Below are 144,179 nucleotides of genomic sequence, written 5' to 3'. Positions count from 1 at the left end.
GAACTCATTCCTTTTTCGAAGCAATTATTTCATTTTCATAAAGCTGTACCGCCATGCATTGCGTCTACCCTACAGAAAGAAGCGTTCACGGTTAGCACAAGAATTATGTAACTACAACAAAAAACGCAGCATGCTTGACCACTTTCTCTCTAAGAAAATCCTGGTCATTATTTGCATCTTCAAAGCATCTGAGGATTCACAGATCAGAAACTTATACTCAATAAATTTGTTCGATTTGCGTTATTCGCGATACTGGCTTACCTAAGAGCTTTTTGCAGAACAAATTTGATCGTGAAACCAAAACCAAATCAAAATTCATGCGCTATAAAAAGGCAATCAAACGGTTTCCGTGTTATTTATAGAGAATGCTCTTGACCTGGTTTTCATGCAAATGAACAACTGGTTTATGGCGTTTCGCCTTAAGCAACAGAATCTTCCAAGAACTTTGTGATGGAAGACATAATCCTTTTCCCACCTAGTTATAAATATCCATAAACTGATCAAAGCAATACAGGGTAAAGGGATCAAAATAGTTTGTTGAGCTAACAAAGTACGCTCAAAATTCCTTCTTAGGACGCCCTAAGATTGCAATTAGAATTTCCCCTGCACACCAGACTTGGCAAATTGCATTCCGACGGTTTTTCACTTTTAGTGCCGAACCGACCACATTTATTTCCTTGAGAAAGTTTGCTTTGTTTGTTTTAACTCCTGTTAGGCATCCTTAATACTCCATCTTTTCTGGCTTCACGTGTAAGTATGGGTAAAAGATGTCCAAAACGAAGAAAGCGAGAATAGTGGTATAAAATATGTGGGCACTGCTTCCTAAGGAAACACCTTCGGTTACCTTAACCCAAACGAAATAACCTCCAAAAAACAAAAATGAAACCTTTATATCACGTATCAATCGATCAACTGGTAGTGTGATTATAAATAATTAGTAGCCATGCCCATCTTGTGAAACTCGATAAATCAATGAACTTTACAGTACGTATTCATAGTCTCGCCCAAAGCGTGTAAATATTTGTTGCTATTTTTGCACGTAGAGAACATAAGCCTTCCTGACAAATCTATTGATTTCAATGTCGTCGCTTTAATTAGTAAATAAAAAAGGCAAAAGGGTACGCGTTTGCTTGGAAAATGGGCGGATAGAGAGCCACAGTTCAAACCAGTTCAAAGTTACATATTGACCAAGAGCATATATTTTCTGTGAAATTCCTTATGAATGTGAATGTCTGACTAATGTATACTTGATCGTATAATAGTTCGTTTCGTGCAATGAAAGGCTCTCAGTTTAAACGAAAGGTATTTAAAAAAAAAAAAAACATTTTAATGCATTTTTATATGAGTATTAGGTCAATTGAGTTCAATAGCAAGATCGATGTGTAAAATTTCTGCTAAAAATGTAAGCAACTTTTACGTTATAAGACGTTGGTAACCTCTAGAACTCATAGAGCAGCTTTCAGTTAGTAGTCTCTTTCATGGACCTCGTAGGGAAAGAAATCGGTGGGGATATGTATTTTTACAAGACTTTTTTCTCTTAAGGTCTCCTAAAAAAACCTTTCTTCCGACGTTTCTTTATAGGTTCCATCAGAGGGTGGTTTCTTAAAAAAATCGCATAACGTTTACAAAGACTTTATTATAATACATTTGTATATATACACATATATATAAATGCATTTATATATAGATATATTTTGTGTCTTATTTTTCCTTACGATTTCCTTTTAAGGTATTTAAACAATGAATGAAGCCTAGACCATTGCCATATAAATGAGAACGTTTACAACATCGATATTTACCTAATTAATTTTCAATTTGTGTTCTCTACCCATCTCCGGCAAATCGTAAAAACTTTTAATTAATTCTCATAAAAATTTTACAAATGCATATATACGGTATCGCAATGAAACATAAATCTCACAAACCATGCATAACCAAACATATGTACCAGTATGAATATGCTTGGACCATATATATATGCTGATGGATGTGAGAAATGGTAAAGTTTTATGGCACTTTAAACTGTAGAGGAAGCAAAGAAAGCCGCACGAAAACTTGAAATAAAAAAAAAAAATAAAAAAAAAATAAAAAAAAACAAAAAACTTTAAAGACTATATGGTAAAACCGCAGACATAAAAGCGAAACTGCAACAATAAACTAACCGCCATCGCCACCAGAAAATCCCCCTACATATACAGCGGACGGACTTATGGATGGACGGACAATGCATATTGGATTGTAAAGTAAAGCTGATGTACGTGCTGTACGTGTTCGCATTAAATTCATAATCATGCTCATAATAATAAAACTAATAATGTATGATGGATATGGGCGGAGAGGCAAGTCGATGAGAATGATGAAGATGACGATGTAGATGACGATGAAGATGACGACGACACCGACGATGAGACGAAAAATGATGAAGTTGATGATGATATTGGTATCGCGGTTGTCGCTGTTTTCGCTGTTGTTGTTGTTGTTATTGTTCTTTGGGAAGGAAGTAGAAGCAAAAATCGGTTTTGTTCTTACCAGCTGGCCTCACCACAAAACGCAACGATTTCAGCTGTATTTCAAAAATCGCAACGCCTGCTTGACCGCCGCAGTTATCAAATGACTATGGCACACGCACTTATACATCTGCATGCGTACATACATACATACATACATACATACATACATACATATATAAATAAACATACGCAAGGATGTATTTCACTAAACGTTAAAACAAATAAGTAATTCCAACTACTGGTCTTACGCTAAAATCATCGACATTCTAAATGGAAATGTTGATCGTAATAATGATGATGATCATGATGATGATGATGATAATGATAATTATGACGTTTAACCGCGATGACGATAAATATGTGAATAAAACGTATACACGGACAAACTGCATTGGCTGCATTGTAATTCTAAAAATTATGACAATGATGACGATGTTGATACGGATGATAATGATAAGTTTAATTACGACAATGGAAGTTTATTGTGATGTGATCTGATGAGACCATGTGATGAAAGCACAAAACACCACATGTCCGGCTTTGAATGCAATAACAATAACAAAAACAAAAATGAAAACAACAATAACAGCAACGCACACAAACAGCAGTCATAATTCTTAAAACACAGCCTACACACGTGTATATATTTGACATGTTGGTATTTAGGTGTGTGTGTATGTGTGTGTGTGTGTGTGTGTGTGCGTTTATACTATGTTCAGTATGTTCATAGAGAGACGACGACAGCGTACATAGAACAGATACGCTTGCCTGAACAAATACAAACTGATGTGCTATTAGTTTGTTGCTGCCGTTGCTACTATTGCTAGTGTGCATTTGTAATGTTTTGCTCTTAAAGATACTAAAACTTACTGGCTTTACTGCTATGCCGTGCCATGCCATGCCATGCCATGCCATGCCATACCATACCACGCCATACCATGCCATACCATGCTTGGTTCTGCCATCCATATCTCTTGTGCCAAGTAACAAGCTACTTCGTGTGTTCAACTCTTCCTCCTCTTTATTCTTAATTTGAGCTTAAATTTCTTGCGATTAAAGCCAAACGTCATTATTGTTGTATTAAGTAGATGTGGCATCATCAAATTAGTGCTTATAGTTGTGATCGGCATCAACCATGTGTATAATAATATAAAAAGTTTTTTCTCATCGAAATATAAGAAGAATGCAATTAGAAATGAATTAATTTCATTTAATTTATAAACCGATGCTTTCATGGGATGACATACGAAAACAAGAAATCGATATAAATGATGGACGGACATAATTTCATAATCAGTAAAATTTTTTTTGCATGCAATATTTATTAACATTAAATAAGTAGTTATAATAAATTTTATGAAATTTTGAATGAAGGATGAATGAGAGTTTATTAACACAATATTGTACTGCAGAATAATGAAGTCAATGTATGAAAATTTTTGTCACAACTGTGAACTCTAGTTAAGCATTAACTTCTTCGTAAAAATCAAAACTTTTGCTTCCTAGAGATTTTGCTTTGCTTCTCTCCAAAGGATATAAAACAGATTTCTTGTCTCCTTTTTTAAAGCGATAAATCAAGGATTAATTATTTATTCATTATTCTAAAGCACTGTAGCATCTCTCTTCTATTTTAAACAACTTGGATTTTATCATTTACAGAAATGTGAGCATTTTCTGTAAAGCCGAAACAATGTGTTAAACTTTAAAGTTAAATTGAAGGAATGGAGAAAAATGTCGTTAACACTTGGATTGATTATCCCGAGAATTATAAGCTATACATGTAGGTAGTAGGCTTTACATGTATCAAAGAGTGAAGCGTTTCATCATATTTTTTGTGAATGTGTACAGTCAGACACGAAGTGAACCGCGAACATATTAAAACATCAGTCAGAGTATGGTACTGCGGACCAAAGAAGGTGAAGGAATTCATAAGAATCTTAAAACTGGAACTGATACGGATTTCCTACGTAACAACGAAATACAATTCAATGCCTTTATTACTTCGGACTATCATGTACTAAACGCCCTGACGATACTAAATTCTTACATCATAAAACCAGTCCAGACAGCCAGTCAGTTTAACTGATTTTATAACAGTCATTAGGGGTTAGTGAAAGTATTAGCTTTTTATTTGGCTTTTCTAAAGTTAAAAACATTTTTTGGAAAATTTATTGGAAAAAATACTGAAAGCGATAGCATTTCCACTTTCGAGTTAGCTCAGGTGCCTAAATTTCTTCTCACGGCGCGCAGATTTCATTGAGTTTCAAACAATTATAATCGCGCTGTTTATCATTTGAAGCGAATCTTAAAGCGTGAATTCAGACATTGAGGTGAGCTAGATTCAATCGCATCACAATTTAAAAAACTAAAATACTTATACTCACTCTCTTCACATATTCCTCGTCAATTAATATTGGGGGCAAAATCCCTAATTCGTTTGATAGCAGAAATAAATCCTTTCACAAGCTTAACTTAATGGAAAACGAAATTTTCAGCAACTTTGCTTTCGGCTGTGATCGAAGTGGACTCTGGGCTTAGAATGAAGCTTTCTTCTTTTAGCGTTACGGGTCTTAAGCGGGTTTTCTCATTTAGAGCTTCTACCTTATGAAAATAGGTTGTTGGTCATTGATGCTGGAATGAAGGCGTCATACGTTGGGTGTTCTCTTTATTGTTAAATCGATTAAAGTCTAATATCTTCCCTATTTTTAATTCAGAAAATCTCATTTAAAGTACATAGCGCGATTTACTATGAAGCAATGTATTTGCCACACGGCCGCGCAAACAACCAGTTTCAGAACACTTTCTTTTTTCTTTTTTTGAGATCAGTAGCGAAATATTTGTTTCTTTACTTACTACTTACTACTGCTACTATCCTTACCATACTCTGATAGCTCTAGCTTAGCTCTAAGTTACCTTTGCGTGGACTGATAATTTTTGTAACAAATAAGTGTGGCGGTCCCTAGGCAGACGTTTCCCGATTTTTTTTTTAATTTTAATAATGAGTAGCTTAAATATAATTTTAAATAAAACTATAAAGATAAAGTTGCTCTATACAAAAAGTCAGCCAACCCTAATGTGAGACTATTTAATTTTTTTTTTTTTTTTTTTTTTTTGTACGTTTGCTATATAAGATTTCGGAAGATATATAATAAGATTTTGGTTTTTCTTAAACTAGGAAAAAAATGAAGGAAAAAAATATCAAAAAGAAATGAAAAAATCATAAATCACGATTTCCGATCATAATTCCTATTCACAAACATTTAAAAACTACTAAATGAAATAAACCCCAAACGAGAAAAATAAATAAATAAACGCAACACACACAGATCATAGCTTGTGCATGTTGCACAAAACTTTAAAAGAAGTAAGCAAATCTTTAAAGCACGATTATAGTTAACTGCAGTCAGGCTAAAATTTCACAGAGTCGCCAAACAGCCACACAACACGTACGATAGACATTTGAAAAGAAAGCAAAAAAAAAAAAAAAAAAAAAAATTTTTTTTTACAAATTTAAAAAAAAATCATAAATAAAAAAAAAAAAAAAAATCAAAACAAAAATACAAAATAATTTCACTTTTTTTTTGCTTTTTTTCTTTTTTTTTTTTTTTGTTACAATGTTTAGCGTTAAATTATATTATTTACTGGATTTTATTTATATTTATTCGAATATTTACTTATTTCTTATGATTGTTTATTTAGGTTTTTCTTTTTTATAATATTTTTTTTTTTTTTTGATTTAAAAAAGTATTTTCTTTGTGAATAGTCAGTCGATCTGTAGCTTACATTTTTGGTTATGTTTTTTTTTTTTTGTTATTTATTTTCTGTTCCTTTGTTGTTGGGCACGATTATTAGTCATTCCTTTAAGTTATTTGTTGTCGCTATTGTCATTGGTGTTGTGTTGTTGCGGTTGTTGCTTTTTTTTTGCTTTGATTGTAGTTCTCATACATATATATATATATTTATATATATATTTATGCAGCTTTACCATATTTTGTTTTTTGTTGCTTATAACTTAACGTAGATCAGCTTTCGGTTGAAAGGAAAACGAATTTGTTAAGATTGCTTGTACACTCTACTCAAAATCGTGAAGGCTTTACTAGGTTCTATAGGCAACGAAGTACGTAGCACTATGCCACCAGTTAGAAATCAATCTCTCTAGATACTTAAATATATATAGATACTTATATATATATATATAGATACTTATATATATATATATATATATATAGCGTGCAAAGTTTAACTAGGGAGAGGGTGCACGCAGGCCAGGCGAGGCCTAGTAAAATTTTCTCGATAATTTTTATTCCATTTGTTTTCTTTTTTTCTTTGTCCTTTTTTTTTTGTGTTTTCTTAACGTTTATAAAAGGGTTTGTTTTATTAGTCAACCATGTTATAAATTTTTCCAGGAATTAGCCAAGTATTGAATTGCTTTATCTTTATTTGTTTCGCCCATTGTCAACATGGTATTAATATTTGTATTGTAAGTGTACATAGTGCTTAAACTGTAGTTAATCTGCTTTAATTGTCTTGGTTTTCATTTTTTTTTTTTCCTCGGTAACAATGCTATTTCATATTTGATTATCGTTACAAATAGTAATTTTTCTCAAATATTAAATATTTTTCGAAAATCGTGAATTTCAAAATTGAACACCACAGGGGGGGCGTATATTAGATTTCTTAAATAAAATTTATAGAAGCATAGAAACATGCTTTGGCAATTTCAAAATCCCTGCATAATTCTGATAAGTGTAGGCAATTCATTATTTGCTATCTTGCCTTTCTGCCTATTTTTATTAAAAACACTAAAAACAAACTTAATAAAAATTGTTCTTCTTTTATGGTTTCAGATTAGAGAAACAAAAACGCAACAAAAAATCTGCATATCAGAATTCAAACCAATTTCAAACCTTTTTAGCGTAACCCTATATTATGAATGATATTTAACTTTATACACTATATTTGGTGGCAAGTTCTCCTATCCATCTGTTATGTGTTATGATTGGTATTGCTATTGTTATTACATCAGAGAAAAAAATTCTAAAATTAAAGTAGAAAAAGCACTAAAGCACAGTCTATCCGGTTTAGCAGGATCCGAGAAATTGTACCTGCTTGTGCACTCCGCACATTTCAACTATAGCGTAAGTTGATTGTTAAAGAACTGTTCCTAGCTCTATCGAAATATGGTCGAGGGTGACCCTTATGTAACAAAATGTTTGAGTGTGGTGAGGCTAACGCTTGAGTGGTCTCCTTCCTATAGAATTTATGTTGATTCAGTAGAAGCAGCTCAGAAAAAATTCCTGCTTTTTGTGTTAAAGAATTTCGGATAGTAATCGTTAGTCCTTTTGCCTACGCATGAGACTGGATTGCTACTATTAGCCCTTCCCTTCCTTGTGAAACGGAATTTTATTTTAAGTATCTCCTTCCAACCGAACCTAACGTTAGCATAATAGCTTAGTGTAAGATTTTAGAGATTGTTATTGCTTGGACTACATTCTTACGTGTTTAAATAACTTGGCTGCACGTGTTATAACAGCTAGATTTTTACCTTAGACTAATTAATATTTTGCAAAGCTCTTTATATACTCTTGAGGTTATTATTACAGATTATGCAATAGAAATTCTATATTCATTCTTATGTTATCGTTGCTTGAAATTTTTAAAATCAATTTGTCAAGTTTTAGCGGTAAATACTCGTACCTTCAAATTTTGAATAATATAAGTACTATCTAAAATACAAGTAAAAACATTTGTCTAACACAATTCTTATCTTTGCCGTAGGACAAAAAAATTATTCCCTGTTTTTACAAGAACTTCCTATTATTTCATATCAACCTACTATTATGGAACTACACATTGAAAGTTAGACCTCTCTGCATGGTTAATTTTTATATCAAACTACTATTGTGGGTAAATTTGATTCATCAAATTTTAAGACTTAGACTTTTCTGTACTAAAAACACAAAAATAAAAGTCCTTACGCAGAGTAGGATCCCAAAATAGGCGAGGATGGTTCGAATTTGGTACAGTGAATTTTTTTTATCTAAATTACTACCTACTATGGGTTAAGTTTCATCACCACATGTTAAAATTCGAATTTTTTCTGACCTATGAGGGATCAATTTTCCTGAAAATCTATATATATGTATAGGTAAAGGACCTAAAAATAGGCGGAGTTAATTTTTTATCATAAATTACTATCATGGTCTGATTTTTATCATGAAGCATTGAATATTAAGCCTTTGTGGCATATGAACTTCAGTTTTCGTTATATGAGAAGGGGAGTTGAAAAAATTGCCCCAGTCGATGCCAAGTTCTAATATCAATTTAGAATGTCGAAATACTACTTCTTAGTCACTTTTATTGAGAAATTTTGAAAATTTCCGTTTTTTCCATATAACGAGTTTTCAGAATAGGGCTTTATATGAGAAGTGGTCGAAAAAGTGAACCAATCCGAATTGTTTTCAATAGCGTTCGACCTTCGGTCAAAACGCGTCAGTGTATCAACTTTCACCAAAATATTTCAAAAAATGCGGCTTTTTATTAAATGACTTTAATAGAATTTGTAAATTTATATAACGAGATCAAATTAGGCAGTGCAATCCTTCCCAAATCAGCCCATGCCTTGCATTCGGATCTGTTCGCGAAGCAATCTGCAATCCAATGCTTTCTATCGCGATTAGGATTTACTATTCGTACTTTTGTCTTTTTAGAAAAACTGATATAAAGAATTTTATTTTGTCTTCGAGATGTATTAGGAAAGCTTCACTAAGCTCCGTTATGTTATGATTTTTTTTTTGAGTTTTTAATTTTACTAAAAAGTAGAAAGAAACTTACTCACACTTACGCAAACGACTACGACTTTTTCACTTGGTTTAGCTTGCAACGGAACGCCCCAGTTAATATTAGTTTGGGGAAAAAGAAATCCATTATTTTTATATGAACTTCAGGACTTTATTTAACATGCTTCGGATTGTCTGATTTGGGTCAAATATGCACCGTTTTGTTGTATGATTTGTTGCCATTTTAAAGGTAACTTCAAAATGCCTCTCTCATAGAAGTCCTGGTCTCTATTTGCAAAAAATCCTAGTAGTCGATTTTCACAATCCTCCCTAGACTCCAATTTTTTATCATTAAAGAATTTTTGCAATGCAAGAAAAAGATGATAATCGCTTGGTGCCAAGTCCGGACTGTATGGCGGATGCATTAAAACTTCCCAACCAAGCTCCCGAAGTTTCTGGCGAGTCACTGTAGATGTGTGTGGCCTAGCCTTGTCCTGGTGGAACACGACACCTCTCCTGCTGGCCGTTTCTGGTCAATCGCTATCTTCAAACGGTCCAGTTGTTGACAGTAGAGATCAGAATTTAGCGTTTGGCCATATGGAAGCAACTCATAATAAATAATCCCCTTCCAGTCCCACCAAATGCATAGCAAAACCTTCCTGGCCGTTTGAGGTGCTTCACCGCTCTTTGACCACGATCGTTTTCGCACAGGGTTATCGTATGTGATCCATTTCTCATCTCCACTCACCATCCGTTTAAGAAATGGGTCTTTCTCATTCCGTTTGGCCAAGGCTTCGCAGATGGAAATTCGATCCATCATGTTTTTTTCTGTTAATTGGTGTGGCACTCAAACATCGAGCTTCTTTATGAATCCAGCTTTGTGTAAATGGTTTAAAACTGTTTTATGGTCGATTTTTAGATCCTGGGCGATGTTACGACTGCTAACATGCCGGTCAACTTCGATCATTTCTCCGATTTTATCGACATTTTTGACGACCGGCCTATCTGTGCGAGGTGCATTTTTAACATCAAAAATTCCTGAACGGAATCTACGAAACCAAAATTGCACATAACTGGCTGTTACAGTATCGGAACCATAAACACCATTCACAATTTTAGCCGCCTGGCTTGCATTTTCGCCTTTGTCAAAGAAAAACTGTAAAATGTACCGAATTTTCTCTTTGTTCACTTCCATTTTTAACACGCTGTAACTCACAACTGAATGCACCAAACAAAAAACAGCAAAAGATTCTTTTTACTGCGAAATGTCACCTTTCCAACGAGCATAAATATGAAATTGTTTGATCGATACTTTACGATAAATCTATCAGTGCAGCCATCTACCGAAAAAATAATGGATTTCTTTTTCCCCAAACTAATATATTGTTTTGAGTTCCTAAACTCACTTCTCATTGACAAGTTTAGCACAAAAAAGTCGCTAAAATATATTTATTTCTGTTGTGTTCCGCTTTAATAAACCACTGTTCATATACTTCAAAATTTCCATTTAGCTTATAAAGGCATTTGCAAAGCAGTCCATAAAGAATCATGGATAGGCGATAATTCACCAAACATGACGATAATTATTGTGTTTATTTAACGTGTTACAATTCAACAGTGCTCGCGATTACCTATCTGCTGAATATATATATTAACCAATCGTGTAGCTGGGTTGGAAAAGTTGAAAAACTTGTAAAATTGTATGCAAAGTATTGCGTCTACAAATAGTTTCCAACGGATTGTGTATAGGCGCAGGTGGTTTTGTACATAGCTGGCGTTATAGCGTTATAGGGATTATCCTACACTGATTGAAAGTTGAAACAATCTGAAGAATATCGTTATGAACGTTTACGAAAATGAGAGGAGAAAATGTTTATTTGCTTAACGCTTCTCCTACTCTCTTTTCGGTCTTTACCGGTCTCTATCGATTCAGACAACATGTTAAAAGTTATCATACCGGCACTTCACGACCGCAAAATTGGTTATATATTTTGCATGGATTAAAAATTTACACAACTTTTGCTTCGAGTTTATGAAAAGACGCAATATATTATAACGAGCAATATCGAATCCGTTTTAACTAATATATTATTAAATTTCTTTTTCAAGTAATAAATCACTATTAAAAATCATATATTCAAACAGTCTTCTAATAAATGCATTCATAAGCAGCAAAAAAAAAGTTTATTATCTTTAAAAGCAACGTCATAATTTTCATCATTTATATCATTATTAAACGCAATACGATATCGTGACATATACTTACTTATATAAATTAACACCTTTTTACTTGCCAAACAGCATCCACTTCAGTCCATGCTCACATGACTATCTGCATAAGTGGCGGCGGCGGCATACAACAAATGACTGCACAGTGTCCACTTATGTATGTATGTTTGTTAAAAAGTTTCTTGTCAACTTTGTTGTTGTTATTTGGCAATATGATGATTTTTTTTTTTTTTTTTTTCTTTTTAATCCATTTTAATTTTGTTGAAAATATTTACAAAGAAAACTCTGTCTATTGACCATAAAAAGGCGGCTTATATAGAAAGATTAACATATATACTTCTTATTACTATTATTCAAATAAATGCTTTATGCCCAGAGATCAAAGAAATTTGTTTTTCCATTTAAACCCTACCTGTCAGAACTAATATGTAATTAACATTAAACATAGAAAAAACAAAAAAAATAAATAAAAAAAAATAAGTGTCACAAATGCTATACGTTTTTATTTATACAATGACTTTACGGAGTAATGGTATAACATATGAAAATCCTTTAATTACATGGCAAACGGTTACAAGCGGTAATAAAGATATATGTGCAATTGGACTATAGTATGGATGGCTAATGATGAATGAGCAAATAAAATCATTTCCTTTTTCAATCTGTAAAATTTAAAATGAGTTTGAATGGCCAAAGTCAAAGGATGCCGTCCCTTTTAGTTGGAACAAAGCAGAAAAAATTGTGTTTATTGCTGATTACTTGAAATTGAAAAATTAATCTATAGTAGGTGAAGGGAAAAGGTCATGGCGTCTATTCACCAAAATTCAATCTTTTTTTTTTGAAATTTCAAACAAACTTTGTTGAACGTGATACGGATCATTCTAGTCGACAAGTTTTTAACATTGTTTCTGTAATAAAATCGTCAATGTACAACTACTAGGTTTTCTGCTGAAAAACTCGACCCGAAATTATTTTAATTTGCATTGCCTTAGGTGGCGGCACCTATCATAGCTTTCCAACCGTTTGTACAGCTTACGGACCACGTTCTTTTTCATACACTATTGTCATATATGATCAACTTTTAATCGTCCTATATCGAAATGACCCGATACCGCTTTGATTAAGCATCGATTCGCTAACGGAAATTTCATTTATTAAATTTTTTGTTTGTTAATTCACATTATTCTCAAGTATCGAACATCTTCTTAGTGTATTGTGAATGGTTCAAGGCCGTTTTATTCTTCCCCAAGTTTTCTGAAGAATTTCATTGACTTTGTAAACAATTGGAGTACCAGACTTGGAAATGTTCTAAACACGGCTAACCCTTTGTATGCTGCGGGTTTTTATAAAGCGTTTTCGGCCTAACGACGAACTCTTTCATAACCCGGCGAAGCAATGCGGAATAACTTTCTATTAAATTGGGACATTTGTTCTAATTTTTTTTTTTAATGGCAGCGGGCTGTCATTTACACAAGCTATAGTACAGTAGTGTCTTAGCCAGCTTTGAGAAAAAAAACTTTTATTTTGGCACATTCTCCGCAAGAGTGGCCAACGTTAGCTTTCTTTCCTGCCGGCGAACGAAATGTTTATAAAAACGTAAAATAGCTAAATATACTTTAGATACCTGTTCGTCTGCTTTTATTTTAAACTCTCGAAGATAGAAATTGCAGCAGAAAGATTCAAAAATTTACGTAATTCACATACACTTCTAGTAAATGAAAAAATACTACTGACCTGACTAAAACGGAGTATTAAGATCATAACTCTAGAGTATGTATATGAAAAATGCATCATTTTTCTTTCCTTTTTTACAAACTGTAAGTATTTTAAGCTCAAGAAAGCAAAACATGGCGCAGCTAATTCTGTAAGGTTCGTTTGTTCGGGATAAGCATAATTCGACTATAAACCTTACGATGAAGAAAGGAAAACATAATTTACAAGACGCCATTGATTCAAAAACCTCTTGCGAAAACATATCAACTATCAAGGCGCGAAGATGGCTTCGTTTTATCTATTCCTTACGAAATTTCTAAGACTGATATGAACATATGTATACATATGGATGTATATGTAAGGCATTTATATTCGTTTCTTCGTTCGTTTGTGTAATTTGTGGAAAGATATCGTTATGTAAGATTAAAAAAAAAATAAAAATTTTTTTTTTCCAAAACTATTCAATTTATTTATTTATTTATTTATTTATTTTATTCCACTTATACTGGAAACTCAACTAAACAAATAGCAGTCGAGTTCAATAGGCTCTTAATGCAAAACTAATATTAATTAACAATAAAATTGAGTATAAGCATAATAAAACAAATAAGAAGAAAAAAAAAAAGGAATGTACACTATCAGCATAGGAGCACACTTACAACCGGTACAGGACCAAATTGCAAATGAACCCCTAAGCCATCGCAAACATGCATAAGCCTGGCAACCGATAATAAATTGACAATAATTCATTTTCGAAACGTAACGACTTTTTAAGGATAAAAGCTAGTTTAAATACGACATAGGTCAATCGCGCGTATTAAGCAATGTTGCTTTAATGGACTTTAAAGAGTCCGATAACGAGAATAAGTGGTAGACGTCATTTAGTTTCTTGCAAACGACTCTGAGCGGATTGAACAGCTCATAATTAAATTTACACTGATTAAGCTTAACCAAGATAAAATGCCTAGAGAAGCGGTTAGGGACATTAAAGCTTATTTCACCAAGTAATGAAGGCGAGTCAATAGCACCATTTATTACTTTAATTAGAAAGGAAACGCCAAGAACAAATCTACGTTTCTCAAGAGACGGTAGGGACAGCAGAAGCAACCTATTTTCATACGGAGGAAGAGAGGCAATCGGATCCCAACCCAAATTTCTAAGGGCAAACAGCACGAATTGCTTTTGAACAGATTCAATTGAATCTACGTAGCACCTATATGAAGGAGACCACACAACTGAGGCATACTCGAGTATGGGTCTAACCAAACACATGTACAGCCTTTTCGTAATGTAGGGATCATCAAGCTCTTTGGACCACCTTTTTATAAAACCAAGCGCGGACCTAGCTTTGCTAATCGAGAGCTCAATATGCAAGTTAAAACGTAACCTATGGTCAAATAGAACGCCTAAATCTGTAATCGAATCGACGTCCTCCAACTTATGCGAATCTATGAAATACTGAGTAATGAATGACTTTCTTCTTGAGAATGAAAGCTTCTTACATTTACTCAGATTTAGTTTCAGGAGATTCAAAGAGCACCATGCAACAAAATTATCCAAATCACCTTGAAGCTGATGTGATTGCGATTCAACAGAGAAGGAAGAAAACAGTTTCACATCATCAGCATACATTAAGATCTGGCTGGAATTAACCATCGATGGGAGATCGTTAATGTATAAACTAAATAAAATGGGACCTAAATGACTTCCTTGAGTTACGCCAGACGTAACGGGGAATTAATCCGAGCTAATGGAGTTAAACAAAACTCTGAAGGATCTATTGTGCAGATAAGAGCTTATCCATTTCACTAAGTAGGGTGGGAAACCAGAGGCTTGGAGTTTAAAGATAAGTAGTCTATGGTTAACCATATCAAATGCTTTGCTTAAATCAGTGTAAATAACATCTGTGCGAGAGCCACTAGAAAAAGCCTTGAAAACATGACAGGTAAACTCTAACAAGTTGGTGACTGTAGATCGCCCTTTCCGAAAGCCGTGCTGGTGCGGAGAAATATACGAATTAATGGCAAAGGCCAAATGCTGAGTCACAATACGCTCGAACAACTTGGGCAAGACACTCAACTTGGCTATGCCTCTGTAGTTCTCAACAAATTGTCTACTTCCACTCTTGCGGATAGGAATAAGGAAACTACTCTTCCAACATGAAGGGAAAACACCTGAATACAAGGACATGTTAAAAATTTTTGAGATCACACCACACAACTCGACAGCGCAAGATTTAAGTACACATGATGGAATTCCATCAGGTCCAGGCGAACAACTGTATTTTAGAGAATTCAACCCTTTGAAAACATCATCTTCCGAAATAACCAAGTTAGGTATTGAAACCGAGTTAGTTAGAGGATATGGGTAGTTTGCTGATAAATCGAAATAAGCAATCGAAAAGTTTCGTCGGAAATACTCAGCAAATAGATTTGAGATTTCAAAATCATCCGAGGAACCAGAGCCATTAAAAGAAACATGAGAAGGATATGTGGAAATTTTTCTTTTAGAGTTAACAAATTTAAAGAAGAATTTAGGATTAGCAAACAGAGAGGATTTAATGAACTGAAGGTATCTGCAGTAATAATGACGGTTGAGGGAGTTAAATCTATGCCTCGCCACCGAGTAAGCGACATAGTCGAGCGCAGAGCCACTTTTCGAATATTTTTTGAATAGCGAGTTTTTTCTATTCTTGTGATATTTAATTGTCTTATTAAACCACGGGGGACATCTGCTTCGAGGTCGACTATGCTTGATCGGAACAGATGCAGCAATAGCTAGATTTAATGTATTGTAGAACGATGGCAATAAGCTTTCAATACTACCGGTTGAGAAATCAGGCGTCAAATGTGAAAGACGATGTTTTAGTAATACAATATTGATTTTATGAAAATCATAATAATTATTTAAAAAAGTTTGATTTGGCACGTTAAGGCATTTCAACAAACCATCATTAATATGATGAAAGGAAATGCATATTGATGGATGATAAGGATCCTCAGGTAAACTAAAAGCTGGACAACGATTTACGTAAATCTCGGGAAAATTGGCAAAGCAGAGATCAAGCAGTCTACCATTACAATTAGGGGTACGATTATATTGACCCAAATTATGATCAAACAATTCACTAAAGAACACAACAGCCCTATCAGACGTTGAAGTAGAAACCAAACAGCCAGAATTATCAGTGTTACACCAAGTGACTTGAGGCAGATTGAAGTCACCCAATGCAACGACCAAATCGGTGGGTCTATGTAAATGGAGATATCAGAATTTGGGGGAATATAGGAGCAGGTTATAAATAGACGTTTATCAGGCATATTCGCACGAATAGCGATAAATTCAACGTCAGGAGAAGTGGGAAATTCAATTAAATTGGACGGGACTGACTCAGATATGGCAATTAACACACCACCACCAATGCGATTTACTCGATCATTTCTAAACACTTGGAAAGAATTATGAAAAAGTTCCGACGAATGTAGATCGGGTTTTAGCCAAGTTTCAGTAAAGGCCAAACAGAAAAATTCCGTGCTCACTGAATTTAGAAAAGTGGAACGAATTTTCGAATTTAGGCCCCTAACATTTTGATAAATGAGAGATAGTGGGCCTGAAGAAACAATTAGTTTTTTGAAGGCGACAAGACTATTGCGTTGATATTACGGGGACGATCTCGAGGGGTAAATTCCTTAATTAAGAATCCTACTGGCCACAGTGATTTGTTTAACAACATATCACTGTTTTCAGACGGTACTAATATTTTAAAAGAGGAGATTGCCCTAGCTTGAGAAGGAGCCATTTTGAAGATGCTAACACGATTTAAGTTGACTGATGGGACTTTCGTCGCCAGATAACCTTTTATGTTATCCACCGATATTTCAGGTGCCAGTCTTGACACAAATATTGCTTTTCTGGGAGGAACTGCCGTCAAGCAAATGTCATTATTTGGAACAGGAGGGGGGTTCACAGTAGGAGAGTTTCGAGTTGGGGAAAATATAGATGGGGTTATCGCCCTTGTACCGGCAGCTTGTGAGACTTGCCCAGTCTGGGGACCAGCATTCACACGCGAACAGCCAGGAGTAGAGGATGACTTATTTTTCACTTCATTACTTTTAGGCGATGGCACTTGATTAGAGTGAGTGGCGGCTCTGGGCGGAGATACCCTTGCCACTTCAGCGTAGCTTAAAACCGATGGACTTGCCGGTTTGCTTGTAACTGTTTTGCTACCAACCGACTCAGCAATATCGGAAACATTACTGTTCATTTTAGAGTTAGAGGGAGCGGTAACTTGTACCAACGAATTAGATTTGATAATGTTTTACTGACGTTTATGGCATTGTTTCCTTCCAACGATTCGGTTCGCGATTAATTAGTTAGCGATTTTGTGTTCATTTATAGGCTATTCGAACATAAACAGTTTACTGTAGGATATAATTACCATATCATGTAGGAAATAATAATGATAATATTTTGAGGATTGTTCTCTATCTAAGACAAACTGCTAGTGGATGGGTAGCGAAAAATTCGATTCTATCCAATTGTAGTTGTTCTCTTGTTTAAAGCGATTATAATGCGTTTCCTTTTAATTTTTTTTATTTTTTTTTATTTTCATAACAACAGAAATAATAAGTATTTGTTTCAAATTCACTTACTACATATGTGTATATGTGTGTATATGTTAGAAAGCAATAAATTACACCAAATACGAAAAGTTTGATAATAAATTACTATTAACGTGAATTCATTGTTGCAAATGACTTTGAAAAACACTTTAAGTGTAGGGATTAGTAAGACAAGCACGCCACCTATACAATGCTTATAAATATGTTAAGACTATTATTACGGTAAATTGAGAGAAAATCATTTTTACACTTATATATATATATATATATATATATATATATATTGTTCTTTTCAATACTTTTATAACAAGATTTTATAATAAAACAAAAAAAAAAAAAAAATAAAGCGCAATCTATGCGTTGACTTCAAGTCGATCGAATGGCTGTCGTGATCGTGGGTGGGTTTTAAGCAAAGTTTTAATCATGTTCTAAATAAAAATCAAATTTTTTTTTTTTTTTTTGCTATAAAGCTAAAAGCCTTGTAATGGTCATTTTAAAACTCCATGCGGCTATGATTGTAAACTCATTAAAGTAGAACGAGGCAAAAAACAAGAAGACAAAGCCAGATTAAGTTGAATGCTTTCGAAAGGTTTAAGTGTTTAGAATAGATTGAGGAACAAAAAAAAAGAAAAAAAAAAAAATTGGTGTTGGAAACTATTACAACGGAAAATGTGAACGATTAAAGAGAAGCTGAATATTTGCGAAAAAGCAAAAAACGAAGATCTTCATCACGTTTTCAATTAAAATAAGAAAAGAAAATCAATATTAAATTTATTTAGTTACTTCATAAACGACATGATAAGTTAGTTCACTTTAAGATATCATTTGTTTGTGAGTCATCTAAAAAAAAACAAAAAAAAAAAATTCTTTTTTTTGCTAAAGTCTCTGTTTAATTTTCCAGGGAACCGTAAAATTCCATCTTTTATGTAAAGAACTCTTGTTTCAATTGATTTTCTAGGTATTTTGACAACAGCAACTCACATATCAAGCGTCAATTTTGATTTGAAATGGAATTGCTTAGTGGAAGTAAATTAAATTTACGATGTGTCCTGGTGCCTTCGTCTCTATTCATATTGCAATTACAGTTAGAAGAAACTTTTGTGTTTCCTCTCGTTAGGTAAGATTTAAAAAATCGACGAACCAGATCTATATCTGTAAGTTCATCTCTTAAGCAGCGAAAATAATCTTCTTCAACTAGTGTTACGTAATGCGTGGTTACATATACACTTCGTGTAAGTTGAATTATTTTTGTGGTATCCAATAGTAGGAGTATTAGTAGGAGTAATAGTAATAGTCGTGGCATACAACAGCATCCGAGATAGCAATATTTGTTTCTTTTATAAGGTTTCACAATTGTTTGGTTATTCTAAAGACACCCAGAGCTCTTAGGTGAAAATGAATGTCGAAATAGGATAACTTCGACAATACCATTTTAAGCAAAGTTATAAGCCATAAGGGACCTCGTAATTATCGTAAGACGTTGTCATAAAAAGCTTGGTGGATGTAACTGCTTCACGCTCAAGTGGGGAATAGTGTCTTCCTTTGTCTTTGCTTTTGCTCTGCTGTGGGGGCAAACGATTCAAAGATCTTACATGTTTCGACGATTTTAAAGCTCCGTCTCGATCGAATTTAGTAATATGGATATGTCATCTAAATACGAGAGATTTATTCTTTCGCAATTCTCGCCAAGTTGACCCCCACGTGCTATTACTAAGGTTGTTACACTACATATCCCTATTTTAAGTATAAACTTGTAGGTTTAGCATTATGAAGATGTTTATTTAGGACGTAACTATTTTGTGTAGGCGCTGCTATCGTTGCCATAACGAAAAAAAGCACGCGGACTAGCTGAGCGAAACGTTCAAATGGGCTTCAATTCTCTCGCGACAGTGTGACACAGCAATTCAAAAATTATTGGGAAAGTAATTGCAATAAGCGAAGGCTTTGTTATTAATTGCTCCTAATTATTTGGAAGCAGGTGTTTGTCGGACAAATTAGTTTTGCTTTCAGCTGCATTTCATAAATCAATTTTTAAAAAGCGAAGCTTGAAGAGGAACGGCGTTAGTCGAGAACGTTGTAATAAAGGACATAAATAGGTGTAGGGTGTCGACGTACTTACTCTAAGTTGAATACACTCTCCTTCTTGGATGCGTGAATTTTTTTTTTCAATTTCCTTAATGAAAATTATAAAAAATACTAGGAATCCACCAAAAAAAAAAAAAAAAGAAGAAAAAGAAGAAGAAAGAAAAAATAAACTTTAATGAAACTTACGCTCTCCTTAATTGTGAATGTTTGTTGGCTTATTTATCGCACCTTGTGTTCCCTGAGTGCGTATAAGTGTGTGAGCGTAAGAGATTAAGTATGTGTGTACCTTAATGCATGTAAGTTGTCACATAAATTTACAAAATTATTGCAAATTGTCGCACACTTTAGATACGACAGTGACTTTAGTACCGGATTTTTATTTTATATTTTCCATAATAAGAGGAAGAAGGTGCGTTTTGGTTCTTCTCTTATTTTACTTTTTATTTGTTTATTTTGTTTTTTTCTTTCTTTCTCCTCTAGCTGTTCTTTCGTATGTCTCCTCCTGTTTATACGCTTCCTTAGGCGGCTCTTTGCAATCGTGTGATTATGATTCTTTATATGCATAAGTTTGCGTATTTTGATGTGCATACATTCTTAATGTTATGTCATGTTGTACGCGAAGATCGTAAATTTGTAAGTTTATAGATGTACTTTTTTCTTTCTTAATTAGAATTTAATTGAAGAAAATTGTACAATACAAGCAGATGACTCAATATAAGGGCAGAGATATGTCGAAAATGAAAGACTTAAGCAAAAAACTTGACTTCATATTCTGGTTGATTAAAAATGAAATAAAAAGAAATTTGAGTGAATTAAAATATATTGCAAATAAAGAGAAATCACATAAAAATAAAAACATTTTTTCACGAAAACCTTATCGGAATATATTCCGATAAAACGAAATAAGTTGGACAATTAATTAATGTTGTGTCCCGTCTCTGAGAAATCAAGTTAAATCACAATGCTCGCTTCTTTTCGCATTTTGGTTTAGCAAAATTTTAGAGCTTGTAATTAGCCCACGGCCGGCAGTTCGTTATAAGTATTTACACACAAGTGAAAAAGTCGCAAAAGACGCATATTTGAGTTGAGTTTGGATAAGTTTCTGTTGTTTGGTGTGAGTAAAATTGGGCGTACATTATAAATAAATTGCTCGAAATGTTTTATTTAAGCTATTGTCTATTGTTAAGCATTCCGTGTAAAAAACACGACATGATCTTCTAAGGCTGTTTACCCAAGTGAGCCATTTTCAGTCATCACCATTAAAGCCTTGCTCCAAAATAATAAGATAATAATTTAAGAAAAAAGCAGTGTTAAATGAAACGGTTTGTTGACAACAGCATGCAATCTAGAACGTTCCAGGTTTATGCTGCTTACGCTTTTATTCTACGTGAAATAGAAAGCAATCATACTAATACTGAATTGTCTTTTCCAACGTAACTCTTCTTACCACCTGCTGTCGCTCATCTCCAAATCTCTTTTGTTTTTTTTTTTTTGTAGCTTTTTCTCTTCTCCAGCGGAAGCGGAACATTTGCTGATCCGAATTATTTCGTTTGCTTTCTTTAGTTTCTCGATGTCATCACTCCAAGTTTTCAAAGTTGTATATAAACGTTGATCACCATGGCATGATATTGTGGCTATATATTCTACTTTACAAAAAAAAGGAGCGATAGATGAGACATTTACAGATTCATTCTTCTTTTCGTTTCTTAGAAAAATGCAAATGCAGACAACAACGCAAGTATTGCCAGCATCTCAGTTTTAATCTTGGCACGCTATTATCCAAGATTTATTTGATTGTATTCCTCTGCCTGGCTGCTATCAATTTTCTCGCCTTCGAACGTTCTCTACTTATCATGCTCACGGGTTACCTTTTACTCTCCTGAAGTGAGTGGAAAGCGAATGAGTCGCGTCGATGAAAAGCGCGAACGCGGCCTACCTTTTCCACTCGCTGACTGTAAATGGAAAAAATCGTACGCCCGCTCGATATTATAGAGTACCGGGATTTCAAATTTTCAATTTTTTTTTTTTTTTTTTGAAAGTCTTTTACTATCCAACCACAGCCGAATATAATTTTTATTTGTTTTAAATGTTTACATACTGATGCCGGTCATGTACGTACAACATGACTTGATAATAGAGTTACGTGACCCTAAAACTATCTATTGAGAAAAACTGCAAATATATGATACGACACGTTTAGCTCCTCTATCTTTCCACCACAACATACAATGGCTAGACGAGCTACACATAGCTTATCAGAAGTCTCGTACACGTTAATGAATGTTACGAACCAAATAATAAAACTAGTATGCTCCCATGCTACAGTGATGGATATAAAAAATATCAATGTCAAGATCTAAATACCGATAGACGCGGCCCAAGCCATTCATTATAATCTTTGTCTTGGCAGTAATTTTTGCTCTCTTCGCTGGTATGCATTTTAACCCCACCGTTCGCTCACATACATCTAAGCGAGCACACACGTTTTCTGTGGATGGCGAATTTCTTTATTTTAGATAAAAAGAATGAAAAAAGCAAACAAAAAAAAAAAAAAACAAGCAAAAAAGATGTGAATAACACAGAAAAATCATGTTTGTAATAAAATCAGTTGATGTGTACAATTTCATGCAATCATTATACATAAAATTGATTTTTTACAAGCCTCTATAATAAAGACATAAAATTCTTGAACAAGTTCATTCACTAGCCGTAGTATTTATGCACATGCCCATACTAAAGAGTGCAAACACTCGCGTTTAAGCGCCCAGACGGCATCCATAAAATATAGACAGTATCACACATATTATCATAGAAATGACTGCTTGTAATGACAACAAAGTATTTCATTGTCACTCCTTTGTTGGCGGCGGGATGTGAACAAAATTCTATGGATAGATATATATAATTCTTTTAGATTGTTCTATAAAAAAAAAAAAAATATATATATATATATATATATATATATATATACCAAATGTTATATGTCGTATTGTATTTATATTTGTGTATTTATGTGTAACGCGAAATTCTAACGTCTGATTGTAAAACGTTTGCAGACAAAACGAGCTATTGTTTGTTGTTTGATTCTCTTTTTTTTTCGTTTTTTTTTTTTCTTTTTAGTCAGAAATATTTTTATGGAATTATAGTCAGAGCAAAGAAAAGGAAGTAATGCAATATCAGATAATAAAGAAATTTTTTAAAAAGTTTTATATTCATTCATTTCAAGGGTTTTCATTCATTCATTAAACCCATCATCCGGAAATAGAAGTATAAGGACACCTTGACTGATGTAGAGTACTGATGAAAAGTACGAGCTCGCAATTAAATATACACATTTGCAATCCTTAAGCATTCATATATGATATAAAAACTCGACAATCTCACAAATCACGCTTGCCAATGGGCATCTGCAACATAGCTCGAACGTAATCTTAATGGAAAAACAAATTAAGTTCGCTGCTGTGGCTGGAGATTTATACACTCCTACGTTCACCTTAAGAAAAAACTTCCAATTAAAGAAAGGAAAAAAAATAGGATTTCGGAACTCGAATTAAGTGGGCGTGCATCGATATATTTAATTTTTAGGCAAATAAATCGCGAACAGCTTATACGGGCAAAATTTTGACTTCAGTATTGGAAGGTAACATCACCGCAACAGCCTACCAAAGAAATTTTTTTAAATATAAATATTTAAAAAAAAAAAAAAGTTGATTTAATTACTTCTTCCAAGAAATTTCGAGTCACTCTCAAGTCCTTATCTCTTCAATCTCTTTGTTCGGAAATTCTGTTAAGTGAATGTAAATACTCCCTAACGACATTAATTGGTATATAAGACGAGCCAGCAAACACCCAGTAAAACAATAGGCTGTAATTTATCAGCAAGGATTCATTTGACACAGGTACCCATAAGCTTCAGGGAAAATAATCTCTTTTAGGTAAAGTAGTTTCTTTCACATATTCTCAAAGACAATCGAAAAAGAAAAAGAGTTTTTTGAAAAATTTACAGTGTTGTGACCGACTCCTTAAGCAATTGTACGCTTTTGGCAATTTAGGGTATACCCTACATGCGTTCTTTCAGCGACTTTGTGTTCTTATAAAACTAATATATTTTTGCAATCGAGAAAATGTTGGTCCCGAGCAGAAACACAAGCTAACGTGCAAGCATGTCTTGATTAATGTCTTCTATAGAGTGGCCGAAGCCTCCTCCTGGATATTGCAAGCGTTCTTACATAATAAATATACAGTCAAATTTCGGTGATGCGCAAAGAAGATCGTCACAAAAAATTTATATTTAAATTCTTAGACTAATATAATGCTAGCTAAGTAAACTTCCAGCCAGAAAGTTAGAGGCAGTTCGTGTACGTAATGATTTAATTTCAGAAAATGTATTTGATTGATTTTCCGTCTACAAGTTTCCAAAGTGACTACGGATAATAAAAGATAAATATGTATAAGGGCGACAATGCGTTACGAGGACCTCCTCCGCAACAAAGGAAAGTCGAAGCACAGTCCGCAACAAACGTATAGGAAATTTTTACTCATTGAGATATAGAAAGCGCGGAGCTGCATGATTCACTGACAGTCTACTGCGGTTGGTGTTCGCCGAGTCTGAGCTCTGACCAACTATAACGGCTACAACGGAAATAGTTCAAGCGTAGTAACAAACATTGACAGCATTTGATTTTATGCACTTTGTGAACATGGCTTTCTTATTCGTTTTATGATGTTGCAGAGTTACAAAGCGGGGAAAAAGTAAACTAAATTAAATTTGAAAGATTTAGGGGAGGGAGAAAATTAATGGATTATCCTGGAACATCGTAGATATTTGTATATAAGGAAAAGAGTGCGCGAACTTTATTTTCCTCGAACTCCAAAAATCTTCAAAGAACATATCTGTCATAACCTTAGACACCTTTAAAAGAGAATTCGTCATTACGTAATATCTTAACAAATTTTGCATTATAAAGCATTACAAGCGTATATTATATCGAGCGGAAAAGCGTACACTTAAAAAAACATACAAGAAATAAAAAAAAAAAAAATTACAATATCTGTTACTATTAACAAAGTAAACAACAGCAAACAACGAGCAGCGTTTATCAATAGTTACTGAGTCATCATCATCGTCATCATCATTATCGTTATTGAATTACAATTCTCAGGCCGGGCTCCCACTTAATTCACATAAACGCTCACTTGCTCACACAGTCGTACGAAGGGTTATATATATGAAGGTTTTCTTTTATTATCATTTAATTTAATTTCAATGATTATTTACACATGACGTAGTCGTCTGCGTTGATAATTATGATGTGATTTCTGTTATTCTTCAAATTAATGAAAAGGATCTCATTTTAATTTATCCCCTGCTGTGTTCATTTGCACAAAAAGCAAAAATAAACACACTTCAGTTTCAAAAGTAAATTTTTTTTTCGTTTTTTTTTTTTTTTTTTTTATTATTATTATTTTCTCCTCGGTTTTGCCTGTTTATCGTCAGCATTCATACATACAAACACACAAACATATATATATATACACACGCTCGTTTACTTAAGAGTTAAACGCACACACAAAGTGCACTAACATTATATGAAAAATTATGACGACAACAATTTGTTTCAAGGACACACACGACACTTGAAACCATTGAAACACCAGAACGGGCAACTGCAGTAACAACGATAGCAACAACAATGACAGGCAGTAATAAAATTTATATAAATGGTTGAATACGCCATGTTTGCATTTCATATACTACTTGGTGTTAGCTGTTGTTGTTCTTCTCTTTTTTTTACTTTTATTTTTTTTTGTTGTTGTTGTTGTTATTGCTGTTATTGTTCGTTTTAACACTTTTGTGTTTTGTCCTTTTTTTTTCGTGCCTTCGCTCGTATTAGTTCAGCGTGTGTTTGGTTTGCTTTTTTAGTTTTGCTGAATTTTTTCTTATTTTTTTTGTTTTTTTTTTTTAGGTTTGTTTTAGTTTTTGGCATCGCATCAAAGTGCTAAAGTTAAAGACAACATAATAAATACACTCACAAAGGAAATCTAGCAGAGATTATATGCCATTCTTATGGCCGTAGTTATTGTTATTATAGTTATCGTTGCAGTGACTGATACCTTAGAAAACATCTTTAAAAAAAAATTTTTTTGTAATAATAATAATAAGCAAATGACGTTGGAATGAGAAAAAATATAATTTTCTTTCTTTTTTTATTTATTTATTTTTTTTTTGAGGATTTCATGCAAAACTCTAATAAAACATTAAAAAAGGAAAAAAAAAGACTTTTTTCTTCTTCAAATTCATTCTCTATAAACGTTTTGAGAGTCATCATCATTATCATCATCATGATCGTCAGCCATGATTTGAGTGCATATATATATATATATATATATATATATATATATATATATGACTGTAAGTCTCTGTTTTGCTGTATGAGTAGTATTGTCGACAATTCTCAGCCTTTTACTTATTTAATGATGTACATATGTTAGTTGTTATTGTTGTTTTTGTTGATATTGCCGTGTTGTTGGCTCTTTAGAATTTACTTAAATACATATACGGTACATGTGTATGTAAAATGGTGTAAAGTGTTTGTGTACACATAGGATTTAACTTGCTTAGTTGCTTTCTGAATGGCTCACTTTGTATTGCTCTTCTAGCTGGGGCCTAACAAAACTGACTGACTGACTGCTTGCCTGCATTCCCGGCTTAGTTGGCTGGATGGTTCGCTGGCTGGCTGGCTGACTGCCTGGCTGGCTGGCTGGCAGGCTGGCAGGCTGGCTGACTGACTGACTGCCCGGCTAACTACCTGCCTGACTATCCCGGTCTCTATTTACCTGTCTTGTTTAGTTTTTCAGGTGTGAATGGTATTTTTGCATTGTGGCAAAAATGAAGATGTTTACCACTTTGTCAATATATTGTGTTGTTTAATGTTGGTATGTGTAATAGTGTTATTGCGTTATGCTATTGCTGCCGCTTCTACATCTTCCGCCGCTCTTGCTGTTGTCGTATACGTCAAGCCCATGTAATAAAAATAACAAAACTATTGTATTAGCAACGCCATCTTGCATATTTATAAATATAACAGGCAACGCAAGAAACAAAAAAAAAAAAAAGAAAAAAAACAAAAAGTGTAAAATGAACTCTAGGAGCCGTCAGAATTAATTTAAAGTTTGTCATTTAAACAGCTTGAAAAAAAAAAAAAATAATAAAAAATAAAGCAACAACCCAACCGGCTGAAGTACATATTAAATACACGAAAAAGCATACGAAAGCCAGAACAAGTTAGAGTTAAATTAGTGGTAATACACCGTAGTAGCTCTGGGTGTAGATATTACATATATATAAATGTATATTATAAATACAAATGTCTGTCAGTCATAGTCGGGTTATATAATATGAAAATTCATTAATACTTAAGCATATGAGTACAAAAGGAATAAAATAATAAAAGATTTTTCTGTTCTTCTTTCTAATTTAATAGAAATAGTGTAGCAAAGTCCTAAAGTTTAAACCAGCGAAGAAATAAAGCTGATAAAATATGAAGAATTTCAAATCCCTCACTTTATTAATACATAAAATGTCCGCTTATTGCGTCTCATGATTTTTTATATAAGTCATTATTGTGTTTTTTTCCGGGATTAGCAGCTAATTGATCTGGATACTGACTAACCGATAGTTACAGAAAATTAACCTTTGATCAAGTGCTGATAAACCTCAAATATTTTATTAGTTATTAGTAACACTTAACCCAATCGTTTATCTGCTTACAGTTCCTACTGACTTGTTTTTATTCTTCATGACTTTGCCTAAAGCTTTAATTTTCCACATTTTATAAATATTTGTTTCCAGCTATGTGCAAAAGTTAGTAGAGTTTCTACCTCAACCCAACTTATTACTCGTTAAGGATAACGTTTCCATTTCATTCAAATTCACGTTTAAATTGTAATTGCGTACTTTTACAGTTAACTTCTCTTAGTAGGTAACATTCATTAAGGCAAAAAGCCAATTCTAGCCAACATTAAATGCAAAGAAATGATTTTTATGAAGTGAAAATTGGTTTGGAAAACCCTCTGCTCTTCTGCTCGTCGTTTTTCACTTACCGATTCTCGGCTGGTCTTTTAAAAAAAATCGTCGCGCAGGACGGAACAATTAAGTAGTGTTAAGAAGAAAACATTCAGTTATATCGAAGTTACGCACGAGTAATTTGGTAGGTAGGAACCGCGAATAGCAAGTCAGCGATTACGGGCTCAAATATTAAGTGCGGCAAAGTTTACTTTGATTGCAGCTGCAGTGGGTATTCAGTCGATAAGGGCATGACATGGATTGCACGCACATCCACTAAGCTGGGACTACCACTTCGCTGTTTCTTTCTATTTCCTCAATTTTTTCTGACTGCCACTGTGTGTTGCACGGAGCACACATCCCTTGAACTGCATAAAGAAAAAAGGGGACAAGTTAACCGGTCTTGTGATAAAAACTGTCCTTCTTTTTATTGTGGATTATTAACTACTCGTTCATGGCTCACAAAGCATCCTATATTTGCACGCCCATTTTAAATAAGATCTATGTATTATTATTTCATGTGAATTTCTACTACAAAAATACTGGGAGCACGAAGACTGTCTTAGAATCCACATTTTTTTATTCCGCTATACAAATTCATGCTCGAAGCCAAAGAATGCAACTCTTGCAGTGAAGTCTTTCGTTTGGATAGGGGGAGCTAGAAGTAAATTTAGTTAAGCAGCAGTAAGTTAACGGAAAGTAGTCTATGCAGGCGACGGTAACAACTAGCTAAGTTGGCAAACTTCAACATTTGGTGGAAGCAATAAGTGTGCGTTCCGGGTTTGGGAGCGAGACATCTGGTGAACATACATCTAATTGTGTGCGCAACCGTTTCGAGTAGATGTACCGCAAAAGACTTCTAAATCTCTTGTTATTAGAATAAGAAAACTGTTAACCTGGTAAAAAGGTTACTTTTGTAATCAATCAGCTGACATACAACCGAGTGTTTTCAAGTTATTACATAATCTATCTAATCTATATCTTCGCCGGAGTGTAGAACTGAATTTGTCACAATATTGACGAACTAAGCAATAAATTTAGATGTCATGAGTTACAAATTAACAAAGAGCTTGCTCGGTAGGGGATACAATCTACACAGATTAGACATCCATCGACCCGTTCTCAATCGATCCTATAAAAAAAATAAATTTTTTCCGGGAATGTCCAGTTGGACAATCCGGCAAGCGAATCCTTGTCCAAGAGAAAGGGTATATTTTTAAAGTTTAATTATTATAGAAAAACATTTGATCTATAAAAACAAGTTTCAACTTAGCAGATATAAATTCCACGCATATTCGAAATCTCGAAAATTAAGGAAAAAAAAAATGAAAAGACTTATGTGGATAAATGTTAAAAACCCCTGATCGTTAGAAAAATAGTCGAAGAATGTAATAAGCAGTCGAATTAAAACGAAAATTAAGCATGTTTTTCCGAGATAAGAAAAGATAAGAAAGAGAATCCTCATAGTAGAATTTCCCCTCTCTCTCGACGTCTGAAAAAATTTGCAAATTTCTTAATTAAAGAAATATTCAACTGTTTAATCGAAACTATTTTCACATTGAAGACTTAGGTAGCGCTACGAACTATTTATACCGAATTATATTTTTCAAGTTATTGACGATGGAGATTTTTCTTATTGCTTTCAGGAGCATATTAATTGTTTAATTCTGTTCTCCATCAATTTTTGCTATCAGGGGAATTCCATCACCTGATCACTAAAAGATTTGACATCTCGAATTTGGGATCTTAAGCGTAAGTGTATACGATTATGTTTATCGTATGTCACGGAAACTCTAGTAAGCATTTCGAACCGAAACAATTGGAAGGACATATCTGGCTTAGTTTCCATTCCTTTTGGTACGCATAGCAAAGCAAAAATTTTGTGATTCACATTTAAATGGTATAAATTTAACAAAGTTCATATATTATATACACAACACATATAGTATTTAGGTAAATATATAAGTATTGTGCACATACATGCACGTTATGAATATTTCGTTGAATAAACAAAGACGCACGCCGTTACAATGTGAAAGAAAATGAAAAATAAATAAATAAAAGCGAAAAGCAATTTACTATAAACAAGAGTTATCATGGACGGACATGTGATATTCTTTTTAAGAACAATCATAATCAGACAATCAAAAAATTACTTGCGCTCAAGACGACGAATCTTGGACACCCATCAATTGCAATGAAAATGTTTAATAGCTAAGAGCTGTTTGTTATTGTTGTTAAGAAAGAGAAAGACGAATATGCAATGAACAAGTTTTGGGTGTATGCAGCCGGGGAATTGTAGCTGCTATTGAAATATAATCGAGTTATATGAGCCCGTATAATTTGAATGCAGCTTAAGTTCATTATTAATGCAATCAAATTGTAGGATTTAACATTTATGTTTAAATTTCATTATTGACCGTAGGGTTGAAATCTCAAGCGCAGGTAGAGTTTTCAACAAAGCCGATAGCCTTGGATATGGTAATGCTTTAAGACTTTATTCTTGGGATTTATTTCTCTAAATTAATAATAATAACTTATTATAATTTATTTAGACCACAGAAAAGGACAGATGGTTAGTGGTTTTAACAAAGTTAAATATTAAGTTCCGCATATGCGAAACGTGTTGCCATTCGCAAACTATACTTTATTTCGTATATGTTGTGTATATGGTATAAAGATTAAATGCGTATAATATGTATTAAAATAAAAAAAATTAAAAGTAAATGCTTTTTGTGAAAAGTAAAATATATTGACCACAGATGAGAAGGAGTCTCAAGCTCAAGTATTTGACGATGTCGTTGAGGTGTATCGAGAGAATTTCAAACATTAGAGAGATGGATATAAGATAGTGAGAGAATGCGTGATACCACAAGTAATGATAGTGACAGAAAGGAGGAGGTAGGTGATTATAGATGGCAGGAAAACTAACGGCAAATACTTCGCGGATTCTTACTAATCCTTGAAGTGAACAGTATGTCTTTTCAACACGATTTTGCTTAAAATGCTCGAAATATTTCTAACAAATCCAAGCTGCATATTTTAATTACTTCAAGATTCAGGCAGATAGCTATAAGAAAGTGAGAGAACGCATAATACGACAGATAATTAATATAGACGGGAAGGGAGCAAAGTATTTCACGGACTTTTTCTAATCTTTAGCAAAGAGTGGGTCCTTTCAACACGAACCAATTTATTATTTTCGCAAGAGTGAGCCAAAACTGTAGAAATTCGACAGACAGATGTAAGAAAGTCAAGACAGCTAACCGATATATGTGTATATGTCTTCCCGAGATACTACCAATCGACAAATTGTAACAATAAAAATGATTCATTTAATGGATTATACCTCTCTGGTAGCGGATACAAAAGAAAGCAGAACTTCAATTAAGAGTAAAAAGGAAATTTAAAACCAGTCTGCGTTCACAATTCATTTTCGATGGTATGGTTTATGTTTGCTTTTGTGTTACGATACGAAACAACCATAAAAAATTGTAAGGATATCTGGAAAAAATTCTCTTGTTGTTGCGCTTTTATTTATAATTTACATATAACGCTAAGAGAATGAAAAAAAAAACGCAAAGAAAAAAAGAGATAACGTAAATATTCGTGTTGGCTTTCCGAAATGAGAAATTTCAATTATTTTTAATTTTAATTTTTTTTTTTTTGTTTGTTTTTTTTTCTGTTTTTCTGTTTTTTTTTTTTGAAGGAAATTGCTAGCTTTCAAGAAAAGTTAACAATAAAATTATGATTTTACTTTAGATTTATGCACATAACTCATTGTTCTTGCTGTTATTCCTTTTGTTGTTGTGTAAGTCAATAAAAATTTATGTTTAACGGTAATTTTTGGTGGAGCCTTTCCACAAAAAACGTTGCATCATAAAACACAATCACTTTGTGTTCAACAAAGTTGCTTTAATTTAAACGAATACATTGAGCAACGAGCACACACTCTCTCTCTCTCTCTCTCTCTCTCTCTCTCTATGCCAACTTACATAATCAGCTAATCTATGCTTAAGTTATTAGGGATTTGCAAGCATATCGAGTAGATTTTCTTTTGTTTTGTTTTTTTTATTTGTTTTTTTTTTTGTGTATTTTTTCCCCCCCTTTTTGTTTGTTAGCAAACATGTTGCAATGATTTATTTATTTAGTTAAAACAAATAACAAATTAATTCTTCATGCTGTTGCTTGTCATAAAGTACTGGTCATGTTATTGGTGCTTAATGGTGGGGTGATGGCGGTAAGATTTGCTGTTGTTCTTGTAAGCACTTGCGCATACCTATGTGTTTGAGTTGTTTACTTTTTTTTTTTTGCTAATCTTAGCATTGTGGCGTAACTGAAATTAATGTAAAAAACTGTAGTGTATTGGCACCAGCGTCAAAAGTGTTAAAGTAATCATTTGTAATTTTCTAACATTCCGCCTTCAAGACAGAAAAATAGTACATCAGCCACGAAATGAATGCGTAGACTGTTGTGTGTCGAGTGTGCTCATGCAACCGCCTTTAAGTCCCTAGATTTATATATTTGTAGATATATTTTATGTATTTTTTTCATGGTTTTTTTTTTTTTTTTTGTTTTTTATTTTGCTTTTGTTTCTTTTTTGTTTTTGTATTTTTTTTTTATTTTTTTTATGAGAAAACACTTTGCTTTGAGAAAAGAAGAAGTTATACGTCGTTGTGTTGTTGCCGTTGTTGTACAACAATATGACGTTTGTTTCGAGACTCAACTCAAGTAGCTTTTGTGTTATTACTATTCTTGCCTTATTTTTGTTGTTGTTGCTGTTGATATTGTTGTTGCTTTTGTTGTCATGTGGTTTGTTTTGGTTAGTTTGTTTGCATAAATTTATCATTAAGCAGCTTCATATATCTTGTTTGCTTGGGCACATGCACATAAGCACGTTCATAAGCACATGCACATAGAACTTATAGATAGACCGCGCACGCGTGCGCGCGAACTTTATTTAATTCTACCTCTTCTTCTGCCCTTTTCCAACTAATGCACAAGACAAGTCAATGTTATTCTTTATGAGAAATTATTACCGTCTTAACTAAAGTCGAGAACAGAGAACAGTGCATTTTTATGCATTTTCTTATTTTTTTTTTTTATTTTTTTCTTTATTTTTCCTTTAAAGAATTAAGTAACAAAAAAGTTACTTTATCTATTCTACTACGTCTCCACTTTGGGGAGAAACATACATCATTGCAACTATGGATATCATCACATCCTGACTTAGGTGTAAGTTAATTTTTCATCTGCACTATTTACACACAAACTTGTATTGCGTTATGTTTTAGTGTTTTTACCCCTACAAGTCATTTACTTCTACTATTTACCGCTCTCTCTCTCTCTCTCTCTCTCTCTCTCTCTCTCTCTATCTATCTATCTATCTATCTCTCTCTCTCTCTCTCTCCATCCCTATCTGCCTCCTTCCATCTCTTATATGTAAAGGTACGCTACTTACATAAATTTTATTATTTATGCATCCATTTTATTTGTTTTAACCACTGATTACTTTGCTTTGCCATTGCATTTCATCTGTCATAATGACACATGTGAAAAATGATATTTTTCGCTGGCTTGGTAATGACTTGAAAGCGCGTGTACACGCGAGCCCCATGACTATTCTCTAATGTATCTAATGAACTTCAATAGTATGGCAAAAACAAAAAAAAACAAAAACAAAAAAAAAAACATGAGTGCCTGTAGAAAAGTTGACAGTAATTAAAGGACCATTAAATGTGCGGAACAAACATAAACCAGTTTTTAGAGTATGTGTCTATAAATAACAGACGTTAACAATTAACAAAAAACCAAAAAAAAAAAAAAAAAAAAATTAAGAAATAAATTCTATATAAATGTATAGCACTTCATAAAAAAGAAGATAATCATTGATTTATCTCCATTTTCAAAAAACTATTAAGACGATTCAATTACGACTGAAACGTTATCAAACTAATTTCTTCTTCAGTCGCGCATAATCCATTTTTTTTTTTTTTTTTATTCTCAACTGATCTATGTTTTAACTTTATTTTATCGAAAAAGCCCCTGCTTAAGGTAAACTTCGAAAAGGATTATGTTTTTATAGGAAGCTTCTTGCCCACGAACAAGAGGACGCGCACAATATTTACGTTGCTCATCCTCTGAGCCGAGTCAAGCCGTTCGTGGATGTAAATGTTATAGCATTCCTTTTCATTGTGATGCAGAATGACGTAAATACAATAGTATTTCAATTTTGATGCCAAGTATTTTTTCATTTTATTTCATATGATCTGAAGCATTTGTAATTATTAATTATCGAAGTATTATTATATATTAACTAATGGATTCTTTACGTTTTTTCATCTTATTTTATTTTTTCTCGACGCATTTACAAATTTAACTAGAGATCGCCTTTAATTTCGTAGACATCTGTGCATTAGAAAGAGAGCATACTCTCATTATACTTTTTTCTCATGTTTTCTCTTATATGAAGGCTATAGCATTTACGTCATTTCGCGTTAGATTTTTCAACTGGAATGACATAAGTTCTATAGCATTCGTATAAGAGAGACAATGTGAGAAAAATGGTTAAAATATGATCTTCTAACCACTTTTGGGAAATGTGTTTAATTAGATGTCGTACGTCACAACTAATTTTAGCATAAATTGACGACTGTCAATATTTAGACGTCACGGAAATTTTTACTATCTCCGAACGTGTTAGCTATGCTCGCTTTTTCGAATCTTGCCAACCGGTATATTATTCATGATTACAGATATATAAGATATATGTACGTAAGAGGTATACCGCTTCGGCTGAATTTACCCATGACACCATAAAGTTTTCGAAGTGTGTTTTTTTGATTCCATTTTTATAGTCATATTATATGAAGGCTCGACGTGCCCTTTATTAAAAAGATTAAAGCATTGCCTCATTACCTCAAAATTTATATCAGCTGTTTGCAACAATCTTATCAACCTCTTTCAAGAAAAAAACACAATCTTACATACAATAGTTTTGATATCCAACAGTATTGTATCCCTTTTCAGCCGACACTGTATTTAACATGATCGACATTGTTTAGATATCCATTGTATGTTCAATATCAAAACAGTTTATTCAATCCACACATGTCTTGTAAATATAAGCACAATATGAAATGTTTTTGCTAGTTACGTTTTTTCAACCGGTCAACTGAAGGCAAAGATGCGTTTGAAATCATCTTTTGCTTTAGACTCGTGCGTTCTTCTTTCAACACGAAATCGTTTAACTCTCTTAGCAAAGTAATTTAAAAAGTACTATTAATTAAAGCAGGTCAAAATGATTACCCTTAAGTGGAAAAAATATAAATAAGGAAAATGGGGCGAATATGTGATAAATATTACATGCCCGTCACCCTAAACAACTATCTGGCACTATTTTTGATGCTACCATAGACCGATCGAGAGATTACTTGTTATCTTTAACTTCCATGTGATCATAAGACAAGGGCTTAATATTTTTACGAAATCGCTTTTTGACAGAAGAATTAAAACTCAAGTTTCTTACGTCCCGCTTGATTTGTTGAACAGATCGAAGAACAAACTTGATCACGCTTGATTCGGTTCCACTCAGCAATCTACTGATTGAATAGATATGATCAAATTTCGGCTCTACTTAGTAATTATTGTGGAACGATAACGTATTAACGAATGAGAGGCCATTTCCGATCATGTCTAATATATGAGTGTTTTTCTCATATTGCAAACATAATAAGAAAATTAATACACTTTTATCTTTTGATGGCTATAAAAAATAAACAAAATTTTGAAAAAGAATTATAATAAAGGAAGAAAAAAGAAAAAATACCACACAAAATGTATTAACTTGGAAAATTACTTAGGGGCGTAAACTAACTTGTCACTCAACTATACAACTACACACGAAACGCAAACTGGAAAAATGCTCACTTTAAAAGGAAATCTATATGTATGTATATATGCTTCTCCTCACACACATATATATAAGAAAAGTTAAAGAATTTTTTGAGATTTTATATAAATATAGGGTTTAAACAAATTTTGTGTTTTTTTTTGGTTTGTTTTGTTTTTTTTTTCTTACTTTTTAATGGTTTAAGCTTTAAGCGTAAGATTATACGTTCAATCACACATATATACACGCATAGGCACAAAGTTGAAAATTCAGTTGCATATGTTTCAAAGTTACATTCGTTTTTATTCAATTAGCTGTAATGCATTTTAAAAGAAAAAAAAAAATAAAATACATTTCGAACGTCTGTCTGTTGCCTGTTCACAACTGATCCGTGAATGTGGTAAATATGCAAAATTGCTCTGGCTGTATACCTAAGCAGAGTATGTTCATGACATATCAGGCTGCCAGATTTTAAGAAGTTTGCTTTTCAACACACATAAATACTGCAATAACGCCTAAGTTTCCAAACAAATCGGTCTCAATACAAATAATTGTTGGCAGTGTCTGTTTCTCTTGTTGATGTTTTTCTTTTTCTTTTTTTTATTTCTCATGTACAAATGTCAGTTTTTATTAATAGTAATAATGCACATATATATACGCATATATATGCATATTCATATACAATGTAGACGCATATATGTGAGCAAAAAGTACAAAGTCTATAAAAGTTAATCGTTACCTTAATAATTTCTACATCCGCCACCGATGCATGGAAAAAAGTTAATATTTTCATTTCGTTTGTAAGTGCGTGTAAAATTGCGCGTTAAATATCTTATCGAAACAGAAAGTTATAAATAATTTATGCATTTATTCGGTCGGCGTGAAACTTTAAAGGCATTTACTCATGCTTCTATATCGTCCTCTCAACTTCTTGTTTGGCTTTGTTACCATTCCCAGAGTCGAAAATGACAGAAAGTTAACTGCAGGTATCGAAAAATTTCAAAAATATGAAAATGTTCTTTCAAAGGCATTCGTATAACTTACAAGGGCCATTAGTTTAGCATAGTTTAGTTTATTAGTTAATAGTAATAATTATTAATGTCAATAAAACAATAATCATCACAATAATAATCATCACTATAATTAAGACTAATGTGCCAGTAAGACCATAAAATTTCTTACGGCACTATTGTGAACACAATAATACCATAATTACATTGCGCTACACGGTAGAAGAGACAAGCATAGACACAGATGTAATTATCGATTATAGGAGGCTTGTATAGTCGCTTTAAACGTCCTAGGGCTAACTAACAACAATTTTGATATTGAGCGGTAGCTAGTGCCACAGCTTAACAGCTTTAACATATAATAGTCTTGCAGATGATAAGTACTTATAGTCATGCAGAATTAGACTGGTCGTTCATTCAGTATCTCCTCATACAAATAACCTGGTGTACGAGACCGGATGACCTTGTGAAGCAATAATAAGTTTTTGATCTTAAGATAGATTGGAGAATCAAAATCAAAAACTTGAACGAATACCGAGATATTATATCGTACTCTCGTTTATTGATGACATGTCTGACCCACTTGTTAACAATGCAATTTATTGCTAAAAACTTAGTCAAGTTGCTGTGAATGTTAGCCCCATAGCATATCAGCGGCGCGCCGCCATATCCATTTAATCAATTTCAAGTTGGCAAAAGGGGTAGCATATTATGAGGAAAGTCACACTCTTTCTTTTTGTGATGTCAGAAATCATTTGGAAAATGATTTCCCTATACAAGTATATACATACGGTAATGGTCAGAAAGAAGTAGAGAAGGCTGAAAGGAGATAATAAATGGCGTTTTTATCATTTATAAGGAAAAGCCTGATGGCTTCTTACACCAGCCATTCCATTATTACGCCAATGAAGGAAAAGTTAGTCCTTTTGTAAAAAATCTCACAAGGCAAGTTGTTTCTTGGACACAAAACCCATAATATGGAAGAAGAGGAGAGGTAACGGCGAACAATAGACTATATTTTCAATACAATACCTACTGCATTTTGTTAATAACTAATATGTATTTCTTTAAATTATGCGAAACTTATTTACAGACTTGATATAATTTGCGATGGTGGGCGCAAAGTCTTTTGTTCATTTTGGGCGAACAAATAAGTCGATTCAGATTAAATTTACAACCAGTTTTAATGCGTTATCTAATTTGCATTCTTTCTTTATGCATTTGTCATTTGCAAGCCTTTGTTGGCGTTACAGATAAGAGAACATATGGGGTTTACAATTTTATATATATGTTTTTATTTTTTAAATTATAGTAAAGATTTAATGAGAAATTCGTGGTATGAATGTACGGATAAATTACAGTCTGCTCGCCCGAAAAGTTCCCTACTTTTAATGAGTCAACTCTGACAAACAAACTAACTTGCGTACGTCAGAATTGGCGGTAAATTATGAGCAAGCTCTAGTGCTTAATGATATTCAAAAAAAAAAAAAAAAAAACTGAGAGTGAACACAATTTTCCATGAAGTTAGTGACTGAAGTCATAGACGGGTTTCTAGATTTTTTTAGAACAGCAATAGGTGATTAAGATGATTTTCAACCCTCTTGCGATACTGCCAAAGGGCTTCACACGTGAAAGTATTGCATTACATTACATTTTAGTATTGACATTTAATTAAACAATTAGTAAAAGTAGTAGAATAGTAGGAGATACTTTAAGCCCATTGTTGTTTGTATTGAATATTAACCCACTCTTACGGTTAAAATATTCCGCAAAATATGTATTTGCCCGGGAATAATGGTGAACATCGTATAAATCATCTGCTCACCTACAACAATGCAACTTAAACATTGGATTGGTAATGAAGAAACATTCTCTAACGATATGTTGATGTAACTGGGATTTTAGATAAATAACATACCTCACAAATGCATAAAGGACAAAAGCAAAAAAAAAAAAAAAAAAAAAAAAATACATTGTATGGAAAGAGATGTGCTAAAGGTACTGCTTGCAAATCAAACTTGTACATACTTTAGTATAGAACAGGTAAAGTTCATAAGCCATATGGTGATTAATGAAAAAATAGGAAAGGAACACAACGAAAGACCAAGAAATGTGATAAGGGCGGCATTAAACAATCGATGCGTAAGCCATTTCAATATTAAAGTATTCCTTTGACATATTTAATTGGACAAGTACTGACAATCAAAATACGCATGATAAAATGGCGAAACCACCACCACCTTAAATCAGCCATAGAAATGTTTACTTTGCCAACAAAAATGGTTAGTAGAATATTATTTAATACCATAAATTTTATAGAACGCCAAATAGCATCACTCAGGTAATACCTTTGCGCGGATCCTAATCGCTCCAACATACATAAAATCCCAGTAGATTCAAAAGCACAGCTGATGGGGAAGAAAGAATATAATGTAGACAGAGAGAGGGAGTGAGAGAGAGAGAGTATAAGTACAGAACAAAAGACGCAATTTTTCGACTTTTAAACCTAGACTTGTACTCAGGCTGTGTTTATATGGGCAATTTCAATACCAGCCTACGGCCAAAAATTTCCCAAATTTGAGACCAAAAAAATTAATTTTGCTAGCCAGAAGTGTACACACAAATATTAAATACATGGATAGACAGACGGACAGACAGATATGAATGCTTACATGAATTTAGAACTTGACGCTTGTAAAGCAAACATGTGCCCTATGGTGATTTTGAAATTTTTTTTCGGTGCTGAGTATAATGACAGTAATAATAGTAATAAATATTGTAGTAAAAATAATTATTTAAATATATGAGCAGGTTTATTATCCAAGAGCTTTTACAGTTTCTTAGCGTTAATTGAATGCTGTTTTCTACAAGAAGCTTACAATTCAGCCTTTGTCTGAATGATTACTAGTCTTTTTTAATACCATGTAATATAATACAAGCCCTATGCGTAATTTATGTTGACACAATATGTTGAAACAATAACTAATCCCTTTTAAAATGACTACTTTAAATATTTAATTCGAACACAAATACCAATGTGCGCCAATGATTAACGTTTAATTATAAACAAAACTGTTAGTAATTGTTGTGTGCTATTTTGTTTATGCAAAAAAATGCGTGATAAGTCATTTAAATTTGGGTAAAAGACAAAAATCAGGTTCAGGAAAATGTTTACTAATTTGAAAAATAAAACCACTTGTTTATATATTTTGGATTTCAACGATTTTGTAGAAATTATTTCAAATCAAAGCGTATTTAAAGCTAAGTATCCGTGTAAAACCACACCTTAATTTTTTTTAATAAAATATCATGATAAAAATGCGTGCATATGTGTAAGTGTGCAAATCTTGTCATAGACATTTTATCTATTATAAGCACTTACACGCAGACAAACGATAAGAAAAATTGTTTTTCTTTTTCTCAGTTTCTCTTACCTCGCAAGCGTTCAGTTAAATCAACTAACATAGCTAGATTTTCGTTTGTTTGTTTGTTTGTTTGTTTGTCTGTCTGTTTGTCTGTTTGTCTGCTTGTTTTTGTGATTGACAACTTTTGGTTTATTGTCAAAATGTCACCAAACATTGTTTTATTACCATCATGACATTTACTTTTAATTTAATTTTTTTCCTATTTTTCATTTATTTTTATTTTTTTTTTTACATTTTTTTATTTATTTATTTTTTGTTTACTGTACCTTCTTATTGAGTTGACGACATTTTGTTATAGCAAATTATATATTATAAGAAAATTTTCATGAAATACTACTAGAACCACCACCGCAGCTAACAAGATTTAGGACACATTGATTTCTATCGCCTTTGCTTGTTGCTTGTTTTCCTTTTTCAGACAAAGATTGACTTCAAGGTTTTATTATTTTATTATTTAATTTCGCTGTATTATGAATTTATTATAAAACTCCGCGAATTTATTTATTTTTTTTTGTTCTGGCTGTTAAGACATTTAACTGCCTTATCAACAATTTAACAGTTTATAGACTAGTTGTATTTATACCTATGATTACTATAGTAAAATGTGTATTAAACTTATTAAGCCATTTGCCTTCAAGGAGTTACGATATTGAAAAACAACTTTCCACATTGCCATGACCGACAATTTGAGTTTGCCTTTGCATTTAATTAATTGAAATTGGATTAAGACTCCCCATAAGGGCGCTGTCTCTGGATATCGAATGTGTTATTGCTGCTACTTTATATATAGTTATGAGGGCAAAGCATATAAAACGATTTTAGCAAACAATAATATCCACGGGTCGGAAGGGCGTTTTGCTCAATTCAAAATTTTTAGAAATAAATAAAAATATGCATTTAAAAAATTGTACTTCTACTTGGAAAGAGTGATTTTTTATAAAGAGTTTATGCCTACTGCTGTTCAACTTTTATGTGGCTATTGTACCTCGCACAACTTTTGTGGTGGTATAGGTCATGCCAAGTTTGCGCGGAGGCGACGATTCGTGGTGGATCATTCTACTGTTTTATCGATTTAAGTTTGTCTATCCGTATATCTATATCTCCCTTTGCTCCTCTTGCATTCTTATGTTTAATATGAAACTGCAAAATTTTGACATACTGACCCAACTACGAACAATATTGAACATGGTTCGGATCAAATAACTTTTACGACCAATCCCCATATAACACCTTATTTTCAAGAGTTGTTATATGAATAATTGTAGGGTGGTGTAGGGTGCTTATGGGATGATCGCCGACTATGGTTCTTTTTGCTTGTTTTTTTAATGGCCATGGTCAACCTTTTTTTTAGCGTTCTCGAGTGTCAATTATTTACATGCATACATTTATGTACAAAATTTTCAAACAACGTTTAGATCGGCATTTTAAAGTGGAGAGCGTTATGATTATGAACTAGCATTTAGATTAAATTTAAAAAACAAAAAAAAAAAAAACAATTTAAAAGAATTACCTGTACGCGAAATGGGCAACTAAGGACCACCGCGCTCTGCATCGTACTTATTTACTGGCACGAAGTTTATCCAACGTGCGATTAAGCGATAAAATTTGCTTTAACTAAGATATGAATCAACATTTTTTTTTTAACATAAGCGTTGAAATTACTTCATTAAAAGTAATAAATTTTAATTTGTTAAAGAATTCTTAAATATATGACCGGTAGTCTTTGCTAAATTTTTGAGGCAAATTTAGAAAAACACCTTTCTTATTAAAAGTCTACCGACTTAAAGAAAATATTATGTGGACCAGATATATAGCTAATTAAAAATATATATGTCCCAGTTTTAACTACTACCCGTAAAGTGAGGAATAATCAACTAGAATTATTATTAATATTTGTACATAAGACTTTCTTGAATTTGAACTGAGTTGCCGCAAACTTTTTACAGCTCATCTAAAAGCGATATTTTATTTTTCGCTCCCATTTTTGAGGCATCTACTTCATATATAAGATATTTTAATTGAATTAAATGAAACTTTCTAAATGTACAGCATAATGTCGGACAAATAGATTGCATGTCATGCCATGATATATATTACATTTCGTTTTGATTAAATAAAACAAAACTTTTTAAATGTCGAGCATATTTCCGGACAAAGAGATTCCCTACTATACCGGACCGTATTTGTAATACATTTACTTTGATACACATAATATTAATTTTTCTTACTCACCCACTTGTAGAAAAAGATCACAAAAAAAAAAAAGAAGAAAACAAACACATTCCTAGACAGCCTCGTCTCTCTTTCATTTTTTTACGATTTTAAAATTATTTTCCCATAAATTGCACAATAAAACCTTAAACTCTCAGCACACAGTTGTGTTTACTATGCGCTGCATCAGTGCGCTATGCGCAATAATGCCTTGTCGATGGTAATTCGTGAATTTTCGCTGATACTTGTAAGATTTCATAAATATCGACTACATATCTAGAGATAATGAAGTTACGATATTGTGAAAATTTTGGTTTGCTTTCTTAAAAAATTTTTTCTCTCTGTCTTCAAAGACATTAATCTTGGCTTGCATTTCCGCCATACTTATGAACAATTTGCTATATACAGAAAAGAAAAAATTGCAAAAAATTGCAAAAAAAAAAAAAAAAAAACAATATATAAAGAAATAAAAATTCACGAAAATTGCAAAGGAAAAAAAGAAAAGAAAAAAATTCATAACCAGCCACCACCACCAACAACTCCACATTGAAATGTGCTTTAGATTCGGAGCTTGTTGTTATTGTTGCTACTCTTTCGACAAGATTATGAAATATCTTTTGAGTGCATTAAGATTACAGCATTTCATTACAGCAAACAAAAGAGATCACCAGCAACAACGTATTTAAGCTGCTGCTTGCCTTTCTTGTTGTTGCTGCTGATGCCATTGCTGTTGTTGTTGTTGTTTTTTATCCAAAGCATTTTTCTGCAAATATTGTAAAAGTAAACTATATCTTTACTCTAAACGTACATATATATATAGATGTGTAAGTTTTACAACAACTCTCGCTCTCTTTCTCTTTCTTTCTCTCTCTTTTCGTTATTGTCTTAGATTGAATTTCTTATGTTATTATTTGGCAACAATAGCAACAGCAGCAACGTCATGATGATTATGACTATGATGGTGATGATGATGATGATGGTATTCGCTTTCAACCCAAGCTTGACCCCTAAAGGGTTCAAGAAATATTTGTTATACCAAAGTTTGCGCTGCAATTGTGGTTTTTCTGCTAGGCACTGGTTGCTCTTTTCTTTCTTTTCTTTTTTTCTTATTGTTACTGTTGCTGTTGAATGTGTTTCACTAAGTTCTTAACTCTCATAAGTTTACAAAATCAATAAACATTCTATTACAAAACCCAAGGAAAAAAAAAATGAAGAAAATAGCAACAATAACAACAACAGCAACAACAACAATGCTAACAAACGTTATGGTCCAAAAAAGAAAAACACTCAAACGGTCTGGTTTTATGGTCTGGTTTATGGTCATACAGTGTATAACCATAAAATGTGTACCTACCTATGTGTGTACATTTGTGTTTAATTTTTTATTTTTTTTTTATTTTTATTACTTTTATTTTTTTTATATTTTTTAGTTTTCATTTTTTTTTTTTTTTTTTTTTTTTTTTGCTACTCTTCTCAAGTTTTAGTGCAGTCTTACGATCGTGATCGCCCTTATATCGTGATTTTTATTAAATGCACTTGGTGTCCTTTTGCAAAAACGGAACACAAGCCACATAAACCGAAAATTCAACAAATAGCCAAACACATATTGAACCCGCACATACATACACAAATATACAAATATATATATATATATATATGTATATAAATATATATGTATATAAAAGCACGCATACATTCTAACAAATTGTTTGTAAATTCTATAACTAAACGTTTTTTCATATATTTCTTTAATTCTTTTTTGTTTTGTTAATTTATTTTTTTCTTTGAAAATTTATTTAATTAAACAAAAGTTCTCTAAGCCAAATGTGTTTTATATTATATTTTCTTTTTCAATTCAAGAAATTACATTTTCTGTCATTTTATTGTTAACATAAAGTTAGCAAATTAATGCAAATTGCCTCGCGGGCATTACAACGAGAACGCCAGGCCAAGCAAAAGTTTTCTTTACCATTACTGTTGCAATGATTAAAGCAAGAACATCTCCTCCTTAAATGCCATTAATTTGCTATCAAATTAAGCCACGTATTATACGATTTGACCCTATCCCTGTAAAATGGCAAACAGAGTGCGTATATTTTTGCTGCCGAGTATCTATCTGTGTGTGTGTGTGTGTGTGCGTGAATGTATATGTACATTATATCTGTATACTCGTTGTTCATTGTTCATTTATTTGTTTACGGTCCGGTCGAAATGTACCAATCACGAGAATATCATCAATTTAGTATAACATCATTTGCTCGATTTGATTGTATTTCCTGTTACAATATCCGGGCGTTTTTATTCTCTTAACAATTTCTCAATTCAGTTTCTTCGCATACAGCTTCATTAACGTGGCAAAAGGCAACAACAACAAACAACAACCATCATCGCACAAACGCTCGCACAAGAATAAACTCTAACTGCCACAATTATTTTGCATTTTTTCTTGTACCGACTCATTTAATTTATTTTTTTTTTTATTTTTTTTTTTCTTCCTTCGCAAGTAAGCAAAATCTTCAAGCTACTGCTGCTGCTGCTGCTGCTGTTTTATGTTTATATGCTGGACTCTTGAGTTTTTATAGTTTTTTTGCATACGTTTTCAATTTTGCTTGTATATAAGTATACATGTGCGCTTTTAGGCCATAAACCATAATCAAATACCAATCAATAAATTTCAATTCAATAATCAATACTTTTTGTCTGCCGAACACCAATGATATAAGTAATATAAGTAAATTACCAGACTTCCATAACAAAAGTTACGAAAATTAAATAATTAAATGCACATACTTTGCATTAATTTATAATGATAATTAAATGAGAGATTTAACTAATTTAATAATATACAAAAGACCAAAGAGTGACGATAGATATATTAAATAAGCAAACTCTTCGATGTTAATCTTGGTGGAGGATATTTCGTTTCACTGACTGCTCTTTCGTATGAAATTTATTCGTTAAATTTAAAAGTGACTTGACACTTATCGATGCCGACGATTTTCATGTTTTCAAATTATTAATTTATAGGCGTTGCGAGGTATTTGATTTGCCAGCCTTGGCTTCTGCTTGCTCTCCTTAACTTCCATGTGCGTTATTATCAAGCAATCTTTCACGAACGGGAACATGAAACTTATGTCACAATTATGTTGAATGAAAAATTCGAACTATTAATTCTCGATAATGATAAAGATCAATTTTAAAAGATGCATTCATGATAAATAAATTCATAGTACTCTACTAAAAGTATTAATATTGATATCAAATTTGATACGAAATATATATTTTTAATTTGCGCGATTGTATGCAAAACCTCAAATAAGTTAAAAAGAGACCCATATTTTACTATATCGCATTGTCTAAAACGATTTAAGCGTTTTCGTCCGTCTGCCCACCTAACTGTCTGATATCTGTCCAGGGATGTTTTTCTTCACCTTGCAAGTCGCAAATTTTGGGAAATATTTTGACAAAATTTAGTGAACATGTTTGGGTTTTATAGCATACCACGCAATCAAGAGAAGTTTCCAGCCATAATTGAAGATCACTTTCTGTGTTGCATTTGGTGAAAACGAACGGAGTTATACGAACGTTCATCATGAAGCAAAATCATTTTTCAAACTGCGTTGCCTGTAATGGTTGTTTTTCCTCAAGCCCCTGGCATTGTTCAGATATAACCTACTTTCCAATCCAAAGTATGGATTTGTCGAATGAGCCCTTTGCCTTAAACGTTCTGTTCTGATTTGTTCCTAAATACACAGCAGACTCATTTTAAATTTGTGCTGGCTTTCGTCCCACACCTTTATCGGAAATCCCGAACGTTGATCGTCAATCGATCATCTCCGTAGCTTCCCGCGCATTTGTTTCTCTTCACATTTTGATACACATCGCACTATCACTTGTAAACAATTGAAACTTATAGGGTACAAATGCCAATATCAAGGATATCTACGCCCCAAATTTCGAAAGAAATGAATGCATCAGGAGTTTTTTTATAAAGGAACCAATAGTCATTTGGGATATTCGAAGCGCAATTTTAAGTCCATTAATTTTTTTTTAATAGAGAGCAAGTTCATACATTTACAAATGGAATAAGAAAAACAAGTAAGAAAAACTGTTTAATAATGGTTGTGTCTATTATTAGATCAAGACCATATCGGTATAGGAATCCTTTCGTTTGTAAAGAAAAGAAATCAGGAAACTTTCATCAATACATTAGTCATTACATTTTCATATTCATACTCAATGTCTGCTGTAAAGTCAGCTAAAGCTTACTGGAATTTATATATTGCTTCTTTTCCAAGTTTCGGCGGTATTAGTGCCCAACCGAAAAACATTATCACATTTATTCTATGGAACCGAACCTAAAATAGATATACATTAACCTTCAGATCTCTCTCTCATATTCTGAAATTTTTCAACAACAGTTAGTAAGACACTAGATGCACGGAAATGATTTTTTGAAATTTATAAATTACCTAGTCTATGTGTATGTGCGTACGCTACGAACCGTAGCAGTAATATTCAATGCAACAATAACATGAGTTACATAAAATCATATATGGTTGTAATCAGTACAAAAGTAACTAAGATTAGTTCACAAAAGATGGAAGAAATCTTTCGACATTTCATAATGAACTTGTCTTATAAATAAAGATAGTCATAAAATAAACATTAAGGTTTTACGTATAGATCGAGCCGATAATAAATTAGTATTATCTCCATCTAGCTGCCGAAATATAGTCATTTTTCATTGAAGAAGTTGCTTTAACGAAAAAGAAGTGAAAAGACTAGAGTGGAACACCGTACACCACTTCGCTTAATACTATTTTCCACGCAACAACTTTTCAAAATAAGGGCTTATTTTGGATGTACTCGAAAAAGTGACCGGATCTAACCCGAACCATTTGATCTTTGGGCCAAAGGATACCGGTATGTGAAATTTCATCAAAATATCTTGAAAGTTACGAACCGTAGATTGGAAAAAAAATACAAGACGCACTTACGAACGGACGAATGGACGGACAGACAAACTTAAAACGGCTCAGAAAGTATTTCTAAATCTGTTGGTAAAATAAGCCCCTTTGAGTGTTGCATTCGTCCGCTTAAATTTAATAAACGGTTCTATTAGACCCGTGTAGGGTATAAAAAATTTTCTATGCCTAAATCAACTTTACAGATACACGGTAAATATTGCTTCTCTTTCTTTCTTAATTGCCAATGCTCTAAATCGAAACCTTCAAATTCAAGTTCCGACAAAAAAAAAAAAGTTTTTTGTTTTTTTTTTTTTTTGTTCACATACATATACAAAAGAGGCAAGTACTCCCACACGTATCTTGCAGTAATTTATGAAAAATTTAAAAACAGAAAGTATTATTATATTATATTCACATCTCTGAAGTTGGCATTCAAGTCTAAAGTCGATATTCAACTCTATGGATGACAATGATGATCGCTAATGGAAAAATTGAAACACAAAAAAAAACGAAAAAAAAAGAAATTATTTCCCATTTTCCCATAATCGGAGAAAGTTTTTGCTTTTCGTAATTCAAGCGATAAAACCTATTAAAACGTTTTGCTTATCTCTTATGTTATTGGTAAAGAAGGCAAAAAAAAAAAAAGGAAAAACAACAGCAGCAACCATTATTTATTTACTATAATCCTGACAGCAACTGAGCGTACATTATAAATATCAATTATGCATCTTTTTAATAATGAAAAAAAGAAGAAAAAATAAAAAAAAAAAAATAAAAAAAGGAAAAACAGCTAAAGTGATAACAATAAAAATTTCTACCTTAAATATATAAGAAGAAATGCTTTTGCTTTCAATATGTTTATGTAGCACCATAACCATAAATAGATTATCGTTGAGTAAAAATCTTAACTACACCATACTCACAAGCTAAATGCATTTGCTACTGGTGTTGGAGTTATTGTGTACTGAAGAAAATTTTTTAATCATGCAGACAGGCAGACAAGCCGTGCTTTTTTTTTTTTTTTTTTTTTTTTGATACCCATGCATACGTGTAGAGTGAAGCATAGACTGCCAACAATAGATGGAGAGCAACACTATAATCAGACAATAAAGCATGCGAAATAACAACTTTCTAACACGACAACAACAGCCGCAGCAACAGAAACTAGACAACACTACAATATAGTTATAATACACATTAAATCAAGAAAGAAATAAAAAAAGCCAATGCTCGCGTTTCAACGAATTTTGAATGCTCATCATCTTTTAAAGTATAAATATTTCCATCGAAATCAGTTAAGAGTATATGCATATCCGACATCCGACCGACGAATATCTTTAAATCCCCTGAGAAACTCAAGTCAGATTTTGGCATTACATTATTTACGTTAGAACGAATCTTTCGCTCGTTTTAATAGACGGGCTCACCCAACATGTATTTCGTACTCTCTTTAGGGGGAATTAGTTATTTTATTTATTTATATATATATATATATATATATAGACTAGCAGGAATTTTATAATCACTTTAGGAGGTATATTTATACTTTCTCCAATCAGTAGATTCGATCTTTAAATTGTGTAAATAGAAGATAAACGCATTGCAGACATTTGTCGCTTCATTAGGCGCAAGAAGAAGAGGAAGTCCGAGTGAACGGCTAATACTTCAACAACTCACACAGAAGTATTCGTAATTTTCCTATTTCTCTCGAAACTTCACAAATGGAGTTACTCAAAAGCCTTATAGCCATAGCCGCCCCCTTGGTGTAGCTTATAATTTTAATTATGATAATAAGTAAGTAAATAGAATTGATTCCCGGCTACAAAAAAAAACAGAGGTCAGAAAAAGAATTTTTTGGAAAATGAAGTCTGGTAAACTAAACTGGTGCCTGCATATTGTCAATTCGCTAAATGCTATCTTCACATCCGCAATGGCAACAAAGAAACTTTTCTTTGTATGATTGTTCAAAAGTCTTTCTATCTTTCTACTCGTCGCCTTAAATGGTATATCCTTGCGGCCTAAACAAAACTTAGTTTGCATGAGAAACGATATAAGTTGGTTCGTTTGAAAAGACGTCTTATTGGGGCGTACGTTTGATCGACATTGAGCAGACATGTCATCCATCTCACATTGAAATCGTCCCGCAAATTGTAATGTAACTTCAGGCATGTTTAATGTCCGCGTCTAGCGTCTTTTACAAGATTATGAACAGGAAGGCGGTATACTATAAATTTGCCTATATAAGAAAGAACATCCGCGTTAAATATCAGACATGGTTATAAAAGAATAAAACTAGTCCGGTGCACACAAACTCTGAATTAATGGCGAGTTGTTTACTTGACTTTTGGCATTTGCCTGATATCTACAGGACTAACTTTAATAAATCTTGGTCACTTTACAAATCATTTGCAGATCACAACAAAAGTCAAGCGATAATGTAATAAACCGAATGACTAAACTATCATATCGCCGTCTTGTTAGAAATCAAAAAATAAATATTAATCCAAAAATGCACGAAAACCATAGAAAAATAAAAGCTTCATAAAATATTGTTAGACTGGCTGTGTTGTGTACCGCTACTTATTTAAAGATTTTAAAAGACGTTAAAACTTTAAATACATTTGTTTGACGTCGATGTGAAAAGCATTCAATCAGACGTTGAACATACATAAGCTGATGATTGCTATAAGGAAAAAAATTAAAACACACATAAGCACACACAGAGATACTTAGATGATATTTCGTAATTCAGTTTGTTGTTACGTTCTCTTATAACAAAATATTTGCAGCAGTGCTTATTGTGATTATTTTCATTTTTACCTTAATATTATATACATACATTTATGATATATAAACTAAATTATACATATATAAATACACATATAAATATATATATATATATATATATATAGAGAGAGAGAGAGAGAGAAATGCTATAAATGAAAATATGATTTTAAAAATGGTAATAATTGTAAAACCATATAGTTAAAGCCGATAAGCAGTTTTATTATAAATATGTATATATTTATATAAATATTTATAAATGTATACATATACATACAAAAGTATACCTGTCCTCAATGGAAAGCAAAACCAAATTTAGATTTTAAGATAAAACAAAAAAATGTTATGGAAAACTAGTAAGAAAATTATATGCAATCTGGAGCGAAATTTTATGGCTCAATACGTCAAACAAACGTATCTCGATCAAAACGCTTTTTATCAAATTTAGTTGACATGTATATGGAATTTAATTTTAATATGACATCTATGCCATGTAAGTTATCCCAAATTTCTTTTTAATTTTCTAAAGTATGAATATGATGGAAAATATGCACATACATCGGAATCTCTTGACCGGGGAACACTCAATAATAGAAAAACACAGAGCATACGAAGCACAAAGTTGAACAAGACTACATCGTTATAGTTTCTTACATTTAGTAAATATGTATGTAGGACGAGGATAATAAGGCAAACGATTAAAACGAATAACTGTAAGAACAACGCGAATTGCGAATAAGGAAAAAGAAAAGACAAGGTAAAAGAGTAACAAGGCAGTAAGCAGTCAATATTTGAGTAGATCGATCGTTTAAGTCTAAGGCGTAGTCGAACGTTAGCGAGGCGTTAGCGACGTAACGTTATATGTGAAAAGTGACGCTTTAACTTCATACTACTATCATATAGTACGTTAATTACCCATTACCATTAATCAACATAATATATATATAGTAAAGTCGTTGAAACTTCAATTTCGACGTATGTATCCATTTGTTTATACCGATGAACTGACTAGATGTATACCATAAACTTTACTGAAAGTCTTACGTTACGTTTTTCTTTCCCTCTAATTTTGCAAAGATTTATTATAGGTTCGACTTTCGATCGTGCAATTTCAGCATCTCACACATACCTCTCAACGTCGATAGTTTGATACTCATCGACTTGTTAGGCAAAGAATCAGCCTATAGAAAAGAGCTGAACATGAAAAGGTCAGATGAAGTTTGGTTTTAGAACGGCAACAAGGGACGTATAAAATTGTCCACCCACCACAAATAGCCACAGTCAATTGTAGAAATCATTGAGCAGTGGACCTTCGTTATAAATCACTAAAGTAGTTTTTGTTATGATCCGACTACTTGGGGACATGGTGAAAGCCTATTTATACATCTTGAAAATTGTCATTTGTGTAGACTATAAGTTCGGAGCATACCTAAGTGTATGGAACATGCCATTTCTGGCTTGTCCAAAATATGAAAGATGTTTAGAAACCGCCCGTTCCCTGACAATCTTTGGCTCATATGATGAGAATGATATTATAAAAGTACATAAGCACTTGGGTATACAACGTATACGTATATATGTTGAAAAGTGTATAAATATATATATACAGATATATAAGTATAGAAGTTTATAGGTATATAAGTCTATATGTATGTATTGGTATTAAAGTAATGCATTAATAAATAGGTTCGTCGCACGACATATAGATGTCGTCGCTATTGATGAATCTGTGTGATAGTGGCAAGTGTCAAAAGAAATGTGTCAATATGTTATAAGTTCTCCTACTATTAATTTACAAAGGTCTGGTTGTTTTAGTGACGCCCTTTTTGTAGAAAACTCTGTATTTAATATATGTTGATAAAGCTTTGCTTTTGAAAAAAAAAAACACTCTTCAAGGAAAACAGTAGCTTGACAAGAGTTAATTACGCTATGCATATACGTATAGGCACTGTGCAGTTTGTTGATGTTAAAGGCGGCCCTACAATCACCGATGCTGCTGAAGTCTACGGTCGTCCAATTCGACAATGGTTTCAGAAAAGTATGCGGTTCAAGTAGTCAAATACAGCAAATCATATTTGCAATGCAAAGCGCAGAAGTAGACAGTGGTGTGATAGCTAATGGCGGCTTACCTTGCGAAGAAGCGTTGACGGATTCCAAGAAGATTGAAGGTAATGAGCGCAAGCGAAACGAGACTTAAATAAAAGAACTAGTGGTTAAAGTATCATTATTACATCAGCTCGGATTGCAAGAATTGATCAAGAATTTTTGCTTTTTATTGATTTAACCTTGCTTGTGCACTACAAGCGCAATACTGCTAATCGTAATGATAAAAATAGAGAATAAATAATAAAATTTACGGCGACCACCTAGAACATTAACATCCATTAGAGTCATTTGCTACAAGCATTATATAAACTATTAATAAGTTTTTGACACAAACATATGAATACTTCTTGCATTTATTCACATATAATTGATTATATGTACGTATACGATGTTGATATGAATAGATATTTATCCGTACGTTAGTAACGCAACACATTCAAATAATGATAAAGCGTAATAAGAAAGAAGAAAAAATATTAGAAATAGAAATAATATAAAAAGGGGGGAAAAAAAAAACGAACATTAATGTCGTTACCAGTGATAAAATCTTGATTGCAATTTACGTCAAAATATTTGATTTAAACATGAATTTGTTAACATGTAGTAAACATTTGTGCGACAGCAATTTTGCGGTTTAAAGTTTGTTACTCACTTTTTTCCCCCTCTTTTTTTTTTTTTGCTTTTTTGCATTGAAATTATTTTATTACTCGACTTCTATATTACACGCATACATTATGAATAATACACAGCAACAAACAGCACAATTACACTTTAAGAGCGCGGCGAAGCAGAGCAGCAAGATAGTGCTTATACAACTCGCAACGACTTGACCTAATCATACGCAAAAAAATACAGAAAAACAAGAAAGACAAAATTAAATAAAAAAAAAAAAAAAAAAAAAAAAAAAAAGATTAATGTTTATTATATTATAAATAAATAGGTAAAATATAAAAGTAGGTGTGTTAAATATCTCTCTCATTTTATAAAAATCGCTGCAATACACACAACAATGAATTGTAATATAAATCAAGTACACAATACAATAGAATAGAAAAAGAAAAATTAAGCAATTTGTTCAACAACTTAAAAATTTAAGCGTAATTTCTATTAAGAAAACCTACTCAAATCAAAAACTGTAGTTAAATATATTGCGCTCTGAATATCGAAACCGTGATTGGAATTTAACACCGCAAAGCTGATCAACTTCAATAAAATGTCAACAAATAACGCAATTCGCTTAACTTATCATTAGTTATTGTTACATAATGAGTTTATATCCATTACGTTGAGCGATATACACAGGGATTCAGAAATCTATTTAAATATTTAGTCAGAGTAGATTCCTTCATTCGAATGTGCGCAGAAACATCTCACACGTAATAGGAGAATAAGTCAAAAGTAAGAGCAAAGTAAAACTTCTTTAATAAGTTTTGGTTAAAAGTCGATCGACGATCCTCCCATAAATGGCACATCCACTTGGAACGGACAGCTAGATTTTGTTTATTACGAACAACTCCAACTCGACCAAAACGTCATTGAGAAACACTATCTACCTTGCCTTGTCTTTGTTGACAATAAAGCATTCTTATAATCTAGAATCACTCTGCTTCAATAAGAAGCAAAGTTGCTCTAGTAGGATGCAACTCATCATTAAATACCTTACACCACTTGTCTTATTAAGGTATAACGATTTTCGAAGAAAAGGTGTTATATACTGGAAGCAATCGGGAAAGTGGCCCGATCTAAACCATTTTCAATGGCTTTCGTCCTTAGTCAACAAACAAGTCGATGTTTCAAATTGCATCAAAACATCTGGAAAATTGCGCTCTGCAGATTGAACACAAGAAAGCAAAACGGACAGACCGACAGACAATCTTAGAAAAGCTTTAATGAGCGGAATTAATGCCTAAATCAATCGGTCGGTGGGATCAAAAGGTGGGTCTATCTCAAATCTATTGGGTGCAGAGTATAATAAACAAGCACAGAAAAAAAGTGTTCTGTGTTATATATATGGGAGTTGGTATACATGCGGTCTTATGATGATGACGATGGACCCACAATGTTACATATCTAGTAGGTTCAAACATCATTTAAAATATATCAAAAATCTGGAGTGATTTTAATTGTCGGAAATTTTTATACCCACCACCGAAAGGTATACACATTTGTCCGAATATTTGCAACACCTAAAATGAGACTTTAGAGACGCCTGACAATCTGGATTTTTTTGTACCTATTGATCTGTATCAAATTCTCTATCGATATGAACATGGCCGCCTGATTGTACGTTCCCTTATTAGTCTGTCCGTACGTCTCTTTAATCGTACTCGGCAAAAACATTAACATCGTTACACGAAAGTTGGCATTAACAACGGATCAAGCCGGTTGAAGCAAATGCCTACAATGCAACATATGCGAAAAATCCTTCTGTCTTCAAAATGGGTGCTCTTTATAGTTTATGCACTACAACAAAAATGAGCATATTCTATTTTAAGATAAATATGCTTTGTACAAAACATCGGCCACAACCGAATAATATAATTTTCTTCCTTGACGTCTGTCATTCAGGGTATAATAATTTGTGTAGTTGTACGCAACAACCAAAAGGAGTTGGGATAGCACAACCTCTTTTTACTCCCATCGAATCACAGAATCACTTTCTCAATGGATTTAAACTTGTCTGCCCGTGTGTCCATCTGTCCGTCTTGTTTCCTGATGTTCGACATATAGTCCGCATCTTTTAAAGTATTTTAATGAATTTAGTACATTGATATGTTCTGGCCCACGCATGAACGCTATTGCCTTTTTCGATCATTTCCACTTCTAATATAGTTTGAAAAGCTATTATGTGAATAATTCTGGAATGAGTTAGGATGGTTAAAGTGGAGTTTGCTATGGCCCAATATAGCCTTCTTACTTGTGTATAATTAATTAATTTAGTTTCTTACGTATACGCAAAGTCTTTTTTGAAGACGTTGTAGTCGCAAGACAGTGACAATATTAGCTTTTTCTGAAAATAAAAGTCCTTTGAGACATACCACAAATACGGGTGGGGGGGTCTTAATTTTCTGAAATTTTTTTTATAATGCAATTTATGCATTACGCTCTTAATGTCCAAAATGCGAGAAATTTATTGAAGGGAACAAAGATATTGAACTTACTCAACTTGAAATGACTTGTAAAACTTATTGTATTGCTATTAACAGGTTAGCATACATTTGATCAAAATAAGAATTTGAAAATAAAAAAAATTTAAAAAAAAATATATTCATGGTTTTTGGAATTTTATGGAATTTCATTTCCCCATTACTTGCAGAGGAGATAAACTGGATTTTCTGTAAAGGAAACGCAAATTAAAAATTGTTTATCTTAATTTGTGTGGCTTTCAATTAAAACGATAAAAGCCATAAACAATTGAATCATAATTGTATACATAGATTAGTATGCCCCCCACATGCTTAGCAGAACCGGCAATCATACGCAATATCGTGCAGTAACGCATCCCGGTGGGAATAAATGAAATTACTGTTGTTACCGTTAAATGAGTGTTTGAAAAAATATTAACTTGAAGCGAATAACAAGTTAAGGCCTTAAAAAATATTTCGGACAATCTTTTTTCTTTTCTTTTCTTTTCTTTTTTTTTTTTTTTTTTTTTTGCTTTTTTTTTTTTTTTTTGATTTTCTAAAGCTGTTCTCCTTTTGTATATATTTGTGTGACAGCGGACTATTAAATTATTATAAAACAATTTAGAAAATGTATGTAAGTTTTCAGTGAACATAAACTGAAAAGCAATTTTCGATTCAACATTGTCAATCATGACAAACTGCACCACGCACGTATATGCGTGTGTGAGTTTATGCTTGCGGACTAGTGTTTACACATAGCTAAAACCTAAACAGAGAGACAGCAACAAACAAAAACAAAACCAAAAAAAAGAAAAAAAAAAAAAAGGAAACAAAGCAAACATAAGATAAAACAAAACTCTAAAAAACGGAAAATGAACAATGAGCGTAGCTGCCTTTAAATTTCTGTCGGTCTATCTATGTATGTGGTTAGAGAAAAGTGACATATATGCCACACAGATACGTTAGCTAGCAAATAGCAACAACAATAATAACAATAACAATAATAATAATAACAACAACAACAACAATAGCAACATCAATAACAAACCGATGTTTTATATATTGTTTCTGTTGTACGCTTTAGTAACACTAGTAGAAGTAGTCGTCTGTAGTTGTTGTAACAGTAGTTTTGTTGAAGTTTAAATAACAAATAACGCACATTAAACGCAACAAGTATTTACAAGCTTTTCCTTGATAGTCGGGTATCAACATTACTGGACAGAAGGAAAACGGTTTTGTGCTCCTATTGCCCGTGTGTGTGGTGTACGGTGTGCGGTGTGCGATGTGCGATGTGCGATGTGCGAGTGCAGTTACATGCATATTTAATATTTTATTGTGGCACATATATAAGTTTAGCTTTTAAAGTAGTTATTTCCTTTTAAAGGTCTTGTGTGTGCCCGTATATTTCATCTCCCTTCATCTACTTCTCTCTCTCTTTCTCTTACTCCTTATGTCTTTCTTTCTCTCTCTTTCTCTCTCTCTCTCTCTCTCTCTCTCTCTCTCTCTCTCTCTCTCTCTCAATCTCTAGCATACGCAAACCCATACACACATACGCACATTTAAAGTGAACTCAAAAGCTGTAATTATATTATTACTTCAATAACAATTTTCAACATAAGTTTTGTTGTGATGCATACACAATGATGATGACGATGACGATGACGATGACGACGACAATGTTGACGATGACGTTGATTACAGTGACTAAGACGAGGTTGACGATGACCACATAATGTTAAGGCAGTAAGACGGGGCGCTGTCTATGGGCTACTGGCAGTACGTGCCTCTTATAACAGATGAATGGCTGAATGGATGGTTAGATGTTCATAACCGACCTCGCAGTCACAGCCCAAGTAAACGTTTACTCCTCATATGTGTGTACCAAATGGGATCTTTTTCTTTATTTTTCTTCGTTTTTTTTTTTTTTTTTTTTGATGAAACTAATGCTGTTGTATGCATCGTTGTTGTTGTTGCTGAATAACCATGGTGTTGTGTGGCATGATGGACAACATCAGTTTTGATGCCTTAGCAAACTTTGAATTGTCTGATTTTCCAGTTGATATCGGTTGGTTACTCTTTCTTTTTTTTTTTTTTGTTTTCTTTTTCTTTTTTTATAGTTGTTATTATCATAAAAAAATAAAGAACAACTAATTGAATTAAATAATAGAATGAAAAGGAAAAGTTATCGCTCGCATATAAATACACGTATTTTTTGTCCCGTTAAATATCAGATGTGTTATAATTTTTTTGATTATTCTTTTTTTTTTTATTATTATTCTTTATTTCCTTTTCGTTTTTAGCTTAAAGTGACAGTTTTGGATAAAAATGATAGCCCACCGGTCTTTCGTGACACTCCGTTAACATTTAATGTAAGCGAAGATTTAAATGCTGGCCATCTAATTGCGACAATACGCGCCTCAGATCCCGATACTTTGGGCTCATTATCATACAGCGTGTTGGGCGGTGATGATGGGAAATTTCTTTTAGAACCCGATACCGGGAAATTACGTCTTAAAGATGCTTTAGATCGTGAATTAAAGAACAATTACAAGCTGCGTGTACGTGTCAGTGACGGTGTCCAACATACCGATACATTAATTATAATTGAGGTAAGTGAGAATTAAAGATGTGTTTATAAAATTTATATGTTTGTGAGTACAAGTTTATAATTATTAGTGAGTTTATCAACAATCGAACGAATTGATAGGATATAATTTTGGTGATGCGGTTCGTGAGGGGTAGAATCTTAATGCGTATGCACTTTCACATATCCCATGTTTGTGAGTTTATAGAAATTTTGCCGACATGTAAACAGCCCTACATCTACAAGGACCAAATATTCTGACCTGTGTGTGTCATCTTTCTTTTGCTTTAACGCGAAATGAAAGGACATCTAACAAAGTAACTCTAAGAATGGAAAAACTATAGAAAACGACCCACATAAGAAAGTATAACTCTAATATTATCATCACAACAACAAAAACCAAAGTTATTGCTACTAAATATTAGCCAGTGCTCGTGTACATTTCTTGAACCGATAGTGCAATTTATAAACTACGTTATAAACAATTTCAGAGAATAAAGCCACTGCAGGTTTTTACTACGCCTTGGAGATATCAGAAAAACCAAAGTTTGTATATAATAAATCTTATTACCCATCTGACAATCGGTCCATATGTGAGGTGTTAACGATGATAAACCCTTCGCCCTTAATTCTCTCAAACACTATAATAACAAATTTCGACGACTATACTCAGAATGAATACACCTTTTAAAGTGCAAAATATTCAATAGAAAATCTAATGAAAAATTGAATATAAAATATTTAGTGTTTTACTTACGCCCAAGATATCATGAATCTGATGTCTTAAAGAGCGCTCAAAATCGCAAGGAAATTAAATAAAATCTCACTTCAATTTCGTAAAATTTTTCGTAATTAACTTAGTTTCTTATTAGGTCGAGTCGCAAATAACTCCCTAGGCAGCTAATTGGAATCTATTGTTCGCATTTACCTACAATAAGCCACCGAAACAAATGAGGATGAGAGATTCAGTTAGTCTTCTTTCGGCTGTCTTATGGGGTGCAGGCTACATTCAACTGTTTTTCCTAATCTCTGAAATGGAGAATGGGAATTTAGACAGAGCAATAGAGTTAAAGCGACAGCTGAAAAGATATATAGATGAAGGACTGATAACATATCGGGCAATCCGAAACCGGCTTGTAAAATTCCACTCTGAAGATACGACCTTAAAGTCCTTCCTTTTAAAAGATAATATTGGAGCAAATACATGCCAATCGATAAGAGGTATAGCGAAAGATTGAATTCCTCACAATCAAGTGTTAAATTAATAAAATATTGATGTTTAATGAAAAAAAAAAAAAATATCCGGTCAAAAAACGGAAGTTACTTAGGACTTCACCTAATACATATACGGAGATGATAAGATATGGTACATAACCTAGCTTGTTGCATAGACGAGGATAATACAAATAGGAGTTTTCTTGACAGCTAGGTTTTCCCGGTAACTCTTAACGTTCTCTAAGACGTAATAATAAATGTAGGATGGTCTTAATTCATTGAAATTTTTTGAGGTTTCCGGTTTGTACATTACGCGTTTTCAGTAGCTACGCATGATAGTCATTGCCATTAGCATAATTTTATTTATATATATAGATGTTTGCTAAATTTTTTTTACTTCGAGGTACGCCATAGCATAGCAAAAACGAAATTATATTAACTAACGAAAAAGTTACTTGCATAAGGCAATTTTTGGAAATCCGTAAGTTCCGATATAACATATTATACCGTTTCATTAAAAAATTTCACTTATATTTACGTAGAATATTCCTTCTGGCTGATTTGCAAAAGCAAAGCTTTGTTTTCTATATTAATAAGCAACGTTTGATTAAAGATGTTTAAGCGGGAAATAATACTAGTTACGTTTGTTCTCATTCCAAGTTTTCTTGTAAAGTGATTAATTAATTAGTTAAGTGGAATTCTTAGATATTCATTTAAGTGTTCGACAAAAAAATATACTAACGCTCATAATATGTATCGACTTTTCTATATTTTCTCACACTTATGGCAAATATACATACATATATATATACATACTCGCATAAATATATATATATTAGATGTGCATATTTCAAGCCCATCACCTTATGACGGCGGCAATATAACTTTTTCCAATAATTTGTAACGCTTCACAACGATGCACATGAAAAAAATTGCAAAATAAAAATACACTTCACCGCATTACCGCTTCATATCGACCTAATTTATATGTACCCAAATGAAAAGTCTTCAACTTACATAGGAAACTATGTTCTCTGGGCCATTTATGCAAATCAACAGAATAGGCCCTGTTCATGCAATAGTGTGTTCATAATATACGTATAAGCAGTTGCTTTAGAAATCAATCAATTCAAATTATTTACTTACAACTCTTAAGATTAAAATGATAACGATATCAACCTGATATCTTTCATATATATGTATATAATTTGCCTATAATGAACCACTTATTATAGATAGATAAATATCTCTCTCTCTCTATATATATATATTTATATATATATATATGCATATATATCTTCAGTAAATTCACATTAATATTCAGGGCAAAAGGAGATCAAATATAAGTCTTAAAGACAATCTACAGTCTGAAGCAGATCGATTCTAAATCTTCTATATATACACATATACCTAAGATAAATATTCATCTTTAAAGAGGTCTACATTAGCCTTCAGGTAATTGGATTAAACGTTGGGTATTCAAAATTCGTTTGATGGCCATATACTCGTCTGCTTAATTTGCGTTTCCTTTCTGCCGTTCGTAGCATCACTTTTTTTTCTTTTATTTTTTTTAACTAAAAAAAAAAATTTAGTCAGTTCATAGCGCTCAACTTCATATATTTTATTCCTATAATTTTAGTTATTATTGTTTTTGTTGTTGCTGGTAATTTGATAGCTTGCAACGTGTTAAATAAAAAACGCCTCAATGATTACTTCAATGCGCCTCTCTTTTATTTTATTATTTTACTTTGTTACCAGAACCAAAAACAAAAACAACAAATACGTACATATATAGTATTTGCGCCCCCTACTAGCATAACCAACACTATACAGATTTTTTGTGTTTTCAATGTAGTGCCAACCATTTAGTCAGTCAGTCAGTCAGTCACTCAGTCACTCAGTCAGCCAGTCACTCATTCAAACCGTATAACTCTGCATTAACTAGAGAGTCCTTTTCGGTTAAAAGGGTTTTCTCGATCAATGTTGAGATGGCTGTTGGCAAAACTTTGAAGCTTTGTTGTAGCTGTTGTTTTATTTATTTATTTTTTTTCTGTTTTTTTTTTTTTTTTTTTTGTATTTTTGAAGAGCAAAGAGATGCTTTTGTGATAAAATCAGAATATGGATTACATAAAATGCACACACATTCATATCCCAACATCGAGCCATCAACCCAAGTATAGTGTGATCATATTATAAACACGAAGAGGAAAAAATGTTCTGACACACTGGAATACTATATATATATATATATTCTTCCGAACTTTAGAACCGATAGTTTGTCCAAAGAAGGAAGAAAGATATGAAAGAATGTGTGTGTGCGCGTTTAAGAAAAACTGAACTGAACACAAAACGCCCTTTTGGAATTTGCTTTACATTATATTTTTATTTTTTTGTTGTTTTCTTTTCGTTATTTTTTATTTATTTATTTATTTTTTTTTTGTTTGTTGCAATTTTTTTCTCTTTAACATGTCATGCCAAGAAAATGTTATGGTATACCAGCCAGTAGAGTGTTGGTGCTGCCAAGTGAAGTGTTTATAACATGTCCACTTAGTGAAGCCTTCTTTTCATCTTTTCGTTATAGTAAAGAGATCACACACTCACACATACGAAAGGACAGAGCACCGTTGTGGTATTATAACTTTATACTGTATGCATATAGAGATATACATACATGTGAACTGTTGCGATGGTCATAAACATAAACGCACCCATACAAATATATATATATATATATATATATATATATATATATCTCATACATGAGAGCTTATAGTTAAGGATGTCACACAAATAACTGGCTATGATTCATAAGTGTTAAACATACAATAAACACACTTTACACTAAACTATTTATGCAGACGGGATATAGAGTGTTTACAATAGTATTGTGTGTCTCTGCATGTGAAGGTGTGTGCTTTTTTCATATGTCTCTGTGCGCTTCTGAGTGTTTGTGGGGGGTATAATGAAATAATTTTTTCCTTCTCATTTAGAGCATATTTACCTAAAACCTCATATACTTTTGTTAAACATTTTGCTTAAAGCATACAATCAAGAAAAAAAAAAAAAAAAAACATATTTTCAAGGTCTTTTAAAAATCGTCATTGAGATGCAGCGTTACGGAGCGGGAGAATGTTTTAAGTAAATTTCTACACAACTTTTGAAGTAGCGTTTGTGACTGTGCCAATATTTATATATAAACAATTTTTTAACACCGTAGGTATAAATGACAAAAAGCCGCCAAAAATACGACTCTATATGAAACTGAGTATAAAGCGAGCCACAATAACAAAAAACAAATTGAAATTTATGTGATTTTCTGTTCAACCTCGACTATACGAATATCTGTCTACACTACTTTACCAGTTTAGCAGTTTAGCCGGCTTAAAGAGAAAAAAAAAAAAAACAAAGCTTAATAATAAAAAAAAAAAAAAAAATTGTATTAAGGTCGCATTATTCGCACTTTATAGTTCATTAAATGCTTTCTGGTTACCAGAAACACATGTAAAGAGCCAACAATGTATCAATGTTAACTTGGATTAAAGTTTATTAAAAATTAATATTTTATATGTAGCTATATTTATATATACATTTATATGTATATATATTTATATATGCAGATATACATATTGCATATACGTTAACACATATATATATTTATATGTATATGTATATATAAATCTTGCGTATATATATGTACACAAAGTGGTATATTAAGCGCAAACTTTATTGAAAAAATATGCTTACGTTTATTTCGAAAATGGTCTAATTCCACATTCTCCTAAATAATCATTTTGATATGTATATTTTCACGACATAACGCAAACATTATAAGAAAGCCTTAAAATTAAGGTAAAAGATATCCATATCAAATATCGATTTCTGTCTAACTGACATATCCCCTAATTACTAATTATATCGATGTTTGACGCAAAAAACTTAAGTCTATTTAATACGAATATATAGTACAAAAATGGTTTGAGTACGTCATCATCAATTCCTCCAAATCCACTCTTGAATACATTCTCCAGCAGAGAGTACTGCTATTTTTGCACAATAGTATTTACATAAGGCAGCCGCGGTACGCACATGAGACACGGTCAACAATGGACGCATGAAAACTATTCAACTGAGACATTCTAGCCTATTGTTGAAAGTACACATTCTTTTATATATCCTATCAAGTTGTAAACGACGCTCAGTACTAGGGGGTTTAAATGCGTATAAAGGAGGCCTTAATATATAACTAACTAACTTCATTCAAAAATTTTTCCGTTCTTGTATGTGCATTATGATCTAGATAATGATAAATATATTATTTATGATCAAGGCTTGAGCTTTACTGTACAGGGGTTATGTCAAAAAATAACCAAATTTTGGATTTAAATAAAAAAATTGACTCAATATTCTTAAATAGATGAAGTTATTATTATTTTTTTTTTTTTTGCTTTTCATTGAACTTAGTGCTAGTGATCTTTAGTGTCGCGTATAGTGCTCTATCTCAGTATCGCTTTCGCTATATATCGTTGTGATACGTTATTGCTTACACGATCCAGTCCTACTTCTGCCGTCCTTTATTCTTACAGGTCATTCGATTTTCTTCTGGATACATAGTGCACTCCAGAAACGAGCGGCATTACTTTGCATTTTGGGGACTTTCAATGTGGGTAGTTCAGGTTGTAAAGAAGGAATGGAATGAAGTTGGCAATGGTATAGTAACTAATTGTATTTTCTTTTCATTTTGTTTTGTTTGAAGTTAATCGAAAGGATATCTAACTAGCAGCCAATAAAAAGGCCTCCCTAGATAGGTATAAAGCACTAAAAAATTAAGCTAATGACAATAAAAAAGTACTTGCTCGCTTATGGCTTGAAAATCGATCTTCAATATAAAAAAATCAATCTATTCATAATTCTTTCCTTTTTTTTTTTATCTAATAGAGTAAACAGTGGCTTAGCCTACTTCTTTTATTCCAAAAGTTATTGCGTAGTAAATACTGAAATAAATAGAGTTAGGCCATTTTTATAAATAACCTTTTGTGTTTATTCGTATTTGCTTTACTTTAATACAACTATCAAGAGCAAGGAACGCCATCAAAGCGAAAGAAACCTTGATACGATTTATGCACAAAAGAGATAAAATCAGGTCAACTTATAATTGAAAAAGTATGCAGCACTAATTTTGTGTAAAGCAATCTTGTGCGTCAACATTTTTAATTCGGGTAACAACCAAATGAATTTAACACTTAAGCTGAGTGTAAAATGAGATGAACATCGATATTAATTTTTGATAATTTCGTAAAAGCAAAAAAAAAAAAAACAAAAAAATCAAAAATTTATATTTCGTTTTCAAGTCCGATATCTCATTATTTATTATTTCATTAGCATTAATAATAAAAGATCGCTTATTCACACTTTTAACCGAATTGGCCGAAAGTGTTGCTATACATGACAAATTCCAGGCTTAACAAGCAATTTTTTAAACTTTTTTGTTGGCGCAATATTTTATGCAATCAGTAATCATGGCTTGAACTATATATATATACATATATTTTGTTTCTTGGAAGTTCTTGGAAACAAAACGTTAAAGCAATAAAATTCAGTCAATCTTGTTGATACGGGAACGAGACGCAGCCTATAGCTCAAGGTAATTGCTTAGGATAAAAATACCTATATTCCTTTTATGAGATTATATCTGAACGCTCTCTTACTCTTGAAATGACTTTTAGACGCAGTTGTTTTAGGGTTCTTGGACACATCCATCAGTACTGATACTAAGAAATATTAGTTGTAATTAGATTTACTGTGAACGCTTTATAGTCAACTTAAGTTAACCAGTTTTGTTAAGGATTCTTCAAGCAGCTTTAAGATCAAAAATCTGCTCTCAGTGATTCTATAATTGTGCCAATGATGACTTTACTTTTTAAACCTTGTCATCGTTTTCGTAACTTAGCATAGTGCTAATCTGCCAGGTTCAATCTTTATATAACTCGTACAAATGATTTTCGAACTTCAGAGCGCTTCGCTCTTTTATAGAATATTTATGGATTTTTTATGTACCCACAATACTTTATACCAAGTAGACTGCAACTAATTAATTTTGTAATTAAAATTCAATTCAATTCTTTTCGTGGTTGTTTTGATGCTGCCGGCATATTGTTATTCATAGTTGAAAACATTTATTTACTTATTTAGCCTATTTATTTACAAATGAAATTCCATTAAAATAAGTTAACAGCCGAACTCAATTGACTCTTGGAACTAAATATTATGCGAATTATTATTGAAAACTAATACAAAATATATAAGGAGAAGAAAAGAAAAAAAAATGACGAAAGGATAAAAAGAATAAAATTCATTTATTACGTTATCAAATGTAATAATTGGAAGCCATTGGAAGCATGCAAAATCTTGGCAATCGATAACAGTAAACAACACAAGACAAATTTATTTTTATAAGAAAGCAAAGAGACAAATTCAAAAGAAGCAAGACTTGCTTTTGAAAGGATTCTGTTGAGTCTACACAACACCTACAGAAAGGAGACAACATGAAATAGGGATACTCAAGTGTTGATCCGACAAAGCTCATGTATAGCCTTTTTGTAATGTACAGATCGTTAAACTCCTTGGACCACTTAAAGAGAATTCTATGAGCAGATTAAAACGTAATCTTTGATCCAATAAAACTCCTAAATCCATGAACGAATCTACGTTTTCCAATTTTTTGTGGATGAATGAAGTACGCAGTAATGAATCAGTTCCTCTTTGTGAAAGCAAGCTTCCTGCATTTTATTAGATCTAATATCACAGAATTTAATGAGCGCCATGTAATCAAATAAGTCAAGTCGCTTTGATGTTGACAAGGATTCGATCCCAAGGAAAAGAAAGAAAACAGTTTAACATCGCTAGCGAACGTTAAGATATGGCTGGATTTAAACACTGAAGGGAGACTATTGAGGGACAGCTGACGTCACAGGGCCTTCCTCCAAGGTGATGGAGTTAAACAGAACCCCAAATAGTTTGTTAAGAAAATGGGAGCTTACCTATTTCAGTACGGACGAAAGGAAGTCATTTGTGTAAATTGTGGTTAAGTAAGTCAAATGCTTTACTAAAGTCACTATATCGGGCATCCGTACGAGAGTCACATTTCCAAGCCAAATTGAAAAAAACGACAAACACAGTGTCAGTTTTGCACTTTAAATTTTACAGTTTTGAAGATTTTAACAGATGCACTGATCAAAAAATTATACAACTTCTCGAGCAACTTATGCATACTTCTCCATATTGAAACGAATGAAATTCTATTTTGTCATCATTGAATACAATCCAACAAGACGGACAGACGGACAGAAAATCTGAAATGAATTCAGAAAGTAATTCCTCTACTCTCCATACTCTTATATCACATATGGTGTTGGGTATAGCGTCAATGACGAAAGGAATGAAGAATCATTCCTTCAATTTTCTATTTGCAAGAAAGCGCAAATGGATCGTAATCCATGCGATCGTAGGTCATGCGACCTACATGGAAAACATAATATAAAATAACGTATGTAATTTAAGAAATTCCGTTGAGAACCTTGCGCTCTTTCGCTCCTACCATTCCATTAAAAGAGGTTTAATCTAAACCAATCGATATTTGAGGACCAGAAAGTTCAGATATAACAAAACATTTTGTGTAAATTTCTGTTCCCAACGCATACGTGCGACTGTGAACGTACTTTATTTCCACTTGACATCTGACCGTTGCTGTATTGAATACTCTACTCTACTACGGTAAAGCCGAATTGCTGCGACAGACGCTGACACTTCATTCTAAGTAATCATCACCGTGTCTGTACACGTATAAAGGACATTCCCTGAGCCACTTGTCAGTTCTTGTATATTCTCTATTATGCTTTTTATTATTTTCTATCGTGCTGCACCGAAAGGAGCTTATCGAATATTTCTTGTAGATGTTATATATACATATATTCGTATATATTTAAATATATACATTACTTAGATAGATATATTATATCAATCACCAGCCTAATATTTTTGGAGATTATATTTAAGGAACTCTCAAAATAAATGGTTCTTGTTCTTCACGTTTTTCAGAATAACCCTCATAAGCAGTAAGATGGCTTAGTAATTAGTTATTTATTCGAGTTCAAATCTGGTAAACTAAATCAAAAATAATAGTTTAAAAAATAAAAGTTTAATACGCTCCAATTTTGCATAAGTAACTTTGTAACGACACGAAGTGGTGTGGAAAGTAAAATTTGCGGGAACTAAATAAAAAATTTGTTAATCATTACGCCTACCAGTTATGAAAAATATACATTATCTTTAAAATGCGATTTCTCATACAGATATCAACTCATATAGCAAACAAATAAAGATGCAGCTTATTCGTCTCAGCATTCGTGTCTAAAGACAACTGAAACACTGACACTTATTTCTTTCTTCTTTTGTATCTCTCGCGAACGCGAATAAAAGATGTATCCGTTTTTTCATTGCGTTTGCAAAAACCCAGAGGCGTTGTACAGCTCGGAAACGCAAATAAGTCATCCGTGAATGTATTCGTCTGTCAGTAGGTCCATTCCATCCATTGTTTTTTAATAGTCAAAAAGGAAAAAAATTTTAAATAGCAAATTGAAAACATTATTATCAGACTTACAACGAGTGAAAGTTGCAAAAATAAATTTTATGCACTAAGTTTGCCAATGAACTAAAAATTTGAAATTAAATTAGTCTGAAACTTTTTAAAATTGTAGCAGATAACCAAGTGAAATTTTGCGGCAAATATTTATGATAACCACATAAATACTTCATGGAAAACTGGTTCTCATTTACCCATTGGCAAGCATACAATTAACTAAAAAAAAAGAAAACTTAGCGGTTTCCTTGCATTTACTTTAAATGATGGGTACCCAAAATTCGCCCCGAGGTGCACATAACTTCTTCTTCTTCTTTTTATATGATCTTTTTTTTTTTTTGCTTTTTTTGTTGGCTTCTATGGCGGGTGTGTATGTTTTCTTTAATACATTATCATCATCGCCATTATCATCTTCATCATCATTATCGTAATATCCTGTGTATAGTAAGACACAACGCCAGACAAGTCTCTTAAACATTGTCAGACAGACGCAAGCATGACATGAATGCGAAATGACAGCTGTTTCCACCTTTTTGAGAAACATATCGAAACGGGTAGAATGAATTGCATTTACCAACATACCATACGCAGTAATGTTGCGAAGAAGACAATTCAATGAGCTAAACAGCTTGCAAACATAGAGAATTGTGTGTATTAAGACGAGAAGAAAAATAACCGCAAAAACCACAAACATTTAATTTTAATTTTTTCCCTTTGATATTTTGATATTTAAAACAAAAAAAGGAAAAAAGGGAAAATTATAACAATAATAATAATTTGAATCAAAACAATAGCTGGATATATATATATATATATATATATATATATATATATGTATATATTATTTAATAAAAGCTTTTTATTAAAACTTATTTTGATTAAAGTTAATTTTAATTTATTATGTAATTTGTTCTTCTCTTCTTTTCGCCTTTTCTTTTCCCTTCTTTGCTTTTCTCGTTCTTTTTTTTTTTTTTTTTCTTGTGTTTTTCTGCTTACTGTGCTTTCGCCCACGACAGGTGAGCGACACCAATGACAATCCGCCTGTGTTTGATGTGCCTGTTTATTCGTTTGACATACCAGAGAACGCCCCACGTGGCTATCAGGTTGGTGTGATTGCTGCCGCAGATCCAGATTTGGGTAATAATGCCGTCGTCACATATACCGTAATATCGGACTGGGCCAACGATGTATTTAGTTTGAATCCTCAAACAGGCGTCTTCACTCTGACAGCTCGTTTAGATTATGAAGAGGTAAGCTTATACACATATATATAAATATATATATATATATATATATAGGTATATATAAATAACCCTTTAAACTACTTGATTAAAGTGATATTTATCTTTATTTTTTTTTTTTTGGTTTTTAAATTCTTTTCTTTTAAAATTTGTTTAAAAATTAATAAAAATTCCTCATATACATACATACAAACAGATGCAGCATTATATTTTGGTAGTCCAAGCGCAAGACAATGGTCAGCCCAGTCTATCTACCACTTTGACGGTTTATTGTAATGTTTTGGATTTGAATGATAATCCACCAGTATTTGATGCCATGAGTTATTCGATGGAGATTTATGAGAACGTCTCGATTGGAACACCTGTAGTGACCGTGACGGCCGCAGATATTGATTCAGGTAAGCGTCAGTGTGTGCATGCACACGTATTTTATATGTTTATATAATTGTGTGGATCATATTTTTTGCGTGATTTTAATTTATTATTTACGAGTTATAATATGGTGTGTACGCGCACATATAATCGCAGCACACACATATATGCATACAAATGTACGTGCATATGTCTCGTACCAAGCATATATGTACATAGGCGTGTGTATACTTATGTAGGCCCGTGTCTTTTAGAACTTAAAAATTTTTGTAAAGCTTTTGATGCTAGCCGTTGGGGTTCTGTGAATTTGTTTTTTTTTTTTTGTTTTTTCTTTTTTTTTCTCCTTTTTCATCTTTTATTAAACTGAAATTTTTTCGTTCCTTTATTATTGTAAATTGTTTATGCATATATATGCATACATATGTGTGTAGATGTATGCATAGGTGTATGTGTGTGTCAATTTGCAATTTTGCATAAAATTTATTACGGTGATTATACCCGATTCTTGGAAAATAGTAAAAGTAAATTGATTTAAGCTCTTGAAGCTGTGCACCAACAGGTTTTTAGTGCCCTATACTACTAGTGGCACAATACATATTAACTTTGTGCAGATATTTTATTTTATTTCAATTTTTTTCCTTTTTTTTTTTTTCAATTACTTACGATTACTTTGAACTTCTTTTTGCCACTACTTTCTTTTTCTTCGTCAGTGTTGTTAACATATTTCATTGCAGGAAGTGCGGAAATTCGAAATGGGAATAAAGTTGTTCTTTATGGTTAATTGTATCTTAATTAAGCATAAACTAATACGAATATTTTTAACTAATGAAATTTTCTACAATAAAGTCGTTAGATGCCTACCATCTGGCATCTACCTCTGGTGTTCGTGACATTCCTTATCTATCTTTAATTTTTAATAAGTGGAATTAGGTCTATGGATTGCTGCCAGGTTTTTTAAAACTCAGTTATCGACAGCAGAAAATTCCTTCAATCGCAGAGATATCGAAACAAGCAAAAAGTCCATCTGTTTGTTCAGCTCACGACAGGCTTTCCGTACCGCTGCCATTGTTTTATTTCATATTTTGATTCGATCATTTCGCGACATCAAAACAAATAATCGAACATTTTACAAGAACATTACAAGTTCTCGATTAACTCATTCTTCTATGATTCAATGACAGTTTTTACCAGATTACAGTTTCAAAAGTAATTGGTCTGTTGACGTACGACAAAATGCTTGAAAGAGATATGGGAAAATCGCAAAAATGTTAGCTGAATTTACAAATTTGAACGATAGTTTAACATAAGTAAAAATACTGCTGCATACAATTTAGAAGCTGTTTAAAAAACCTCACTGATACATTATACGGAGTTCAGAAAAACAAGTGAAAACATTATAGTCGGGCAAGACGGGCCATTAAATACCTTCACCTCATACTTCACTTAACACAATTCTTCACTAATTTTAAGATGAGATATAAAAAATTATACCTTGTCGCCAAATAATGATTTACCTTCCAAGAGAATCTTCAAATGTGGCGTGGCGCGCAACATATACCTAAGTTAGTTACAGCTTGTTCTTGGGTCAAGTTACCCTCATGGACCAATTTTAATTGTAAAATATCAAAAATTAGATATTTTTGTCATTTAAAAGTTTAATCTTCAGAAGCACTCGTATAAGCGATGGAATCCATAAAATTGATCTACGAGGGCAAAACGTATAACAGTTAGTTTTAATGTCAAGTTACTCTTATGAACCAACTTTAGTTATGAAATATTTAAAATTAGACGATTTTGTCATTAGATGAGGCAGAGTTTAGCACTATACCAACATGGCCCAAATGTGATACAGTGAATTGTTATGTTATGATAGACCAATTATCACTACGATATATTAAAAATTAGACGCTTTTGCCATGTAGGCGCTTACCATAATTTGTATAGGGTATAAAAATAGTAAAAAAAATACAATCACTTGATGGGAGCAATTTCCAACTTATATTAAATACTATCAAGAATAGCGCATCGTACCGATGTTAAAGGAACTTACGCATTTACTTGCTTTATCTGGCCTTTACTGAGAATTTTGAGCATGCATTTTCCATTTGTAAGAGATCTGTTCCAGGCGCCCAATGTATACACATTTTTACCTCTCTTAAGCATTCGCTCAAAGATATTTTTATTTTTCTTGGGTTGTTCGTACATATTTGCTTTCAGTGTACTTTTATATCTAAATTAAAATATGCAGTTAATAGCTCAATGGAAAACTTAACGGATGTAAAGAGGAAATTTTACCTTAACACCTTACTCTAGATGTACGGAAACATGTTACAAGTCGCAAAAACAACCAAAGGAACCACAAATTTGCTTAAAACCTGAAATTTCACCTTGAACCTGATGGTTCCTTTTGCATTGTTATAATTATTTTCATTTTAACTTATCATCCCAAACTCTTTGATCGGGATTCAACCCTTAACCACCGAGACTCTACCGAAATTGGTCCATAACAATCCATAAGCCGCGCGTTCAAATCTTAAGTGCAGTAGAGTTTTCAAAACAGGAGAGGATATGATCTAAGTGATTCGGTAGCCTTTAAATCCATGGTTTGTGAATTTATATATAAAATGTATAGATAGAAAATAAAATAAAAAAATTATCGCTGTTTTTTTAAGTTGTTTTAGCTTTTTCTGCACTTTGGGCGAGTATGAAAAAATATCACATCCCTTTCATATCACATCGTATTCCTAATCGATCGAGGAATGCTAACGTCAAATGTCAATTCCCTTTCTTAATTTTTGCAGTTGTGGCAAATTGCGAGATTACCTGTCAAATTGACGCGTTTCCCTAAAAGTAGTTGTAGAAAATTACATTGGCTTTTCATATTGCAAAAGTGGGCGCGTCCCAAAAAAGAAGAGTAAACATATACATTATATCATTAAAAACTAATAAATAATATCGAAACAGATCGATTTCCTCATTGACTGGTGCCGTAACTCTAATGCTAAATTAATCAGATATGTTGACTTGTTTGTACGGGTACGCTTGTGGGCTGTGTTGGGTATAAATCCAGCATATTCTCTGATAATTCAAGGCATTTAAAGCAACATTAGATCTACATTTTCCGTAAACGTGAAGTTTAAGCATTTTGTTTTTGTAAAAATAAGAAGAGCTTAAATGTAATTGAAAATACGTAACTTATATGTTAATATGCCCATCATTGAAGAATGCGGATAAGGCAAGTTTTTTTATGCATATATTCCCGCATTAGTCACGTATTCCTCTGTACTCTCATTACTCTATAATGAAAAAAATAATTAAAATTTTACAATTAGAAAAGAATTGTTCTATTCGTTCAAGCTAATAGCTCATAAATTCTGTGCTAATTCAACTAAGGATTACCAAAAACAAAAAAATTACTAAAAAATACTGATTTATAAAAGCGATTTAAAAATTTAATTATTCTCTAAATAATAGACGCTTTTCTTTTTTAATAACCTTTCCCAAAAATTAATTCATTTGAAAATAATTATACACAAAAATGAACGCAACTAATTTGAAATGTAATTATGTAAAATATATGTCAGTAGATGTAGAAAATGTAAAAAAAAAAGTTCAAAAAATAGTAGAAAATTCCTTACCCAACACCATTGACTTCCTTCATATTATCCCAAGTATACGTATATATAACTGTTATAGACAAATCAAAACCGCAAAAACATAAAGCATAAAATTCACAAAAAGTTTACCACATATTTAACCGATTGACCGACTAAAATACAAATACATTTACCTTTCGATTACGAATGCACTTCAACTATGCAATTTATACTTCTCCACGTGAAAATGCAGACAGACACATACATATATATATGTGTGTGTGTGTGTGTACAACAGCTAGAAAAACTACAATAACCAGAAGCTGAGACTTTCAGAAAAAGAGGAAAGAAAATCATTACAATAAAAACACAGAATATCTTAAATTATAGTCAATATTATGAACCGCGGCCAACAGACCGATATACCATATATTAAACCTAAATATACATGCATATATATATATATATATATATATACATATATAAATATGTATGTATTAAAGTGATGAAAAATTGAATTTGAAAGAAAGAAAAAATCTAGGTATTAAGAAAAAAAAAAAGAAAAGAACAACGAAAAACAGCAGAAAATACAACTAGACACGATTTATGGCTGACACCTTTTTAGCATCAATGAACTCTCGCAGACTGTTCATTGGCAAGAAGAAATCAACAATAACAAAAACAACAACAACGACAATAGTAACAATATTTAACCGCATATAAAAAAAAAGACTATCTGGCCAACCCATGCACATTATCACACCACCACACACTACCGATAGTAATATTAAAGAGGAATACTAGGAGTGGAATGATATCTAAACTAAGTGAAGCTGGAAAATACCTTTTTTTTTGTTTAGTTTTATTTTATTTTGTAACTTTTTTAATTCAACTTTGTTTTGAACTGAGTCAGTTGTTACTGTTGCTGTTGTTGTTGTTGTTGTTGTTGTTGTTGTTGTTGTTGTAAATCAAAAGCAATTTATCATAATCAAAGTAAACAAGAAAGAGATTATAATCGGCTTACGCCGACTCTTTTAATACCTGTCATTTACTAATTTCTCGCTTTTAATAAGCCGAGAAAAATATGTTTAATCAAAAATCTACAATAACCTGCCACGTAAGCGTAAATCTCTTAGTCTATATGTGCAAGCTCTTATAAATGTTTCCAAACACACGTGGAAGCTAATGTTGTATTCACACTACATAAACAAATCATAATATACACAGGTCCTTTTATGAGAACGCAGAGAATACATCATTATAGTAAATAAGATATACTGAAGAGAAGTTTTAAAATTGTCAGAATTGAAAAAATTCCCCTACATTATCGCCTTGACTCTAAGAGAACCCTGAATGATTACAAACTTTTGTCCAGAGCTTCGCATCTACAATCTACTATTTACCCTCGTGTACACATTTGTCACATTCACCATATGTTTTGACATCTAGAACCTTCAACCTGTTCAACCTGTCTTTCAATAAAGCCTAAGCGAAGAGAAACATTCTAAGACAATAGTTTCTACTATGCATGAAGTTTTAAGACCGTAATATTAATTCAATTCGAAAGAGTAGCGTATCGGACAACAGACAAACTGAAATAATCTTATGCTCGCTTATAAAAGCTAAACGGGGTTTCAACGTATGCTTCTAGATATTTACAATTTTCAGATAGATAGAGAAAAAGCTTACAAGACAAATATATCTTAGGCCTATGCTTCCACTTACACCGATGAAATGTGGTCACAATCTATGAATTGCACACGTTTACCTTACCTAATATACCACCTATGGTGAGTATAGAAAAGCATTTTTACCAACTGAAGCAATGAATAAATGAACAAAAGAAAGACAAAAATTACGACAACTTTTGCTGATGTAACTTTGATTTCTTCTTTATTTCGCCGAAAAATATTAAAATTGCGAACGTTCAAGGTTTTCATTGTATCGCTCTTTAATGAAAGGATGTCAGTTTGAAAATTTCATTATTTTTATAAAATTTGGGAAAATTGTTAAGGCGTCATAATTGGGAGGTAAATTATATGTTTCGAGCCCGGTCAATCGCTCTCCCTCTCTCTCTCTCTCTCTCTCTCTCTCTTTTAACCACAAAAAGTAATTCTTCGTAAATAACTTTGAGCTAAACTGTAAGTGTTTTTATTTTTTTTTTGTAGTTTTTCGTTGTGTAGAAAATTTTTCATAAATAGTCGAACAATTTAAAAAAAAAATATTAATTTAATTTCTTTTTTAGATAGAGTTTAAGAAGAAATTCCTTGGAAGCATTCTTCAAAGTTTAACCATAGAAAACTGGTTTTTTCGTGTTTTTTCTAATATCAGTTGTTGTTGTTACTTTTTTTTTTTATAAAAAATCTTTTCTTTTTTTTTAATAAAGGTGATAACGGTCGCATCGAGTATACGATTACATCGGGCGATGATAATAACGATTTTGAGATCTTTTCAAACGGTACCATACGTACGCGCCATTTATTGGATCGTGAAACAAAAAGTTCATATAATTTAATTGTAACCGCAAGAGATTGTGCTAAAGAATTTCCAATGATGCATGATGATCACCAACAGCTGCTGCAGCAATTGCAACAACTGCAACGCAATTCATTGCCATACAATTTTCAACGTCAGCGACGTCAATACCATCAATATCAACCTCAACATCCTCAGCAGCAGCAGCAACAGCAACAGCGGCAACACCATAATCAGCAGCAACAACAACAACTACAGCAACGCGTGCAACAGGAGCAACAACGACGTTTATCAACCACTGTTCAGGTAAGCGTTTACGAGCTCATACACACACGTATATGTATATACGTATGTATATTGATACTTATATTCAAACACTACCAGCTACTATTCACTTACATGCATAACGTTGTATCATTATGTGTATACATGTGTTCGTGTCTTATTTAATGATTTTATTATGTTTCACCGCTTCTTGGTTTTTGTCTTTTTCTTTTCGATCTACTTTGCTTTCTTTTAACTGGTGGTTAAATTAATTTTTACACAGTTGGTCTTAATAATTATTAAATCATGGTTACAACCAATCTTTGACATTTAATTCACAGTCGGAGAGTAATATTTTTATCATTTAGACAAGATGGGCACACAATATAAAGCACGGGTTTTTCCTATATATAACCCATTAATTAATATATAACTTTCACGATAATGAAGTAACAGTGTAAAGTCTCAATTAATTCATAGATAAATGACTTTCGTTTTCACCTTTTTATTGCACTTGTAACGTATTTATGTCCATAATCCTCATGTCTGCCTAATAAGAAACTATTACCACTTGCCAATTTAGGAGGAAGTGCCTTTACTGAGCTAACTACTTCTTGAGATGTACGACGGGTTCTATATTTTTGGCGCACTGATACTCTTCAGATTGTTACAACTAAAAGAGCAGCATGTACTTACCCTTCACGAACAACCGGACAGACATTAACTAACCTACCGAAAAGGTATACCTTATGTCCCTGGACCTTGCTGTACCCGCCCATGACGTGTATGGAAGACCACGAAGTTAGGTCCAAAGACCCCTCTATGCTACTTTCTTCTCCTATATAATAAAATACTGCTTATTTAATTTTTTTCTTTTCACATCCTTTACAGAATTCATTGTACCAATATGTACATGAGTTATTATATTAATTTATTTAATTGTAAATATGTATATATGTACGGATGTAGCTGCATATGTAAGCAAATATGTGTATGAATGTAAATTTTTAAATATATTAAGAGTAAATTGTTATACATAAATCGTTTAATATAAATACGATTAATACAAATGTAGGTGGTCACACTTGCATGTATTTATATACTGAGAAATCATACCGCAGAGCATCGAACCATGATTCACGTTATAGAAAAGAGGAATCAAAGTCAATTGACCTAAATTTTGCAACAGAATCATCGAAAATAAGCGTTCTTCAATCATAGGGCGTTACTTCCAGCAAATAGATTTTTAAATAAATCCAAAGGATACAAAATGAAATCTGCCACTAAATGGTAGATATTTAAGATTGTTTGCTACTGGTAACCTTTGCCGAATTCGTCGAGTTTGACGGTTTTTTCATTTTTGAAAGCATTATAAGGTAAATTTAATATATCCTTATAGGCGTAGGCAGGATGCAACTAATATCTTCACCCCGGTTCTACAAGTGACGTATAATAAATATGAATTTAAAATAAAAAAATTAAATTATAAATTAAAGTTTGCTAGAAACATTGGCAGTTTCTGCACGCAGGTTGGTATTAAAAATGGGCCAAATTGGTCAAAGCAGAAGCGCGCAGTGGAGCGTAAATTAAACGCAACTCCGTTTTTTTAACAAAAAATCTTTGCATTTTCGCTCGTTATTCGGCAATTATTAAAGTTAGAAGCTCGAAATTTTGCACATTTACGAAACAGTCTACCCTTTAGATCCGCAAATGGAAACAATCGGCAATGCCCACACGAAAGTTATGAGTGATTAAATTTTGTTTTTTTTCAATTTTTTAAGTTCTTATGCTTATTTATTATAAAGCAAAGAAGACGGACAAGTTTACAACTATTTTGTACATTTCTGAAATAAAGATATATGATCTATGCCTAAGAATGGGTTAACATCAATGTGATAGACCCCGCGATTAATTTTTTCTTAACAATACCAGCGATATGGGTATCAAATAAAAGAACTTGAAGAGTGGAGTGCGAAAGGCATAGTGGTGGGTATGCGAGATTCGGCCCCCGCCCAATATAACTTTTTTACTTGTTGTTTTATTAAGATGAAGTTTTGCAATCACCTAAGCTAGGCCGTAACTTAACAAAAAATTTAAAAATTACAAATTTACTCTTCGATCTTTCGAATTTATTGTATTAGGTATTCTACTTCGCAATTAAGTCTTGTGGATATTGCGTTGTTACAGCGCTGTTGCCCTGGTACATGTCTGCGAATATAATACAGGATGTTGTTCTCTAGCATAAGCAATTACGTATTGACTTCATATTATTCGTATATAATCTTCTTTTGTCGTTTTACTATAAAATTTTCATAGCGTTTTTAAAGCAGTTAGGAAATCGTCCAACGACATTTATTAAGTCAAAGCGACAATCACGTACTGGTTTCTCTAACGATTGACAAAGAAATTAGTCTCTTAGAATACTTTGCATATGAAATGAGATTAATTTGATTTTTATTGAATTTAATTTCAATTAAATTATTTATGAGAGTACGCGATAGTGGCGCAAAGGAGAAGACGAACGAGAAATTGAGCCACTTTTAAGTAAAGTTTAATAAAAGTTTTATTTAAAAATTTTGAAAATTCCAAAATGTTCCAAAAAGTAATTCACTAGTCCCTAAAAGAAAGGTTTTTAGTTTCTTTGAGCATAGATTGTTTTGCAAGACTTTAAAAGGTAGGTAGATTTGATCGAAAATTTCACGTTTTTGCATACAAGGCTGTCAGGTGTTCAAGTTTTAATGTAAATCCTTTCGCTGAAGAAGTAACGAGTCCGACCTAGAGGAATTGTGCTAACTTTCAAAAAGATTAATGCTTTTATTTCTGCGAAATCGTGTTCACCAAGGGAATGAAGCCTTTCGGGCGAGATGGTCAAGTACAGTTTAAACGCTGCTTTCTTGTATGTTTAAAAAATTGAATGAAATAACTCTTTAAAAAAAGATGAGTTATATCGTAACACCAAAAATAATGTAGCCCCTTAAAGTTGTTAGACGACTTTCAAACCTTCGCTGATGTCTTTGTTTCAATAACATAACATTTTCTTAACACTTTTAATGGATTCTGGACACAGTTTGCTTTTTAAAAGAGAATTTAATTCAATCTCTTTGTTAAATAAATTTATTAGAATCAAAACTTGTAATTTTGAAATGAAGTTCCCCTTATTATTTGAAAGCGACATTCTATTTGATTAAAATTTGTTGAACTGATGACTTATAAAAAAAAAGTGCTACTCCGTCGAACGTCATTCCTTTATGTCTTAAATGTGTTAACAACAATTTCACTATCACTCGGCGACTCTTATTCACTTATGGGAATTATGGGAATAATTAGGATGCTCTTGTTTTAAGTTTATAGTTTAAATTCATTTACTTATTCAACCAAGCTATACATAAACATCAAATAATATATACAGAACATATATTTTTTGATTTCACGTTATATAAAAGAAAAAAACAACCTTCAAAAGTTCTACACAAACTTTGCTTCAATTCAATTCCTCGTAAAGAAATTATGAAATGTGCCTCGGTGCTGTTCCAAAATACTAGATACAGTTTCTCAACACATCTCTGTTCCAACATTTTATCTCTGATATGGTTCTTCCGGTCCGAGATACGCTTATCCATTTCTACCAAGGAGATTGTAAGGCATATCGTGCTATAATAACACAAACTTTGTGAGAAGGGGTAGTTTCGATAGCAAGACTAATTCTAAATTTGCAAACCCTTTTTCCCTTGTGTTAATTGTTAATTTAAAGTAATTTAAAAAAAAAGTGTTGCTAATATTATACCAAACAATCGAAAAATTCAAGTTCAAAGTTTGAATGAATTTCATATACCCTTCCCGGTAAAATTAAGGTTAATTTGTTTGGAAATTAATCCTCCCTTTAATATTATCTTCGGACAAACAACATCAATTGTTTTGCCTTTGGGTTTGCTAAGGCTGTGAGGTTAGATACTTGTTTTGGTTTGTACGCACGGGTGTGAGCCTATAGTTGCGAAATAGCAACCTTACAAGCTTAAAAACTAAACAAAAATAGTCAAACGCCGAATACATATACGTAATTCATATACATAATATTACACACATATCTCTACTTTTTTACTCAATAGAAATTGGAAAATATGGCTTCTTAATGTTATGTAATCGAGCCCCTTAATCTACGCTCATTTATATTACAATATTTTAAAATTGCGAACACGCACTCCACTATTGTGATTGGCTTGACTCTAGTAAATGGTCGCACATGTGTCCAAGTTACAAATATTTAAGTCGCGTAGACTTTTTTAACGTTTTTTCACAAAAAAAAAAAAAAAAAAATAAATAAATAAATAAAATAAAAAGACATTTTAAGTAATTCTTAATGTTGTTAATAAATTTTTGTTCGCAAAACATTCTCTCGTTGTCTTTGCAGTAAGAAATTTCCAGAAAATGCAGAAAATGAAATGATTTGTAAGATGAAGAAAGCTTCCGCATAAACAATATTAGTTTGGAGTATATAACTACTTACTAGAAAATGATATACAACAAGGTCGATATCCTGCATACTGTACACACATACATATATACATATATCTATATATATATGATAATGCTGCAACGTTAGTTTTATTCTATATATATATATATATATATATACATATATATGCACATAAAACATATGATTGTGCATATGTATGAATGTTTATTTGCCTTTAACTCTCCTCGTGGTGTTTTTTAATAAATTGTTTGCAATTAAAAAATGCATTAAAGTCTAAATGAAGGCTGTGTTGTCGCTAAGAAGTCAGTTACTGTATGAATTGCTAGGCTTATATTTGTTGTTGCTTAACCACTTGTACAAACCAGACGGCGAGTGTATGCATAGTTAATTTTGTGGTTTTTATTTTTTATTTTTTTTTATTTTTTTCTTACTATTCTCTCCAGCAGGGTGCCGAATCAGTGGTAGTATTAGTCTATTTTATTATATATATACAATTCAAAAACCATGGCAGCACCACCACAGCAACTCGAACATCGCAATCATTACCATAACCTACGCGTCATTTAATGGATGTTTTTTATTTATTTATTTATTTTTCTTTATTTCTATTACACACATCTGCTTAAGCGTATTCCGTTCCATTCTCTTTGGTAACGAGTGTACCAGTATTTTTTTTTGTTTTTGAAGCTATTTAGATAAAATACAAAATGTACTTGTTCTAGCTTTGTTAGAATTGTTCTTTCTTCCTCTTACTCCCTGTTTCTCCCACTTTCTTTTTTACTCCTGTCGTTTGCAGTTCAAATGCAAATTTAATTTTATTACCTGCAATTTTATATGAAATGTATTTACATTTATTTTTCTCACCGATCGTCTCCGCATAGTCAAAGACACATACATATGCACGCGCCACATACAGATAGACGCGTACTATAATTTCTAATTTCGTTAGTGCTGGTGGGTTGCCTACCGCTTATAGAGCTGTGATTACTGACATGCCATATACGAATGTCGACGTTCAAGTCCTGTTTCAGCAAGAAAATCGTTCTCTAAGCTTTAAATTAATGTGTTAAATTTTTTTAACGTATTTAGCTCGATTTTATTTTTTTTTTTATTTTTTTTATTTTTCTTCTACTTCTTTTTCTTTTCGCCACTGTTAAATGAGACCATATTAGTTATGTCATTTCATTTGTAGCACTAAGAAAACCATCAGCATCATGAACGTTAGAAAATACATATATATAGGTTTTTGATCAATACAGAATTGAGATTCAATTAAGACATTTTTGTCTTATGAAGCGTTAGTTTAATTGTTCACACTTTTAGCCTAATAAAGACTAAGATAAATAGTTGAACTTTGGTGTTGATGAGGTATTTCCGTTGATGAGAACATAACTATAACAACTATTTTCACTGCTTTATCGTATTCATAGATATGGACTTTTAAAACTAATTAGAGATAGGCTCAAAATAATAAGTAGGACTAACATCACGGACAAAGAAAATTAAGATTTCATGTAGAAATTTCTTATTTGATGGATGCAGGGCCAAATTAAGAAACACGTGATCCCTTTACAACAGCCGTCAGATGGTAATTTTTTTGCTTTTTCATAAACTTTCTTTTTCTTTACGAGAAAAAATTATGCAATAATTGAAGTCAATTGTTAGGTATTCGGAATTCGCTTTAAAGCGAATGTAAATCTTCAACTTGTTCTTTTTTTTCTTTTTTGTCTTGACGCAAAACTCTCAACATCCGTTATCTGACCTGATAAATTTTAAATAAATAATTAAAATTAACTATTTGTCTGCGCACATTCACATACAACTAGTAAAGTGGCAAAGAATGAAAGGAAGAGAAAAAGTAACTAAAAGGCGCATGAAAGTCTTTAATCGCATGCAGTGTATATGTATACGAGTACGTACAAGAAGAGTGAAGAGTGTGGGCAGCAAAGAATTAATGACTTTGCGAAGACAATTTATTTTATTGATATCAGCTTGATATGAATTGAAATGATGATCTTCTTGAATAAAAGTACGAATAAATGAAAATGTTCTTTCACCACATAGCAAAACCACTCGCACTTTAATGCGAAATTATAAAATTATCAATAGAGGTCCTTAATACTAATAATAAAAAAAGTCAATTCACTTTAATGCAGCATTACGCTAAAATACATGCCAAGAAAACCCTAAGCGGAACAGAGCATGACACTCGATCAGTGCCACAAGTTTTATTGATCAGTGTTAATATCGATAAATTTTATGCACGATTTTTCTTTTCATTGGGTTTTGCATACGCTACACTGGTTGGGGTATACTGCTACTACTTTACGTTGGTGCGGGCGTACATAACGCCTAGTGATTTACAATCACTTTCACTGTCCGTCTTGTTTTCTTGTGTTCAACCTATGGGTCGCAATTCTTGAAACATTTAGATGAAATTTGGCACCTTGGCGTGTTTCAAGGATGAACACTGTTGAAAATTGTCCGGATTGGACCACTTTTACGACCACTTCCCATATAACACCTTAGTTTGAAGAATGACTATAAGAATGACTGTAGAGGGGTCTAAAGGTTCTCAGGTTCACAGAGCATGTTTTGAAGTTAATCGTAAAAATTGTACAAAGGGATAAGATAAGAAGATTGATTGTGATGCGAGTAATTATTGATTGATTTTTTTTTTTTTAAGAGGATAGAGTTCTTTGGATATCTGAGAAAAACAATATTAATAATAAATTCGGTTGAAAAGGAAAAACAGTTTCTTGAATATCTATACTTTCAGATCCCCTATGCACTAGCTCTTGCTGTGAAAGGCATTTACACTAAATGGGCCACTGAGCTGTTTAAATTTAAACACTTTCGCGACCGTACACCAGTACCCTACTTTACCGACACTTCGCTAATAATACACGTCAAGGTGCCTTGCGAGAAAGCCTGGAATATTGTCATTTGTGAATATTTTTGAAAAATCATTTTTAATATTTAACAATATGCTTAATAAACTTCTCGAATTTTATTATTTTATTGCCTTTGCTTCAAAGTCAAAAAAAATGTCGGAAAAGACAGAGAAAACGGACTGACCTCAACTACGTATTTTTTTCTTTTTTTTCGAAAGCTGTTGATTTCAAACCCAATATGAACCATTTAAGTAACACATTTCCCGCTTCTTTGTAAGGCAACAATATTTGTAGCATATTACGATGGTTAAGTGCTGCTCAGTTTGATTTCAATTTTCTTTATTAAAGGCCAATCAAAATTACAGTAAATACTAAAATATATTTTATGCCTGATCGCACCTTTAAAAGAAATTTGTATTCAGTGCACTAACTGTAGGCTTTCCTATCAGTAGTGACAGTTTGACGGTATCTAATATTATCTATTCCGTATACCTCTGACGAAAAGTATAGAAAGGCTATTGATACATTTTTTTTTTCGTCCTGGTACAGTTTTAGTTAATGCATTCGCCTAATTACAGCGCATGTGCCTTAGAAAAGGGTTTCTTCACTCAATTTCACTCCTAATGTCATATTCGTTTGTCTGCTGTATCATGCTTTTCGGTTTGCTTTCAAAACGATTTAAAGATTTCAAATATCAGTGATCGTAGATTCACTTTTCACAATTGGTTCCTTTGGAATTTTTGCCACAAATTTCCGCAACAATTCATGTTAGTACAAACTTCATATTGTACGGAAGGATAACAGGTTGCTTACTCCGTTATTCGACAACGTAATTTTTTTTGGCTTCATCGATATATTCGCGAGTGTTTGAAATTAAACGGTGTATAGAACAAAGTCACATTTGAGCAACGTAATGGGAGCCTGTCGATCTGATTTATTGCTTATTCTAAGGTTTGTTTTTCCAATGAAGCCCAACGTCTCTAAAAACTCTTTTAGAAATTGGTTCAAAAAGTGTGCTTTCAACATCGAACCCTGGAAGTGAATTAAATAATTTCAACTCCCACGAACTGGTTCAAACTTCCATTGAGAGAGAGTTTTCCGTTTACCTAATTTTATGTCTTACACTTATAGCCGCATTCTGGCATTGCGAAAGGCCACTGAAAGAAACCGGGGGTTTTCTTATCAAAGTTTTCATGATTTTGCATTAAATATGCTATTCTGGGACTATAGTTAGAGTAAAACCCTACGATAGCAAAGATCACCGTACAACTCTCTGATGCTAATTTTATTATACGACAAGAGTTTCAGGTCACGAAAACTACAGACATAAAGTGCTAATGGCTTTTAGCATCTCTGTAATCTTGCTCAGAACAGGGTTGTTTTTTCTGCTCGTTTGGTGACAAGGATTTTCTTACTGTTAAAACCCTTGGCCAATATTTTTCTGTATTTATTAATAAGTTTAATAATCGATCCTTTTACACAGATTAACTGGAATTATTTTGGAAGTGTCTTCAGAAAAATATTGATTTTAAGAAGGAGAGGAGTAAAACCCCAACTTTTCTTACGGTTTATATATTCAATAATCAATTTTTTTATTCTTTTTAAAACTTTCTTTACTGGTTTTTATGTAATTTTAGGCTCTTTCAGCTTTTACCGTTTTTTAAAGTTTTTTTTTTTTTTGAATAAATTCCCTGCAAAATATTGTTGTGAGAAAAAATGTTTTCTTCATTTATCACTCCCTATGAACACGACTTTTATTTATAGGAATAATTTTTCTTAGATTTATTTGGAAAATCGCTTCTCTCCTTCTTGGGTTACCTAAGAGAGAAAAATATTTAACCTAAATCTCTTAAGATATCAGAAAACTCACATGTATTTGTGTACGTTATTTATATAACGTGCGCACCAACCTGTGCGTATGTAAATAAATGCCTTGAAAAATTATTACATGTCCGTAAGCATTAAGTAAGTAAATCATTGTCATTATGACCAAAATTGTTTCCAACTGTTCAATAACAACTTGTTTTGTTTTCCGTATATTTTATGAAATCAATAACCGAAAAATCGAAGAGAAACTTAAAGGTAATATTTACAAGCATCCGCACATATATAAATAAATATTAATATGTTATTATTAACTATCTAAAATCACACCATAACGTACCGGGTAAAAAACAGAAATTATATTTTTTATTTATTTATTTTTATCTTATTTTATCGCTAGCAGGAATACAAAAACGCTTAATGCACAAGAAGATGCATAAGAACTTCGAGTAAACAATGTTTACGAACTATATTAATGATAGTTATTTATAATAAGAAGATCATATTAACGTACATACATACACACATACACAAATGCTTTGGTTTTATACAAACAAAAATATTTTTCTCTCTCTCTCTCTCTCTCTCTCTGTCTGTTGTTTGTTACTTTTCCTTTGGAATATAATTCAATTAAATTCCCTTTAAAAAATCGTCGATATAATCAGTTATGTCTTCTTTCTTTTATACTTTTATTTGATGTTTAGGTTAGCATCGTTTTAAAAGATGTCAACGATGAGGAGCCACGCTTTATATCACCCAACGTCACTGAAATGCAAGAGAATATTTCAACCAACACTGTGGTTATGGTAATTAAAGCTAATGATAGGGATGAAGGCCGAAATGGTTACATTGAATACATCCTGGAACAAGACCAAATATTACCTTTCACTTTAGGTGCCGTCGATGGTCTGTTGCGTGTAGCTGGTAAATTGGATCGTGAACAACGGGCTAGCTACACTTTAAATGTAACAGCCCGGGATAGGGGAGAACCGAGCAAATCTACTCGCACTCAAATTTTAGTGAAAATTTTAGATGAGAATGACAATAATCCCATCTTTGATCCTAAACAATATTCGGCCTCGGTAGCGGAAAATGCTAGCATCGGAGCTATGGTCTTACAAGTTTCAGCCACCGATATTGACGAAGGTGCCAATGGCCGTGTACGATTCTCCATAGCAGCTGGTGATGATAATCGTGATTTCAGTATCAGTGAAGATTCGGGCATAGTCAGGGTAGCGAAAAATCTCAACTATGAGCGTAAATCGCGCTATGAGCTTACAATACAAGCAGAAGATTGTGCCGCTGACTTAGCTTTAGCTAATGAAAGTATGGAAGGTCGTAATAAATTACTGACGCCAATAGAAAATCGTTACGATATCGCTGAACTGACTATTATTATAACCGATATAAACGATAATTCTCCGACATTTTTTCACTCACCCTATTTAGCGAATGTTATGGAAAATGTTATACCGCCCAACAGTGGTTATGTGATACAAGTAGAAGCCTATGATGCGGACACGCCACCATTTAATTCGTTGGTACGCTATTTCCTCAAAGAAGGTGATACTGATCTCTTTCGCATTAATGCCTCTACCGGTGAAATATCACTGTTGCGCTCTTTGGATCGCGAAACGAAAGCAGAATACATACTCACCTTAGTTGCCATGGATACAGGTAAGAACATTTAAAAAAAAAAGATAGTTATCAGGCGACAATTGCACAACAAGTGTTGCCAGTGCAACAGTGCAACAGTTAAAAAAAATGAAAAAAAAAAACCGTTTTTGTTGCATTTGTTGCTCGTTTTTATTCTTCTTGGTAGAAGAAAGCCGCTATTACTACACGATAATCGATACCCGAGAAGGGAGTTAATTTAGCTTTAAGGCCACATTTGTTAAATTCGTTACACATTTATTGTGTTGTGTGATCATATCATAAAATGTTGTGTTCTGTTTCGGGTTCATCAACATATAACTAAAGCCTGAAAGAAACAAAATCATAATGTTTTTTATATAAAATATATAGTTACAGGTACATTGATCTGCTGTTATGCGTTGTTATGCAAAATTATTTTTATATAATAAATATATCCTCTATTTCTCCCCATCTCTCTTTCTCTCTTTATTTCCTCTCTTTCTATCTCTACGTCTCTTTTTTATTCATTCTGTCTCCTTTTTACTTGTTCTTAAAGTCATATCTAAATATTTTAGTATGAAATCTTTATTTCAAAAGGGTGTTACCAACCATAGAGCTTTAGTGGTGTGTTGTCAATGTTCACACAATCTCCACCCCTTTTAACTTCTTTTTATAACTTACTACCACTGAATCATATCGTATCGCATTCATATAACTCAATACACATAAACATATATGTATTCAATGTGCATAAAGCATGCAGCCTTAAATCCCTACTTTTCTTACTCTTTGTTACATTTTGTTTGTGTGTTTATCTTAACTGTTATATCTGAAATATAACATGTGCACATATGTATAGATATAAACACACAAACACACACACACACACACACACACACACAAACACACATGCTTACATGCACAACTTTATTTGTTATAGATACTTATATAAAATGACGTTTCAGACTGTGTGCCCTTAAACTATAAAAACATTTTGATAATTACTGTAATTTGTTAAAAACTTGCAGCGTGTGTAAGTTCGTGTGTATATGTGAATTTTATTTTATATACCTATATATATATATATATAGATATATATATATGGATGCTTGTTCTTTTTTTCTTTTCCTTTAAAAAAAGTTAAAACAAGTGTTTTTAATTTTCCTCTTCTTTTTTTTTTTTTTTTTTTTTCTTAATACCATTCACTCACTACTTTTGTGTTTGTTGAGTCCAAGAAGCAGAACAGAGTTATTTCTATATACATATATATATATATATATACATGCTTGGAGATATTCGTCCTCTGGTTGGCCAGTTGAGTGTCATATTGAAATATTTATTTATTTTTTTTTTTTGCTTTTGCTTCCTTTGTATTCATTTTGTTTTCGGTTAATTATTATTTTAAAGTGTAAGTTTGACAAATGCTCGCCAGCCACAATACCAATAAAGAAAGAAAAGGAAGTCGTTTTCTTTTATTTTTTTTTTTTATTTTTCCCGCATTGTAAACACCAACAAACCGACTATCAGATAAGAAGCCGCGGTATGCATATATTCGCATATAGATGTATATATGTATATATATATATATATATATACCTGTTGGCATATTATTTAATGATTTTAAATTGATAAGAATTTTATATAACACACAAGCACTTATATTTCGTTTCGCTTCGTTTTTATTGATGTCAGAAAATTTATAATAATTTTGTCATTATTTAAATTTTCATCATCAAAAAAAAAAAAAAAAAAGCATTTTAAGCAAACAGGCTAAAAGGGTCAGACAACGTAAATATTCGAACGCTTTAGGACAAATTTTTGGAATTTTTACTCAAATTGCTTGTTAGATCAATTTAATTTATTGCACATTTTTACCTGAGTGTAAAAGAAAGTTCGCTTCTTTCTTTTTCCTTTCTTCATAACAAATTTATTCCATGCATAAATTTATTTAAAAGTTTGCAAAGGTCAGTGAAGAGCTTAGTGAAAATAAAATGAATATATTACTTAAGATTATAGTAAAAGAACAGAGAGGAGGACAGGAGCTATCATCAGGCAATCCTAGTAAATAATTTGGAAAAAGTTGCAAATGAATTCCAAAACATTGCTGATGGGTTTGTTTTTAATTATACTCTTAATCTTAAAATAATTGCATGAATTTCAAGTCGCTTAAAACCTAAGTCTATAAAGAATTGGCGTAAACTCTTTCTTGTACTATGTTCCTTTAAAGTAGAAAGGATTTGTTCCTAGTAGCTCTAACAGGGACGCCTATCAATGGCTGTTATCAAGCCTATCAATGCTGTGATGCCACAAAAAAACTGCCCCTTGTAAAGCCACAAATCGGCTGCACCATCTCGGAAGGACGTTTGGATACACCCTTAACGGAATGCCAGTAAAACACTTGGTTTTCAATTCAGGCAATCACCATTAGGTGTCATCGCCGGAATGTATTGTTTCGAAAAATTCTAATCGCTTTAGAGCGACTCTTATGTTATTACATTCCTATCCTTCTCCCTCAAATAAGTAGAACATATCTAGTGACATTTTCGAAAGTGAACGGCTTCTATTAATATCACCGTTCATACGTGTAAGTGTAGATCTAGGACAGATGTAAAACCTTAAGGTAAACACTAAGATAGATGTCCCCTTTTGATTCATTTTCTTACATTATAAAGCCGTAAGCAATCTGTGAGTGTATTTTCGTTTAAAAATAATAGAGCCCCGTAAGATGGAAAGTGAGTTTTATTATGGAATAAATACTGAAGGACGTTAGAGGTTAACTTTTCTTTGTTTAAAAATATTTCAAAAATTTTTCTCTGTGACTACCAAGGATGGACGATCGGAATGGTCGGAATATTCATTTGTTTCGAGTAAACCAAATAACAATTATATTACAATTTGATTAAAGCGGTTAAATGCCGGCGGTTTTAGATTTCTAGTCGCCTTCGGTCTCTTTTGTTGTCATCTTTGTTCCATCTATTAACCAATGTTATGTATTAAAGCCAATATAAGTGAGGAAAATTTTCGATTTATTTACAAAATATGACCACTTTGTCGCTCTAATATACAAAGTTAACGAATAGGAAAAAGATTGCCGTACATTGACTCTGACTTTCATGAAACGAATACCAAGCGGATCTATGATATTCCTCAGGTACAACCTGAAATAATAATTGATGTACCAAATAATACGAAATACCTCCAAGATGTTTTTAACTCCTTTGGAGCTCGCAGACCATATCCCCAACATGATATGGGGCGCGCCACTGTTGTTGATTTAAACCATCGGAATCAAGCTGTTCCGCTGCAGGCTGTCCATTCAATTTAAAGCTAGCCTAGTCTAAGCCTAGCTCAGATTTCTAACATCGTTTTTTTATACACTTTTCAAAAAATTGCAATATTTTATTTGAGTTTGTTTACACACACATATACTAGATACGTGATTATGAAATGCTCCGCTGTTTAGTTCGCAATGATGTGCTGCTTCTATTCCACCAGCTTACTTTAGGCTGTCGTTTTTATTTGTGATTTTATTGCTTACTAGAAAATATTTTGTACACTTAATTACTTTAGTAAAACATCAAGTTTTTATTACTTACTTCTTGTCCATTCCATTTTTCCAAAAGCAAACTTTTTGTTTTTAAATTTTCATTAGAGATAACTGCTTCTAACCAATTGTAAAGATTTAATTGCAATTAGCATTTTTGTGAATTATACTAACAAATGCAGTGCAAAGAAGGCAATTCATTTATATAGTGGCGCACAATAGCTGTCATCACAGCCCTTGCCAAAGACAAAATAAAATATCTTCAAGAAATTTTATATAGACCGTAATGGATTTCAAAGTCCTTTCTCGGATGGCATTCAGAACTGAGATCACATTACATAATATTTATTATTAATAATTGATAGCTTTACTACATAAGTTTTCCCAAGTTGAATGCAACTTGCATTGTTTTTCAGTCTACGCCCTGTTTAACTACACATTCGGCATCTAATTTTGATTATGTGCTAGATTTGTCTATCTACTTGCAACAGTTAACGACACTACCTTGAGCCTATGATTTTTGTATTTTTAATTAACGTAAAGCATTAAATCGATTCAGGTCCTCCCAACCGTTAGCTTCTTTTCTGTTATCAAAACGCTTACGATTGCAAAAATTTGTATAGAAATCTGAAATGTGACTGAGTCTGATGTGATCGTCAAAGATGAAATTGAAAAATATGCACAAACTGTAACTGTACATACTAGGTGCAATACATATTAATGTAAAAGTTAATGCAAATTATCCCGAGTTTTTTGTAATTAAAAAACCAGAGTAAAATTGACTTTTTTACTGATGGCATAACAACCGATAAAAACTAAGCAATTTTTTATATAATGTACACTGATTACAGATAATGGGTGTTACAGTTTTGCATAGCAAGACAGAACGACAACTTTCTTCTTCTTCTCCTTTCTCTCTTTACGTTTTTTTGATTCTAGCAGCAATAATAACGAACATCTTCTAAATGTACATTTAGGAAACTAAATGTTTTCATCTTGACTCATAAATTTTTGGTCCTTTCTCGGCACAGAATTGTGCTCAATGCCCATCATTCCTGTTGTCTATCTCACCTTTTGCTGCCGTATGTTCATCCAGTAATAAGTAGCCAGCAAGAAGACATGCAAATAAAAAATGTGAATAAATCAGTTCAGATTTCTAAGTATAAATTTATGTTTGGTACATATTATGTGCATATATAACATACATGCTACAAACTACATCGTCACTTGATATTTCTGAGTTTTACACCGAACTCATAGAAGATTAATGGCTTCATCTTTGTTACCATTAAGAATATAATTCATTTAGAGAGCAATTTTCGTAGTTTTTAGGTTATGTATTTTTTAGATTTTTAGTTACAACACAATGACGGATGTGTGTAAATAACAATTGTAACAATTATCTCTAACGAATGAACTAAGACCATATTCTACACTTTTTTTTCTCATCTACAAAAATCCATAAAACAAAACGAAAATTTATGCAATTTATGCAAGCAAACATAAAAAAATTTTGACTATGTATCTGTAAGCTAAGTACGTATGCATACATAACTGCATAAATATATATTTATGCTAAATTATTTTTAAACTTCTCTAACAAGCGTTGGTTCGGCTTTTTAAAACAGTAGCTTATAAAATGCGATTTCAGTTGTACTATACCTTATTTATGCCTAAAATGTTGAGCATTCAGTGTACAGTGCTATACGAGCAAAATCTATAAACCTGCCTTTGTATATACGTTATACATGAGCGCATTTTGTACGCAATGAATGTAAAGATTTTATGGCAGAATATGCGTAACCCTTTAATTGCTATTTCAAGTTACATATATGATGGTAGTTCAACTGACTCGAGCATTTCGATCAAAGACGGTCCACCATCTTTTTTTCTATATATGTATGTTATGTTAACTCAACTCTTGGAATGAGTGTTGATTTTAGTGCCTTTTTTCTTCTCATTTTGTTTTTTTTTTTTCGCTTTATTTTTTTCTCATATTTAAATAATTTCCACATTTCTCTTTAATATTTAACAAACAACCACATTTCAAAGAGGTGACGAGGATTGCATTAAAGCTGGGAGACTAAGTCGTTTAGCCAGTAAGCTGAACAGCCAGCACAATATCGTTTCGTTTATTGCACTTTTAACGATCTATGACTAACTATTAGTTATTTGCACTTCTTTTCGAAAAAAAACAATTTTTTTTTTCACCACTTTAATGTTTCGTTGTTAGGATTTAAAGTTTAAAACGGTTTCACGTATACAAAATTGTGTTACTGTGATGCTGGTGGCAGTGCACAGATTTAATTATTAGTTGGTGTTTTAGTTTTTCTCGTTGCTCACATTCCTTTTTCAAACTATTTTGTCGTTAATTTAGCAAGAAATATATGTTCAAGCATTATGCAATACGTACACATGCTTAAAATAAATGTGTACGTATGACGTTTTGGTATTCAATTAATGGATTCCTTGGCGTTTGGTTTTTATTACTTTTTTTTTTCTTTTTATTTTTTTTTGTTAACGGACGTAGGCATACTAGTTTTGGTAGTCTGTTTGTAATACGCGTTACGGATACATGATATTCTTAAACAACGTGAAATTCTGGTCATAAAATTGTTTGTATATTAAAACTTAAAAATGATAGGAAAGTGCGCGAAGTAAAGATGACATTCACTCCATGCTCCACAGGCATCGCATATCGGAAAATCATACGTCGGATCTACAGACTGAACAGTAATCATCTTTAATACGATTTGCAGGATACTAAATGACTTTAGAAAGAGCAGAATATATGAGATAATTGATTCGTTTAGTTAAACAAGAATTTTGAAGAGTAAAAATATGCGGTAAGCCATTGCAAAACTCCTACCATTTCTTCACGAATAGGAAAGGTATGGATTTGCTGAAATTCTTGCCGGGAATCCTGCTCAACACAAGACGGTACAGTGTATGAAATGCGCATTTTCCCTAATTTTATCAAAAATTCCCTAACAAGCAAATTAATACCAATTTTTGTATATATCATTATGTAAGAAATAAGCCTTATAACTATGTGAATAATTCTGTAGAACAAAATTCTAATGTCCAATGGAAAACTGAATATGAGATTGATATTATATCAAGGTATCTGTAGCATAAAACAAATTTTGTAAAATAAAAAAAAAAGGCTAATATTAAAATTTCTTTCAGACAGAATAAGAATTTAAAAAATCAGACAGCCAATAACGGTTAAAGCAGGTGATTACGAGCAAGAACTATACTTGATAAATGTCACGGGTATGGTAGTTTCAAGCATTTTCAGCGGTGCTGATGTTTAATGGGAAGGTTTTCGAACATTAACAATTTGCCTTAGCGATGGATCCTTTGGGTTAAAGCAGCTCCCTATGTGTTGCGTGCCCTATAGTGAGCATTCAGCCATAACATATATCTTTTTGGCACGCGTTCACTTGACTGCGCCCATTCTCTATCTCTTTTCTGATTGTCTTCTTACCATCATCCTGTTGGACGTATAAGGAACATCTCGCGAGTAATTGGTCAATTAAGTATCCACTCCCTATCACTTTACCTCTCCCCACTTCTTTCTGATCATCGCGGTGCGGTGCGTCGGTCCGTGTTTCATCATCCGTCACCGTCCTTCGAATTATGACAAAAAGGTAACGAAATACGCCTTTAGTGTCTCTTTCGCCTGAAACTCGATTTATTTAATATTCCCAAAAACCGGGTTATGTTCACTTTAGCGGAAAATGTTACCCCGTCACGTATGGTACAAAGAGAGTGCTTAGTAAATAGAAAAGTCACAGCGAAACAAGTTCTGAAAGACAAAGTAACGGTATCTGTCAGAAAAACCAATAACGACTTGTTTATAGAACGGGTATAGCTAAACGAAAAAGAAAGAATATAATACACCGCCATCTTTTGCCGTTAGCTACATAAAAACTGATCATCCTTGCTGAGGCTAATCTGAAGGAACGTCTTTGCAAAAACGAATGTCTTCGCCAACATCTTTTGTCGACAACAGTTCTATAGTCACATGATGCGTGGATTTTTAATGATTAAACATAAATAATGTGTTTTAATATTAAAACTATTTTTTTTTTTTTTTTTTTTTTTTAACCGCCGGTCCTCGAGTTAGTTGTTTCCGAGTAACAATTTTCCTTTCAAAAAGGATAACCATTTAAATGGCGGAAGCTCTGAAAGAATATAAAAGAAAAAAAAAACATCGGCACCCTAAACTATTTTATATTTTTATTAAAATTACAATCTGGTGAAATAACCAAAATGTATTCCATCAGTTGACCATTAAGAGATAGCGTTAATCAGCACTTAGATATGTAGGGGATTAGGTTAGGTTGATGTTTATATTCAATACGTTTATGCATGTGTATGTTTTTCTATGTGTGTGTGTGTGTGTGCGTGTGTGTGTGTGTGTGTGTGTGTGTATGCGCATGTATGCGTGAGTGTATTTCTTAAAGTCCATGTAAAAATTCAACTAAACTAAAATTTATGGTTTAGAGCATATTTTTTCTGTTTTTGTTTTATATTTAAACTGAAAGCGAGCATAAGATGCGATATTTTTACTTTTTTTTTACCTCTAACACATGAGATGTTACTCGTTTAGTGTTCGTTACTATATTATATGTACGTATTTTACTTACTGTTGTCCGCTGTCATTACTTGCATGCACACACACATACACACAAACATACATACATACATACACACACTTTACAAAACTGTTATAAGAGAGAAATTCTTGAGTAGAAAATAAAAACAAAACAATAATAAAACAAACAAAAAAAAAGTGGAAGATAAACTGAACCGTATGATTTTCATGACGAAAAATTCACAAACTATTTTTGCTATATCTTCTCATTTTTATACCGCCGCCGTTAAAGCCGCCACTGATGTCTAAAACTAACTTGCACTACAACATGTATTTTCTTTAGTTATTATCGTTTTTGTCGTTGTTGTTGCTTTTGATGCTCTGTGTGTTGTCGTTACATGGTCTTTACATGCAAGACATTTGTGCTATAACTGCTGTTGCTTCTTCGGAAAGCAACAGAAAACAAAGTTTTGTGATGCTTTTGGCGGCGGATTTCTAATAAAGCATCCTGCACACACTTACATAAACATTCGCTTACAATAAACGAACATGTGTGTGTATGTGCATTTTTTAAAGCAGTTTAAAAACAAAACAATAAAAGCAAGCTTTAAGCATTAAGTTTCTTCTTTTTCTTGTTTTTGCTTTTTTGGCGAGAACTGAGCGGAGGGGCATTGAAGTTTACAAAAAAAAAAAAAAAAAAAAAGACCTCGCGTTGACATATTTCAAGTAGTAGTTCTTTTTTTTTTTCTTTCTTTCTTAACCATAAAAACCAAGTTTATTTGTTTCGTCAGCAGCAATAAGAGCAACCACAGCAACAACAACAGCGACAACCTTAGCAACAACCATCAGAAGAAGGTCATTTTTGATAGAAATTTTGATAGTTTTGTGTTCGCATTTTGCTAAAGCATAAAGCATTTGAAAAGTCAAGCAAAAACAAATTTAAGTTTTTCTTACAAGATGCGATAGCAATTTTGAAAGAAATTAAAAGAATTAAAATCCAATTGTTATTTAAGTTCACTTAGTTTACTGCTTTTTTTCTCTTTGCTCTTCTTGTTTTTCTTTTTTCTTTTCTTTTTTTTTTTTTTTGTTCCGACTGCTACCTTACGTTAGAAAATTTGTACATTACTATTGTTATACTCCGCAAATTTATATTCTATATAAAAAAAAGTATATATATATGTATATATATATATATATATATATATATATATAACTGTGTTGAATAATGTTGTACTTTGATGAATTTACGATTACTATGACCGATCGTCCAACCGATCGACCATTTTTAACAATTTCGTTTCCTCTCAGTTAGCAACCTTACGCCTATACATATATATACACATACACATATGTATATATTTCTATACACTATATTTATATACAGTATATATATATATAAATATATATAAACGATCTGTGTAAGCTTACAAAAATACCATCGGATACGTTTGGCGGCATATTTCTCTGTTACAGAGCTATGAGCTATTCTATTACCGATATCGCGTAAATTGTAGTGATTTATTTGCACACTCTAGCTTGGTTCCAGTTTCCCTTCATCACTGTCATCATTATCTTTAGTGTCATGAAAATTGTGAGGTTTATTTTTTCAATTTTCTTCTTTTTTTTTTTATTTCTTTAAAACATCATTTAAGTACTTGTAGAGAAGCAGTTAGCGTAAACACAATAACTATTTTACAATTTTTCGCTATTCAAAAAAGAATGTCATCCCTTTGATAATAAAGACGACGTAAAGAAGAAATGCATTTTCACCAAATTTTCGTTAAGCGCATAAAAGAATTTCTCTTTAAAAATCTTTGAAACCGTGACATATCATTAGGTCATTGATACAACCTAAGGAAATAATAAACCGCTATGTGACTTTAAAAACTGTGAAAATAAATAAATCATTTGTAATATGTCGTCTTGCACTTTTCATGCGAATAATTTTTATGAGATTTTCAAATTGTGCGGTTTCTCCGTTTCACTCAAATATTTCTAAGGCAAACAAAGAATCTTCGCAACTTTAGCCTCTAAATTTATTACGAATTATAAAACAAAAAAGCACAGTTTCTTCCTTTTTATGCGAAATATTTTTACGAGATTTTGAATATGTCCCGTTTATGTTTAAGTTAAACGACATGAATTTAACCTCTACGTGCTATGTGGCTCAGTTCTTACGCATTTTGGTTCAACTTATTGCAAAAGAACGGTAATGTTTATTTTATTCAAAAGATTATATCAATCGTTAGCGACTACTTTTCCTATTAGCGTATCTTAGTAGGATTGGAAGTGCTGCTCAGAGCCGCCATAATAATATCGAAATACGCATAGACTGTATGCTCACCTTCTTACCATTGCCATGTTGATTCAACTGGGTCTTTAGAGAAACAATTTCAAGGGGAAATTTTGGTCAGGGTTCACTTGCCACTTTGTCGCTTTGTTTGACAGACTCTCTGAGAGATTGCTTATGTAAAAAAAAAAATAATAATATCAATTTTGACGTTTTTATACACACGTACAAGAATTTCATCTTTTCTCCATTAGAATTCCATACTCTTTTTAACATCCGCCTGCTGCCGTTGCCATAGTCAACATAAAACTTTTGCTAAACCTTAGTATGTTTGCATTGTTTTACTGTTCACGCGGTACACCCTCAGTTGATGCGTGTGGACTGCTGAGGGTACTACACTAGATGTGTAGACGCTTTTCGTTTTATTTCTTCTTACGTTTGCCTTACTTTAGTTTCAGATATTTCTTCCCCCTACTTTAGTTTAAACTCGGTTAAGGCTTTAACCTTGAGTTTTGTCTCACCCAGCCGCATCCATAGCGTGGCTGAATTTAGTGTATATGAGTAAATAGCGAGCCGTAATTAAAATTAACAATGTCTAATAAATTTATTTCAAAAAAGTGCACTTCTTCTCATTTCCTGAGCAAATTCTGCAATGCAGGGCGACCATCGTCATACTAAAAAGTTGGTTTAGCCTATTGTGGTTAGCCTATTGTAGCCAATGTAGCCACTATAGTGTCCAATTACAAGCATCTAGTGACCGTTTTACTAAGTTGTAATAGCTCACAATACGCCAGGTCATGCTGATCTCACCAAATCCTGTGCCTCGACTTGACACAATATACTGTATAGAAATTTACCAGACAGCGGTACATAGAGATGGAAATTACAAATCGACACATTGCAGTAGTCTAATAAAGCAAAACGAATTAAAGGGCAGAAGTTTATTTTTTATTACAGACTTCAAGTGGAAAATGAATCAAAAAAAAACTTCTTGCCGCCTAATAGAAGGCAGTGTCTAGGAACTACAAATTCTACTTAACAAGTTTTTTGAATTCAGTAAAGTGCTGTAAACTGTTTCTTGTTACGAAGAAAAAAAATTAGTCAACAAAACTAGCGACACACATATGGCAATTGGAAAATTGGTTTTTCCTTTATTATGACCTACATAATGTCACTTATGAAATTGCGCTGATGAGAAAAACGAATATGTATATAACTTTATACATATTTCGCAAAGGAGTTTCTATATATATGCGTATATACTGTGTATATTATATTCACATGTTCACATGTTTCACATGTTCATCGGAGCCTGCATAAAGAGTAAACATGCACTTAATCAGCATAATATTCAAAGTCCACTTTTCTCTTTCTAGCTGTTCACTTATCTTCAAATTTCCTTTCGTCGTTTCTTCGAACACTCCCAGTCCAAAAAAAATGAGATAGTGAACTTAAACGTATTATATATATAGTTTGTTGAAAGCCGAAGATTAAGTTTGAAAATTATCCCTTTGTACAATAGGCAAGGGCTATAGCTTATCGCCTATAACATGTCTTAGTCTGAAACTCAGTAAATATATTTACACAAGCAGAAGACTATATAAAGAACTACATAAAAATGCCATAGAAAAAGTAGGCGTGTTTTAGGGAAGCATAGTGAAAATAAAACAACTGTTATTTGCGACTTATAAAAAAAACATTTCCAGCAACGACACGACATAAAGCAGAGATATCTTCCTTATGGCTTGGTTTCTACAGTTTGTTGTGCGGTACTCCTAGCTTTCGTCCTATTTTGGCAAGTTATGGAATTTACTTACTACATTTTCATTTCCACTATTTCTAAGCAGCGTATGAATTTCGATATTATTGCACTTTTCGGTTTGATCCTTTATCGGATTGATCCCTTATTATATTCTATAACCTTTGCGATACTGTGTACACTAAAGCATTTTCTGCCTGGGTTTCTGACTTTATTAAAAGAATACCTAATAAGTTTCCTTTGCTCGCTTCAATTTTTACGAATGCGAAAATTCTCCCTATGCAAATAGATAACATATCTTTAAGTCTTCACCTGTTAAAGAACACAAAAACATACAAAATCCCTGTCTAAATTTCTAAGCTGCCTGCTAAGCGATTTGAAAAGTTCTACAAAGAAAGTTTCTTTAAAAAGAAAACATTCCGAGTAGCTTTCAAAATATTTAGCTAATTACCTAACAAGTTAAAGCAAAAAACTGTATGCTTGTCGATTTACATTCATTCTTCTAATAGATTTTCAAACGTACCTCGTATATGTCGCTAGCACATATTATCTCTTTACTCCATTACAAGCTTATACAAATATGGTAGCAAGTAAAATTTTGATCTTTTGCTTTTGAAGAGAATTTTATAACTTTCTTTGATAAAACTTTTAAATACCCCTTTGTATGCTTGCGTGTGTGTGTGTGTGTATATATACACACAAGTTGTGTGTGTACACTTTGTGTTCTCCATTCATATATTTAACATTTTAGTGTGATGAGAATTATAATGGTTAAACATCAACTAAAAGCAGACAACAACAACTACTACAACAAGTGTTCTTTCCTTAATATTTATTATGTTCTTGTTGTTAGTATACAATTTTCCATTCTTGTTTTTATCTCTTTAATACTACAAGTGCTTTGGTCGTTGTTGTTGTTACATATATAATATATATATATATATATATGTATATGTATATACATGTAGCTTCTGTTCGCTCATAGGTATGTATTTGGTAACATAGGGTAACATAAGCAATTGGGTTGGGCTTCTTGTAATTATCAAATGAGGGGGAATTTCATTTTCTTCCACTTAAGTTTTTTTTTCTCTTATTATTACTGCTGTTCATTATTACGATAATATATATATATATAGAAGAGAATTTTGCTTTTTGCTTGTTTTATATGCTCACCACCGATGGTCTAGGGCATATTCATTTCGTCGAAACGTTTGTAGCACTTAAATGGAAGTTTCAAACACTTTATCCGGCATATCTATTCTTAATCAATATCGAAATTCTACATCGGCTTACCGTTCTCCGTGTGTTCATCTGGCATGGATCTGTGCCGTAATAGTTCTGACGCTCAACGTTGAACGTAGCACGTACGTTGAAAACGTAACAAGTCGGTCAACGGACACCCTTATAATACGATATAAATTGTAGATACCTCCGGAGCTTTTCAAAAGCAAAACACTTAAGATTTTCTATAGTTATACGGCAAACAATCGTGCACGCCCAACGGATTTTATAAGGTATCATATTTTTATATTCATGTTTAATATAAGCGTTGAATATAAAAGTTTCGGCCATAGCCGAATATAATTTTCTTACTTGTTCTTTTACTCTTTTTAATATTTCATGACTATGCACATGTGTTGTGTGCTTGTAAACGCACTAACATGTGTGAATATGTATAATCAAACTCAATGGGGGCTGGCCTTTAACTGACATATGTGTGATGATGACGACGATGTGCCATAGATTGTTTATTGAAGTAAGAGCAGCAACAGCTACGCAAAACCATATGGCAAATAAAGTTGAATATAAAAATAGTTATATTTACATGAAAATTATGGCGGCGAATAATAATAGCTAAGCATGGCGGAAAATGGAGAATTTTTATGCTCGTTTTAAATTGAACATAACTCAGAACTAGCTATAACGTAGAAACGTTTTTTGCTTAAGAGGATTATAAAATTATACTAAAAAAAAATATGGCATAAATTTTGCATAAATTAAGTAATTTTATGCCCGGTTTTTTTTATTTTCACGTAAATCGTTTTATTTCGTATACGTCTCATATTATTATTCTTCTTTACTAGATCCTAATAAGGCAGATCAGCATCGTTTCATATTTCTGCTATTCTCTAAAAATTTTTTTTAAAATGTCTTTGAAAATTTCGCAGAGCTTTTAAATATTATTATGTATATATATATATATAAATATGCATTTACGATACACCATGTCATAAATGTATTATATTTTACATATATATAATAAATGGTAAAGTTAATGCGACATATTTCAAAAGGTTTTTTAAAAATTACTATATCACCTTCAAGGGGCTGGTACATGTTAGGCCTGCACGTAAGTGATGCCATAAACTGTGTATAAATCATAACATATCGGGTTATTGTTTTCAGACACCTCATCATTTCGCAAAAGTTATCAAGCTTTGGATATTTAAAAATAACAATTTGCCCCACTACATTACCAACCCGGAGTCATATGAATTCCAAAAATAACGATGAGTGGAGTTGTGCTACTAGTGCATATAAATTTTTATTACCAAAGTTTCTAAAAATTACTAATCAATTTACAGAAATAATTCTTAAATTTTCTTCTAAAAAATATTTACAAATATTTTGATAATAAATAAAAGAAATATCTTCGGCTTAGGCCTAGGTTTTCAAACATGCCACTAGCTTCCATACGATGGTTCATTGAAAGGTAAAGCGAATGTCCAACTACTCGATATATTAAACATGTTTCGCTTCATGTATATATCTATAATCGAGGTGATTGGATTTTCTCTTGGAATCCTAAGAGGTCTAATCGGAAGGTGGCTCTCTTTTCTAACGAAAAGGAGTACTTACTTCTCCCATTTGGTCCTTTTTAATTGAGGTCATCAAATTGAAAGATGGCCAAGATGATATTAAAGAAGGCTGCGCCACAATTGGGTGTGTGCCTTGGAAGCATTATTTCCCTGTGAGAGGATAGTGATTGCGTTGACCTACCGGGACGTATTGTGGATTGTCCAAAGGCCGCGTACTGTGTGAGAGCATCCAAAGCTTCATAGCTTGGTGTAAGTTCTATTAATGAACGATAAACCAGGAAATTAAAGGGTGCCCACGAGGAATCTGATGTGGTAAGACTGACTCATGGCAAATCAAATTCTCCGTTTTAAGGATGTCAATTTTCTTATGTAATATGTCTTTTATTGAAAATAAAAAACTATTACGGAAGACGTTGAACGATTACCTCCAACATAACAAAAGTATAATATATTAAATATAGGAAGAATCTGTGTACACTTCAATTGAGAAAATAAGCCTTAGTGACAGTTTCAAAAAGTGTCGATCAACTCGTTACCATCTAATAAATTAGTATACAATTTCTCTTTTAACCTGTTTCCAATTTCGTACACCAGTTAAATGGTCTTGCATTTTGGATAAACCTTTCTAGAATCAGCATTTTTCAGCTTAGCTGTGCACTAACGTAGAATATTGTTTTATGATTTTCTCAAAGTTTTAACTGACTAATTAGATCGTCTTAGCGCTGGCGCAATTCTCTGGTTAAAATTTTTTTATATAATGCTTTTGCTATGTTTATTAAAAATTTCCTACCGTTACTCGGCCTACTTAAGTTATATGCAAATATGAAAATGTTACATAGAAGCGTTGAAAACTGTCTATCTCTCCTTTTTAAAAATAATAGCTTTTGTTATTGAAATATTCAAATTTATTCTTCGATTACTATTTAACCTTAAGTCATAATTTCAATAATAAATGGTAACATCTAGTTCTACAAAACTCATAACTAACTTTTATGCGCACTCTTCAGACTCAGACTCAATTTATGTACTGACGCCAAACAATCGCATGTATGAGTTAAGTCAGCTTATAGCAAACTTGCTCATTGAATAAAGCAGTAAGCAGTAAGAAAAATAGAAGACGTACATCATAAATTCATTCTGTACTAATATTTTTTCAATTTTCAGGGCGAAAATTATTTTTAAATTTTCTGTTGAATGAAAAACTTTATGAGCGGCCCTACAATCTTGTGAATAGCGAATCTTTATATATCTAGGTCTTGCATTCTGTTGATTAAACTATGTCGGCATGCTTTTGTTATTGGAATTCTTTCGCATTTGATTGCGGCTGATTTGGTTTCGAAGGTTACTTTGTTTTCGACGGCCTGTAAAGTAATCTATTTATTACGGTTTTTTTTTTGCAGTCAGTGCAACATTAAAGATGATATTAAGCAATGGGTGTGCAATAACTTACACAATTGCTGGTGCTATCAAGACTTTGCCAGTTGCCTACCAATTTAACTAGTGACCTTCTTTAATTTGCCCCTCCCCCCTATAAAACGAGTAAAATTAAAATGTACACGCATCTTGAAATGGGTTACGCCAAGTTAATATGAATTTTGGAATTCCAATCCCAATGCGGTTAATCGTTATCCGTCCACTATTAATAACTTGAAACTGGACATATTTTCTACATCCCAATTCTTCCCCGTTGTTCTTGATGCACGCTGTCGCTTACTCCCCTCCCGCAAGTTGGTCATATGGGAAGTTTGACTATATAATATATCTATATAATAACATCCTAGTTGTTAGGTCGATTAATTATTCCACAAAAAATTTAAAGGCAGCGGTTAGTTCCGCTGGTATCTGTCTCTGAAGGAAAACCGTCCGTTTCTTTGTCGAGGTGAAACTAAAAGTTTCTCATACAAAAAAGTAGAGTCAGAGATTCAATCTGAGGGAACTAAATATGCTAAATATGCATCAGGTCTCAATAGGCTATATCCACATCTTAGACGATTAAACACTAAGCTTAGCAATTCAATTATTGGCAGCTCTCATTGTTATTTTCGAACGTTTGCTCTCACGGAAACCGCATTTACTTGAAATCTTTTATGTGAGCTATCAATTGTTTGGGAGTGATCAATCCATTGTCACGACCTTTTTGAAACTCCCTTGTCATGTCATCAAAACTTTTAAATAAGGAACACAAAGTGATGTCAGTTTAACAAAGTAAATCATTAGCTTCTAATGCAAAAACGATCAAAAATGAACTTTTCGTTCTTTCTTTTTATTCTCATTTCTTCGAGAACAGATATAAAAGCTGATTGTTAATTCTCGTCTCGTAGACTTTAAATTTCTTTTTGCTGCTTCCAAATGATCTTCCATCCGCGAGTTTTCATTTGCGTACCCTGTAGATATGATGATGGCATAAAGTGTTCTGGGATCTTCTTCGACCTCACTCGTTGTCTTTGGTTAGAAGTTAGTATACATGCTTAGTCGCTATCACATATAATCCAACATCCTTTAGTAAACTTGCATCTGTGACAACTATATTAATAGTCATACCACTGAGCCTGGATTATCTTTCTGTGATTTCGTCATATCTAGCATTTAATATGCGCGCGTAGTCGATTTTTAGTGAAGATAGCACAGTCCTTTCATTGCATTCTTTGTTAGAGGACAGTCACTCAACATGCCTCAGCTGCATGATCTCCATGTTGAAGCCAGATCAAAAACAATGACTCTGTTATAGTACTTACTTAACATGATATTAGAATCTTTTCAATTAGTCTTTCTTTTACCGAATTCAATTTCTCTTGAGGGGAGAAGGCTGCTTACTAGTGCGTTTTTTTATGTACACCTTTATGTGATGATATCACTTCACTATTCTTGGCGACTGAATTAGATCTTATTGTATCGAGGAGGGCTTGCAGATATTTTTTTTCCTGCAAGACGAATTATGAAAATATTGCTCCTTCCATGAAGTCCTGTGCAAAAATTTTTACTGCAAATAATAATTGAACCTGTGAAATGCTGGTTGTTCGATTATTATTTGTTGCTATCTGTCAAGTTTGTCTCTTTCTTCTTCCTTTAACTTTTCTTTACTTTAGATATTTTTCTTAAGTGAATTCATGTTACGCTTTATGAACTTAAGTAGTATGAATTGTGTTGGCTACGAGGAAAAAAAATTGAAAATAAAACATACCACTGATCTGAGACAGAACCTGCTCGTTTACAAGCATCATGGCAGCCAAAGTGTCAAATAAATGATTTATCGTTCAGCGAAAGAGTTTAAAGTGAAAACAGATAGGCAGGTCCATGCTCGGACAACAACATTATTATTATACAAAATCAATAATTTTATGCGCACGTACGTAAACTCACGTTAGAGTTTTTCTCAAGTCTGCCAAATAAGATGTTGCAACACGCTTTCGTAATTTTTACGAAAAAAAAAAAAAAACGTAATGGTTTGTGAGGCCTAATTTCATTAATAGACAAAGTGGTAAATTCTGGACAATGGAATATCCTCAAATTATTCATAAATCATGTTCGTATCCATTGCCTTGTCATGCGAAATGATCATTGGCTGTTACTCTTTTAAAAGAAAAGAAAATGGGGAAACAGATGCTCGTATTAATTAACATTATCGCGTTTGGTGAACTCTTTAAAAAATTAACGCTTTCGTCTAGACTAACATAAGCGTCTAGCAAGATTAGTCTTCATGGTCATCGTTTTTTTTCTTTCTTTGCTCTCTACTTTTGTCTTGTGATTTATGGTTTGGTTTTCATGACGGAATCTATTATAAAAAAAAAAAAAACAAAAAGAAAGATATTCATAAAGCTACCAGAAGTGAACATTTAGTTACTATTACGAACATTCATAAAACATCTTAATTTTATTTTTCATTATATTAAAGAGAATTGACAAGCACCACTAATTAATTGTAATTATATCTAAAAGATGAAATGATTCATTTCAAAAATGTACCCTTAACCCAAATTGCAATAAAAGCGATTATTACATTTGGAAAATGCCTCCTATAAGCGCGAGTACAGAATGTATGCAAGGTATGGAATGTATGGAAGTGCCTGTCTTTATACGTTTGATTTAAAAATAGAAACACAACATAACGCATAGTATGAACCACCAGTGCTGTTAAATAGTTCCAGAGCCGGCAGGTCGCGATTTAATGTGTGCTTCTAGGCGTCCTGATAAAAGAGAACGAATGACACAGAAGAATGTCTTCTTTAAAAGAAAAAGTAGCCTTTTCTGTCAACTTCTATAGAATAGGTCACTGATGAACACCGATGAGAGAAGGAGAAGAAGCGGAGCGTTGTGATACACTGGCATTTAAGTGGAATTTGTTGCACTTAAAAATTGCGAGGTTTTACGTACTATAATCTAAGGAGAATCAAATCTGTCTATTTAATATATTTAACTAAATCTTTGCGTACACATTAGCTAATCTAACATACAATGAACATTTAATTCACAAACATGCAGCATAAATTTGTAGCTAAGACTACACCTATTGCTAGATTCAAAGTTTGCTTTAATTATCCAATATACGTAAAATTTAAAGAGTATTCTTTCTGCTAACAAAATTTGCTCTTCATCTTCAAATAAATAAAAAAAAGAAGAAAAGCAACGTGATGGGATGTGACGTCTCTCAACATACAGAATTAAACTTATACACAGAAACACATAAGGTCAGCGTGCACAAAACACTTCTATAACGAATTGCTATTGGTTTTATGAAGCTCGAGTTTTTAGTGTAAAAATTATGATGGCGATCATAATTTATGAAGTTTCCGCTGATGGCAGTTGTCAGTCATAAAGCATATGTAAGCCTTGTGATTATTTCCTTTTTTTCGTATTATTTTTTTTTTTTTTTTTTTTTTTATGACTTACCTCTTTAATGCATGCATATCTGAACTATTTTGTGAAAAATTTTTTTTTCATAATTATTTATTTAAAAAAAAAAAGTAAAAACTCATAAATATAACAGTAAAAAGAGTTAACAAGTATTAAAAAGAGCAAAAAATATATATATCAGTTAATTATGAAGTACGAAAAATTTTGTATCTTAGAATATTTTTCACATTTTTTTAATTGTATATAAGATTTTTGCATATATTCTTTTCAACCGAAAATCACGAAACCGAAAAATAAGAGAAGATGAAAAATTTCCTTTTTTTAGTAAGTTATGCCCTATGCATTTATTGTATGTTATGTACACGCACATATGTGAGATTTTTCATTTCCCGCTGATTTATATATCCCTTGTGTAAACAACGCAAAGCTATAAATTATTCACTCTGCAGGACTTAAACATTTATGACTGTTGTTGTAATAAAATTGCCACAACACAAAATGTAGACACTTTTTAACGTTATTTTTATTTGTTTTTTTTTTTTTTTTTCATAATTTTTCTAATAGAACGATCATAACGTTTCTATTGAAATTTCGTTATAGGGGAAAAAATTTTTATCCATTTAACGATTAAAGAAAAAGTTAATTCTTACGAAAGACTTAAGACACAAACTCGAAATAATTAGATAAATTCTTGTACTTAATCGTCTCTTAGTTTACAATATAAGAAGAGGTAAAGACAAACGTTTCAAAATTTTATTTAAAATTAAAGTAACTGAAATTTATGTTGAAGTGATATTATGTAGTAGTAGAAAAAAAAAAATTACAAAAAAGAAGAAAACATGTTGTCATAAAATAAATCATCTAAACTATGCGACATTGTAGGAATTTTTATGCTAATAATGATTGATTTACGGTATACGATCAAAATATTTGTAATAAATAATAGACCTTCACTTCACTCACTATGATGTTTTTATCCTTTATCTTTTAATTTATTTCACTATTTATTTATTTTAATAATTTCATTATGTATATTGAAAGAAAAGAGAAAAAAATAGAAATTAATAGTACTTATTAAATAACATATAATGATTTATCTATTGACATTAACTGCTAAGTAATGATTATAGGGGTACAGGTATGATGAACGCTGTAATCCGAACCATGCAAAAATATGCGAAAATGATTTTTTTTATTCAACTTATTTTCAACGACGAAGATGTACTTTTCTTTGCAATCGATATGTAACGCATTAATTGTTATCGGAAATTATCTAAATTCATCAATGATTAGGATGAAATAGAAAATTGATACGCGACACATGTGCTTTCTCTAATTGATTTCGATTTTGATAAGCAATTAGGTCAGCATATCAATTGCTTTTAATATACATTAAACAACTTCAACGCATTATTACTCGTCAGAGATCAAATGACTTGAGGAAAACTGCACTCACGCTTAAATCTAAAATGGCTAAACAAGTTTCATGTAATGTCGAAAAAATGAAAATATTTCAAATTTATTTCTGTCATCCACCCTGCCATGAGCAATCGAAAAAGATATCCATTTGATACTTTTCTATTCATTCATGTGACTGTCACAAAACCTCAGCTGACATCGATATCGCTGCAATTGGCTTTTCGTCACAATTTTATCGATCGCGGCTGAATACAGACGATATCCTCAGAAAAATTCGAACATTTCTGAACGTTTTTATCGACAACTATAAATCTGAAACTAAATATTACTAAATCTATCTTATACTATTATGTAAATATTGTCTGCATGAGCTTAATAAAAAGATAATATTTTGAAAGAAAGCGAATTATAAACATTTTTCACGTAGTGACTGATTGGAAAGCCGTTAAGCTTTAAACCCATAGGAAAAAGATAAAAGAGAGAGAATTATTCAGCTCGAAACGTTGCGGTTTGGAGGGCCAGAGGCCAAATGTTTGACGAACATGACGTCGTGGGCCAAGAAAAAATGTGGCAATCAGGAACAAAAAAGGGCGGTGGGATTTATGCGAAGGCTGACATTGAAATTCGTGGTAAGGTATACCGTGCTATAGTACATAAACTTGGGAGGATAATGAGAGATGAGAATATTTGATGTTAATCTATAGGTATCCGAAATTCGCCTTCAAATGAAACGAATTTATACAGTTTTAAACAATCTCGCATAGTAAGCGAGCATCATATACCACTAACAAGCAAAAGGTGGTGGCATTAGCTACCAGCACCGTAAACACACATTTATATTTTACTCATAAACAGCTGTGATTACTGTGGTTTCTTTTTTTTTCTTGTTTTTGTATATATATTTTTATATTTATTCATAGAAATTTTCCATATAAGCAGGTATGTGTGCGTACGTATGTCTGTGCAAATAAATGTGCTGATTTATCAACAAACAAAATAACAGCCGCTTATAAAAGTTGTTTCTTCTCTTTTATTATTGTGAAAAAAAGAAAAAAAAAAAAACAACAAACTATGATTGTTTTTCCAAGAAAAACAAAAAACGACCTGTTACATACGTACACACATGGATACATATAAAAAAACTTGTACGCGTACATAGTGTGTGTGCCAAGACTTATTATTATAAAAAAAGAAACTGTTGATGAAAATCCTAAGACAGTCAAATATTTTTTTTTTATCATTACTTCTTAGCATTAATAAAAACTTGAAAATTTTTATTGTGCCTGTATGCAAACCTACTGTAAACGCAAAAGAAACACAACAATTGCAACAGTAAAAATCAGTCGGCAAAGATTTAAAAGTATCATTTGAGTGGAGTTTTGTTACATAATCTTTTGAATGTGTGAAAAACCGTAGACACACTTACATGCATGTAAATACCTTAACTTAGCATTAATACATTGTGGGTATTGCAGTATTTTTTAGTTAAACAAAAAAAAAAAAAAAAAAAAAAAAAATTAATACTAAAGTGTATGCGATTTATGCTAATTTATGAGCTACTTTGGTGTTAATATTATTTTTGTTTTTCATGTATTTCTTTCTTTATGTCAGTTACAATTTTAAATAAGATTTATAAAATATAAAATAATACCTACACACACGACTCTCATATATGCAAAGTTATTTTATGCATTTATTTCTTTAGCGCAGACCGTTCATATTCGAACATAAATTGACTTTAGTTATAGCATATATATTTCAAGGATTCAATGCGCACCAGAATGCATTGGATACCTCCTATAACTATATAACTAGTTGTACCGTGTTGACCTACAACTTTATTTTTTTCTATTAACCAAAAATTATTACAATGTCTGCAAAGAAAAATTTGACATGAAATTATTAGACGTACATTTGGCCTTTGGTATTACCACCTATTCCAAGAACTTTATTTAATAGAAGAATTATAAATGTATCAAAGCACTTAATTAACGAACCTTGAGATAAGTTCCGATGGGTGTCCGCATGATATGGTATTCGCATTAAAAAGAAACGTCTTGAATATGACCATTTTGGGTACAATATTCCACAAGTTAATTCAGTACTCTTTCCTAACTAGTGTTTCTATTCATTATACAAACCCGTTTTAAAATTTCGTAATACATTTTCTTGGGAAACAATTCTAGGTTGAAAGTGTAATTATCACTACAACCATTGACGTTTTGTATATGCTGATTGCCATCAAAATGGGTCGTTTTCACCCACAATCTTTGTCAAATTGCTTCAGCCGCCTAGGAATCCAGGGTTCGATTAGGAAGCCAGGGTTAACAAATGATCGTAGTCTGCGCACCTCAAAGGCTCGCTCATTCCGCTTGTAATGTTAAACTCAGAGACCACAATTCCTCTTTCGCCTATGCTTCTTTGAAATTCTCCCTTATTCAACTACCTAACTGACCTGAACTGATTGTTGACCTGTCTTTGTAATACCGTTCGATCTCAATTGCTCAAACTTTTAATAGACGGATAACAGTTTTCAAGATAAAACAGAAAAACTTTTGTTATTTTCATACGCTTTTAGGTCTGCTTTCTCGGCAGAATGATCTTTTCATGTCGGTGAAACCCTATATTCAACAGAGCTACTAATGATTTTACAACCGTTTCATGGTTCCCTGAATGGCTTTCGAAGACAATTAACGAGATCCTTAAAAACATAAATTCCTCTTCTTACTGGAAGAAAATAATTACTAGGAATATTATGGAACAAGATGTTCGCATCGGTAATCCTTCAGTCGAATTGTATATATACCTACGTAATAACTTTTCTTGAATGATATTATAATGCCTTGTAGCTATGTACATTGGTCTATGGTCAACCAGATTGCTACTAGTTATAATAAATGGAAATAAATTAAATAAAAATGTGGTGCATGGCAGATCTTCATCTCTTCTTAGTCCTATGTTGATTGAATAACAAATGTTCGCGTCAAAGCTTAACTTCCTATGTTAATTTTTCGGCCTGCAGCGGTTTCACGAGGATAATGATTCAAAACGATTCATTTTAGTAAAAATAGGTATCAGGATCTCGACACTAGACAATATAAAAAAAAAAAAAAATTGCTTACAGGTACTCAAAAAATGTTTTCATACAAATAGAAGTTAAAAAAAAGTTTTTAAGCTTTACATGCTTTCTAGCGGTTTTTTTGAAACGCGAACAGTGAAAAAGTTCAAATTGACCAAGCGATATCTTGTATTGAACTTCTCGATAAATGTTTTATGAAATGAGTAACACAATCTATTTATTCTTGACCAACTTCGAAACCTATTTTGTTGGGATGTATATAATATCCACAAGGACTTGAAGTGGGTTTTGCTCTTTATTATAACGATCGATTTGTAAAGTGATACTGCATTGAAGCTTGTTTGTCCGTCTGTCCGTTTTGTTTTCTTGTGTTCACTTTACACGTCGGCAATTTTGAGATGTTTCGCCGAAATTTGGTTCACTAAGGCGTGAGGGTCATAGTGACCGGGAGACATAGGGATCGGCAGTAGTTTTCACTTCTTTTCATTCAGTCTCATTTTTGTTAAATTTCTAACAAGAAAATTATTAAGAAAAAAATCAAACCGGACGAGCAGTAACCAACACTATATTCCTCCTATCAACAATAGTTACGTATTAGTGTTTACTACTTTGATTATTGAAAATGGGAAACGCGGGCTTGCAAATACTTCCTTATTACAAGAATTTAAGAAAACCCTAATCAATGCCGATTATTACCGTGGGAAATTTGTTAATGAAAATGGGAAAAGAGCGTATGCGAAGACTTTGCAAAATACTTATAGGGTAAATAATTTAAAAATTCACTAATCCGTAATCATCTTGAACTACATTTTACAATCACTACTAATTACTCTTGCTATCTACTACTAATAATACTCCAAGAAATTAAAAATTTCAAAAGATCATTACTAACGTTATCATTACCTGTAATTTTTATCCAGAACTTTTATTGCGGAAATTGGAAATCTCTTAAAAATAAAAACAAGAAAAGTTAAAATAAGCCTTTAGCTGTACAATTCTTAATGAATAACATAATTTTTTTCTTAATAATAATCCTTTAAATAGGTTAATTGACGTTGTTTTACCACAAAACATGTATGCAAGTTTAGTATATTTTTGTCGTAAATTTTTACCATGCAATTTGTCTGATGTAAACATACGATAGTTTTTCCGGGCTACCAATGACTTAATATATCATTATAACGCTTGTAAAGCGCTTTGAAAAATTGGTTTGCTATTATGTTAAGTCAGTGCCAGCAAAAAGCATTAACAAAAACAACTACAATAAAATTAACAGAGTCTTTTAGCCAAATTGGATTAGAATTTTATAATAATTAAAATGAGAATAATTACTGTTTTAAATTCTTTGTATTAATGGGAAGAGGTTGTACATTAACAAAGGAAACGTAGATGAAAGAATTTTTTAATTTTCCTTATCCCAGTAGAGCAATTCAAGTAATATTATTTGTTATCGCCTTTCATTTTGAACTGAGCTAAGTATGTTTGTTCATCCTTTTGTCTGTCAGTCGGTTTTTTTTTACATCTGTGCTGAACCTTCTCCTGGTCATGAAAATGCAGCGTTTACCTTTAAATTTAGCGTGAAAAATGGAAATTCTTACCCCAGGCTAGAATTGAAAATGCGGCTGATCGGTTAAAGATCATACCCACAAAGCACGCTCTAATTTTCGAAAACAAAAGAAAATCAAGTTTACAACCATAAAAATATACGTATGTATTACACGAACTGTCTACCAATATTTGTACAAAAATCGGCGAAGCACGCCGAACATCGTAGCGAGTCCAAATTTCAGATTTTTTTAGTCTTTATACTCTGCACCCCTGGTGGTACAAGAGTATATTAAGTTTGTAAGCACAGAAGGACTTGAGATAATTCCATCTTTTATTCTACCGATCGATGCGGAAAGCAATTCAGAATGAAGCTTGTGTAGCTATTTGTTCCTCTTGTTTTCCTATTTTCAAACTACAGCAGACAATTCTTGAAATATTTTGGTGAAGTTTACTGACGTGTTTTGGTCGAATGACGAATATTAGTGAAAATGATTTGGATCGGACCACTTTTTCGACCACTTCTCATACAACATTTATTTTGAAAAGTCGTTATGTGAATAAATGTAAGGCAGTGCAGGGCTGGCTCTCACCCACCATAGTGTTTTTACTTGCTTTCTTTTTTTTTTTTTTTTTTGAGAAAAAGAAGGTGGATACAAATTTCAATTTCCCGGAGTGTAAGAATTTTGAATAAATATTACTGTAGTGATCAAACAACAATTGGCCTGATGCTAAACATTGTCGGAATTTTAATCCAATTCCGGCCATAGCAAAAATAGTGTCATCAAAGATTCTCTTTAACCGATTATTTTTTACGCTATATCGCGTTTGCTGTTTATTATATACCGGCCAGATTTTATTGAATATTAACCTAAAAATTTTTCATTACAACAACGTAATGTTGCTAATAGCAGGCTTTTTGCTTAATAAACATTATCTATCCAATGTTTAGTTTACAAAAAAAAATTTGCACATCAAGTCATTTTTCGAGATTTTTTTAAAACATAGTCAGGAAACAAGTATGTTTCGCCAGAGGGCAAGACACAAATAACAAAAATTAAAATTTTTAAGTAAACATTTGAATTCTGCACTTGATCTTCCTCTTATCTTGATAAATTATTTTAATGATAAATACGTAAAGAAATGTGATATTGTCGATGTAACGACTACACGTAGTTAAATTATTCAATACGATCAGTGTATCATAAAATTGAAAAGAAAATCATTTATATATAACGTAAAGTAAACTTACGTTTGTTAAAAGATTGAATGTCTTTGAAACATTTATTGCTCACTGATTAATTTATGCATTGCGGTATTAGAAATCGGCACAAAAACACTCATGTTTCGATTACAAATCAAGTAAAAAGTGAAAAACTTTTTCCATAAAATGTCGTATATTGAATTTCAATATAAAAGAAAAAACGATTGATTTTCATCAAAAAAATTTTACTTCAATTTTCCACGAAATATTATACGAAGAAAGAGAAACATTTGCTTTTTTTTTTAAATTACTTTACAAAATGTCTTTAAAAGTATTTTGTTTTTTTTTTTTTTTTTTTTGATTTTGAAATTTTATTTTAATTAACGGAAAGTTGCAAATTTTTTTCACATCATCAATTTTCAATAAAAACAAAGTAAAAAAAAAAAAAAAAAGGAAAAGAGAAGCTAAAAAATATAAACCGATGAAAACATCGAAACAAAAAAAAAGAAGAAAACATTTGCGCGTGCATGTGTATGCCTGAGAAACTCATATTTGATGACGATGGTGGCGATGACGATTAAGATGAGTTTGGCTGAATACTTCTGCCTGCCTGCCTGCCTGCCTGCCTGCGTTCATGCATGCATGCATATGTGTATTTGTATGCATGCTATGCTAGAAGTGAAGCGCAACTAATCGTTGAAGTGAGAAAGATGAAAAATCACCAATACACACGTACACACACACGCATACAAGGAATAAATGCTTAAGCCGTTTTGTTTTGTTAGAAGAAAATTCAAGAGAAGTGCAAAAAAAAAGACGAAAAAAGAAAAACGACCTGAAAATTGTAGAAGAAATCTTCTTCTTTTTTCTTCTTCTTCTTCTTATTCTTATTCTTAAGTGCTTGTTAGGTGAATTCTCGACAACAGGAATTTTTAGCTATGTACGTACAAACGTACGTCTTATGAGCAGTGTGGATAAATGATTGTTAGGTCGTTTGCAGTCGTTTCGTTTGGCATGTGTGATAAATCTCGTTCGAATTTCTCTATGCCTTGGCTAGCAGCAATGTGTACGCGTTGAAAAACAGAAAAGCAGAGCGTATGTGTATGTGTGTGAACATATGTCGATGTATATGTATGTCCATGTGGAAGTATTTAAGGCTTTGGGTTAAATAAAAAGCTTGTTAGATGCGCGCGTTAACCAAAACGCACCTCTATACCATTTACAATGCCACCACAATAACAGTCAACGATTTTCACTAACAAACTGAAAATGTCGACAAAAAACAAAAAAAAATACAAAAAAAATATAAAAAAAAAAGAAGACAAGGAAAAAACCAAAAGATATAGACGAAGACACTACACACATACGAACAAAATATCTTAAATGCTAGAAAATGCTACGCATTGGAATGGTGTTCGCAATGCAGTTACAACAAAACGTACAACTGTTTTTTCTACGGGATTCAATGGCGAAAAAAAGGAGAAAAATGCAAGAAGAAAACTAAAAATCCTTCTCATCATCTTCATCGTGATCGCGTTTGTCGTCATCAGTAGACAGCATCAGCAACTGCAGCAGCAGCGGTAGTAGTTGTATTTATGGTCGCATACGCGGTGGTAGTTACTGTTATAGTGGTAGTAAAATAGTTAACTAGAGTCCACAATCGCTTATATATACGAGAAAATGTGCAGTCAACTCTTAACTGGCAATAATAGAAATCAAACATCTTTACTCCCAACTAACTAGCAATTTACAAGCCATATTACATGTTACAATACTCTACATACGCTTAGATATAAAAAAAAAGAAAAATAAGCTAAACAAAAACAAAATAATGGAAAACAAAAAAAGGAGAAAAACTTATGAAACTCTGGCATATGTGTGTTCTGTTGTTAAAAATAAACGATACCTTAAATAAAGAAAAGCGTTTAGAGTCTTTTGTTCCCTCTCTTCTTTGCACACATATATCACTACTAGAGATGTTTGATAGTGTTTTATGATTTTTTGAACATTGTTTATTTTATTAATTTTTCTTCATGCGAAAACCTTACTCTTCTTGATGAAAAATATGTAAAGGCGCACATATATATTAAGAAAATATGCGCGTATCGTGTAAAATAATCCCTAAAATATTTGATTTAATAGTCTAAAAAATATTAAGCTTTTTAATAGATATCACATGCATTAAAACTATGGATTAACTTATGCTATTATTATTATTATTATTAATTTAGCTTGAGAATAAATTCTAAGACTAATAAAGTCTTAAAGTCACTCAGGCAGAGTGACTTATGCTAATTCTGTTAAAAGGCTCAATAATTTTTAGATTATTTAAAGTAACAAAAATCTTTATTAATGCGAATAATTTTATTTTTCTTTCTCCAGAAATGAAAAATATTTAACAATTACCTACTGTTTAACTTTTTTCAGACAAAACTAACAAAAAAAAAAAAGACGAAGATTAATTAACTTAATCCCTTGGGAAACTTTAATTAACATCAATGAAACAATTGCATGCAAATACCGACAATATTCCCACATGTGTTAATCAAAAAATTACTTAACGCTACAGATATTTTAGACAAATTGTTTTATAAAATTTTTGCAAGAATTTAAATAATTTTGTTGCATTAACGGCGACCAACTACCAGAAAAAATATCTCATGCGAATATTTAAAGCATTTATTTCTTGTATAACATTTACGAAAAAAAATGCTTGCTATGCCAACAATTTAACAAAACGTGAGACACTTTAAAGCTGATCGTAAAGAAGTTGATAAACATAAGGTTAAACTGAGTTTTTATTACTTTTTGGTCATGCAATTTTTTACTTATTGTAACCTAAGTTTCGATGACAGACCGCCTCGATGAAACTTCTCTTAGGACAAGTGGCCGTTAATTTTTTTATGATTTATACGCGTAGAGTTAGCCAGAAATCGATATATAAACTTTCGTTTGTTGGTCGCTGATATCGCTTGAGAAGTAGTTTTGAAACCCAAAGCAAAATAAATTTTTCGTAGGCCTAATTTCATTCTGATCCAAATAACTTCTGCTATTGCAAGCCAAGCCAAGTCAAGCCTTATTCTTTATATATTCTTTACAACTTATTCAATTAAATATTCAATATTAAATTTATTTTCATCAAAGTTGCAGTGTACTGCAGCGTTTATAATTAATGTAGAAAGCGAGAGTAAAACTCTTTTTGTTTGCCGTTCCTAATTGAGCATGGTCCTATCTCCATAGACCACCATTTAATAATGGTTTCCCTTTTCCAGTGACTGCACAGTGTGAATGCTTTTTCTGATATCTCTTTGTAGGAGTTCCTGCGCTTCCAATAGATTTAAAATTTTTAAACAGTGCGTTTGCTTTTTTAAGCGGTTGCACATTGCTAAGCATTTCTAGACTTATAAACTTTACAGCTGAATATACCGCATCGAATCAAGAGAGTTTGTTCTCTATGCAGTTGCGAATATATAAATTTTTGTTATAAATAATTTGCAGGAGCTCTGATGTCCAATGTTTATTTTCGCTTAACTTGTTGTCTTAGCTTGGACGTAGCCGTAATCCTACTAGCGTTTTAGGTGTATCTATTTCTTAATATCTCAAATGTAGAGGTAAGAAGCTGAAGTTCGTCATCGAATAAGAATCCAGGTCTACAAAATGAGTACGATCTGCTCGCATGCACTCTCACAATGTAGAAGAAATTGCAAAAAATTTTCTCATATTTTCGTCTATAACGTTCGGTCCTGTAAAGATTATTTTAAAAAGCTATTACGCTGATATTCGCCAGAACTACTGACATGTTTGGTCCAGGTGGTTTTTTGTCATTGACATCAAAATCAATACCTTTAGAATGTTGAAACCAAAACAATTGGAATATAGTCGAGCAGCATCACCATAACCTTATGAATGTGTTTGCCTGGCTTCGGCAGCAGGTTTCTTCAAATTAGACGACAAAAGTAATGAAGGTCGAAAAAGCAATTTTGAGCGCCCCATGATTTGGCGTCGCCATACGCTGTTGTTATAGGTAGAGATAGGTGAAAATTGTCGAATACGCTAATATTTCCCACATCTTTATCATTTTTATCTGCAGAAGTTGCTGACTAAAATTAAAGCAACCATATCATAATTTGCGAAAAACCAAAAAACTCAATTACATAAACTGAAGTGAAAGTGAGGGATATGAGCTTAGTTTATATAAATAATTCTATGAAGTGCTACTAATTTATAAAATATATAGTTCAAAATATGTATGATCTATACTGTAGGTAATATAATCGAGTGAAAGAGCCTTCGTACTATGTTGCATCCACTTATCTAACATAAGCAAGCGAGCCGGCTATTAGCAGATTCAGTTCAGCTAAATATATCTTCTTTAGCTTTTTCTTGTTTTATTTTATTTCATTTCATTTTATTTAATCTAACAATTCAATCGAGCCGGTTGACTGATTACACTGGGGAATTCTAAGTCTATCTATCAGAAAGATAATAAAAGAACCACTTGACTCTAATAAATTTCGCAAAAAAAAAAAAAAAAAAAAAAAAAAAAAAAAAAAAAATGAAATATATGGAAAGCAAAAAAAAATAAAAACAGCAAACCAAATGATTCGGTTTTTCAAATTAATCGCAGTCTCTGTGAAATGTTCTAAACCAGTTTAGATTAGAACAGATTTGAATTTTTTAACAAAAAAATACTTATTTTTCCTTATAGCAAAACTCCAAGAAGAGCTTCACTGAACTGTTTATTTTACAAGCGTTTCTTTCTGTTCGCAATCTAATGCAATCACGTAATGCTAAGAAAAATATGCTCATACATGTAGTACATAAGTGGCCCTACACAAATACTCAAAAATTCTAAAACGTGTATGAAATTGATAGAGTGAAGAAAATCAAAATTCAAAACTTTATTAAACTAATATGGAAAACCAGAAAATGAATTTTTTGGTTTATGAATCTTAACTTTCTAACAGTAATAAACTGAGCCGATAGTCAATAAAATAAAATTAGAATTTAATCTAGCGCACAAAATCTTTCATTCGCACACTTTTTGTTTTTACTCACAACAATTACAATGCCAATGGTTATCTTCTAAAGTACCGCATTTTAAAGGAAGTAGAAAACATATATAAAAACAAATGTAAAACTAATAAACCGCATGAAGAGTTCTAATTTAACAAGCTTCGCATAGAACGATGTGCGATGTATTATGTTAAATCATAGTTTTCCGTATATTGATAAGTAATTATTAATTATGTAAACGAAAATACAACAATGTGTGTATATATGATAAAATTGAATGCACTACTGCCCTAATTTAGCGAATGCAAATCGAGATGGACCGGATGGATGGATTGGAACGTTTTTCGCGTACTCCCCAAATAATCTTCCCCTATGTCGAAAAATATGAAAATAATATGTAATAAACCGAGCGCTGAAATGAAAGAAAAGTTTCGCCATACCTGGAAAGCGAAGTACAAATTTTGATATTGGTATCAACGAAATGAATGAAAAATATAAGACATTCATGTACGTAACGGAACAAGGCCTGTGCCAAAAACTTTTTCAATATGGGATGATATTCGATACGTCAGAGTCAATTATTTTTACTAAGAACTTACTATTAATCAAAATACGACGACAACGATAACAACAATTCCCTAACCTTGGTATTTATTAATAATTGGGCCAGAAATCCGGCGGTACTGCAATACCGGCCCGACCCGCGGCAGAAGTGGAGCAAGCCCCGAGCTTTCCGCCTGTTTCCAAAAATCAGTTTAACATTTGTTGTTCTCCGATGGAGAATCTATCAGATGTTAAGCTGATAAGAACAGATACTACACTTTGATCTTAGCCATAAGGCCGAGAAGCGATAACTAAACACTATTTTTAATGTCTACTTAAGTGTATAAAATCATAATTCATTCGAGAATTATAAAAGTATTTTACATAGAAATACTCTTTAATACAAAGCAAACATTTTCTCGACTGACACATATGCAGCCTTGTTCAAATACATCTGCACCAACCCTTATAATATAGAAACAACCATTGTGCTCTCTTACAGCTAATAATTTAGTTGAGTGAAATGTGCTTATGCATTAACTTTTATATTCCGATTGTTTTGTGTCGACTTGGTTCTGTAGACAGAAAATAAATAAATTAATATAACAATAAATAATAATAAAATTGATTGAAGAAAAGTATTACATATTAATACTTGTATAGAACGTCAGAAAATGTTACTCAGAGAATATTTCTGCGCAGAAGCTAACCACAGGCGTCCGTTCTATAACGCGGTTAATTCGTGTAGTGCTGTATCGAAGCGAAAGGTTTTACTTACTTATTTACACTAAGATATAACAAAGAATAACGCAAATTAAGCTTATATATAAAATAAATCAAGGCAACGTGTACTGCGTTCCATCAAAACCGTAATTTACAAGTCTCATGTTATGCGAGGTACCCTGTATTGAGCTTGCGTACAGCCGAGTAGCTAAGTTTCGCAACTATAAAGTTGATGGTCGCGGGTTCAAATCTCAATACGGTAGACCATAGTTAGTCGTAATTTTAACGATTGCCCAGGTGGCATAGATATACTACTTACCGATTAGGGACGCATTCACTTACTAAGCTGCGGCGATTCCCTATAGCTTTCTCTTCGCCAGCTTCTCTGTAATCATTATCGCATTACACGTATACAAGATATTTCCTGAGTGATTGGTCATTAAAAAGAAAAAAAAAAATACCGATAGATCTGAAAACGATAAGTAATCTGCTCACTTCTTCTCAATTTATACACTCAGTTGGAGTATATCCATACGAGAACACATAGCCTGTAGTAAATATAATTAGCATACGCTCATCGTTCTTTGATGCATACTAGTTTTCTAGTGCTTCTGTGCTCTGTATATAAATAGATTTTGCCTCTTAATAAAACCAAAAGCTAAAAAGATTTTTTCTTTTTCTTTGAAGCTCTCATGATTCTTGATTTTCAATTGAGTTTTTGATTATCAATTGAAGAATTTTCTTATGTAGAAGAAATTGTTCTCCAAATTACCGCAGACAGTTATCAGCTTATCAAATAAAATTTAGTAAACTCAGTAAACTTTACATACATGCATAGCAGATAACATACACAAAAAAAAAAAAAAAAAAAAAAAAATGAGAAAATGATTGATTTACAACGTCACCAAGAGTCAAGAATCGAATTTTTAGTAAAAATAGTAACTAAACAAGAAAAACTAAAGTTAAATTTCTAAACCAGCTAGTGATAGCTCTACTGGATATATTTAAATCGATTTAGATGGTTGCAAGAGGCGTGGTTTGGCTCCTTGGCATATTTCCTTATGTATATAACAACAACAATAAACTTTTTATTCGAGTTTGTGTGTTAAATAAGAATATAAACGAAGTCTACTTTTAAAATTATTATGATATTCTTATGTTCGTTAATACCTAATAAATACATCCTTGGCTATCTTAGCTACGGCTGACTGGTTGGCTGGCTAACTGGCTGACTGGCTTTATGGCTAGTCTTCTTGAATATGGCAAAAAATAAGATGAATATCTAATTTCTATCTATTAAAGCGTGAGTACGTGTATGTTAGTAAAATGTGAATGAATGTGTGCGTGTTTTACTGGAAAACCTGATCTAAAATGCCTAAAGAAAATAAATGGTCATATTTCAATATCACTCCCATGAACTTTTTACCACAAATATAAAAATACAAAAATAACCAAAACCGAAAACCGCACATAAGCATTTGCATAGCACAAATGCTTACCCCCAGCTATATAATTTTCATAGTTTCCTTATGCTTATGTATGCATCGATATATATGTATATATGTATATATATATATATATATATAAATAAAATGCTAAATAAAAAAAAAAATAGAACAGCAACACAATCAGTTATTATTATAACTTAACGCACATGCAAAATAATGCTATATACAGCAACGAGAGCAAAAGCTGCTGCAGCAGCCATTGCAGCAAGAGTCGAGAAATAGCGCAAGCTAAAATACAAACGGGAGGATTACAAATGGACTTAAATATATATATACATGTACATATATAAATATGTATATACAATCGCAACAAAATATATACTTTGGTGGTCTGTTTTTAGAAAGAAAAGGTGCAATGTTACAACAATTGCCAATTGTTACGATTATCATGCTAAGACAACAACAACAACAACAACAACAATGTCAGCGAGAGTAGCAAAAATTTGCTACATTTGCAACCACATTAACAACTTTAACATGATAAAGTGCAACAACTGCAATAACAATTGCAGCGACAAAAACAAAAACAACAACAATAACAACCTTTGGAAACATATTTCATTTAATTGCAAAACATGACAAAAATACAGAGACAACAAAACTAAAAACAAAAACCACAAAATAAAAGAAAATATGGATACTTTTTATTTGTTTGTTCGTTTGTTTGTTTATGTTTGTCACCGTGTTCGTATACCATAATATAACGGAAAGCCGTTTTCTAAATGCTCTAGTAAACCAAAAAGAAAAAACGTACAAAACGTCCTTTACTTAAACTGAAAAGCGCACGTGTAACACAATTTCATAAGTTACATAAATTGCTCCTAACTTTTTGCTGCTGCAGTAATAGTAATATTAGGTTTTTTCTTTTTCTCTATTTTTTTCTTTTTTTACATATCCACTGACGAAATAATGTAGAGGTCTATTAGATTTCTCATTCCATTTGTAAGGCTCAGAAATGCGTATGTGATTAGCATAAGAGATGAACATTATAATGTACACAAGTCAGGATACGTGAAAGATTCAAGACAAAAATGACACAAGTTAGTGTAAAGCATATTTTACGAGTAAGGCCTCAATAACAACAGAGGTTTTTTGACTATTTTTTTGCCATGCACGAAAAGATAAGAAAATAATACTTCTCGGGGAGTTCGTTACTTTAAAGGATCGGAAAAAAAAAAATGGTTTGAAAAAAGATTAAAAAACAACATCGGAGCCAATATCCTGAGGCAGCTTCAATTTAAGGAGTTTTACTATCCATACGTTTCTGTTTAGAAATCTGACTCCAAAAAAGAAAAAACAGCCCTTTCAGTCCACATTGCTATATCTAAAGAAATGGAATTTTTTGAATATATTGCCTGTTATGTAATCGGCAAGTATTTGAGTGAATGGGTCAACTTTTCATCAAAAACAGACTGCCTTTTATTAATGAAAAAGGGTATAGATTGAATTACCGGAAAAATACTGTGTATTTCTGTGGAGAATGCTATTCTAAATGCAAAGTGGGGTGAAAAAAATTTGTAGAAACTTTCGTGTGGGCAGTCTTCAAATATCGTATTTCGAGAAAAAAGCATTTAAAGCTTGAAGCGCAAATTTTTTGACTTTCTAAAACCTTGCTACGTCCACAATTATTTTTTCTATCACTCTTAACTATCTAAGGGATTTTTTGAGCTGATAAAAACAAATTAATTTTGAAAAAAATTAACAGTGACCTTATTCCCTAATTATGCAGACATTAAGATTGCGAATATTCAAAAGCTATCGCAAGGAATATATATTTTTATTACCTATTAAAAATGAGGTTAGATTTATTGCATGTTTTTAAGATGGGCGGAAAAATACGCGGAAATAGAAAATCAGCCTGAAGCGCTCTTTGTCTCGGCACATAGACAGCGATCTGCCTATATCGGCTTTCGTCTCTGTTAAAGTTGCGATTACAGCGGTCGACTTTATCTGAAGGAAAAACCATTTTGTTGAGTTTATCTTTTTCTTTATGGTTAAAAGTAAAAAAACATTTTTGCTTGGCGTTACATAAGTATGGAATGACTTGCCACACATCCGTAGGAATAGGTACTATCCCGTTTTTAAGGTTCTACTATAAATATTCCTGCCGTTGCGGAAGCAGGAAGAACCCACAAAATGTGGAATGGACTAAGATAAATCATGGAACCCTATCATTTCACAGCAAGATATGGTTATATTTATTATATAATATTTATATTTTCTATTTCATTTATGGTATAAAATGGCATAACACATCACTAAATAAGTGCATACGATTTATCTAACGTAGATCATTTGTAGCTGGTTCCAAAAAATATACATGTCCCCGCTATTAACGAAGTCGTTAAATTTTGACAAATTTCTTTTAAAGATTTGGACTATCTGAAAGACATTGGATTTGTAGCTATAGTAAGATCTTTATGTGCGTCCGCGCAAAGAAAAAGGAGCAAATTTATTATAAATAAGACATAAGGCGAACTTATCTATCGTTCTAGATTGCTCCTAATGTTAGGGATGGACCTAATCGATCGCGAATAGTTATTAGAAATGTGAATTGCGAATGGACTGTGAAATCCGAAAAATGCAATATTCTCTAAGCTATCTAATGCACCATGTATCCATAAACGAAAGAATAAGCGAGACAATAATAAAGATTGTCTCCGTACAAAGTAATGAAGAGTATACCAAAAAAATTCACTATAAGTCACATATAATTTTTTTTTTGGTTGTTGCTTGTGAACTTTTCTCAAAATAATACAATGTATAACTACATCCAGGTGGCTTAAGCATCTTTGCATATATGTGAATATAAAGCGAAAGAAAAGGAGTGCACACGCATTGCATTTTATTGTCTAGCAGTAACATGAGAATTAATTAGAATCTTTAGACTGGGATATTTCTCATATGCAAAATATGTTCTCGTTAATATTGGACAAAAAAGAAAGCAACATGACGCATGAACATATAACTATTATGAATATATTAGTTGAAATCTCGGTTAAACACATAATTAAGTTTAGTTTAATGAAGTGCTAGTATTTCATCTTCCCAGTAATTCTATATATATTTTAGTGCATGCATACGCATGCATTTGTGTGGCATATCCTTTTATGGCTATATTTCAATTTGTGTTCATTAAATTAGAACGCATAAAATCCATTGTTGTTTGAATTGCACATTGCATTGCAGTCACATAAGCGCGCACCCACATACATTTCTTAACGCACACTAAGCATACGTCAAATACTGTATACATATTCACTTATACAAACTTATAATAATGCACATAACATGCATGTATACATATGCGCACACATGGTGTTCGTACTTATGTTTATATGTAGATTTTAAAACTGATAGTTCTAGACAATAGTTCTCTTCAATTCTATTTTTGCGTTTATTATTATTGTTCCCTTTTACTTCTTTTTGCAAATAATCATCTACACAGCCTGAAAGGGTATGTTGAAACTAACATTTCATTCGTATCAACCAACAACGGACAACTGAAGTAAAAATTTACAAATGAAATACGAAAGTAATGATGGAAGGGTGTGCAACTTTCAAAAATAGTACATTTTTTCACAGCGTCCCAAAATAGAAGACACGAAAAAGAAGACGACGCATTTTTCTATAAGAATTAATTTGGATTTTATATACCCGGAAAGCTTATACCAAGTCCGGGCGGAAACAAAATGGAGAACATTAATCTGTATGTTTTATATTGTTTGTGAAAATCGCACAAACAAAAACTACGTTTTTTTTTCTTCCCACACAGGTGTAACTTTCAAATTACAAATGCATTCGGTAGTTGCATGGTAGCAGCTTACGAACCGCGGCCTTCACTTCTCTGCTTATGACAACCTTTTTGAAGATCCCATCTACAAAGACTTCTAAGCCGTTTGAAAAGCTTCATATTCCTGAAAAACTTGAGAAGATTTTATCGTGTCATTATTTCTTTGAACATGTAGGGAAACTTCCAGGTCTTTAGAAAAGGAAACACTTAGCAGATAAATAAATAATACTTAGTTCCAGTAATTACAATATGTGAACACGTATTAACTGAAAGAAAGAAAGGAAGCGTCACAAAAGTCGAGGCAAATCGTTTTAGTCTTGATTGAATTCTAGATATGATAGTTTGTAAGGCGCAGAATACGTGCGGAACTGAGCTGGAAACTTATAATATAAATCGATCTGAAGTTTTGAAATATAAACATTTCCCGAGTTTCGACTTTTTCCCTTCGAAGTATTTTCGAAAAAAATGATTGTCTTTATAAATATATAGTTGACTTTCCTTAGCCCTTACAGTTCTTGAAATACAATCCTATTTTGATACATGTATTTGAGTGATGTTGGGTATCAAATATTCGTTATAAAGTGTCGATAAGTTTTTTACTTGTTCCCGCTTAGTTTAGTTTGTTTTATAAATTGATTTTCTTTTGCATTTTTCGCATTTCACACATACATTTGTATACTTCGTCAAACGATGGCAATAGTCCGCTTCTTCAGCAGACCTAAGTCCTTGTTATCAGAAATGTGTGCTATTATTTCTGTATTATTGTGTATTATTTCCAATTTTATTGTTGTTTTTTTGTTGATTTTCTACTTAAGCTTGTTAAAAATTGCTTGGACAAGAGATGATTTTTGTAACCCATGTTCATGTCACTTCGGTTTATCTTAGATATTGACCATATACAATAAGTTTTGGTTGTCAGCGTACTTTTATATTTCAGAGATTTAAAACCAGAAATCCAAGAAAAAATTTTTAAATTTATTCAAATTTATTTATTTCTGGCTGTTTTTTTATTCATTATTTGTATTTAGAGACTTGGTTTAAAAATCGAAATCTTTATTTTTTCGAATAATAAAGCAATTCTGAAGTAAAACAAACTGTTCATATGCAATCTGAATTGATTTTTCTGTGTTTATTGGAAAGTTTAAAATTTCGTCTGACTTACTTATCATTTTACTAAATTTTGTCCTTTTCAGGTTCTCCACCGCTTACCGGTAGTGGCATTGTTAAGGTCGTAGTACAAGATATGAACGATCATCGTCCTGAATTTGAACGCCAATCATATCATACAAATGTAGCAGAAAATTTGCCGATCGGTACCAGAGTCCTGCAGCCGAAAGCAACTGATCGTGATACGGGATTAAATGCTAAATTGCGCTTTACTTTATTGGGTGAAAACTTGGAGCGTTTTCATTGTAATTCAGAAACTGGTGAAATAACAACAGCCGCCGTTTTAGATCGCGAAGAGACTGCCTTGTATTTTCTCACTTTAATGGCTCAAGATAGTTCAACTACTGAACCTCATGCTACGGCGGTTAATTTGACAATTAATATAAGAGATGCTAATGATAATATGCCACGCTTTGAAGCTTCCAATTTTAACGTAAATATACCCGACAAAAGTGTTAGTGGCGAATTCGTGTTTGGCGCTCAAGCTGAAGATATGGATGAAGGCTTGAATGCTTTTGTCATGTACAATATCAGCGGAAAAGACGCTGAACTTTTCACTATTAACCATAAAACAGGAGTAATTAAAACCAAACATTCCCTAAAATCCCAATTGTCAACTGTCTACAATATAGTTATACACGCTTACGATCAAGGTTTACCCTCCAAATCTTCCGTAGCTGACTTGAGCATATCTCTTAAGCCTTTGACAGCATTTCCTAGCTTTAGTTACGTAGCCAATACCCAGTTTTTACTTTCCGAAGATGTACCGGAAGGAAAAGTTATAACCACCATAATAGCGACTTCGCCTAAAAAAGGATCGGCTTCTAACATACGGTATTCCATAGCTGGCGGTAATTTGCGAGAAGCAGTACGCGTTGATCAAAGCACCGGTGTGGTAAGCATAGGAAAAGATGGTCTTGACTACGAATTGTCACCTCAATATGATATCTGGTTGGAGGCGTGTGATTCAGATCGCACACCTCTACGTAGTGTTATGTTATTATCTATTAACGTGACAGATGCCAATGATAATCCACCAGTTATGGAAAAACTTGTATACAACGTTGAAATTATTGAAGAAGAATCGCCTCCTCAGACTGTAGTTAAGATGAAAGCTCACGATCATGATTCAGGTGATAACGCCGAAATTACCTATCGTTTAGTAGATGATTACGAAGGCACTTTTGAAATTGATGCTGATTCTGGCGAAGTATTCACAAATTTGCGTTTAGATAGAGAGGAATTGGAGCGTTACGAACTTTTAATTGAAGCAGTGGATCAAGGCATGCCTCAGTTGACCGGTTCAGCAACAGTTCTACTCAGTCTGCTTGATAAAAATGACAATCCTCCGAAATTTACCCGTCTCTTCTCGGTAAATGTTACAGAGAACGCTGAGATAGGCAGTTTTGTTATCCAAGTGACTTCAATTGATTTAGATGAAGGTGAAAATGCGAATGCAACGTATAGCTTGACAGAAAATCCAGGTGAAAAATTTAAATTGGACGCTATTAGCGGCAACGTTACAGTTGCTGGCCATATTGATCGCGAGGAACAAGATGAATATATTTTGAAAATCACCGCTTCTGATGGCGCCTGGCGTTCGGATACTCCTATTACTATAACTATTCAAGATCAAAATGATAATGCTCCTGAATTTGAAAGTTCTCTGTATAACTTCAATTTTCCCGAACTTCAGCGCTCGGTCGCCTTCGTAGGGCATGTCACGGCCATTGATCGTGATAAGCATGGTCCTAATTCAGTAATCTCATATTCGTTGCAGTATCCTTCCGATTTGTTTGCAGTAGATCCAGCTTCAGGAGAGATCTTCAGCAAACGTTCTATCAAATACAAGAATTCGCAGTTTGAAACCTCTCCTGAAAACATTTATACGATGGTGGTAATAGCTACTGACAATGGCAAGCCACCATTATATTCAGAATGCATAGTTAACGTTAATATTGTTGACGCCAATAATCATCCTCCGAAATTCGAAAAATCTCAATACCTGTCTCCTGTACCCGAACATGCTCGTTTGGGTCAGAGAGTAGCAAAAGTGCATGCTCTGGATTCTCTCGACTCTGGTGTAAATGCCGAGATTGAGTATTCACTTACCAGAGGTAACGGCTCAGGTTACTTTGCCATTAATAAAATGGATGGTTGGATAACACTTACTCGATCTTTGGAAGTGCAACCAAACACTTTATTCACCTTGATCGTTACAGCTAGCGATCACGGCGTGCCTTCTAAAGTGGATCAAACGCTTGTTAGTATTATTGTCACTGGAGAAAACAAATTTACTCCGGAATTCACTGCTTTAAGTTACCAAGTTATTGTGCCTGAGAATGAACCTATCGGTTCCACTATTTTGACAGTTAGCGCTTCAGACCGGGATGAAGGACCTAATGGTATGTTACGATATTCCATTTCTGGAGGTAATGAACGTTCCGAATTCAAGGTAAACGTTGAAACCGGTGCCATTACTATACTTCAACCTTTGGACTACGATTTAATACAAGAATATCATTTGAATATTTCGGTGGAGGATTTAGGATTCAAACCCAAGAGTACAATAGCTATGTTAACTGTTATTTTGACGGATATCAATGATAACCCACCGTTATTTAATCAAAGTCAATATCACGCTTTTATACCTGAAAATAGGCCGCCACATACGCCTATCTTTAAAGCTTCAGCTAGTGATAGAGATTCACCAAAAAATGCGATCATACGTTACTCTATTGTCAGTGGATCTGGGAAAGGTTTGTTTACAATAAACTCGGGTATAATATACTCATCGGTCAGTTTCGATTACGAAGAGAGGCACGAGTATTCTTTGCAAATTATGGCCGCAAACCCAGATTCTCCTATGCAAAGTACGACTATTGTAACTGTTCATATAACTGGAGTTAACGAATTTTATCCTCAATTTATACAACCCGTCTTCCATTTCGATATATCCGAATCAGCTGACGTGGGCACACCGGTTGGGTCGATTCAGGCCACAGATAAAGATGCGGGAGAAGACGGCAATGTTTATTACCTGCTTGTAGGCTCTAGCAACGATAAAGGCTTCTCCATTAACCCCTCCACCGGTTTTATATATGTATCACGCCACCTAGACAGGGAAACTCAAAGTAGAGCTGTCCTCACTGTTTTGGCGAAGAACTATGGTAGTATACGTGGCAATGACACTGATGAGGCCCAAGTTATAATTTCAATTCAGGACGGTAATGATCCCCCAGAATTTTTGAAGTCTTTATATTCCGCGAAAATATCTGAAAGTGTGGTCTCTGGAACTAAAGTTGTTACTGTAAAGGCTGTAGACAAAGATGTTCGACCTCAGAACAACCAATTCAGCTATTCTATAATTAACGGCAATCTCAACCAAACCTTTAAAATTGATCCTCAAAGCGGCGAGATAGAAACAGGTCGAAAACTCGACCGAGAAAACGTACCAGAATATAATTTAATAATAGGTGCAATAGACACCGGTTCACCTCCGCAGACTGGTACCACAACTGTCAAAATTACACTTTTAGATGTTAATGATAACGGTCCTACATTCAGTGAAAATGGTCTAATAGGCTACATTTACGAAAATGAACCAGCTGGTACTACTATCATGACTTTAAGCGCATCCGATCCCGATCTACCTCCAAACGGAGGTCCATTCACTTATCACTTAATCGGTGGTAGACACAAGTCCTCAGTTTCTGTAGATCAGCATACAGGCTTAGTAAAATCTACCCGAACCTTTGATCGTGAATTGACTCCTATTTTAGAGGCCATAATTGATGTGGAAGATAACGGTCAGCCTAAGCAACGAGGGCAACACAAACTAATTATAAAGGTTTTAGATCGAAACGATAGTCCTTCTTCACCACGTACAGTACATATCATACTGAATGTATTTAACGATGATGTCCCGATAGGGAAAATAGCAGATGTTCACCCCAATGACGAAGATATTAGTGGCAACTATAGATGTCGTATCATTCCCAGCACTCAATCCAGCCCGGCAGGCTTACTAATCATACCCAATGCTTGTGAATTGCACACTACATATCAGACTGTTATGAATGGCGGCTATTCCTATTCCGTGTCAGGTAATGATGGTAAACATGACGATGTAATTTCTACGGTTACACTAGGTTTCCAAACCTTCAACAACAATACGATCGCGAATTCAATAACGATCCTCATACGAAATATGACGCCCGAAGAATTTCTCTCCACTCATTATCGCAATTTCATGGAGATAATAAAGACATCGATAGAAACCAACGATGACTTGCTTCTGTACAGTGTTCGTAATATAACGACATTGAAATCTGTGGATTTGGAAATTATGGTTGCCGTGAAAATGTCAAATCACGGTTACCGTTTACCGCATTACGTTGTTGAAAGGCTTGCCAAAAACCATGGTGCCATGCAAAGGCTTTTAAAGACATCGGAACCTATTATAATCGGATATGACCCCTGTTCTTCTTCAGGCACATGTGAGAATGGAGGTCTATGCGCGTCTTCAAGAACCTTACATGATATGCAATCGCTTAATATCGTCGATAGTGAGTCTTTAATATTTAGTGGGCCCATGGTATCTCATGACTTCTTGTGCAAATGTCCGGAAGGATTTACTGGGCAACAATGCGACAAACGTCAAGATCCCTGCACTCCTAATCCCTGTCATAGTAATGCTCAATGCAGGCGAATAAATTTCGAATTTCAGTGTGTTTGTCCACCTAATAGAGAGGGCAAATATTGTCAACAGGAGAGAGGAGACGTGTGCTTGATTAATTCTTGCAGCAACGGAGGCTCCTGTCGGTCCAGCCCTGATGGGGCTACCTTCTTTTGCCTTTGTCGGCCTGGTTACCGCGGCAATCTATGTGAACACGTGGCTGACTCTTGCCGTCCAAATCCTTGCCTACACGGCGGCTTATGTATGGCACTTAAAACTGGCTACAAATGCAGTTGTAGTGAAGGTCGATATGGTCGTCATTGTGAGAAAACGACTTACGGCTTTGGGGAGCTCTCCTACATGGCTTTTCCTTCTCTGGATACAGCCACAAACGATATTTCTATTATATTTGCCACAACTAAACCGGATGGATTATTGTTGTACAATTATGGTATACAGTCGGGAGGACGGTCCGATTTTGTAGCAGTTGAAGTGGTTAGAGGAAAAGCTTTTTTCTCATTTGGGGGCGCCAGAACTGCAATGACCACGGTAATCGTAGGTGCAAGTTCTCCTATTAACTTGGCTGATGGTCATTGGTATAAGATAACCGCTACTCGCAACGGTAGAGTGATGTCCTTAGCTGTAGCCAAATGTACAGAAAACGGAGATATCTGTGAAGAATGCCGGCCCGGTGAAGCAAGCTGTTACTCTGATGATGTTGGACCAATAGGGTAAATTATTGAAATTGGAGTATAAATAAAAAGACATTTATTTCAACTTTTATTCCAGAACTCTAAATTTTAACAAACAACTTTTACTCCTTGGTGGCCTTTCCTCAGCAGATCCTGTCTTAGAACGTCCCGGGCAACTGCATACCGATGATTTCGTAGGTTGCATACACAGCATTTCTATAAATGGTCGACTTTTAAATATGAGTCAACCATTAAAACAACGCGCCATTTCAGCAACGTGCACACGAACTGCGAATGGGGGTCCATGTTCCCAGAGTTTTCACAATGATCCCAATTTATCATTGTGTGGAAATTTTGGAATATGCATGGACCGCTGGCATTCTGCTATGTGCGAATGTGGTGCAGCATTACTGTCTCCGGATTGTTTCAATTCCCTAGATCCTATAAGTATCGCCGAAGGAGGCTTTGTAGAGTTTAAAATATCCGAAAAACATCGTCGCATGCAGTTGCTTGATAATTTATATGGTGGAAATAATATATGGTCGTATGATGTTAACAGACGTCGCAGATTTACTTTTACCTATGATAATCTTACGGCATTAGCTCAAATGAGTGATCCTCCAAAGACATTAAGTTTATTATTCCGGACCTTTAAGGAGAGCGGTCTAATATTATATGCCGCCACGAATAATCATTATACAGCACTTGAATTGCAAAAAGGTCATCTAAATTATTATTCCATTCGCGACAGTATAGTTAATATGACAATACCTAGTACAGATAATCTGAATGACGGCAAGTGGCATAATATAACTTTGCACACAGCTGGACGTGTTTTTCGCATAATCATTGATGGTAGTCGAGCAGGGGAAGAATTAGATTTTGCAGGCGTTCATGATTATCTAGATCCTTACCTTACAGTGTTGTCGGTGGGTGGTGTAAGAAAAGAATTTTTCACCCAAGAATATACTTTCACTAATTATGAAGGTTGTATTGCGAATTTCACCATTAACAACGAAATACAGCCTTTTAATGGCAGCGGGAGCGTTTTTCATGAAGTACTTGCACGTGGTAAAATTACTCCTGGCTGTGTAGGCGCTCTGGGTATAGGAGCGGCACAAGTAGCAGACCCCATTAGCATTGGTGTTACCTTAGTTATAGTATTCTTTGTCATATTAGTTGTGGCTATTTTGGGTTCGTACGTTATTTACCGTTTTCGGGGCAAGCAGGAGAAAATAGGCGGCTTAAGCTGTGGCGTTCCCGGATTCAAAATTAAACACAACCCTTCATCTACCATGTTAGGAGGACCTGGAGTATCGCAAAACCAAGCTGATCATGTACTTACACGGGGTGTCCACAGCAATGAAGTGCAAGTTGGATATCATAATGACAATGGCGATCTAATAAGAAGTGTGCCGGGCCACCACATAGTCGGTCCGGAATTGATATCAAAAAAATTCAAAGAACGTGAAATTAATCCAACTGAGCACCAACAACAACGTCCTCAAAGGCCAGACATTATTGAACGAGAAGTCGTTAGCAAAAGCCCTCCCCTTCGAGATGACCATCATCCACCCATACCACCGCCAACGCAAGGACACCATCCCCATGATCATGCCAGTTCTGTCGATATGGGATCGGAATATCCTGAACATTATGATTTGGAGAACGCAAGTTCTATAGCTCCTTCAGATATAGACATTGTCTATCATTATAAGGGTTACAGGGAGGCAGGAGGTGTGCGTAAGTATAAGGCTACCCCAGCGCCTGTAGCATCTTATACTCATCATAAACATCAACCTACAGCAGCGCAGCAGCAACACAGACATTCACCGCGTCACGGAGTTGCAGCGCCATTTGTACCACGCGGTGTGCCACCTCAAGCTAGTCAACCACCACCTCCGGCAAGTGCACCGCGGCAGCATCAAAGCACACCATTGGCTCGACTTTCTCCAAGTTCAGAACTTAGTTCCCAACAACCGCGCATACTCACATTGCACGATATATCGGGAAAACCCTTGCAAAGTGCTTTATTAGCCACAACCTCTAGCTCTGGAGGTGTAGGCAAAGATGCTTTACACAGCAATAGTGAACGTAGCTTAAATAGTCCAGTGATGTCACAACTATCAGGGCAAAGTTCCAGTGCTAGCCGCCAAAAGCCGGTGGTATCAGGACAAACAGCTCCTCAAACTTCTATGGGCTTAACGGCAGAGGAAATTGAGCGATTGAATGCTAGACCAAGAACATCAAGCTTAGTCTCGACATTAGATGCCGTGTCATCAAGCAGTGAGGCTCCTCGCGTATCAGGAGGTCCTCATCATCTGTCCTTAGGTGGCGGTCTCCATAGCGCCGACGTCGACGCCCGTAGCTCAACTTCGACCGACGAAAGTGGCAACGATAGCTTTACTTGCTCTGAAATCGAGTATGATAATAATAGCATTAATGGAGACACAAAATTTTCCACTAGTAAAAGCATATCCGATGAGCGCAATGCTGTTGGCAGGGCTTTAAGCGGTGACGGTGGTATTGCTTCCAGCGTTGGCAAAGCTCCTCCTATGCCATCTCATTCCTATGATGGTTTCGATTCATCATTTCGTGGTTCCCTAAGTACTCTAGTCGCCAGTGATGACGATCTATCAACTAACATGGGTGGTTTGTATCGTCAAGCCAATAGCGCTGCATCGCCATCAGCTCCACCGATAGGTTGGGAATATCTTTTAAATTGGGGTCCGAATTTCGAGAGTTTAGTTGGCGTTTTTAAAGATATCGCTGAACTGCCAGATAGTGTAGCTAATGAACAACATGTAACTGGCTCGTTGAGAATGAGCCAAACTGGACAAAAAACCTCCGAAGAATATGTATAAAAGCGTACAATGGACGAGAAATATATTATCTTATACGAGTAGAGTAAAATAATTTGATGCTGTGTTAACTGTTTACGTAGAATAAGTATAAAAGGTAAGTTACTTAGCTTAGAACGTAACTTTGGGTATGAAATGCTTTAGTACCATAAGCTTTTGTAAATCAGAAATTTCTGCCATCTATTTATTAAGAATAAAGAATAAAGTATTGAAAAATTATAATTACAAGTTTAGGGCTCGCTTGAAAAATGCAACAAAAGAAATGCAAAAAATGCCACAAAAAAAGTAAAAGTCTTCCGTAAATAAACAAAACCAGCGCCGTAAAAACAGTGAAATAGTAACACAAAAAATTTATTTTAAAATAAATGAAAATGAAAAGAACTGATTCTTTAATTATATTTTAGTATTATTAAGAAATTTTTATAAACTTTTTAAGTCATTTTTACATATGTTATGTGTAGCGTGTAGGAAGAGATGAAAGTAGTAAAGAAAATTGTGTATATAAAACACCTTGTATCAAGGTTCGTGTCCTAACTTATTTAGCAATAAAAGCAATAAACCAAACTTATGCATAAAATAAACGCCCATACACCTACACACGAGAAATGATATGTAGGCTTTAAAAAAAAAAACACAAAAAATTGATTAAAAATAAAATACTTAAATAATGTGCTATATAAAAAACATATGAATGTGTGTTGTTTCTGATAAAATAACGAATAAAACATATATAAATGTCTCGCGTAGAATTTAATATAAAATTTTATTATTTTTTAATATTATAAACTTAATCTTGCCATAAAAGATTCGTTAAATGTAAATTAATTAAACATTACTCTGTCCATAAGTAAAAAGATTCTCAGCTATTATTATTTTACTATTTAAATTTAATAATCAAAAATTTTTAGGAAAAAAATATTCAAAATTGTCAAAAGAAATTTTCTTTTATGTTTTTAGCTTTGTTTGCATTTAAAATGAAAAATCGAAAATATTTAGTAATCAATTGTTTTAATAGTTTTATGGATTATTTTTTCTTAATGACGAAACATTTTTTTAAATAGTAAATAAAAGAAGAAAAATCTTTTTAAATTTTTAATTTTTCATCTTTTTCATCAACTTTATTTGACTTTCGCTTAATTCACGAACCAAAGGCCAAATCAATTGTAATCTCTCTCTGTTTGACGGGCCTTAAACCCCAGGTATGAGTTACACATATATTTTTTTTCTTTTTTTCAACTGATATATTGTATTGAGATTTCTTTGTTCTGTTACGGAAAACGCAATACAACTTCTTTTGCATTTAAGTGAAATAGAAACTGCTGGATGATTTGTAAAAATTCGAACAAAAAAGTACCCGGCAATATTTTTTCTAAACCGTCAACATCTGTATTTACTTGTCCTGCACTCTAAATATCAAACTATCAATAAAACATCATTGCATTCGTCGTACATTCCCCGAACATCAACGCAAATGAAAATGAAGTCATAATAAGCTGCCTCCGTTTAGAGAAACCAACATCAATAGACTTTTTAGGAAGGAGTACATTAAAGCACAAAATTCTATTTTGCTCTTGAACTTCCTAATCTATTAACCCAAGAGCATTCCCGATGATTCCAATTATGAAAAAAGGGAGATTAGTCATTCTTTAGTCAAAAAGCTTATGAGCCTAATACATCTTTTAGATCAGGCATGGCCAACCGCAGGCCCGCGGGCCACATTCAGTCCGCGATGTGATCGAGTTCGCTTCGCTCTGTTTTAAGTATCAAGTAATCCAATTTGCTCGCACATGGGAATTTTGCAAATGGATTGTATCTGCATTCACTATCGGCTCAACTAGACAGGTATTAAAAGTAAAAGATGTTCATTGAGCCATAAAGTGAACGATTTAAAAAAAGGAAAATTGATCCAGAACGTCGCATTTTGCAATAGTTGGACCTTGAAAATTAAAAGTGGGCCGCTGATGAAGAAAGTTAACCATTCCTGCTTTAGATGTTCATCAAGAAAAAGAAATTCTTTCAAAATAGTCGAATCAAATATTCTTTAGCGGTAACACGTTGGATTCAAAGGAAGACGAGTGAAGAATTCTGTAAGAACTTAAAAGATATTTCATTTAACGTTTTGTCCATCGCTAGTTGGATAATTTTGGTGTCATTCTTCAAATCCTTGCCAAAAAGGCAATATGAAAAAACTGCCAATTTTTTGGGTATCATTAAGCAGACAATAAGTCATCGATTAAAACTAATTCGAACAACCAACGTCTATATAATCTAACGGGAAACGTAGTACGTTCCAATTCAGTGTTACCAACTTTATCTGGCAGAGTTTACCAATACGCGACTGAACGTCATCAATCGCGGTATCACGCCTACCTTTTTTTCGCTCATTTGCTTCAGTTGTTTTTGGCAGTGCTCATATTAGTTTAGGGAAAAAGAAATCCATTATTTTTTCGGTAGATGGCTGCACTGATATATTTCTCGTAAAGTATCGATCAAACAATTTCCGATACTGTACATTTACATACTGTACATTTCGCAGTGAAAAAAATCTTTTGCTGTTTTTTGTTTGGTGCATTCAGTTGTGAGTTACAGCGTGTTAAAAATGGAAGTGAACAAAGAGAAAATTCGGTACATTTCATAGTTTTTCTTTGACAAAGGCGAAAATGCAAGCCAGGCGGCTAAAATTGTGAATGGTGTTTATGGTTCCGATACTGTAGCAGCCAATTATGTGCAATTTTGGTTTCGTAGATTCCGTTCACGAATTTTTGATGTTAAAGATGCACCTCGCACAGGTAGGCCGGTTGTCGAAAATGTCGATAAAATCGGAGAAATGATCGAAGTTGACCGGCATGTTAGCAGTCGTAACATCGCCCAGGAGCTAAAAATCGACCATAAAACAGTTTTAAACCATTTACACAAAGCTGGATTCAAAAAGAAGCTCGATGTTTGGGTGCCACACCAATTAACAGAAAAAAACATGATGGATCGAATTTCCATCTGCGAAGCCTTGGTCGAACGGAATGAGATAAACCCATTTCTTAAACGGATGGTGACTGGAGATGAGAAATGGATCACATACGATAACCCTGTGCGAAAACGATCGTGGTCAAAGAGCGGTGAAGCACCTCAAACGGTGGTCAAATCAGGACTAACGGCCAGGAAGGTTTTGCTATGTATTTGGTGGGACTGGAAGGGGATTATTTATTATGAGTTGCTTCCATATGGCCAAACGCTAAATTCTTATCTCTACTGTCAACAACTGGACCATTTGAAGATAGCGATTGACCAGAAACGGCCAGAATTGGCCAACAGGAGAGATGTCGTGTTCCACCAGGACAACGCTAGGCCACACACATCTACAGTGACTCGCCAGAAACTTCGGGAGCTTGGTTGGAAAGCTTTAATGCATCCGCCATACAGTCCGGGCTTGGCACCAAGCGATTATCACCTTTTTCTTGCATTGCAAAATTTTTTTAATGATAAAAAATTGGAATCTAGGGAGGACTGTGAAAATCGACTACTAGAGTTTTTTGCAAATAGAGACCAGGACTTCTATGAGGGAGGCATTTTGAAGTTACCTTTAAAATGGCAACAAATCATACAACAAAACGGTGCATAGTTGACCCAAATCGGACAATTCGAAGCATGTTAAATAAAGTCCGGAAGTATATATAAAAATAATGGATTTCTTTTTCCCCAAACTAATATAATTGAAATGTAAACCAATTTCTATCACACGTTGTGATTTCTTACAACTATTAGATATCGCCTCAGGCCGTTTTTATTGACTCCGAAATCATTTATTTAGTCTTTATTATGTCACATAGAGAATGACAAAATGAGCATACAACCATAACTTAGGTGTTGCTAGAAAAATGAAAAACAAAAATTACAGAAACACAATGCAACAGGATTTTATTGGGATAAATGATTCACAAATGAGTTTTTCATATAATAAAACTATACTGAGCATGCGTGATTATCAAATGAGTCAAAGTATAACTAAGAAGAGTCAGAGTTTGTAACGTATATATTAAATTAGATATTGGAAGTACAAATATTTTTAGCACAATTTGAACAGATTCCAAAGTAAGAAAGTAGCTCAAAACTTAAGCACATTTAGTAAATATTTAACTTTTACAATCAGCGACAATCTTGAGAAAGTTAGAGTTAGAGATGCATACGCTCATTGCGACAATCATTTATTTTAAATCTGTCAAAATAATGTTAAAGGTAAACCTAAACCACTTTAAGTCCGATTTTACCACATATTTGACGAGCGGACTTTTTTGGGGTTATTTCTAATCTGCTGTTGCAGGTACTTTTTTAACTTAGAAACTAATTGTTGTAACTGGATACACTTACGCGAGTTAAGCCCAGATTAGTTTAATAGTAAAATTAGATAATCGAAAGAGCTCATACACAAGTAACTGCATGTATTTTAAGTTCACACCACGTACGCGAGCAACAAACATCTATCCACGCCTCTACTGTTTATTATTGCAAGATTCACTTACCTTTGTCCTAGCGTCTCCTATACATTTTTCTATGGAATAATATATGTCAACCAAAAATTTAATACAGTCATAGGAGGGATAATAAGTTAGGGATCAGATGGGAAAAATGCTTGGGTGTAGATGGTTACGTAAAGACATCCTAAAATTTGCCCTTCAAATTTCTATACATAAATAAGCATCAGCAGGCAATATTTTGGGCTTAATGTCAGAATGTTGTTTAGAATTCACTGCGATATTCCAAACCTGTTATTGTTGCTTCTATTCTGTCAGACTTTAAGTATTTTTTGACGGTTAAGTCGTCCTTCTTTAGTAGTGTTAAAAAAGTTGAGAAGGGCAACTATCATACTTTCCTCCTTACTTTCAAAACCGGCTTTCTACAAAATTATATTACCGTTTTCAATACGACCTTAAGAAATCAAAGCTTGCTTACAAAAAATAGCAAAGAGAGAGACAGTGTCCTCGCTTCTTTCTAGCAATAAGAGACCAAAACTGAGGCCAACAACTTTCGTTGAAGCCAATAACTTGTAATACGTCATAGATGTATTTAAGCCCTCTCTTAAAATTTCAGTCTGGCAGCACCCTTTTCTTTCTCAAAATCTTGTAGCGGTCATCTATTGTTCTCTTACACTTTACAGGATAATAATTGTTAGCAGGTGAAAGTCACGAAAACTTTTAGTCATATGATGAGCTTCAATTGTGTCGGTTAGCAAGCGAAAAACCAAATAAAATAGCAAATTCAACGGCAATGTGTTTACAGTTTTAGTAAAAAATTATAAAATATGCATAATATTCGCCAAACAATTAATTGCAATGCAGTGAACTAAGCAAAGTTTTATTTTCAAAAAAAATTTTAAATAATAATAAGAAAATAATGTTTGCTTATGTGCTGGTTTCTATGTAATATGAAAGTGAAATGCTGAAAAAAATTAAAGTTTAAGGAAATAATTAATAAAAAAAACAATACCAGCAGATGAAAAACGCAAACCGAAGAACCCATTTGGAAATTTAAATCGATTTGTTGAGTTGTTTCCGCTTATTATGTCGACCATACAACTGACTTTACTGTGGGAGCACATACTGAAGACTCGCCAATTGCCGGAGTCATTGTGTCCTCATGTAATGTTTACTGAATTTCTGGAACGTTTACGTGATCCTGAGTGGCAAGTACGTCAGCATGCTTTAAGGGTTTTAGTTGATGTCTTAGTGATAATGCGTAGTAAAGCAGATCTCTTTATGGGTCCCATTGTACCGCAACTCTTAGAAAATTTAGCTCATCAGGTTCCGGCAGTACGCAAAGGGTCCTTAGATTGCATACGAGTTTATTTAACTGAAACTGAACAACCCGACACGGTGATGTTAATGATTTTAGATATTGGCCTTAAACAGAAAATACCTACAGAGCCATACGGTGCTCGTTTAACTTGTGCCGTGATGTTATCTCTACCAGCTTTGATACAAGTTATTTTATTTACTAAACAAAAAAGCTATATAATTCAAAATACAGTGGACATGTTATTGGAGAATGTAGGCCATGCAACACATCAAGAAGTCGCCTTAAAAGTTTTGAAGAAAATTAGCGAACTATTGCGGGAAAGTGAATTTCAAAAATACCTGTCTGACGATTCTTATCAAGAATTTGAATTGTTATGTAATTTATACGGCATATGTAATGACGAGAAAGGTGAGACCCGTGAAAATTTGGGCAAACGTAAATTTTTAAATTCGGAAAACTCCACAAGCGCGTGGCGTCTAATCGCTTCGAAAACTCAACCATTATCGAGTTGCCGACGTTCTTCGAAAGATGAAGAGTCGCATGATAACAGATTCAATGATCAATTAGATTTAAATTGCACGGGAAAAATTATAATGGAAACCGAAATTAAAATAAATGACGATACATTAACGATGCGCATTTTAGAGGCTAAAAGTGATGATGATGTAAGTGTAACAAACGCAGAAGAAATGCCAAAGAAACCACTTCTATATAGTAGTAATAGGGTAGACAATGAAATAGTGTACGGCCGATTGAACAGTGCTCGAAATATACGCGATAACGTAGGCTTAGTGCAATTGTTAAGCGATTCAGATGACTTAGATAATGGCAGTCAAACAATGGAAGCCAAAGAAGGTAGTACATCAAATCAGTGTTTCAGCGCGATAGTAACGCCTTCGACACCAATACGTACTTCAAAACGCGTCACATTTGGGGGTGAAATAGTTAAAATGCGCACGCCTGACAGTGATGTTCACTCTAATAACAACATTAACAAAGAAGAGTCACAGCTTCCAGCAAATCAACAAAAAGCTTTTGTTACAATTAAGAGGGAGCAACCGTCAGCATTGGTTCTAAATGCAAGCAATGAAAATCATCTTCTTCCTTCTACCCCCGCGATAATAGATTTAAGTAAAACGACGGCTTTATCATTGGAGATTCCAAATGATAATACTAAACCTTTGGTTAGTCCCAAATGTAAAAATCAACCACATTACTTAAGATCACCTCTTAAGGCAGTTTCATCTTCTCCCATAGCAAGTATGGATAAAGATGTGAATATCAACTCACCGAAAACTACTTTCAAACGTTTAAGTCTAAGTCCTGTGGACGGAATTATAAGTCCCAGGACAGATCATAAAGAAGTAGAAGTACTACATAATTTGCAGCGGGATCCTTCCCCAAATAGATCTAACAAATTAGGACGACCAAATACGCCTCAAAGCAATGATCAAACGACAGAAAATCTTACCAATGTTAAGAATACAATACCTGCACCTCCACCACTACCACCACCACCACCACCACCACCACCACCGCCAGAGCCACCAAAATCATGGGAAGATTTGAATATTGTCGACGACAATACTTTATGGAACTTACGTTCAGGGGTAAGATTAACCTATCACAGACTTGAATTAAAATTTTTATATAATATAAACATATAAAACATTAAGATTCTGTTAGTAATAATTTTCTGCAGCGGAGCTAATATTCATATGAATATGGGGAAAAGTTTCGCTAATTCTTGCGAGCTTTTACACAAATAACAACATTTTTAAATTTATTTATTTACTCACCTTTCAATTTCATATTTCCTGCACACACAATTAAAAATGAAATTATAAATTCAAATAGAAGCGTTTTTCTCCTTTCTGTATTCGTAATGGATAGCGGTGGCATATGGGGGCACATATAAAGCACATGTATTCATAATAAATAAATATTCGTTACTCCAGATATGAATTGAGTTTTAAATACAACCATTCGTTATAAACGTACATATGCAAGGCATATACATATATATATATTTATATATATATATATATAAATATGTGTACCTATATTCACATATGTTTGATTACATATATTTATACTCTTTCTCTACTGAACTGGGTTACTAGAATATGTACATATATACGCGGAAAGGCCGCATATAGATTCGAAAACCACAGGGAGAATGAAATTTAACACATTTTTAAAAGACTATATTTCATGTACCAGATATGCATGACCATGTTTATACTGCCATTGGCGATAATTATTTCCAATAAACACGAACTTAATTATATATACATACAAATAAGTTATGTAGTAGACATATATTGTAAATGATTAGTTATATATAAAAGATTATTTGGCACATGATTGCAAGTATTGGCAACTGGTGGACTCAAGTCAAATGTGGCTAGTTTCGCTTAAGCAGGAGAAAAGAGAGAAATTTTTTTTGTATAATAAAAATTTGAAAAATTTTTTTTGTCTCCCATCTTCAAACGTAAAAAGATGAGAATAATGAAAAAAGAAGTAAATTCCCAATATATCCTTCTCACTGTCAGTATATGAACACTTGTTGCATTCATATATAGCATGGCCATACATGGCATACTGGGAGTAGAAATGGATTCCTAATGTGTTATACATTCCCCATAATATTTCGTTAACGAAGCCATTTTACTCATTGTGTGCACAAAGCATATTTAAAGGTTTCATAAAGTATACTTTAATTAAAATATTTCTTATCGACTTCAGTCCTAAAATCGAAATGGATGGAATAATTTCTTTTCGTCTATCTGTCCACCAATGAAATGACATGAATGATGAAATGACATAAGGCTTGAAAACTTTGTATAGGAAAAATCTTGAAATCTTTTCTTATTATTCGCATCGACCAAGTTTGTCCACGGCTCCATTAAAAAGCGACCACAAATTCATATTGTTGCTGGCTTTTTTTAACTTTGAAAAATTTTGTTCCCTCTTCCTAAGATCTTTAAATTTAGTACTGTTCCTTAACAATATAAATCAAGAGCATCTATTTCGAATTCTTTAATTTTCAAACAATGTGTTTTCAAAGTTTGCTTGTTTGTGCCGATGTAGAGTCAAGCTTCCAGCCTATACTCCTAAGAACTTATGACAGTCTTCATGTCTTTGATGTTATACCCACCACTACAAGGAAGCTTTAGAGACCCTATAAAGTATATATATATTCTTTATCATCGTGAAATTCTGAATTCATTTAGCTACGTCTGTCCGTCTGTGCGGTATGTGTTTTTGGCACTCTCCTGGTCGCAAAAATGAAGATATCGACTTTAAATTTGGTACAAACATCGGAAGTTTCTGCACGCAGGTTAGTATTGAAAATGGTCAAATTGACCAAATTGGTCAGAGCAGACGCCCGCGGTGGGGCGTAAGCTAAGCGCAACTTAGTTTTTATAATAAAAATTTTTCGATTTTTGCTTGGTACTCAGAAAATATAAGAGTAGTAATAGAATGCGAAATGCGTAGCGGTGGTTATGCAAGATTCGGCTCCCACCGAATATAACTTTCTTACTTGTTTCTTTTTTTGTT

The 144,179-nt window shown here is 33.0% G+C and overlaps 1 protein-coding gene and 1 non-coding gene across 2 annotated transcripts; one reads left to right on the top strand and one right to left on the bottom strand.

Moving 5' to 3' along the window:
* The first annotated feature begins 57,325 nt into the window (after positions 1–57,325).
* On the top strand, positions 57,326–135,062 carry LOC119635426 (cadherin-related tumor suppressor). Its single transcript, XM_038030233.1, has 8 exons — positions 57,326–57,340; positions 57,826–58,134; positions 68,976–69,209; positions 69,397–69,598; positions 75,555–75,949; positions 85,804–86,776; positions 126,624–132,006; positions 132,065–135,062. The coding sequence occupies exons 1-8, from the start codon at positions 57,326–57,328 to the stop codon at positions 134,829–134,831; spliced, it is 10,278 nt and encodes a 3,425-aa protein (XP_037886161.1). The 3' UTR covers positions 134,832–135,062.
* On the bottom strand, positions 119,520–119,715 carry LOC119635556. The gene has a single exon (XR_005247078.1). It is a non-coding gene; the product is annotated as a U2 spliceosomal RNA (small nuclear RNA).
* Positions 135,063–144,179: the final 9,117 nt, after the last annotated feature.

The sequence above is a fragment of the Glossina fuscipes genome, unplaced genomic scaffold (genome assembly GCF_014805625.2).
Source record: "Glossina fuscipes isolate IAEA_lab_2018 unplaced genomic scaffold, Yale_Gfus_2 26, whole genome shotgun sequence".
Lineage (NCBI taxonomy): Eukaryota > Metazoa > Arthropoda > Insecta > Diptera > Glossinidae > Glossina > Glossina fuscipes.
This window is presented reverse-complemented; position numbering and strand designations above follow the sequence as displayed.

Coding starts and splice junctions, on each gene's coding strand:
- LOC119635426 (XM_038030233.1), top strand. Junction 58,135..68,975: donor ATACATTAATTATAATTGAG/GTAAGTGAGAAT, acceptor CGCCCACGACAG/GTGAGCGACACCAATGACAA. Junction 132,007..132,064: donor GATGATGTTGGACCAATAGG/GTAAATTATTGA, acceptor CTTTTATTCCAG/AACTCTAAATTTTAACAAAC.